At 44.5% G+C, this 144179-nt stretch overlaps 1 protein-coding gene and 1 pseudogene across 1 annotated transcript; one reads left to right on the plus strand and one right to left on the minus strand.

Annotated features, from left to right (window-relative positions):
- Window positions 1-797: 797 nt before the first annotated feature.
- On the minus strand, window positions 798-95575 carry LOC148524825 (protein-glutamine gamma-glutamyltransferase 5-like). The gene is made up of 13 exons (XM_088471806.1): window positions 95515-95575; window positions 76259-76435; window positions 65013-65255; window positions 64408-64526; window positions 62642-62770; window positions 62041-62218; window positions 52736-52874; window positions 33807-33910; window positions 31530-31775; window positions 23930-24250; window positions 19163-19323; window positions 4132-4265; window positions 798-2090 (listed from the first exon to the last, which is right to left on the minus strand). Exons 1-13 carry the CDS (start codon window positions 95522-95524, stop codon window positions 1931-1933), a joined length of 2121 nt encoding a protein of 706 aa, XP_088327932.1. The 5' UTR covers window positions 95525-95575; the 3' UTR covers window positions 798-1930.
- Window positions 95576-103886: 8311 nt separating this feature from the next.
- LOC148524826 (uncharacterized) lies at window positions 103887-108335 on the plus strand (annotated as a pseudogene).
- The last annotated feature ends 35844 nt before the right edge of the window (window positions 108336-144179 follow it).

The following is a 144179-nucleotide window of genomic DNA, read 5'->3' on the forward strand; positions in this document are numbered from 1 at the left end:
AGATCTCAGAACTTAGAACTAAGAGCAGAATGAGGAACTTAGGTCTGCGAGCTGGCTACAGGCACACAGATCTGAAAAACCTACACAATGATACTGTACACAGAACTGGAAAAGAAATCTGAGACTCAGCGATATCACCGGCTACCATATACCCAGAATAAAGAGACCAGTCATCTACCACCGATAGCAGATGGACTGGTTACTTGTGGAACTTTATACAGTGAGTTGAACAAGTACTGGGAGCATGGTGATGCCCCTCCCTGAATAATGTGTTCATCCTACAGTTATGTGCATGTCAACAGGGAAGGGCATTGCTCCTCTTCTCTGTCTGAGCCTAGCCACCCAGAAAGGCTGGGCGATATATATATCCGCCCCAGCTCCCTCTCAGCACTCCAGCACTGCCAGGCATGGTGACACTTTAGAAACCACAAGTGTCAACATAACCTCATTGGAACCTATACTGTGACAGGAACAAAGTAATTTTAAAATACCTAATTTAATTTTTTTCTTGGTAAAAAATACTCCACCACCCAAATCGTTATTCACCAATGTTTTGTTGTTATTCACCAACGTTAGCCCTTCCAACCCCTCCCGTAAGCGCACACATACACACACATGTGCGCACGCACACACACACACACACACACACACACACACACACACACACACACACTCTCTCTCTCTCAGATCCCCAAGTGGTTATTAAGATCCACCAACAGTTAAATATTTTGTATAAATATGATGAATAAAAACCCCAGATTGATAAAATAAGGTAAAATTTAATGTGAATTGGCATAACTGGAAATTTAGTAAATATTGATTGTCTACTTGTCTACTGTACCTAAGACCTCAAAAATGTATGTAAAAGATCAGATTTCCAAAGTATTTATATATCTTTAATAACTTTATTTACATGACCATTACACGTTACCAGAAAAGTTGATTTCAGTTACTTAATATAAAGCGTATTTATTATAAAAAAAAGAAAAGTTAGAAATTACTGTATGTAAACAAACTCAGAAATCATCGTGCTAATGGTGTACTAATTACTAAAGCCAAAAGAAGGACAAAAACACAAACATGAAGCAACATACATTAGTGTCCACATACTTCTATCCTCTGTGCACTACAAGTCTTGTTACACATAACGCGTGAATGCCATGTGACTCGGTAGCGCAGAGCGTCTTTGGTGCAACTTTTTCCCTTAAAATGCGTCTTAAGCTTGCCGAATATATTATTATAATCAGCAGAAGCTGCTTGTGTGTTCTGCTGATTAAAATAATATGTAGAGGCCTTTGCAGAGTGAAACGCAAGTCTGTTTTGCAAAACGATTTAGCATTTTTATAATGCTGCACACTCTCCTTAGCCAAGTGCACGTACCTACAGGTAATTCCACATTGTGTGCATCTCAGTCAGATCTCCACAAGCGGCTGAATGGGCGTAACTATGTGGCAAAGGGGCATACAAGATTAATTCTGTCCAACTTGCCTGCAACTCTGCATCAGTCCTATAATTTGGTAGGACAGTACAAATCTGAATTATCAGGGATGTGTGCATTTGCTCGGGATCCCAGGTTTCCCGTCTTGGAAAAACAAGCAAGAGAAGGTTCTTAGCTTGAAAAGTTCTGATTTAAATAAGAGAAAGTTCATATCTAGACAAATTACATTTCATCACAACACAAATATTCCTGTTGTTACCAACGTTTCAGGGAGTAAAACGTTCAGTTCTTGCTAATATTTTCTGAATGCATTATTATAAAATTACAAAACTCAGGACAAACAAATGTGTCTTTATTTCAACTAGATAGTAAAAGAAAACAAATGGTTGAGCTACAACCAGACAACAAGCCATATTCTATTCTTCTTCTGATAATCAAATAAGTAGATTTAAAATTGTGTAGGTTTGAACTGATAATTATACTTTGTGCAGTTCAGATACTTAGATTGGGTAAAACAAGTATATCAATGTATTCTCTGATGTATTTGATCTTATCGCTGACAAAAAGCACTTGCAGCATCTTGCTCCCACTTTTATATGGAATCAATTCAAACTTAGCAGTAAGTGTTTTCCCAGGTCTCAGAGTCCCCAGTCTGTAAAAGGAACATAATTACATTACTATTTTAAAAGCAGATTATATAAAAATATAAACCAAGCCACCATTTTCCAAATTGTAACCTCATATTATTCTCAGTGTGCTCTTATGTGGGAATAATAGCACATTTATGATGTTTGGAACCAACATCATAACTGTTTATATAAAATGTGTAACTACTGTATAATAAGACCTTAAATGGCTTCAAAGGAATGCTCCATTAAAAAGGTAATTAACATATAGAAAAATACAAAGTTAAACATACAGAACTATTGGTGTGGCATTAGCCAATCTGGCATAACCGACCAGGTTTCATGGCTAAGCCAGTAGAACATATATAACACCAGACATCCAGTAGTGGCAGAGAGATATGCAGTGCTGGGCTGGTGGAGTCTTTGGGGATCTGCTGCATATGGGTAATACCTCGCCAATCATAGGTTTAGCTCCACCCAAAAGTACCATTTTGATTTTAATTGGAATACTTAAACTTTCAGCAAAAGTCATAAATTCTGCAGTACAATGAATATTCTCTGTTATAATGTGTCTGTAACTTTTATTAACTTAGGGTCTGATTCAGCAGTCGACACAATGCTGATATTTACACAGTTTGAGCAATTATTTGGTATTGCGCATGCATGTAAGTTGCACTGCGCACGTGTCACAATTACATTGCAGTTATGTATACACAGAGGATCCATACGCAAAGTGAGTGTCCTGTGGTCAGCGTTTTGGGGAGTGGTTAAGTACACGCAGGTGTGTCTGACTGTTTCAATGCCGTTTCATGGTGTGCATAACGGCATTCAAATGTACTGGAACGCCTGCATTTTGCCAACTCCCAAATTATGCTTCCTGTCAATCACTCTGTGTAGTCACTACAATTGCAGTCCCAATCGCAGTGGACTCTTCGCGCACACGCACTGTGATGCATACGCATGCGCAGAAGGCAACAATCGGTCGACTGCGTGTGTATTTACAATAGTAATCCTTGCTGTATCAGGGCCTTATATTGGTCCACACGACTGACATTTAAATATTGGATTCATGAGCATTACCTCACAGAAGGCTGATTCTGCTCGCAGCCTATGGATGTGGAAGCAGTTTCAGCCTACCGTTTCTAGCAGATAAATGTTGGATATTGTTATTGCGATGAATCATTCCTAAAAAAAACTTATATTGGTCCACACACACACTTATCTTCATTTATATGACTTGGTTGCTAAATGATTTTATTCTTTGCTGCACTGACATATATTGTCCGATGGCTAAATATTGGATTCATGCTATAGCATCCTAAAAACCATTTCACTAAGTATTTCACAATTTTGAGCACTATTAGACGCTTCTATCTCGCTCTCGCTCTCATGCAAAACAGGACGGGTATTTATACAAAATATTTGAATACAGTTAGCTTTCTGTCTTTATTGATCTGTGTTTTAGTCTGCTGTTTGCCCCTCATGTTTGTTTGTTTTTTGTCGACAGGCACAGCCGCTGTCCACCCTGCATATATATATATATATATATATATATATATGTGAAGGTGTTGCCCACAGCATTCTACTTACCATTTATCTAGCACATTCTAGAAGATAATAGCTAGAATCTGATTGGTTGCTATGGACAACATCTCCACTTCTAAAAACCTGCACTTTAGTAAATATACCCCTGGGACTCCACAGTGTAGGTAAACTTCAAAGTTTTGGGGCACAAGCTTCTTTATCTTGATAAATGGGGTTGTGCCCTCAAACGTTGAAGATTACCTATGGTGTCAGTTTGACCTGTTTATTATGCTGTGGAGTACCAGAGTGCCAGACATTCTTTTAATGTCTATTATTTCTACAAGTCAGAGAACCGGGCAAGCTGTTAATTAAAGGAGCAAGAGTGCCGGACTATTTGGACAGAGAATCTACTTAATTATGTGAACCTAGCGGCATTCTGGTCTTCTGTCCTTTACTAGCACTTGGAAGGAAATATCAGAAATGTCAGAATCTCATCCTTATTGTATGCATTGTGAACCAGTAGATAATATTCAGTTGACTTACTCTTTTTCAAGTAATCCATTCACTAGTCCACTGCTTTCCAGTGCCAATGCACAATCACTTAATTCCTCTGTTAATGGGTTGGTGAATCTGACTGTGACAATAAGTGGAGCTTTAACCACTGCACTTCCATTCACCTGTAAAGGGAAGACATACATTTTAGTTTTAGGAGAGAAATGGATGGATGACAAACATACTGGTATATTCCCTCAATGGCAAAGAGGCAAAGAGTGTCAGGATCTACTAGTGTGACTCTCTTTCCCCATCTAGTGGTGAAAGTTCTAAAATATAAGAATTGTGTAAATTCAGCAGTGTACTGTTATCAGGGAGGGTGTATATATATATATATAATATATATATATATATATAGTTGCACCAGACCAGTGAACTTTGTGTGATTTGCCATCTACTCCAGGAGATGGTATCAGTTCCCCGACCTTGCTACATGTGGTAAAGAATGCAGGCAACAATGGTCTGCGCATAAGTGAAGACAGCAGCAGCTTTGAGAGTTCTGCAGAAAGCAGGTCTGTGTCTGTCTGGACTGAAATTAAATGTGGCACAGAGTAAAACTGCAAGTGTGATACTCTGCAGAGGCTTTGCACAGTGGGACATGCTGGGAGCTGTAGTGCCTCACACATAGAAGCGAGTCCAGGTGGTGTTGTGCCTGCAGAGTTGTGGAATCTGGTTCAGTTCCTTATTTGCTGAAAACCAGTACTGATACATGTCCTGAGTGAAAGAGGCTGCCAAGTTACTGGAAAAACCCAACAATATGGAGGATATTCTCAAGGCCTTGCTACAAGTGACAGCAGTACAGCAAGAAGCCTCTAGGGTACAGCAACTGGAGATTGAGGAGATACGGTGGCAACAGCACGAGGACCGTGCAGTCCTAACAGATGATATGAAGGCATCTAGAAGCACGGCCTGGAAATGCTTCCCCAATTGTTCAAAACAGCTCCATAAGGGCAAGCCATTTCCTTCAAAAGTTGACAGAGACTGATGATGTGGAGGCATACTTGACTGCCTTTGAGAGGACAGCCGAGTGGGAGAGTTTGCCTAAGGATCAGTGGGCTGGATTGCTTGCCCCCTTTCTCTCCAGCGAGGCTCAAAAAGCATACTTTGACTTTAGCACGGCGGATGCTTTGAACTATGAAAAGCTGAACACAGAGATTCTGACTCACCTGGGAGTTACCTTGTCGGTCAGAGCGCAACGCGTGCATCCCTGTGTGTACTACTTGGACAAACCTCCCCACTCACAAATGCACAACCTAATTCATCTGACCAAAAAATGGTTACAACCAGATACGTTAACTGGACCTCAGATGGTTGAAAGAGTTGTCATGGACCATTACTCTTGAGGTCTCTGCCCATGGCTTTACGCAAGTGGGTGAGCCACAGAAATCCTAATACAGCTGACCAGTTAGTGGAGATGGTGGAAAGGTATCTGGCGGCAGAGGAACTACTGGCTATACCTCAGCGGCCCCTAGATCCACGACAGCGCACTTCGGTGAAACCTGGTAAGACTGTTCCATGGGAAAAGGGTCCTGGGCGGTTAAGAGAACTTAAAACTGAAGAGACTGAGTGCTCGGTTTAAAGATGGGTCATTGGGGCCAGAAAGGTCTCACATGCCTAAAAGACTTGACAGTTATGTGATTAAATGTTTTAGGTGTGGTATGCCAGGACATGTTGTTGCTAATTGCTCAGTTGTTCAAAAACCTATGCAATGTGATGCTGTCTTTGAACGTAGCAGAATGTCTTTCTTTGCCAGGTTAGCCTGTACTGTTACACCTTCAACTGAGTCCGAAAAACAAATGTGTGTGGTGGTTATGGGAGGAACCGGATAAAGGCATTGTTGGACTCAGGAAGTGTAATCACCCTTGTGAAAGATGGGTTGGTAAATGCTTTAAAGGGCCAGCGAACAACTGTTGGTGTAACTTGCATACATGGTGACACCCGTTATTATAATACTGCTGAAGTGAATATTGAGACCCCTTGTGGTTCAGCTGCGGTTAATGTGGGAATGGTCCCTTCCTTTGTACATGATGTTATAATAGGGAGAGACTTTCCCCATTTTTGGAAATGATGGACGTCCCGTGTGGTTGCAGAGGCAAACAGTATAGAGCCAGTAGACCATCTTGGTGATATGCTGGCCTCAGGTGTGACCCCGGAACCCTCAGACACTTGCCCTGTTGCTAGCATGGCTGGGGAAGTGGTAGATGATGAAGAACAAAGTTAGGTACCTCCTCCAGAGGAGGCAGAGGTGATAGACATGGCAGAAAGCATACCTCCCCTTGAAGTGAGAAAGGATTTGTTTGCATCTGAACAGTTAAAGGATTCCACCTTGATAAGAGTCAGATAAAATGTTAAAGTTGTTAATGGGAACCCATTAGACCCAGATATCAGGCTTACGTTTCCACACATGGCCCTTAACAATGAGCTCTGGTTCAAGTGACAAAAAGGGGTGAGAATGTGGTAGAACAGTTTGTTGTTCCCCAGACATTTAGAAGAACTGTATTGGACCTTGATCATGGTCATATCACTGCAGGACACCTAGGGGCTGAAAAGACCGGTGAAAGGGTTTTGCAGCAGTTCTTTTGGCCTGGGGTGTATAAAGATGTGTCTGAATTCTGTTCTTCCTGCCCAGAGTGCCAGTATCATGCTCTTAGACCCAATTTCAAGAGTCCTCTAGTGTCCATGCCTGTTATAGAGGTCCCATTTGAACGGATAGCCATGGATTTGGTTGGGCCCTTGTTAAAGTCTACTCGGGGACATGAGTATATCCTCGTAATAGTGGATTATGCTACTCGATATCCTGAGGCAATTCCGTTGCATAATATGTCAACCAAGGGTATAGCTAGAGAGCTGGTGCATGTTATCAGCAGGGTGGGAATACCAAAAGAAATTTTAACTGACCATGGTACCCACTTTATGTCTAAAATTATGAAGGAATTGTGGAAATTGTTCTTGAGAACCTCCGTTTACCATCCTCAAATGGATGGATTGGTCGAGAGATTCAAAAAAACTTAAAAAAATATGCTAAAAAAGGTTGTTGACAAGGATGGGAAAAACTGGGATTATTTGTTGCCATATTTGATGATGTCTGTTAGAGAAGTACCACAGTCTTCCACAGGATTCTCTCCTTTTGATCTGTTGTGTGGAAGACATCCCAGAGGGTTGCTAGATGTTCCTTAGGAGACATGGGAAGGACAACCCACACCCTATAAAAGTGTAATTGAACATGTCTCTCAGGTGCAAGATAGGATTGCGTCCATTGTGCCCATTGTCAAAGAACATATGGAGCAGGCCCAACAAGCCCAACAGAGAGTGTATATCCAGAATGCCCGGGTACGTACATTTTCCCCTGGGGACAGAGTGCTTGTTTTGATACCCACAGTGGAAATAAAGTTTTTGGCTAAATGGCAAGGCCCATATGAAATCAGGGAGAAAGTGGGTGAGGTTAACTATAAAGTATAGCAACCAGGCAACAGAAAGCCTGAACAAATATACCATGTTAACCTTATCAAACCCTGGAAAGATAGGTTAGCTCTGTTAGCTGAACCAAGACCAGCAGTAGCGTCAGTCCCTTTGGTTCCAGAAGTAAAAGTGTCCGAAACCCTTTCAGTCGCTCAATAGAATGAGGCTAAGGAGTTGCTTATTAGGAACAGAGATTTGTTTTCCGCACTGCCCGGCCGCACAGCCATAATAAAGCATGATATCATTACAGATCCAGGAGTTGAGGTCAATCTAAAGTCATATAGAATTCCTGAAGCACAGCGTGAGGCTGTCTCTAAAGAGGTTAAGAATATGCTAGAACTTGGTGTCATCGAGGAGTCTAATAGTGAGTGTTCCAGTCCCATAGTTTTGAATCCGAATCCTGATGGCAGCCTACACTTCTCTAACGATTTTCGTAAGTTAAATGCAGTTTCCAAATTTGATGCGTATCCCATGCCACGTGTGGATGAGTTGATAGAGGGGCTGAGGACAGCCAGATATCTCACCACACTAAACCTGACAAAGGGTTATTGGCAAATACCATTAACTGATAGGGTGAAAGAAAAAATAGCCTTTTCTGTTCCAGATGGGCTATTCCAGTATAGGATGTTGCCTTTTGGGTTGCATGGGGCTCCAGCAACTTTCCAATGTACAATGGATAGAATTTTGAAACCCCACTGACAGTATGCAGCGACCTATCTGGACGATGTGGTAATCCACAGTCCAGACTGGGAATCTCACTTAGTCAGAGTACAGGCGGTACTGGACTCATTTAGGAAGGCCGGCCTAACAGCCAACCCTAAGAAATGTTGCCTTGCAATGGAAGAGGTTCAATACTTGGGGCACACCATAGGGAGAGGCTTGATTAAGCCCCAGTCAAACAAAATTGAAGCCAAACAAAACTGGCCCCGTCCCGTGTACAAAAAACAAGTTAGAGCTTTTTTTAGGGATTACTGGGTACTACAGATGGTTTATACCAAATTTTGCCACTAACAGACCTTACAAAAGGGAAACAGTCTAACTTGGTGAAATGGGGCCCTGAGGCTGAAGAAGCGTTTCAGGCATTCAAAGTGTCTTCGTGTTCACAACCGGTGTTGATAACACCAGACTTTTCTCAAGAGTTTGTGTTTCAGACGGATGTCTCAGAGGTAGGTGTAGGAGCAGTGTTGTCCCAAAGTAGGGATGGGGAGGAGCACCCCATTGTTTATCTGAGCAGAAAACTCAATGACCATGAAAAAAGATATGCTGTTGTTGAAAAAGAGACATTGGCCGTTAAGTGGGCGTTGGACACTTTGAGGTATTACCTCTTGGGCAGATGGTTTAAGCTCGAAACGGATCATGCCCCATTAAAATGGATGTCAGTAAAGCGAGGCCAAAATGCCAGGGTAACAAGTTTTTAGCTTTGCAGGAATTTACATTTACTGTGGAACATAGGCCTGGGTCCCAACTGGCTAATGCCGATGCATTGTCCCACATCTTTTGTTTGGGGGCTGCAAGTGTTCCGCCCCCTGGGTCGAAACAGGGGAAGGGGTTATGTGACAAGGTCATTGGCATCATAGTGGAAGGCAGGTATATTTGCCCTAGATTCCTGACCTATGTCTTTGAAACCTCAGGAAGTTGTTTGTGTTAGGAGTGTTTTGGGTTATTAGCTTCACAGGAGGCTAATTAGGGTTTTTAGCTGTGTGGCAGTTTTTAGTGCTGTGAGGCTGATCATTACAGAGAGACACTGCCTGGGGAAAGGACAAACTTTCGTGTCTCTGTGTGAGAATCAGGTTGATGAAAGCAGGTAAATTAAACCTGAAAAACCCTTCTAATACTTTGTTTTCTAGTGAGCTAGGATCACTGTTGTTTAGTTAGTTACAGACGGCAAGGTGTTTATTTCTGTTTATTTTGTTTGTTTGCCCAATAAAATTGTCGGAGACCAGGTGCACCAGACCAGTGGACTTTGTGTGATTTCTCAGCTGCTGCACAGTGCCATCTACCCCAGGAGATGGTACCAGTTCCCCGACCTTGCTACAATATATATATACATATATATATATATATATATATATATATTTTGTGATAGGATCACTGGTAAAATGGCCTGTGTTAGAGGGTCTTTTGTGTTTTAAACCCCCAGGAGAAAGTCTGCAGTGTAGCAGGCTTGAGTTTCGGCTTTTTGAAAAGCCGGTTTGGGACCTGGGGGTTGTGGGTGAGAGGAGAGGGAGGGCTCCACCCACGGCCACTCCAGGTTTTGGTTCTCGCAGCCTGGTAACAGGATTGTTAGTTTTCCACCTGAGAGTGGCCAATATAAGCCTAGTTTGTTTAGGGCTGATTGTCTCACCTGGGAGAGCAGACAGGGAGTTTGCTCAGAGACACTTGAAAACCTAACTGTAAGTGTTGTGCTGTGCTTTTGTTGCTGGTGAGGGCATTAGGCCCTGACAGGTTCTGGTAGTGAGGGAACTACCTGTGAAGTTAGTGCCCCGACAGGGCTAGGATTTACGTTTATGTTTTCTTTGTGTTATTTCTAACATTGTACAATAAAGACTGGCGCCGACCAGCTTGTACTTGCATCCAGACTGGTGTGCTGCTTCCCTGCTGCTGTGTGTGTGTGTAAGGAAGGAGTCCTCTACCCAGGAGAGGGACCCCCTAACCTAACTGTGTCACAATATATATATATATATATATATATATATATATATATATATAGTCCTGGTATCTCCTAAGGAGCTAAACAAACCCCACAGAGAAAGCACAGGCAGCACTCCTTCATGGTGTTCAATTGCTTATATTAAATAGATGATATATTACTAGGGGTGTGCACCGGCCACTTTTCGTGTTTTGTGTTTTGGTTTTGGATCTGGATCTTTCTTCGTGTTTTGGATCTGGATTGGTTTTGCCAAAACCACCCTTCCGTGTTTTGGGTTCTGGGTTTTGTGTTTTGGATCTGTATTTTTTTTTTAAAAAGCATAAAAACAGCTAAAATCACAGAATTTGTTGGTTTCTCTGCTCCTATGCTATTATTAACCTCAATAACCTTAATTTCCACTCATTTCCAGTCTATTCTGAACACCTCACACCTCACAATAGTGTTTTCATGTCCAAAAGGTTGCACCGAGGTAGCTGGATGACTATGCTAAGCGACACGAGTGGGCGGCACAAACACGTGACCCATCTAGGAGTGACACTGCAGTGGCAGACAGGATGGCAGTTTGAAAAACTAGGCCCCAAACTGTACATAATGCAAAGAAAAAAAAGAAGTGCAAGATGGAATTGTCCTTGGGCCCTCCCACCCACCCTTATGTTGTATAAACAGGACATGCACACTTTAACAAATCAATCATTTCAGCGCCAGGGTCTGCCACACAACTGTGGCTGAAATGATTGGTTCGTTTGGGCCCCCACAAAACAAGCTGGCAATTAATGTGTCCCTGCACAAACTGGCTCTACGGAGGCAAGATGTCATCCTCATCCTCCTCATCCACCGATTCCTCACCCTCTTCAGTGTGTACATCCTCATCCTCACAAAGTATTAACTCGTCCCCACTTGAATCCACCACCACAGGTCCCTCTGTACCTTCTGGAGGCTGGTCTCCCTGGAAGAGCTGATAATTCATTTTGATGAACATCATCTTCTCCACATTCTGTGGAAGCAACCTCCTACGCCTTTCGCTGACAAGGTTCCCGGCTGCACTAAACACTCTTTCGGAGTACACACTGGAGGGGGGGCAACTCAGGTAAAATAGAGCCAGCTTGTACAGGGGCCTCCAAATTGCCTCTTTTTCCTGCCAGTACAGGTATGGACTGTCTGACATGCCTACTTGGATGCTGTCACCGATGTAGTCCTCCACCATTCTGTCAATGGTGACAGTATCATATGCAGTGACAGTAGACATGTCAGAAATTGTTGCCAGGTCCTTCAGTCCGGACCAGATGTCCAAACTTGGTCCTGCCTGCCCTGCATCACCGCCAGCGGGTTGCTTAGGATACCTAAGTTTTTTCCTGGCAGCCCCAGTTGCGGGAGAAAATGAAGAAGGAGCCGTTGACGTGTCACGTTCCGCTTCAGCTGACAGTGTGTTCACCAGCAGGTCTTTGCACCTCTGCAGGCTTGTGTCGGCCGGAAAGAGAGACACCACATAGGCTTTAAACCTAGGATCAAGCACGGTGGCCAAAATGTAGTGGTCTGATTTCAACAGATTGACCACCCTGGAATCCTGGCAAAGCGAATGAAGGGCTTCATCCACAAGTCCCACATGCCGAGCGGAATCGCTCCGTCTTAGCTCCTCCTTCACTTTCTCCAGCTGCTTCTGCAAAAGCCTGATGAGGGGAATGACCTGACTCAAGCTGGCTGTGTCTGAACTGACTTCACGTGTGGCAAGTTCGAAGGGCTGGAGAACCTTGCACAACACGGAAATCATTCTCCACTGCGCTTGAGTCAGGTGCATATAGAGGGTTGAGTTCCACCGCGTCACAACCTCTTGCTTCAGGTGATGGCGGTGCAGGTTCAAGAGTGTTTGCTGGCGCTCCAGTCTTCGGCACGCAGTCGCTGAATGGCGAAAGTGGCCAGAAATTTTTCGGGCCACCCAAAGCGTCTCCTGCACGCCCCTGTCGCTTTTCAGAAAATTCTGCACCACCAAGTTTATTGTGTGAGCAAAACATGGGACGTGCTGGAATTTGCCCAGATGTAATGCCCGCACAATATTGGTGGCGTTGTCAGATATCACAAATCCCCAGGAGAGTCTAAGTGGGGTAAGCCACTGGGCGATGATTTCCCTCAGTTTCTCTAAGAGGTTGTCGGCGGTGTGCCTCTTACTGAAACCGGTGATACACAGCGTAGCCTGCCTTGTAACGAGCTGGCGTTTCTGAGATGCTGCTACTGGTGACGCTGCTGCTGTTGCTGCGTAAGGTGATACATCTACCCAGTGGGCTGTCACAGTCATATAGTCCTTAGTCTGCCCTGTTCCACTTGTCCACATGTCCGTGGTTAAGTGGACATTGTGTACAACGGCATTTTTCAGGACACTGAGTACACTTTTTCTGACGTTTCTGTACAGTCTCGGTATCGCCTGCCTAGTGAAGTGGAATCTAGACGGGATTTGGAACCGGGGACACACTACCTCCATCAATTGTCTAAATCCCACTGCACTAATGGCGGATACCGGACGCACGTCTAACACCAACATAGCAGTCAAGGCCTCAGTTATACGTTTTGCTTCAGGATGACTGCTGTCGTACTTCATCCTCCTCGCTAAGGACTGTTGGAGGGTCAATTGTTTAGTAAAAGTAGTGGTGTTCCTACTTCCTCTCTGGGATGATGAACGACTCCCAGCAGCAGCAGCAGCGGCAGCAGTAGGCGTAGCAATGCAGGATCCTCCAGAGGAATCCCGGATAGGAGAGTCAGTCATGCCAGTGACATGGCCTGCAGGACTACTTCCGATCCTGACAAAGGAGGAAATTGACGAGGAGGGAGTTGACGGTGTGGTTTGCAGGCGCTTGGATACAACAGGACAACGGGATTTAGGTGTCCCTGGACTGCTTACGGTCTTAGCCAAAGTTTCTGAACTTGACAGTAACTTTTTATGAACGCGCTGCAGGTGCCGTATAAGGGAGGATGTTCCTAGGTGGTTGACGTCCCTACCCCTACTTATTTCACCTTTACATATGGTACATATGGCAAGACAGTTGTTGTCCGGATTTGGATAGAAATATTGCCAGACCAAAGAGGTGGAATGTTTGGTCTTCTGCCCAGGCATGACCGTGATGGGCTTTTTCATCCCACGGACAACAACTGTCTCCCCCGGAGCCTGATTTAAACAAACCACATCACCATCAGAATCCTCCTCGCCAACTTCCTCCTCAGCGCCAGCTACACCAGTATCCTCATCCTGTTGTACTTCAACAGTGACATCTTCAATTTGCATATCAGCAAGTGGACTGTGGGTGCTCCTTTCAGCACTTGCAGGGGGCGTGCAAATGGTGGAAAGAGCCACCTCTTCCCGTCCAGTGCTGGGAAAGTCAGGCATCGCAACCACCACCACACTTGGACTCTCCTTGGGGATTTGTGATATCTTCTTAGAAAGCACAGTTCTTCGCTGTGCTTTTGCCAGCTTAACTCTTTTGATTTTTTTAGTGGGAGGAGGGCTTCCATCGTCATGTGAAGCTGAACCACTAGTCATGAACATACTAGGGATCGACCTTAGCCGTTCCTTGCCACTCCGTGTCGTAAATGGCATATTGGCAAGTTTACGTTTCTCTTCAGCTGATTTAAATGTCTTTTTCAAGGTCATTTTCCTGAACTTTGCCATTTGGGATTGTATGTGCCCTCTACTATGACATTGGGCATCGGCCTTGGCAGACGACGTTGATGGCATGTTATCGTCTATGTCATGACTAGTGGCAGCAGCTTCAGCACTAGGAGGAAGTGGTTCTTGCTCTTTCTCTATTTTATTTTTATCGGAGAAAGTTTGGTCCTCCATTTATGTTATATCGATTTGATATATACGTGCGGCTAAACACAGAAAATAATTTTTTTTTTGGTTTGGACTGGAGTGTACTTTGTGGGTTACAGCACCCTTTAACGGTCAAGCCAGCCGGCCCTTTACTTATGAGACAGGCGCACTCTTGGCACTACTTTGTTGATGCACGTGCGGCTACTGCGCACACAATTCACAAACACAGAAAATAATTTTTTTTTGGTTTGGACTGGAGTGTACTTTCGGGGGTTACAGCACCCTTAACGGTCAAGCCAGCCGGCCCTTTACTTATGACACAGGCGCACGCTTGGCACTACTTTGTTGATGCACGTGCGGCTACTGCGCACACAATTCACAAACACAGAAAATAATTTTTTTTGGGTTTGGACTGGAGTGTACTTTCGGGGGTTACAGCACCCTTTAACGGTCAAGCCAGCCGGCCCTTTACTTATGACACAGGCGCACGCTTGGCACTACTTTGTTGATGCACGTGCGGCTACTGCGCACACAATTCACAAACACAGAAATTTTTTTTTTTTTGGTTTGGACTGGAGTGTACTTTCGGGGGTTACAGCACCCTTTAACGGTCAAGCCAGCCGGCCCTTTACTTATGACACAGGCGCACGCTTGGCACTACTTTGTTGATGCACGTGCGGCTACTTCGCACACAATTCACAAACACAGAAAATAATTTTTTTTTTGGTTTGGACTGGAGTGTACTTTGGGGGTTACAGCACCCTTTAACGGTCAAGCCAGCCGGCCCTTTACTTATGACACAGGCGCACGCTTGGCACTACTTTGTTGATGCACGTGCGGCTACTGCGCACACAATTCACAAACACAGAAAATAATTTTTTTTTTGGTTTGGACTGGAGTGTACTTTGGGGGTTACAGCACCCTTTAACGGTCAAGCCAGCCGGCCCTTTACTTATGACACAGGCGCACACTTGGCACTACTTTGTTGATGCACGTGCGGCTACTGCGCACACAATTCACAAACACAGAAAATAATTTTTTTTTTGGTTTGGACTGGAGTGTACTTTGGGGGATACAGCACCCTTTAACGGTCAAGCCAGCCGGCCCTTTACTTATGACACAGGCGCACGCTTGGCACTACTTTGTTGATGCACGTGCGGCTACTGCGCACACAATTCACAAACACAGAAAATAATTTTTTTTTTGGTTTGGACTGGAGTGTACTTTGGGGGTTACAGCACCCTTTAACGGTCAAGCCAGCCGGCCCTTTACTTATGACACAGGCGCACGCTTGGCACTACTTTGTTGATGCACGTGCGGCTACTGCGCACACAATTCACAAACACAGAAAATAATTTTTTTTTGGTTTGGACTGGAGTGTACTTTCGGGGGTTACAGCACCCTTAACGGTCAAGCCAGCCGGCCCTTTACTTATGACACAGGCGCACGCTTGGCACTACTTTGTTGATGCACGTGCGGCTACTGCGCACACAATTCACAAACACAGAAAATAATTTTTTTTTTGGTTTGGACTGGAGTGTACTTTGGGGGTTACAGCACCCTTTAACTGTCAAGCCAGCCGGCCCTTTACTTATGACACAGGCGCACGCTTGGCACTACTTTGTTGATGCACGTGCGGCTACTGCGCACACAATTCACAAACACAGAAAATAATATTTTTTTTGGTTTGGACTGGAGTGTACTTTGGGGGTTACAGCACCCTTTAACGGTCAAGCCAGCCGGCCCTTTACTTATGACACAGGCGCACGCTTGGCACTACTTTGTTGATGCACGTGCGGCTACTGCGCACACAATTCACAAACACAGAAAATAATTTTTTTTTTGGTTTGGACTGGAGTGTACTTTGGGGGTTACAGTACCCTTTAACGGTCAAGCCAGCCGGCCCTTTACTTATGACACAGGCGCACGCTTGGCACTACTTTGTTGATGCACGTGCGGCTACTGCGCACACAATTCACAAACACAGAAAATAATTTTTTTTTTGGTTTGGACTTGAGTGTACTTTGGGGGTTACAGCACCCTTTAACGGTCAAGCCAGCCGGCCCTTTACTTATGACACAGGCGCACGCTTGGCACTACTTTGTTGATGCACGTGCGGCTACTGCGCACACAATTCACAAACACAGAAAATAATTTTTTTTTTGGTTTGGACTGGAGTGTACTTTGGGGGTTACAGCACCCTTTAACGGTCAAGCCAGCCGGCCCTTTACTTATGACACAGGCGCACGCTTGGCACTACTTTGTTGATGCACGTGCGGCTACTGCGCACACAATTCACAAACACAGAAAATAATTTTTTTTTGGGTTTGGACTGGAGTGTACTTTCGGGGGTTACAGCACCCTTAACGGTCAAGCCAGCCGGCCCTTTACTTATGACACAGGCGCACGCTTGGCACTACTTTGTTGATGCACGTGCGGCTACTGCGCACACAATTCACAAACACAGAAAATAATTTTTTTTTTGGTTTGGACTGGAGTGTACTTTCGGGGGTTACAGCACCCTTAACGGTCAAGCCAGCCGGCCCTTTACTTATGACACAGGCGCACGCTTGGCACTACTTTGTTGATGCACGTGCGGCTACTGCGCACACAATTCACAAACACAGAAAATAATTTTTTTTTGGTTTGGACTGGAGTGTACTTTCGGGGGTTACAGCACCCTTTAACGGTCAAGCCAGCCGGCCCTTTACTTATGACACAGGCGCACGCTTGGCACTACTTTGTTGATGCACGTGCGGCTACTGCGCACACAATTCACAAACACAGAAAATATATTATTTTTTTAGCACTTGGGGGGAGCACCCCTGATGGACAGAGCACCCCCTGGACAACACTACAGCACTCCTTTAGGACTGGGACACTGCACAGGACTTTGGAGTGGACACAGCCCCTATGGAGAACTGACTGCACAACACAGTCCAGCCAGCCCCTATGGACTTTGAAGTAGTGGACACAGCCCCTATTAACAACAGCAGCACAGCACAACACAGCCAGCCCCTATGGACTTTGAAGTAGTGGACAACAGCAGCACTACACTACACTACACTACACAGCCCTAACTCCCACCCTCCCTCTTCACTGTCCACAGCCGAGTGAGAAAATGGCGCCGACGCGGGTACCTTATAGAGGATCCAAAACCCGCGAGACTCGGAAGGCGGGATGATGACGTTTTGCCTCGATTTCAGATCCGAGTCAGGCGGGAAAAGTCGAGCCTGACTCGGATCGGACTCGGATCGGGGGGGCTCGGGGGGGTTCGGATTTCAGAAATCCGAACCCGCTCACCCCTATATATTACACAATCATGTCAATGTTTCAAGGTCAGGCAGGACCCTTTTCATCTAGACTTGGGCATAAAAAATATATCCAAATGGAGGCGGCACTCCAGTATCATAAATAATAACACTTGGATCATTAGCTTAATCTGAAATGTTTCAGCGTATGCTGCTTGACAAAAGTGCAATAAAGCACTGAAACGTTGCAGATAAAGCAAATTATAAAGGTGTAATTATTTATAAGACTGGAGTGCCGCCCCATTTGGATTTTTTTTAATGCACAAGTCCTGATGAAAAGGTCTTGCGTGACTTTGAATCATTAAATACATATAAAAAACATATTTATGTGCAAATAAATAACACTTCTTATCATAAGAAATAAGTGGCAGCTCAAAATCAATAAAAGTGTGTTTTGGACGCACAGACACAAAAAAAGTTAATATAAAAATCAAGGTAACAAACACCTAATTGTATACCAAACATATAAAATACACCTAATGTGTAGTGAAGATGAATAAAATGGATTAGATTCACAAACTTTTCTTGGACAAAATTTGTTTGGTCCACAGACCACCAAGTAGATCAGTATATATGTAATAAAAAAAATAGAACATAGTGCATACTGTATTTTGAAAATACTGCATTAGAACATAATAACTGTGAGCCAAATGAGGAACCAAAAAAGTCCCAAATATAGCAGTCTTAAAACAAGATATTTGTATTAAAAAACCATTTATTTTGGCAGTGAGAAAATAGTAAGTAGCACACGTACAAAAACAAAGATCAAAAAGAGCACTTATCAGACCATGGAGGCAAGGCAGGCAGTGCAATTCCCAACATATTTTCACAGTGTAGACTAAATCATGGGGAAGTCTACATGATAAAGTCTACAGTAGTGTGTGACTTGTGTAGTTACTACACACTACTGACAGTAGAGTAGTGTGACTTGTGCATTTACTGGTAGCACAGTCAAGTCATATCTTTATCCTAAATTTGTTGCTCCAGATGTTACCCTTGCTGTGTCTGACAGTGGTGAATTTCCCACTAGGCACATGAGACACGTGCCTAGGGGCACCACCTGCTGGGGCGGCATTGAAGTTAAGTACTTAGAAGAAGATTATTATGTGATAGTTTCCCTGTCTTGGTCTCAATAACAGAGCCCACTGAGGAAGTAGATTTGTGTATATTGACACTAAACAAAATGTTACTTTTGTATCCAAGCTAGCATAACCAGAAAAAAATTCTCAAAAAAGTATGCACTCTGTTGGTCACCTTTAGTGACCTGAGTGAAGCAGCCCACATATACCCTTCAATATATAATAGTGTCATTGAGCCTGTAAATAATTGTGTAATTTATATATCATGTTCCTGAGGTTGTGTTTTTGAAAAACATGTTGCACTCAGCGTGACTGCAGTAGAGACGTGTGGGTTCAGTTGATGAAATACAAACAAATACGAACTTAGGGGTTCCGAGTCAAAACGAGTCCCAGTTTGTAATCACTTTGGGGTTCTAAAAAAAAAGAGTCCTGATTCGGGTCTTCTCGCAATTCAAACTTGGATTTTAAAACTGTATGATGTATGATGTATGAGGTAGATAAAGAGTGATAGGACATGGAGTTGAGGCAGATAAGTGCCTGCCTAGCACTTTTCAGTGCTAGTCTTGCCCCTCTGGGATACAGACAAGCCCATGTCCGTGACTAAGCCATGCCCTGTCCCAATCCACTCAACTACAATGATGGAAGGAATGACATAGGTCAATGGGAATACACTGGACTTTGCTCCTCTTTAGTAAAGTGAGCTAAAGAGTACAGAAATCCCTACCTCAACCTGCATGGTGGGAGAATCCAATGTGATTTTTCTTTCAACCAAAAGCTTTTCTCTTGTGTCTGCCAATTCTCCTACTGCAGATATCTTCAAGAGGTTACTGTCACTGAGAAATAGCTTGTACACTGAATAAGGTATTAGGTGTAGAGCAGTGTATTCTGAAAAAGAAGGATACAAACTTTTTTATATACTTAGAGCGATATACACTTAGAAGGATAAATACACATAATTATAATTAGAAGGATAAATACACATAAGTAATGTAACAAAACCTCTCACGTGTGCTATGTTCTCTATTGTATTATAACTTCCCACCAGGCCAGAGCAGGTAGACCACTGCTTCCCCTTACGATAGTAGACTGCACCTCATATCAGTCATACTGTCCCAACAATTGTAAGATGGCAGGGTTGGCGGAAACATGGACAAACATTGAGGTGTGTAGTGTGATCAGATAACTGTGTCTAAAGGGCACATCAGCAGCTGAAATTAATCGCTAACTTGTTGAGGTGTACATCAGGGAAAAAGGTTTTGATAATGGCAGGACAGACGTTCATGATCAGCAGCGATCCAGCCAGCACAACACGTCCACCGCAGATGACAATTTGCTGCATTGAATGTCTGATTCAGGACGATCGATTTGATATTGCTGATGAACTGAGCATCTCAAGTGGGTACTGTGCACAACATTGTTCATGAGCAACTGGGATATAGGAAAAAGTGTTCACACTGGGTACAGAGGCAACTCACAGAAGGTCACAAAACCAATAGGATGGGATTGTCTCTCGTGCACTTGATGCGATACCATGAGAAGGGAGTGCAGTTCCTGCAGCACATTGTTACAGGCGGTGAAACATGGGTGCAGACAAAGCAAGCATCCATGATATGGAAACATGCATCATCCACCTACTGTACTTCAAAGAAATTCAAAACAACTCCATCAGCAAAGAAGGTCTTGGTGACCGTGTTTTGGGACCACAAGGCTGTGCTTCTTGTTAATTTCCTCACAAAGAGAGATACTGTGAATGCTGTCTACTATTTATACACATTGAGCCTGTTGCAGAGGGCAATTAGTCGAAAACGACCTGGGTTGTTGCAAACAGGCATCATATTGCTGCATGATAATGTCAAGCCACACTCAGCCAACTGCATGCGTGAGTTGTTACGCTGCTACCATTGGGAGGAGGTGCTGGACCATACTCCCTACAGCTATGACCTGGCACCGAGTGATTTCCACTGAAGAAGCTCCTGGGTGAAAGGAGAATTGCAACTGACAGTGAAGTTCAGCAAGCCATCATGTCCCGGATTCAGGTGCTTGACACTGATTTCCTCTATGCCTTGGTGTACCATTGGAGCAAATGCAAGTATTGGAGCAAGTATGGGGGCTACTGTATGTGGAAAAAAAATCTGTACCAAAGCCATAATATTGATTATAGGTATATGTACGAGTTGAATACATATATACGCAATGAGAGGTCTTGTTACCTTATTTATTGAACCACCCTCATACTTAGAAAGATAAATACAGATGTTTACACTTAGAGGGATAAATCTTTAAAAATATATGAAACTAATTCTATTCTACAATATTGAGCAAAATATCTCTATAAATAATTTTTATATTTCTGAATATAATTATGATCTCCTATCTATGAAGTGAATTTTAGATGTAAAGTAGGTGGCAAAGTCAAGGGAGAGTGAGTCGAGCAGGGAGGATAAGCAAGCAATGTCAATAGTCTCGATGTTGCGTTCAGTGATAGTAGCCTTAGGAGGCAGAGGTGGAGAAGGTGAGAGGGATAAGTTAAAGAAAGAAGGTGATGGTCAGAGAAGGGGAATGGGGAAATTGTGTTATCAGAGCTATCACAGCGGTGAGTGAAAACCATGTCAAATGCCCACTCACATGGAAGGGTGAGGAGGAGGTCCATTGGGAGAGATCAAATGATGATGTGAGGGGTAAGGAGATTAGAAGCAGAGGATTCTGTGGGGATATAAATTGAGATATTGAAGTCACCTAAGATAAGGGAGGGAAAATCTGAAGAGAGGAAGTGAGGGAGTGAGGGAGCCAGGAAGCAAAGTTGCGAAGGAATTTGAAGGGAGAGCCAGCGGAACGATAAATGACAGCTACTTGAACGTGAACAGGTTGGAAGAGGTGTATAGCATGAACTTCAAATTTAGAAAATGTGAGGGATGGTTCAGAAGGAATGAGTTTGTATGAGTAACCGGAGGATAGAAGGACCTCAACACCACTACCACCACAGCCACCCCTGGGCCGGGGTGTATGAGAAAATGTGAGGTCCCCAGAGGAGAGAGCAGCAGGAGAAGTGATGTCTCAGGTATATACAGGTTTTGGTAATGGCTAGGAGATTCAGGGAGTTGGAGATGAAAAGGTCATGGGTGAGGACCAGTTTGTTACAGACAGATCTGGTGTTCCTGAGGGCAAGAGAGGAGGACAAAGTTTGTAGGAGAGATATGAATGAGATTATCAGGATTGCTGTAGTGTGGAGGTGAGATTAATATGGGAGCTCAAGATGAGGAGAGCGTGGTAATTATGCAGGCTCCATAGCTAGGAAGGGGGTATGTAGTAAATGTCGAAATGCTGACCGCTGGCTTCCTGACAGTGAAATCCCGGCATGGGACTAATGATAGGCATCTAAATACCAACGTCTATCATTAGCCCCACGCTGAAATCCCAACGCCCGGCATACCGATCGTAGATAAGCCAGGCATCGTGAGCGGATAGCCATGGGGGGAGGGTTAGGTTTAGGGTCTCCCGGGGTGATTTAGGGTTAGGCACTACCCCCGTGAAGGTTAGGGTTAGGGTGGGGAAGGGGGTATAGGGTCAGGCACCCCCAGGGGGAAGGTTAGGGTTAGCCAACCCCCCGGGTGGGTTAGGTTTAGGGTGCGGTGAGGGCGGGTTAGGTTTAGGCACCCCTGGGGGGAGGTTAGCATTAGGCACTAGGGGGGAGGGGTTAGAGTTGGGCACCCCTAAGGGAGGGTTAGGGTTAAGGGGGGAGAGGGGAGGGTTAGGATAGTTACTCACCTCAGGCGGGATTTTCATCTGCCGACCTTCCGGTGTCGGGATTTCATCCGCAGGGCTAGGTCCGGCGTTCATACACACCGATTCCAGGAAGGGAAACTACAGGTTGTGGGCACGGAGAGAGTTTAGCGTGATGCGGAAGGATGCAAAGTGAGGTGGAAGGGAGAGGGGGGAGGGAACAGGGCTTAGTGGTAGGATAGCAGCACCATGGTTGAGGAGGTGAATGAGAGTGGAGTGGCGGGAGAGGTGAGGGGGGAAGGCATACAGAGAAGGGGAGAGAGGAGGAGGAGGAGGTGGAGGAGGCAAGGGTGAAAGGATAGAGGTGGGAACATGGGGGCAGAATAAAGAATTAGGTAGATACTGAGTGATGAGGGGTATTGCAGAAAACATGGTCATGGTGTGGATGAGGTAAATAGGAGGAGGAAAACTGGAGGAAGGAATAAACTAAAGGCAGTATGAGAGAGAGAGTGCAGTAGATTTGCAGAAATGCAGGTGAAAGTACAGTGTTGGTAAATGAGTATGCACAATAACAAACAATTGTTTATTCAGTGGAATACATGTAGAGATTTTATTGGTGTAGAAATTGAGTCCTAAGTAGAGTGTGTTAGACATTAGATGATGAAAGGCTGTGTGGATGAGGGAGCGAAAAAAAAAAAAATACACAATTGTAATTTAGACAGGACTTTTAGGGACAAAATGACATTGGTGCAGATCAGGCTTGCCTACCCTCCCGATTTTCGGGTGCCGCTCCCGGCCCCACGGAAAGGCAGGCAAGCCTCCCGGAAGTCTCACACCCTCCTTACCTCTCCCCTGAAAAAAACAGAAATCCCCACAGCGGGGGGCCCGGTGACGCGATTCGCGCAGAATCGCGTCATCGTGGACCCGCCCCCTGCTTCACAATGCCGAAAATCATGGCATTGTGAAGAGGGGCGGAGTCACGATAACGCGATCGTGCAGCTCCGCCCCCAGTGTGACCCAAAATGGTCGCCCCGCCCCCGGCTCCGCCCCCAATGGCCGGCCCCGCCCCCCACTATTAGCCGACAATCAGCTCCCTCCCGGAAGGCTGGAGCTGATTGTCGGCAAGTATGGTGCAGATATGCAGTCAGATGTTTGCGTAAAGCCTGCACAAAGAGTTGCAAGTGAAGTGGTACAGTAGGTTCTTGCAGTGTACAAACAGGGAGTTATGTGCAGATTGTCCAGTGTATACAGGGTGCTAGTTTTTGTAGTAGAGATTTTGTGAACTCACAATTGTTGCCTCAAAGCCGCCCTTCTGTAGTTGAGAGTGATGTTTGAATATTTTCCTTCAGTTTTTGGTTAATAGTATTATTATCAGAGCCGTAACTAGACTTTTTGGTGCTCTGTGCAGAAAAGGAATTGGCACCCCCCTCATTTTTTCAAAGGGGCATAATGCACCCAAAAAAGGGGAATGGCCTCATGGGGAAGGGCCAGGGAAGTGATAGGGGAGGCCAGGAGATGCTGGGGATGAAATAAGAGGAAGCTACAAGTGAGAATAATAATAAACAGAAATTTGACAGGCCCAAACAGCTCCCCCTGATCTGTGGTGCCCTGTGCGATGGCACCGGCCGCACTACCCTAGCTACGGCCCTAATTATTATTAGTGGGTCATGATTCTATTGGGGAAATTAGTACTTTCTGGGAGCAAATATGCACACCACTGCTCTTTTCATACAATTTTGTAATATCATTTTTACAGGTAAACACGACTTACCTTCTTTGGATTTTATTTTAATGAATTCTGACTTTTGCCACATCAGCTTCATGTTTGTGCCATTATTCTCCATGGTCTGAGCATTGATATTAATGTTCAGTTTTTTCTTTTGAAATGTCAGATTTGTAATCAAAACAATTAGCTGGACATCCTGACCAAAAACTGGAGGTTCCTTTAACTTGAGTTTCATACTTAATCCAATCTTTCTAAGAGGAGGATTTGGAGCAGGGGTGTCAGGAAATTTGGTGACAGGGTCTCGACCACCTGGATTGTTCTTCATTTCTAAGGCTTTTTTAAACACAAGTCTTTCTTTTTCTGATCCTAGCAGGACAAATTATAGATTAGTTATACGGAAATACAGTAACATATACCTTGTTTTTAGCTCCTGTTATTGAAGGCCTTTGCTGTTTATCATTGTTATTGCATAATCACCAGGACCACATAACAGGCCTTACGCAGACTGATTCAGGAGGAGTGCTCCTGCGCTCAGAGCCGACCCTAACCAATTTGGTGCCCTAGGCAAGATTTTGTGCCCCTAGCAGATAATCCCGCCACCAAGCTTAGTGTTTATACACGGATGCCAAAAATAACACGTTGGTCTATGACTATTTTTTATTGTTAATGAAACACAGTACATACAACTACAGTATAAATACAAATGAACCAATCTGCAATATAAATACTAACGAACTATACAATATAGCACCCCTAGCCTCATCCAGCACCCCTAAACCAGCACAACACCCCTCATCCAGCACAGCTTTCCCCTACCCTCCAACATGACCCCTTCCACCAAGTACAAAATGCTCTGCTCCTGGACTTCCCAACTAATGTATGATTGCAGTCACCTGTGTTAAACTAGGCATTTGAAGAGAAAGGTGTTTCACCACAGGTGGCTGCAATCATAAATTTGGTGGGAATTCCAGGAGCAGAGCATTGTGTACCTGATGGAACGAGTCATGTTGGAGGGTATGCATTCATGGTCAGTGGCATAACCAGCGTTTTTGGAGCCCAGGTTCCCCCCCTATGTGCGCAAAAAAATGGGCATGGCCACTTAAAAATGGGACTTGTTGACATGACACACCTCTTTCTCATCACTCTGAACATTCCTTTCCATTCCATATGCATCTTAATGCAGTGTTCCCTATGCAGTGCCCCCAGTAGTGGTCCCCCTTATGCAGGCCCCTAGTAGTGCCCCTTATACTGTACCCCCAGTATGCAATGTCCCCAATAGTGGTCCCTCTTATGCAGGCCCCCAATAGTGCCCCTTATACAGTACCCCCAGTATGCAATGTCCCCAGTAGTGGTCCCTCTTATGCAGGCCCCCAGTAGTGCCCCTTATACAGTACCCCCAGTAGTGGTCCCCTTATGCAGCCCCCCATTAGTTTCCCTAATACAGGGCACCCAGTAGTGGTCCCCCTTATGCATGCCCCCAGTAGTGATCCCCCTTATGCAGTGACCCATATAGTGATACCCCCCTATGAAGTGCCCCCAGTAGGGACCCTTATACAGTGCCCCCGGTAGTGGTCACCCTTATGCAGACCCCCAGAAGTGATCCCTCTATGCAGTGCCCCTTATACAGTGCCCCCAGCAGTGGTCCCCCTTATGCAGGCCCCCAGTAGTGGTCCCCCCATGCAGTGCCCCTAGTAGGGCTCCTTATGCAGTGCCCCCAGTAGTGGTCCCACTTATGCAGGCCCCCAGTAGTGATTCCCCCCTAGCCAGTGCCCCTTATACAGTGCCCCCAGTAGTGGTCCCCCCAGTGCAGTGTACCTTGTGCCCCCAGTAGTGAGCCTCTTATATAGTGCCCCCAGTAATAGACCCCTCTATGCTGTGCCCTTTGTATAGTGCCCCCAGTAGTAGTCCCCTCCTATGCAGTGCCCTTTATATAGTGTCTCCAGTAGTAGTCCCCTGATGCAGTGCCCCCAGTAGAGGTCCCTCCCAGTGGTGCCCCAGTAGATGCCCCCAGTAGTGGTCCCCCCAGTGGTGCCCCCAGTAATGGTTGCCCCAAATAGTAGTCCACTCCCCCTGATGCAGTGTCCCCAGTAGTAGTCCCCCCAGTATTGCCCCCAGTAGAGGTCCCCCCCAGTAGCAGTCCACCTCCCCCCCTGACAAATACACACAAGTAAATAAAAGTAAAAAAAATACACTTACCTGAATCCACGCTCCAGCTCCGGCCACTGCTCCCGCCGCCGTCCGTATGTCAGTCCTCCCGGGCTGGTGCGCTCTGCATTATGGGAGAGACGTCATGACGTCAGTGTGAGAGTGCCGACAGTGTCAGCAGTGTGGGGTTGCTCCCATTACCCACTGCAGGAGCCAGAAGGTAGAGCTCATGAGTGAGCTTCAGCCCGGCTCTTGCAGTGGGCGCAGCAGCAGCATCTGGTGGCGATGTGTGTGTAAATGCACTAGCCTGAGCCCACCTCCCACCCTCCGCCTGGTGCTATTGGGTAAGTGCTCAGGGGGAGGGAAGGAGCTCGGCTGTGCAGCACCAGACGGTGCTGGGCACAGGGAAGACTAGCGCCAGTTCTGAGTAAATGTGTGGTGATAACCGCACTCGCTGCGGTCAGCACTACACTGGCTAACTAGGGCAGGCCGGTATCGTGACCGGCGGCCCTGCCCTAGTTCCGCCACTGTTCCTTGCCTCATCCAACTCCCTTTTCCCAGCACAGTACCCCTAGCCTCATCCAGCAGCCCTTTCCCAGCACAGTACTCCTCATCCAGTACCCCTCTTGCAGCTGACTTACTTAAGACTCTTAAAAGTCAGGGCCAGACAGTCGCGAAAACCCCTGCTTGTTTATCTTGTCCCTTGCTGGACTTAGTGGACGGAGGTGGAACCGTGATGTGTGACTCACGAGCTCTGCATAAGCCCATGGGAAGAGCAGCTATGGCTGGGCATACCTAGCAACCCTCTCTTGGACATTTTACCAGCAGACAGAATCAGGAATGGATCTAGACTTTTATTTTAAGGGGGCACTTTAAGAATGAGTCCTGACTCATTACTCCTCCCACTTCCAGTCCTGCCCCCTCCCACTTTTCTTGAACATTTATTCTAGGAGTATCCTCTTTTAGCAGCACATTCACAAGGACTAAACAATATTTCTGTTTTCAAATTTAACTAATCCACATTCCACATCAATAAATGCTTATTTCTCATCAATCCTACATTACATGAGCTGGTTCCTTATGGGACTTATTCACCTATCTTACATGACCAGTATGCAGTCGGGATGCCGATGGTCTAAATGCCGACCGTCGGTATCCCGACTGTCTAATCCCAGCAAGGGTCTAATGACAAGCGTCAAAATCTCGATGCCTGTCATTTTACCTACACCGGGAGCCCGACGCTCGGCATCCCGATCGAAGGTAAGCCGGGTGCCAGGCACGGGGGGGAGGGTTAGGGGCTCCCATGGGGGACTTAGGGTTAGGCACCCCCCCCGGAAGGGTTAGGGCAAGGCTAGGGGAAGGGGGGTTAGGATTAGGCACCCCCAGGGGGAGGTTATGGTTAGGCTCCCCCCCCCCGGAGACTTAGGGTTTGGCTGCGGGAAAGGGGTGTTAGGTTTAGGCACTTAGAGGAGGGTCCCGCACCCCCCTTGTGACGCCACTGACAACAACATTTCTTTAACGTTTCAATTACATTTGATTGTCATGATGACAATCAAATGTGATTGAAACGTTGAAGAAATACTTCTACAGTATGTGTGCTTTGTCTACTTTTTAAACGCCGGGAGTGCCGCACCTTCGATATATATATATATATATATATATATAGAGAGAGAGAGAGAGAGATGAGATAGATAGATAGATAGATAGATAGATAGATAGATAGATATTAAAAATAGGAGAGAGATCCATTATACCTTTGTTGGAAAAGTTGCACAGCTAACACAATCCAGACCATGCTGGCTCACTCCACTGATCTCCATCTTGTATATTGTTAGGACATGCTTGACACTTGCAAGTTCAGCTACAGTACACTTGACTCACTGGATGCTGTGAACAATTAAACTACATCTCCCGGCATGCTTTGTTTTACACTGGCTGAGAGATCATGTGACTTTCAGCCAATCGCTGAAAATATATGTCCACTTACTTCCTGTTCCCTGGGATACATGCGGGAGGGGATGAATCGATCATAGTGACAGCTGATGGGGCCGGCTGGCCCAGCAGGGGACTGCAGCATTATTAAGTAGGCGTGGCTGGGACTGTGAACGTCTAGCGTTCAGACCTTCAGGTCGCTGAGGTGCGATGCCCGCACTGAACAGCGTTCACTGGGCGTCAGTGCAGGAGCCCGACCTCCTATCTCTGACCATGCCGAACCTCACAAGCGTCGTCAGGTTAACGGGCATGTTCAGTAGATAGTCGGGGTCGGCAAGGACCCAGCGTGCACACGCATCGCTGGTCCTTGCTGCTATCCATTAGCAGACTTTGTGAACAATGCGACCAAAACCTCCTGGTTTTGGTCGGATTGTTCACAAAGTCGTGTAATGGATAGGCCCCTTTAGACTCTCATATTACAGCAGCCCTGCAGTGGCTACTAGGAGCCTGCACCATTATATTAGAGGGACACAGCGCTACCTTACACCGGGGTGCATACCACCCAGCCTCCTGGCACACTACAACACCCAGCAATACTAATTCTCCAGGCAGCAGCAGAACTATTGTTTATACGAGATGGGTATGGGATGCCAACGATTTGGATCCTGGCGGTCAGAATCCCGATGCCGGCATCCCAACAGGGTTAGAATACCGACACTTGTCGGTCAGTATCCTAACCCTCCCCCTCTCCCAACTGTAACCCTCCCTCCCCAGTGCCTGACCCCAACCTCCCCCCTAGTTCCTAAAACCATACCTCCTCATCCCCTCACCCTAAATCTAACACTCAGCCCTTTTAATGCCTAACTGTATTGCCTAACCCCTAATGCTAACCCTCCCTCCACCCTTGCTACTTACCTTCTGGATTCCGGCAGTCAGCACATCGGTGCTGGGATTCTGACAAGTATCGGGATTCAGGCACCGGCATTCTGAGCGCCGGAATCCCTGCGGTTGGATATTGACTGCATCCCTGTTTATACACCTGTTATATCCCTGTGTCATATGGGATGTGATATGTATTACCGCCTAGCACCCCTAACCCTAACCCTCCTTAGGGGTGCCTAACCCTAACCTCCCCCCCATGCCTAACCCTAACCCCTACTTCCCCGTTGCCTAAACCTAAGTCCCCCAGGGGGGGTGCCTAACCCTAAGTCCCCACGGGAGCCCTAAACCTAACCCTCCCCCCCCCGTGCGGCTGTCCGCTGCGGCACCCGGCATCCGCTCGATCGGGGTGCCGGGCGTCGGTCTCCCGACGTCGGGCAAATTACAGGCGTCTACATTTAGACGCCTGTCATTCGGCCCTAGTCGGGATAAAGCGGTCTGGAAGCCGGCAGTCGGCATTTAGACCATCGGGTTCCAGACTATGGACCTCATTCAGAGTCGGTCGAAGTGGCCGCACGGTCGTATAGAAAAAGGGTCCGGATATGCAAATGTTGCACACGCATGTTGCGTCCCTAAGGTCGGATCGTTAGCTGGCCGACCAAGGGGTGGATGCGGTCGGACCGCTAAAAATACGCCACATCTCGTACGCATAGCACGTCATCTCCGGCTACATAAGGATTAATCGCGAGCATCGTATACCATCGGAACTGGTCGTAGAGCTAAAGGTTGACCTTACCCTCTCTTAAGCTCTACGATCATGTCAGTGTAAAACCTCCCCTGTCACGTGTGCCATGACACTACTTTGTCAATTATGCACTCCCATAAAACGCCGTTCTCATAATGAGGCACACCTGCGTTCGGATCTCCACTCCCCTGTTTTCAAGCACCTTCCCATGTTACCACCCACAAACGCCGCAATCTGTCACTCAAACTACCGACCTGGCGGTGTTCAAGGAGAGAGAAATTTCTGATCGTAGCGGCTAGTTTGCGTACGTGCATTGCGAACTGTACGCATGCGCAGTTTAGCGAACATCGGCTGCATACGACCGTGCGGCCGCTTCGACCGACTTTGAATGAATTCCTATATCCCGTCGTATGCTACTTATGTTCTACCTGGTTCAATAAACCTAAGACATGGTTAAGCTAACCGCCACCGACACCTAACAACTGTGCAACGCAAATAACACCTTATGCACTCTGGTCAAGTGTATTGCTTACTACTTAGGGGGTGAGAGCGCAGAACACCAATTCCATCCAGTGTTATCCTGCTGCACAATTCCGCTACTGATACTAAATGAATACACAATGCTGATAATTTATTTATGCAGGTGGCCGATTTTGGAAGTAATGTGCATGCGTCCGAGTCACACAGCGCATGCGTCCCAATTGTTATCGCCGGGAAATACAGAATGAAATTGGACACAACAGCCGTGGATTTCAATGGGCGTTTTGGGAGGAAACAGGGCGGTTGTTAGGCAGATGCTGGTGTGTGGCGGGCATGTTGCTGACAGCGACTGCGTTCTAAAAATGCAGTAGCACAGACACAGGATGCCATGTTCTGATGGAGAAAATACACCAACTGGTGCAAGCTTTGATGGTGCAACGATGGTGCATCTAAACATGCATCGAGACGGATTAGCGGCGCTGCAAGTGGGCGTATCAGTATGGACAGAATCAGCATTAGCATAAAGACTTAGAAGCTTCTGTGTGCACCTCTGCATCAGGCCCAAGGCACTTAGTGATTTTGCAGCCCAACAATCTTTATTAATAAATAGGTGATTTATGAAATATTGTTGGGTTTCAGTTGCTGATACCAAACTACATGCAAGTATGTTCGGAGATTCTCTAATCAATTAGAATAGAACATTTTCATACTTTCAAATTGCATAATACTAATCATAATAATAATAATAATGCTAATCATAATAATAATAATAATAATAATAATAATAATAACAGTATGAAACTTTCTAATCTTACATTTTTAAAATCAGGATTTCTTAATCTGAGTTAGTAACAAAAAGTCTGGCTGCCAAATTTTTGCTATTTGCCAATCTATCATATTAATATTAACTCATTTGTTTGTAATGTTATTATCAGAGATGTTCGGTTTTACTCAGATATGTTCGGATCTCAAAAACAGCATAATTTTGGTCATCTGGTGTTTTGGATAATCAATAAGATAAATCCGAACTTGCGCTAATTTGGCGAAAATAACCGAATAAAACCGAACCTGCACATTGGTAAAGCCGGGTACACACTAGACGATATGTCATCCAATTCGGCAGATCAGACGACATATCGGGCACATCGGCCAGTGTACACCAACTGTGTCGCTGATGATGCGTGCTCCCTCATGCAGGTCCGACGGGCGATATCGTCAGAGGGCCCAAGATGCTGAATGCAGCATGGCCCCTGCTGCCGCCACCCCCGCTGTGTGTATGCACTTGCCAATGCCGGCTTAGTGTGTACTCAGCTTTAACATATGAAAAGGATGTACACTGATCAATTCTGAACACTGGATCACAGAGATCATTTAGATCCTGGATAACAAACAAAGTAATGACCTCTATTTTAAATCATGATTATTTAAAATCATAGTGCTCAACTTCAAAGATATTACATTTACCTTCATCATATTTGTAATTCTGAGTAATATCCATTCGCTCAGCATTCCCAACGTTCTTAGTGCTGATTTGTCTTCCAATTGTTTTACTGTCATGGAAAAACTTTTCTCGTTTAGCTTCATTCGGGCCAATAGCCCATCTGATAATGTCAGCATTAACCTCAGCAAACACAAAAGGACCATCGTAATCAAGATGAATATCTCCTTCTTTAATGGCTTTTACAGAAGTTGGTCCACAGCAATATATACCTAAAACAACAAGTATAAATATTAAGGGGTTCCATCTTTATGGATACAGCGATAGCATAAGACTTCAACTTTATATAGATTACATGACCTATGAGGTCCCCTCTTCTGGGACGTCTGCGGAGTGAGAGAGGAGTGCGCTCATGTCTTACCTCCACCTGTACAGTGACGCGCCGACAGGATGACATCACTGCTCTGCTAGTGAGCATGTGCTAACTTTTTTTGCACCACCATATACTGTAGAGTGCTGTAGTATTGCACGGTTGTGCGTTACTCTGTAGAGGGGATGGAATTATGATCCCAAAGGGGACACATTATTATTTATGACCAAGTTCATATTATATATAGCTCGTCTACAGTGCTGGTGACCCGTATCCCTCTACCCTTCCCCATAATCAAGTGATGGTGACCCGTATCCCTCTACCCTTCCCCATAATCAAGTGACAATCTATTGTAATCAAACATGTTCTACTAATAGCTTATACCAATATGTTATTTGTGTGAAGCAGTTGTTCCCATTATCACATATACTTGAATGGCTATAGGAGAACCGTCTGACAACTGCACGTTTCAATATACTAGTGGAAATGACAGCTAGTACCTGATTGGCTGCTCACAACCTTCATTTTGGATGTTATTCATGAAAGCTTGGAGAGAGATAAAATTGTGAGAGATTAAGCACCAACCAAACTGCTCCTAATAGTCACTTTACAGGTTGTGTTTGTAATATGACAGTTAGGAGCTGATTGGTTGGTGCTTTATCCTTCACAATTTTATAACTATTCAAGATTTCATGACTAACCCCCTAATCGGCAATATGATGTCATTTCTATTACTGTGTCAGAAGTATATTCTAGCTAAATCAGTCTTTTTACTACATGCCCGGATTTCAGTGTTCACTATTTTGATGGTGGAATATTAACATTGTAGGTATTATTCTATTTACAGTATTGTTGGTTAATTAAAGTGAGTTCATTGTAAAAATGCTGTACAGTACTGCTGTTTCGTTGCTCCAACACAACTATGAAATCATTGGGGTGCCTCGGGACACTTGCAAGGGTGCCTCAGGTTGGTGGTCCAGCACCAAATCAAATTATTTATGGTCAATGTAATGTAAATATGTGGACAAACAGAAGCTCAAAACACCACATAACTGACCTTAATGATGACAGGTAAGCACAATTTACTTCACTTTACTATACTACTTTTTTTTCCGAATTTCTCAAAAACAAACGTTTGGCTTACGGGTGCCGTGATAACAATGCTGATACTCTAAGGCGCCGTGATTCAAAAATATTTGGGAACCACTGCAGTCTAACCTGACACTGATATAGAGTCTGTGTGTGCAGTACTTTCTTACCTGTAGGTACTTCCTCAAAACGCAGCTTTATCTCCAGAGGATTGCTCTCTGCCCTGTTTGTCAATGTTGCTTAGGTTCCTGCTCATTCTGATTCACAATCTCTGTCCTACAGATGTGTCCACATACACCTTTGCTCAAATTGGGGCAAACAGCTCCATTTGGCCACCACAGACTTTATGACTTAGCCACACCATGCGTCTCTTTATGAAAATATGCGTCCTATTTCCATCACTAATGCAACAAAGGTACAATGCAAGGTGCACAAACTACTGTGGCTGACATTTCATGTACAGTACCTCTGTGTGCGACTACAGCAAGTCACAAATCTGGGTAAAAAGGCAAAAGAAAGAGGTCAGGATGGAGCGGCTGTGCCATGCCTACTGCCATTTATTACTATGTTTAATCAGCGACTTTATACCAATTCTTTTGGGACAAAAGTACTAATCCTGTGTCCCTGGTACACTGTGAGCAATGTTGCATGTGGATATAATGTGAATAATTGTTAAGGAAAAGACATGTCCTAGAAATCCTTACTTCAAAAGATATTGGGGAAATGTAATGAACCTGTATTTGTACAAAGCACTGATTTTACTGCACTATTAATATGTATACATCCTCTATTAATTGAAGAAACTACTACAGGACCATATGTGGTCTTTTGTGGCTGCAATTACCATTGCTTTTCTCCTGGGGTGTTGCATCCAGCACTTGCCATCCATTGTACCCAGGTGGTAAATCCCTTCGTTCCATCCAGCTTTCATTCCACACATGAAAATTCCTATGCAAAAGAAAATAATATGCAGTTTGTAGCTAATAGCCTATGTACAGTGCATCCGGAAAGTATTCACAACGCTTCACTTTTTCCACATTTTGTTATGTTACAGCCTTATTCCAAAATGGAATAAATTAATTTTTGTCCTCAAAATTCTACACACAATACCCATAATGACAACGTGTAAAAAGATTTTTTGCGATTTTTTGCAAATTTAATAAAAAAAACAACTAAGAAATAACACGTATATAAGTATTCACAACCTTTGCTCAATGCTTTGTTGATGCACCTTTGACAGCAAGTACAGACTCAAGTCTTTTTGAATATGATGCCACAAGCTTGGCACACCTATCTTTGGGCAGTTTCGCCCATTCCTCTTTGCAGCACCTCTCAAGCTCCATCAGGTTGGATGGGAAGCGTCGGTGCACAGCCATTTTCAGATCTCTCCAGAGATATTCAATCAGGTTCAAGTCTGAGCTCTGGCTGGGCCACTCAAGGACTTTCACAGAGTTGTCCTGAAGCCACTCCTTTGATATCTTGGCTGTGTGCTTGGGATCTTTGTCCTGCTGAAAGATGAACCATCGCCCCAGTCTGAGATCAAGAGCGTTCTGGAGCAGGTTTTCATCCAGGATGTCTCTGTACATTGCTGCATTCATCTTTCCCTCTATCCTGACTAGTCTCCCAGTTCCTGTCACTGAAAAAATTCCCCTCAGCATGATGCTGCCACCACCATGCTTCACTGTAGGGATGGTATTGGCCTGGTGATGAGTGGTGCCTGGTTTGCTCCAAACATAATGCCTGGCATTCACACCAAAGAGTTCAATCTTTGTCTCATCAGACCAGAGAGTCCTTCAGGTGCATTTTGGCGAACTCCAGTTGGTCTGCCATGTGCTTTTTACTAAGGAGTGGCTTCTGTCTGGCCTGATTGGTGGATTGCTGCAGAGATGGTTGTCCTTCTGGAAGGTTCTCTTCTCTCCACAGAGGAATGCTGTAGCTCTGACAGAGTGACTATTGGGTTCTTGGTCACCTCCATGACTAGGGCCCTTCTCCCCCGATCGCTCAGTTTAGATGGCCAGCCAACTCTAGGAAGAGTCCTGGTGGTTCCGAACTTCTTCCATTTACGAATGGTGGAGGCCACTGTGCTCATTGGGACTTTCAAAGCAGCAGATATTTTTCTGTACCCTTCCCCAGATTTGTGCCTCGAGACAATCCTGTCTCGGAGGTCTACAGACAATTCCTTTGACTTCATGCTTGGTTTGTGCTCTGACATGCACTGTCAAGTGCGGGACCTTATATAGACAAGTGTATGCATTTCAAAATCATGTCCAATCAACTGAATTTACCACAGGTGGACTTCAATTAAGCTGTAGGAACATCTCAAGGATGAGTAGTGGAAACAGGATGCACCTGAACTCAATTTTGAGCTTCATGGCAAAGGTTGTGAATACTTATGTACATGTGATTTCCTAGCGGTTTTTTTTTAAATAAATTTGCAAAGATCTCAAAAAAAATTTTGACACGTTGTCATTATGGGGTATTGTGTGTAGAATTTTGAGGACAAAAATGAATTTATTCCATTTTGGAATAAGGCTGTAACATAACAAAATGTGGAAAAGTGAAGCGTTGTGAATATGTTCCGGATGCATTGTATATTTCTAGCTGTGAGAGCAACCAAATACTCAAAAAATCCCATAGAATGAATTTAAAATGACATACATGACTGGATGACTTGGAAGGCTATAAGTTATACATTTTGTAAACACATACATTTGGCTCCTCAGCTTGCTGATCATTTTTAAGCTTTGGAACCTAAGGTAATGTCAACTAAGGACATCATTGGGAGTAAGTTTGGATTATTTAGTGCATTGGTATACAAATTTGAAGTAGATATTTTCAAAAGTGGATATACAGCGGGTAAAATAAGTATTGAATACATCAACATTTTTCTCAGGAAATATATTTGTAATGGGGCTATTGTAATGATATTTTCACCGAATGTCAACAACAACCCATGCAATCCACACATGCAAAGAAATCAAACCATAGATGTCCATAAATTAAGTTATGTGTAATAATGTGAAATGACACAGGGAAAAAGTATTGAACACGCTTACGGAAATTTATTTAATACTTCGTACAAAAGCCTTTGTCGATGTGTTCAATGCTTATTTTACCCGCTGTATCTGCACCAGTACCGCTCTAATTCCAAAGTCAATATTTAACAGGTGGTATGGGCCAAGTATGTACACTTTTTAGTTTTAAATATATTTAAATTATCTGAAATCAAAACCTTTCGTGTTGACTTAGAGAAGTGGTTTCTAAACTGTGTGCCATGGCACCCTGGGATGCCTCATGGCACTTGCAGGGGTGGCTCGGTTTGGGGGCCCAGTACTAAATAAAATAATTTTTAGTCAATGTGATAGGTAAAACCAAAACATTTCAAAACTAATCGTAATTACTGCCAAGCAAAAAATATGTGGACAAAAAGAAGCACAGCCCTGGCAACCACCACATAACTGAACCTAAGAATGACATATAGTATATTGTAAGCACAATTTACTTAATTTAATTTTTTGCTAAATTTCTCAATAAGAAACTTTTGGCCCAGGGATGCTGTGGAAAAAATGTTGATACTCTAGGGCGCCATGTTCTGAAAAAAATTGGGAACCACTGACTTAGATTGTACATGTCACGACCAGAGTTGTTGTACCTGTTGAGTCGCGGTCTCTGTCTGTGCGGGTGCTTTGGCACGTTCCTACCGGTGGGGGTGCTGGTGTCTGGAGGTTGGTACGAGGTGCATGTGGATGTCTGAGGGGTACGAGCAATGCGATGACAAGTAAGACTGGCAGTGCTGCCACGCTGGGGATTGCTGGGCGCCGCCATCTTGGTTTTGGGCATGTGACCTGAATGGGCCAATCAGGTTGGAGCATCTAGTGTTTACTCTCAGCAGCCTATCATGAACTCTCCCATGGTACTTAAGAGTGTTCAGCATGCCCTCTAGTTGCCAGTGCAACGTACACAGCGCAAGCTGTGTGAGAGTTCTCTGCGCTCCTTAGCTCGGTGTGATATTTGCACACAACAGTGCTACATTTCCTGCTCTGTCTCCACCTCAGGCTGACCCCGGATACCCGCATCTACCCTGCTATACCCCGTTACTCACTCCACAGTTTATGAACCCACCAGCTCTCCGGACTCAGAACCCACTCCAGTACTTAAGTTCTCTGTTCCTCAGTCACACCTCCATTGAACTTTGGCCCTGATTCAGAGCCGGACGCTCTGACAGAGCGCTTGCTTTGAATCAGGGCCGTTTTTTTTTTTTTAGAACGGCCTCCTGGCCGCTCGCATAGCTGTGGGTGACTACCCACAGCTACAGCGAGCGGCCATCGCGACCATCGGGCTTGCGACGAGACCCTTGTGGTAGGGTCTCATGGCTGCAAGCCCCAGAGAGATTTCGGCTCTAACAGATCCAAAATCTCTCCACTGACATCACTCGTGATGTCAGTGGGGCCGCCTTCGTTTGGGCAGCCATGCCCCTGGCCCACCCACCAAAGGGAGCGAGCTGTCACTCAACATCGACAGCTCGCCCCCTTTGGTGCAAGACCCGGAGCGACGGAGTGCCCGTCGCTATCCGGGTCTCACGCATGTGCACGACGGAGCCAGCTCCATTGTGCGCATGCGCTCTGGGCCACCATCGACCCGGTTGCGAGCGCTCAGCGCTTGCGACCGGGTCTGAATCAGGCTCTTTGTTTTCTCTGCCTGACACCTGTTTCCAGCCTCCCTAATTGGACTTTGTTTTCTCTGCCTGACACCTGTTTCCAGCCTCACAAATTGGACTTTGTTTTCCTACCAGACATTTGTTTTCAGCCACACATCACTTGGACTTGTATTTCTGAAAGTTTATATATCCATCACCATTTCATGAATTATAATACTCCTATTTAACCTGCTGCATTTCAATACTGCAAACCCGTTCCAGTTTCTTCTCCTGCATCCACCCCAGGTTCAAAAAATAATCCAAACCTGACAGTACATATGATAGATCACAGGTTCTCAAACTCGGTCCTCAGGACCCCAAACAGTGCATGTTTTCCAGGTCTCCTCATAGACTCACAAGTGAAATAATTAGCTCCACCTGTGGACCTTTTAAAATGTGTCAGTGAGTAATGAATTCACCTGTGTAGCTGCTGGATAACCTGCAAAATATGACCTGTGTGGGGTCCTGAGGACCGAGTTTGAGAACCACTGTGATAGATATAAATATACGGACGAAATCATCATTCCTGGACTTTTGTCCAGGAATGATGATGTTCGTCCATGCACGATGACGTTTTGCCTCTTTCTGAGTTCCGTTTTTTTGGAGGGAAAAATCCGAACTCCAGGTGCAAACTCGAACCTATCCGAGCCTGCACATCCCTAGTATAAATTGGAGAATATATAAGCATTCTGTTTGGTATGAAATTTTGTTAGGTTTCTTAGGTGATAAGGGCTGAGTTGGGTGTAGTTTTGTAGATGTCAGTTAACTGGGGTAGCCTATAGTATTAGTCAGGGGGAGGAGTTACAACAAGCAATAGAAATTAAGTTCGGATTGGCGATACTTTTTCACCGATTACGTAATTTTCGCCTGTTTTGAGTTACCTCCGTATTCAATTTGGAAGACTTTTCGCCTAGGCGGAAAGTCAATGCAATGTAACAGGCGAAAAAGTTTTGCCTATGAATAGCAGGCGGAAAAAAGTGCAGAATTGTGGTTTTGGGGTACAACATTGCAGGAACCCTCGTGCAGCCTTAAGACAGTCCCCTAAAGGTAAACTGCTTCAAAAAAAAGTTTAAAAATATTCGGGACACCCCAAAAAAATTATGTTTAATTTTGGGGGTAAAAAAAAAAAAATAGGGGAACAAAGTGCCAAACTATCTAAATTAATTCAGGTCGGGTCCCCATGTATGCGGCAGGTGTTTTCTTCATTGCGGGGACAAGCGGCAGGTGCAATTTTGCAGATTTTTCAAAATTACTTTAGGGACTTTAAAAAATGCCTACCCCCATTTTCATGTACCCCAAATTTGATAGATTTTTTGGGGGGGGAAAATAACTTCCTAAGTGCTATTCTTTACCACTTCTTCATAGCCGCAATATTGCACCTTGCGCGGCTATTACAAACCCTGACTTCCTTCAGCAGGCAAAAATGGGGGTACCCATAGTGATCCCCCATGTCTGGACATCTTTAGGGGGGTTCCAGGCATATTTCCCTGAAAATTCCCGTCATTTTAAAAAAACAGGGATAATATTTCAATTACTGTACCTATAGCAGGTGAAAAAGAGTGCAGATTTTGGGTTTAGAGGTGCACGCTTAAAAAAATAGCCTGCACCCTTGGGAATGCCCCCTTAAAACGAAATGTGCAAAACAAAAAAGAAAAAAAAAATCGGGTCACCCCCAAAAAAAAAATTTTTGTGGGGGGGTGAAAAAAAAACAACCTAAAATCCACTTCTAAAATAGACAAATTAAATCCACAGGGGTTCCCTTATATGCGGCAAGTGTTTTCGTCATTGCACAGAGTAGCAGCAGGTGCAGTTTTGCAGAATTTTTTAAAAATTAGTTTAGGGACTTAAAAATATGCTAGTACCCATTTTCAAGTACCCCAAATTTGAAGGGACCTCTTTTAAAGACGACAAAAAAAGCTCTTTTAAAAGTGCTCTTTTACATCACTTCTTCAAAGTCGGGAGAATCCGACCCTATTATTTAGACAAATATTATTTATTGGGCTGTGGCATGGGTAGCACAGCTTTCTTCCTGCCACCATTACATTTTAGATTCCAATTTGATCAATACATATTGACTGCAACCTCTTTTATTCACTTGCCTGGCTTGGTCACATCAAATGGGCAGTCCTGATATGGTCGCATCTGATGTGACCAGTCAGGATCGCCCACTAGGTAGCTCCAGGAAGTTTTTGTATATTACAGTTTCAAGAAAGTTGCAAGCAAGGTGTATGTTGAAGGACGCAAACTTAGAGAAGCAGTTTTGGGTGGAAGCCATATCCAGAATAGTTTACTTAAAGAACCATTCACCAATGGGCTGGGCATGGGATCCCGGCGGTCGCCGGGATGCCGCCAGTCGGAATACTGACAGCGGCATCCTGACAGTCAGAACCCTGACACTACCAGGTATGTAAAGTAGCGCCAACCCTTACCCCTAACCTTCCCTCCCCAGTGCCTAAACCTTACCTCCTCCTCCCTTCATCCTATACCTAAACTACCCTCTTAGTGCCTAACCCTCCCCCCTAACCCTCTCCTAACCCCCGAAACTTATCTTCTGGATGCCAGAGGTCGGGAAACTGGAGCCAGGATCCCGGCGCTGTCGGGATTCCGGTGCCGATATTTTGACCGTTTGCATCCCGCACACCGGTATGCTGACTACATCCCTTCACCAACAGTTCCCCTGAAGGACATAATGCCAAATTAGGCCTGAAGAAATTGAAAGAGGACACTTGCTTATCCTTGGATATTTACCTGTGGTGTGATTGTCTAGTAGCCTTTTTACTTATTGCTGCGGGAGCCGCTAATCTGATTAAAGCACAGGTCTGCCTAACCCACTGGGTTGTCACAGGCTGACTTAACTACTTCCCTCTGAGCTTCATTGAAAATTGATGCGAAATGGAGGAGCTTGTAGTTAGGAGGGGGGATGTTAGAATTGGAGTGCGCTATGGCTGGTCATCTGTCGGTACCCCTGCTCCGCTACAGGCTCCACATCCACCAAATCCAGATCTGTGTAAAAGTGAGTATGGCAGTACATGCACTATTGTTCAACAAACCTAAAAAGCCTGGTTAAGACACCTGAGTGGTCATTGACTATACTATCTATCTGCTGGTGTGTACATACCCCTGATTATTACCAAACTGCACACTCAGGGCCTGATTCAGAGCCGGACGCTATTTGCGGACGGTTGTTCCTAAAAAGGGGCCGGCTATTTAAATTGAGCGCTCGCTCATTGCGGTTTGTTGACGCCTCTCTGTCTGAGCGAGCGAACGAAAAATGCGCTCGCTATTTTGTAAAGACGCCCCTTTGCCGTTCGCATCACACGTCATCTCCGGTATTTATTTGATTAATCGGGTACATCGAAAGGCATCTGAACTGCTCGCAGTGCTTGTGGTAGGTTTTTCCTACCGCAATCACTACGAGCAGTTCAGGCTAAAAGACAACCAAGTGACGTGGTCGATGACGCTCCTTTACTAATTATGCACTCCCATGAAACGCCCTTTTTACCATTAGGCACGCCTGCATTCGGATCTCCACTCCCCCGTTTTCAAGCACCTTCCCCTGTTACCACCCACAAACGGTACATTCTGTCAATCAAATTAGCAGGCCCTCACTGTTTTGCGAGCGCACGATTTCCGACCGCAATGACTGGTTTATGCATGCACATTACGACCAATACGCATGCGCAGTTGTGCGAACATCGCTCACAGCGAACGAGCGGCCGCTTACTGAATCAGGCCCTCACTCCCAACACTGTTTTCCATTTCTATTCTGAATACTAATTTGACATGTAAGAATAATAAGTGTCATGTTTTTTCTGATAAAACAGAAAAAAATTATCAGCCATCAAACTTAAAGAGAGAACTGCCAAAGGAGGGAGAGAGAATACAAAGGAGAGAGCTGTTAACGAAGACAACACTGCCATAGAAATAAGTACTGTATACAGAAGAGAGAGATGTGCCCGAGAGAGTGCAATCATAGAAGATAGAATGGCTATAGAGGAGACCTTGCGAAACCCAGAGAGAGGGGAACCACTTGCCAGTCCAGTTATAGGAATTTTACATCCAGTGTCCAGATCTTGACCAGGTATCCAGAAGGTGTCCAGATATGCTCCAAGAATCAGGGATGTGGGGGTCTATGTACAAAGTACAGGGAGGCAGGGCCTTGCCCTTAAGATGGCATAGACATATCGGTGCACTCAGTCCTTTGCGGAGGCACAGCATGGGTCATGACAGGACATGGCCCCGACTCATGAATTCACCTGTGTAGCTGCTGGATAACCTGCAAAATATGACCTGTGTGGGGTCCTGAGGACCGAGTTTGAGAACCACTGTGATAGATATAAATATACGGACGAAATCATCATTCCTGGACTTTTGTCCAGGAATGATGATGTTCGTCCATGCACGATGACGTTTTGCCTCTTTCTGAGTTCCATTTTTTTGGAGGGAAAAATCCGAACTCCAGGTGCAAACTCGAACCTATCCGAGCCTGCACATCCCTAGTATAAATTGGAGAATATATAAGCATTCTGTTTGGTATGAAATTTTGTTAGGTTTCTTAGGTGATAAGGGCTGAGTTGGGTGTAGTTTTGTAGATGTCAGTTAACTGGGGTAGCCTATAGTATTAGTCAGGGGGAGGAGTTACAGCAAGCAATAGAAATTAAGTTCGGATTGGCGATACTTTTTCACCGATTACGTAATTTTCGCCTGTTTTGAGTTACCTCCGTATTCAATTTGGAAGACTTTTCGCCTAGGCGGAAAGTCAATGCAATGTAACAGGCGAAAAAGTTTTGCCTATGAATAGCAGGCGGAAAAAAGTGCAGAATTGTGGTTTTGGGGTACAACATTGCAGGAACCCTCGTGCAGCCTTAAGACAGTCCCCTAAAGGTAAACTGCTTCAAAAAAAAGTTTAAAAATATTCGGGACACCCCAAAAAAATTATGTTTAATTTTGGGGGTAAAAAAAAAAAAATAGGGGAACAAAGTGCCAAACTATCTAAATTAATTCAGGTCGGGTCCCCATGTATGCGGCAGGTGTTTTCTTCATTGCGGGGACAAGCGGCAGGTGCAATTTTGCAGATTTTTCAAAATTACTTTAGGGACTTTAAAAAATGCCTACCCCCATTTTCATGTACCCCAAATTTGATAGATTTTTTTGGGGGGGAAAATAACTTCCTAAGTGCTATTCTTTACCACTTCTTCATAGCCGCAATATTGCACCTTGCGCGGCTATTACAAACCCTGACTTCCTTCAGCAGGCAAAAATGGGGGTACCCATAGTGATCCCCCATGTCTGGACATCTTTAGGGGGGTCCCAGGCATATTTCCCTGAAAATTCCCGTCATTTTAAAAAAACAGGGATAATATTTCAATTACTGTACCTATAGCAGGTGAAAAAGAGTGCAGATTTTGGGTTTAGAGGTGCACGCTTAAAAAAATAGCCTGCACCCTTGGGAATGCCCCCTTAAAACGAAATGTGCAAAACAAAAAAGAAAAAAAAAATCGGGTCACCCCAAAAAAAAAAATTTTTGTGGGGGGGTGAAAAAAAAACAACCTAAAATCCACTTCTAAAATAGACAAATTAAATCCACAGGGGTTCCCTTATATGCGGCAGGTGTTTTCGTCATTGCACAGAGTAGCAGCAGGTGCAGTTTTGCAGAATTTTTTAAAAATTAGTTTAGGGACTTAAAAATATGCTAGTACCCATTTTCAAGTACCCCAAATTTGAAGGGACCTCTTTTAAAGACGACAAAAAAAGCTCTTTTAAAAGTGCTCTTTTACATCACTTCTTCAAAGTCGGGAGAATCCGACCCTATTATTTAGACAAATATTATTTATTGGGCTGTGGCATGGGTAGCACAGCTTTCTTCCTGCCACCATTACATTTTAGATTCCAATTTGATCAATACATATTGACTGCAACCTCTTTTATTCACTTGCCTGGCTTGGTCACATCAAATGGGCAGTCCTGATATGGTCGCATCTGATGTGACCAGTCAGGATCGCCCACTAGGTAGCTCCAGGAAGTTTTTGTATATTACAGTTTCAAGAAAGTTGCAAGCAAGGTGTATGTTGAAGGACGCAAACTTAGAGAAGCAGTTTTGGGTGGAAGCCATATCCAGAATAGTTTACTTAAAGAACCATTCACCAATGGGCTGGGCATGGGATCCCGGCGGTCGCCGGGATGCCGCCAGTCGGAATACTGACAGCGGCATCCTGACAGTCAGAACCCTGACACTACCAGGTATGTACAGTAGCGCCAACCCTTACCCCTAACCTTCCCTCCCCAGTGCCTAAACCTTACCTCCTCCTCCCTTCATCCTATACCTAAACTACCCTCTTAGTGCCTAACCCTCCCCCCTAACCCTCTCCTAACCCCCGAAACTTATCTTCTGGATGCCAGAGGTCGGGAAACTGGAGCCAGGATCCCGGCGCTGTCGGGATTCCGGTGCCGATATTTTGACCGTTTGCATCCCGCACACCGGTATGCTGACTACATCCCTTCACCAACAGTTCCCCTGAAGGACATAATGCCAAATTAGGCCTGAAGAAATTGAAAGAGGACACTTGCTTATCCTTGGATATTTACCTGTGGTGTGATTGTCTAGTAGCCTTTTTACTTATTGCTGCGGGAGCCGCTAATCTGATTAAAGCACAGGTCTGCCTAACCCACTGGGTTGTCACAGGCTGACTTAACTACTTCCCTCTGAGCTTCATTGAAAATTGATGCGAAATGGAGGAGCTTGTAGTTAGGAGGGGGGATGTTAGAATTGGAGTGCGCTATGGCTGGTCATCTGTCGGTACCCCTGCTCCGCTACAGGCTCCACATCCACCAAATCCAGATCTGTGTAAAAGTGAGTATGGCAGTACATGCACTATTGTTCAACAAACCTAAAAAGCCTGGTTAAGACACCTGAGTGGTCATTGACTATACTATCTATCTGCTGGTGTGTACATACCCCTGATTATTACCAAACTGCACACTCAGGGCCTGATTCAGAGCCGGACGCTATTTGCGGACGGTTGTTCCTAAAAAGGGGCCGGCTATTTAAATTGAGCGCTCGCTCATTGCGGTTTGTTGACGCCTCTCTGTCTGAGCGAGCGAACGAAAAATGCGCTCGCTATTTTGTAAAGACGCCCCTTTGCCGTTCGCATCACACGTCATCTCCGGTATTTATTTGATTAATCGGGTACATCGAAAGGCATCTGAACTGCTCGCAGTGCTTGTGGTAGGTTTTTCCTACCGCAATCACTACGAGCAGTTCAGGCTAAAAGACAACCAAGTGACGTGGTCGATGACGCTCCTTTACTAATTATGCACTCCCATGAAACGCCCTTTTTACCATTAGGCACGCCTGCATTCGGATCTCCACTCCCCCGTTTTCAAGCACCTTCCCCTGTTACCACCCACAAACGGTACATTCTGTCAATCAAATTAGCAGCCCCTCACTGTTTTGCGAGCGCACGATTTCCGACCGCAATGACTGGTTTATGCATGCACATTACGACCAATACGCATGCGCAGTTGTGCGAACGAGCGGCCGCTTACTGAATCAGGCCCTCACTCCCAACACTGTTTTCCATTTCTATTCTGAATACTAATTTGACATGTAAGAATAATAAGTGTCATGTTTTTTCTGATAAAACAGAAAAAAATTATCAGCCATCAAACTTAAAGAGAGAACTGCCAAAGGAGGGAGAGAGAATACAAAGGAGAGAGCTGTTAACGAAGACAACACTGCCATAGAAATAAGTACTGTATACAGAAGAGAGAGATGTGCCCGAGAGAGTGCAATCATAGAAGATAGAATGGCTATAGAGGAGACCTTGCGAAACCCAGAGAGAGGGGAACCACTTGCCAGTCCAGTTATAGGAATTTTACATCCAGTGTCCAGATCTTGACCAGGTATCCAGAAGGTGTCCAGATATGCTCCAAGAATCAGGGATGTGGGGGTCTATGTACAAAGTACAGGGAGGCAGGGCCTTGCCCTTAAGATGGCATAGACATATCGGTGCACTCAGTCCTTTGCGGAGGCACAGCATGGGTCATGACAGGACATGGCCCCGACTCATGAATTCACCTGTGTAGCTGCTGGATAACCTGCAAAATATGACCTGTGTGGGGTCCTGAGGACCGAGTTTGAGAACCACTGTGATAGATATAAATATACGGACGAAATCATCATTCCTGGACTTTTGTCCAGGAATGATGATGTTCGTCCATGCACGATGACGTTTTGCCTCTTTCTGAGTTCCGTTTTTTTGGAGGGAAAAATCCGAACTCCAGGTGCAAACTCGAACCTATCCGAGCCTGCACATCCCTAGTATAAATTGGAGAATATATAAGCATTCTGTTTGGTATGAAATTTTGTTAGGTTTCTTAGGTGATAAGGGCTGAGTTGGGTGTAGTTTTGTAGATGTCAGTTAACTGGGGTAGCCTATAGTATTAGTCAGGGGGAGGAGTTACAGCAAGCAATAGAAATTAAGTTCGGATTGGCGATACTTTTTCACCGATTACGTAATTTTCGCCTGTTTTGAGTTACCTCCGTATTCAATTTGGAAGACTTTTCGCCTAGGCGGAAAGTCAATGCAATGTAACAGGCGAAAAAGTTTTGCCTATGAATAGCAGGCGGAAAAAAGTGCAGAATTGTGGTTTTGGGGTACAACATTGCAGGAACCCTCGTGCAGCCTTAAGACAGTCCCCTAAAGGTAAACTGCTTCAAAAAAAAGTTTAAAAATATTCGGGACACCCCAAAAAAATTATGTTTAATTTTGGGGGTAAAAAAAAAAAAATAGGGGAACAAAGTGCCAAACTATCTAAATTAATTCAGGTCGGGTCCCCATGTATGCGGCAGGTGTTTTCTTCATTGCGGGGACAAGCGGCAGGTGCAATTTTGCAGATTTTTCAAAATTACTTTAGGGACTTTAAAAAATGCCTACCCCCATTTTCATGTACCCCAAATTTGATAGATTTTTTTGGGGGGGAAAATAACTTCCTAAGTGCTATTCTTTACCACTTCTTCATAGCCGCAATATTGCACCTTGCGCGGCTATTACAAACCCTGACTTCCTTCAGCAGGCAAAAATGGGGGTACCCATAGTGATCCCCCATGTCTGGACATCTTTAGGGGGGTCCCAGGCATATTTCCCTGAAAATTCCTGTCATTTTAAAAAAACAGGGATAATATTTCAATTACTGTACCTATAGCAGGTGAAAAAGAGTGCAGATTTTGGGTTTAGAGGTGCACGCTTAAAAAAATAGCCTGCACCCTTGGGAATGCCCCCTTAAAACGAAATGTGCAAAACAAAAAAGAAAAAAAAAATCGGGTCACCCCAAAAAAAAAAATTTTTGTGGGGGGGTGAAAAAAAAACAACCTAAAATCCACTTCTAAAATAGACAAATTAAATCCACAGGGGTTCCCTTATATGCGGCAGGTGTTTTCGTCATTGCACAGAGTAGCAGCAGGTGCAGTTTTGCAGAATTTTTTAAAAATTAGTTTAGGGACTTAAAAATATGCTAGTACCCATTTTCAAGTACCCCAAATTTGAAGGGACCTCTTTTAAAGACGACAAAAAAAGCTCTTTTAAAAGTGCTCTTTTACATCACTTCTTCAAAGTCGGGAGAATCCGACCCTATTATTTAGACAAATATTATTTATTGGGCTGTGGCATGGGTAGCACAGCTTTCTTCCTGCCACCATTACATTTTAGATTCCAATTTGATCAATACATATTGACTGCAACCTCTTTTATTCACTTGCCTGGCTTGGTCACATCAAATGGGCAGTCCTGATATGGTCGCATCTGATGTGACCAGTCAGGATCGCCCACTAGGTAGCTCCAGGAAGTTTTTGTATATTACAGTTTCAAGAAAGTTGCAAGCAAGGTGTATGTTGAAGGACGCAAACTTAGAGAAGCAGTTTTGGGTGGAAGCCATATCCAGAATAGTTTACTTAAAGAACCATTCACCAATGGGCTGGGCATGGGATCCCGGCGGTCGCCGGGATGCCGCCAGTCGGAATACTGACAGCGGCATCCTGACAGTCAGAACCCTGACACTACCAGGTATGTACAGTAGCGCCAACCCTTACCCCTAACCTTCCCTCCCCAGTGCCTAAACCTTACCTCCTCCTCCCTTCATCCTATACCTAAACTACCCTCTTAGTGCCTAACCCTCCCCCCTAACCCTCTCCTAACCCCCGAAACTTATCTTCTGGATGCCAGAGGTCGGGAAACTGGAGCCAGGATCCCGGCGCTGTCGGGATTCCGGTGCCGATATTTTGACCGTTTGCATCCCGCACACCGGTATGCTGACTACATCCCTTCACCAACAGTTCCCCTGAAGGACATAATGCCAAATTAGGCCTGAAGAAATTGAAAGAGGACACTTGCTTATCCTTGGATATTTACCTGTGGTGTGATTGTCTAGTAGCCTTTGTACTTATTGCTGCGGGAGCCGCTAATCTGATTAAAGCACAGGTCTGCCTAACCCACTGGGTTGTCACAGGCTGACTTAACTACTTCCCTCTGAGCTTCATTGAAAATTGATGCGAAATGGAGGAGCTTGTAGTTAGGAGGGGGGATGTTAGAATTGGAGTGCGCTATGGCTGGTCATCTGTCGGTACCCCTGCTCCGCTACAGGCTCCACATCCACCAAATCCAGATCTGTGTAAAAGTGAGTATGGCAGTACATGCACTATTGTTCAACAAACCTAAAAAGCCTGGTTAAGACACCTGAGTGGTCATTGACTATACTATCTATCTGCTGGTGTGTACATACCCCTGATTATTACCAAACTGCACACTCAGGGCCTGATTCAGAGCCGGACGCTATTTGCGGACGGTTGTTCCTAAAAAGGGGCCGGCTATTTAAATTGAGCGCTCGCTCATTGCGGTTTGTTGACGCCTCTCTGTCTGAGCGAGCGAACGAAAAATGCGCTCGCTATTTTGTAAAGACGCCCCTTTGCCGTTCGCATCACACGTCATCTCCGGTATTTATTTGATTAATCGGGTACATCGAAAGGCATCTGAACTGCTCGCAGTGCTTGTGGTAGGTTTTTCCTACCGCAATCACTACGAGCAGTTCAGGCTAAAAGACAACCAAGTGACGTGGTCGATGACGCTCCTTTACTAATTATGCACTCCCATGAAACGCCCTTTTTACCATTAGGCACGCCTGCATTCGGATCTCCACTCCCCCGTTTTCAAGCACCTTCCCCTGTTACCACCCACAAACGGTACATTCTGTCAATCAAATTAGCAGCCCCTCACTGTTTTGCGAGCGCACGATTTCCGACCGCAATGACTGGTTTATGCATGCACATTACGACCAATACGCATGCGCAGTTGTGCGAACGAGCGGCCGCTTACTGAATCAGGCCCTCACTCCCAACACTGTTTTCCATTTCTATTCTGAATACTAATTTGACATGTAAGAATAATAAGTGTCATGTTTTTTCTGATAAAACAGAAAAAAATTATCAGCCATCAAACTTAAAGAGAGAACTGCCAAAGGAGGGAGAGAGAATACAAAGGAGAGAGCTGTTAACGAAGACAACACTGCCATAGAAATAAGTACTGTATACAGAAGAGAGAGATGTGCCCGAGAGAGTGCAATCATAGAAGATAGAATGGCTATAGAGGAGACCTTGCGAAACCCAGAGAGAGGGGAACCACTTGCCAGTCCAGTTATAGGAATTTTACATCCAGTGTCCAGATCTTGACCAGGTATCCAGAAGGTGTCCAGATATGCTCCAAGAATCAGGGATGTGGGGGTCTATGTACAAAGTACAGGGAGGCAGGGCCTTGCCCTTAAGATGGCATAGACATATCGGTGCACTCAGTCCTTTGCGGAGGCACAGCATGGGTCATGACAGGACATGGCCATGTCCCATATGATTTTCCACACTCCCTCCTGGTTTTAGGGCCCAAAAGATCTTTTGGACTATTTGTTTTTGTGCAGTAGTTGGTTTAGGGTGTGACTGTACTCTACATTTAAATGTGAACTGTTCATATAAGAGAACTTCCTAAGCAGACTCAGGTGTTTTCCAGCTAAAGGTGTAAAACCTTTATTACTGTATTATCATTGATCATTACTGCAAATTAGCTGTTGCAAATCCAGACACCAAATTTATGGAATAACCCTTTGGAACCAGGTTATTCATAGTCTTAGCCTATAGCAGTCCCCTTCCCCTACAGCTATATATGTTCACCCATATATTTGGTTGCCCTCAGGCACGGCCGAAACTAGGATATCTGTCACCTGGTGCAAGGCAGTGCTCTTGCGCCCCCTCCCTTCCTGTACCTGGATTTTGTCCTTGCTCCTCCATAAGGCAGTGCACTAGTCAGACGTCCCAGTTATAGTGACTTACATTATTCCACACACCATAATGCCCATTACACATTATGCCACACACTGTAATGCCTATTACCAAAGTGCCACTTACATATTTGCCCGACACCTTGTTATGCCCCACAGTAAGGCTTCTAATTACTTTAAAGTTACCTGCTCATTGTCAGGGGTTTTATGCTCATTACCAGGAGTTCCATGCTCATTGTCAGGGGTTTCATGCTCGTTGCCATGGGGTTTCATGCTCGTTGTCAAAGGGTTTCATGCTCATTGCCAGGGGGTTTCATGCTCGTTGCCATGGGGTTTATGCTCGTTGCCAGGGGGTTACACGGGAGAAGATGCAGCTTTCTGCATCTTCTCCCGTGAAGTGCCAGCATTCCTGGCACTTCCGGGTACACTATGTGCATTGCACTAGCCAACAGGCACTAGAGGTCCAGTAGGACCTCTAGCATCTGTCTTCTCCTCGGCGGCAGCCATTTTTGGATGGCTGTTTTCAGCAGAGCCCATGCGGACGGAGCCATCTGCATGGAATCTGCAGCCGCCAAGTCACCACACACTACAAGACTGCGCGGGGTGTGCAGGTGCTGAGTCAGTCCTTTTTCACCCCCTGCATTCCGGCACTCGATGCACGTGCACCTCTAGCCCCCCCTAGTTGCGGCCCTGCCCTAGGTAACGTGTCAGTGAAAGTGGCTGCCTTTTTCAAATGCACAGCCGCAGCTACAGAGGTCATAGTCAGATGGAGAAACTGCACCTGCCATAGGGCTGGTGCAAGTGTCAATGGTGCGCATGATGGTGCGCTGATTGTGGCATATAAAGAATCACCAGCAGTATTACAGAGTGCAGAGATGCAGAAAGTAGGTGTCTCAGTCTTAGCACATTCACACAGGCTACTACACCAGGGGAAGAACTGACACTAGTATTTACATATTATCGCAGCCGCAACTCCGGCAACAGACACAGGAGCAGACTCAGCAGCGCCCATCTCTGAATCAGGCCCTTTAGGAGTTTCATTCAAACACATAAACAAATGTAATCATTTTCAAGTGCAGATTTAATTATGACAACCTACTCGTGCTGGTTTGGAAAGGTAGATTAATGCAAAAAAATATATATATATTTGTTGGAGGTGATTAGACAAAAAATACACTTTCTTGCAATTTCATTAAAAAAAAAGCACATTTTGGCTATTTTGGGTAAATTGTATGAGTAGAAAAAATTTAATCAAGGTTATTTTCTGGAAAATCAAAGTAACCTGAAAGTAACAAGATATAGTATGTGTGGGTAGGCATAAATAATTACTGATATTGATGTTAGAATGTGAGCAAAAATAGTCTCAGCAGTGAAGGGGTTAATACCTTGTGTTTGTCTCCAATTGTAAAGCGTGGCAGACTATGTTGGTGCTATATAAAAAAGTGTTAATTATATTATTATTGTTATTATTATTATTATTATTATTATTATTATTATTATTATTTCCAGAGAATGTTTACAAATAAATTTTATAATTTTCAGTTATGTAAACATTATTGGTATGCTTATACTGAATTATGTATATAGCTGTCAGGCCTACTTGAAGAAACGCAATGTAGACAGAGCCAACTACACAGCCATCGCACTCCTCGCCACCCTATCCGGAGCCCACCACCCGCGTGCAAACACGCGCCCCGACTCAGCCGCACGGGAGCCTGTCTGGTCCAGTGAGCCGCCAGCACCACCAGTGAGCGGCATCCCCGCCCTGTGACCACAGCACTCCCGGCCATCCAAGCCCCACTTCTACCTCCGCTGCATCACCCACCTTGTACCGCTGGCGCGGTGCCTCCACATCTGCTGCATCTGCAGCACACTGTCCGAAGTGTCTGCACCCAGACCCAGTGCGGTCACACCACCCCTCCTGCGGCACTCACTGCGAGTCATGACCTCAGCACACAGTGCTTCACCATCCTGCACCAGCAGCAAGCCGCACGGCTGTAATACAACCCCAAGTTCCGGGTGTAGCTGCATCACTGGATCCAGCACCACAAAGTGCCACAACAAGAGACACTGCACCCACGGTCACCTCCACACCAGGAGACACCGCAAGCAACTCATTTAAGAGCACCAACCCACTACGTGCAGCAAGCTCAAGACAACCGTCATCCAACCAACCTGAACGAGACTTGCTCACAGCCACCTTCTACACCCCTATCGCAACGCCACACCAGAGGCACCCTACCGGTAGGTAAGTTGCAAATGTGCGGGATGCCGCCTTCCTGCCCACACCCCAGAGACTTCCATCACCCAACTGCCGGGTTCTTAAGACTGTCGACCAAAGGTCCAGCAGGAAAGACGTGCTGGTCCTGAACTGCATGGTAAGGAGCCCCCTGAAAGGGTCTACCCACCTTTCCCCCAGTGCACATCCACCCTCCTCCAGCTACCCCCCCCCCTGGGTCATATTCCCAAGCAGCATTGTGCCTACTTAATAAAATATTTGACCCTGCACCTCATCGTCAGTCTCTCATTTACGTACATATATTACACCGAACATACACAACCTTCTCCCTACCCCACACAACCAGAGAGCGCACCTTACCCAGCCTTTATCATAGCTGTCAGGCACCTCGGGTCAGTAAAGAGTTACATTTAATAAATCTGGCTGAATATTAAGAAGGTGCTGGACCCAAACAAGCCAGATATATTAACAAAAACATTACCTGCTTTACAACCTATGGAAATGTTGAACCAATAAAACTTACCAAACACTGTCACGTGGGTCCTTTAAAGGCATCCTATCTTTGATGTTAATGTATTGGTCAATATAAAGATTTCCATCTGTGTCATGGGCAGAGTCAAAGTTTGTTACCACTCGTGTCGGGATCCCCAAACATCTTAGTACTAAAATGAAAATGGCATAATTATACTTTTAAAAAGAAAAATTAGTACAAATGTAAAATTATTGGTTATTGGTTGACCTGAGGGGTATCTGATGAGACTTTTTGAAAATCTTGCCCTGTTAAGTGGAAATGTCTCTCTTACAGCCACTGACAGTTGTTATTAGAACCCCTGACAAGCTTCAGATGTACTGTAAACTAGGTCTAGGACTGCTCATAGCATTGAGATGGAAGCAGTTCTATTGAATCCTATTCATTGAAATGAATGTTTCAACTTAGTGTCAAAAAAATATCTTAATTTGATTTGTTGGGTATCTTTCACATATCTATCTGTATTTGAGACAACCTATACACTTCTAAGGTGTACCCTATCCAAGACAATGTTCTGCGCCTGACAATAATCTTTCTGCATTGATGATCACACAAATCTATAGCTTTCCATCTATATTTTAAGAACAAAATGTGCTGAAAGTAAGCAAATTAAGAATTTCTTATAAACTACTGTATACTATAAATAATAGGCAAAGAAAATCTGTCTTCAATTTACAGTGGCTATAAAAAGTATTAACTCCACTTTCACATTTTATGTTTTGCATTCAGGAATCAAAATTTACTTATCTGGGAAATCTTACTACTCTGTAATGTAAAAAAAATAAAAAATAAAATAACTGTAAAGCATTTTTTTTTAAATTAACTAAACATATGTGGCGCACCTGACAGACAACAGGTATATGTATACTGAAATCAATGTAAACACTAATTTATAACAGATTAATGAGTTGCCATCTAAAGCCAACTGATTGCATTATATTTTTTTAGGTGTACCTAAGCAAAAGGATAATTATTTACAGTCAGGTCCATAAATATTGGGACATTGACAGAATTTTCATATTTTGTCCTCTATTCACCACCACAATGGCTTTGAAATTAAACAAACAAGATGTGCTTTAACTGCAGACTTTCAGATTTAATTTGAGGGTAATTACATCCAAATCAGGTGAACGGTGTAGGAATTACAACGGTTTCTATATGTGCCTCCCACTTTTTAAGGGGCCAAAAGAAATGGGACAAACTAAACAAACCTAAATCTAACTTTCACTTTTTAATACTTTGTTGCAAATCCTTTGCAGGCAATTACAGCCTGAAGTCTGAAATGCATAGACATCACCAGACGCTGGGTTTCATCCCTGGTGATGCTCTGCCAGGCCTCTACTGCAAATTTCTTCAGTTCCTGCTTGTTCTTGGGGCATTTTCCCTTCAGTTTTGTCTTCAAGTGAAATGCATGCTCAATCGGATTCAGGTCAGGGGATTGACTTGGCCATTGCATAACATTCCACTTTTTAGCCTTAAAAAACTCTTTGGTTGCTTTTGCAGTATGCTTCGGGTCATTGTCCATCTGCACTGTGAAGCGCTGTCCAATGAGTTCTGAAGCATTTGACTGAATATGAGCATATAATATTGCCCAAAACACTTCAGAATTCATTCTGCTGCTTTTGTCAGCAGTCACATCATCAATAAATACAAGGGAACCAGTTCCATTGGCAGCCATACATGCCCACGCCATGACACTACCACCACCATGCTTCACTGATGAGGTGGTATGTTTTGGATCATGAGCAGTTCCTTTCCTTCTCTTCTCTTCCCTTCACTCTGGTACAAGTTGATCTTTGTCTCATCTGTCAATAGGATGTTGTTCCAGAACTGTAATGGCTTTTTTAGATGTTGTTTGGCAAACTCTAATCTGGTCTTCCTGTTTTTGTGGCTCACCAATGCTTTACATCTTGTGGTGAACCCTCTATATTCACTCTTGTGAAGTCTTCTCATAATTTGTTGACTTTGACACATATACATCTACCTCCTGGAGAGTGTTCTTGATTTGGCCAACTGTTGTGAAGGAGTTTTTCTTCACCAGGGACAGTTGTTTTCCGTGGTCTTCCGGGTCTTTTGGTGTTGCTGAGCTCTCCGGTGCGTTCTTTCTTTTTAAGAATGTTCCAAACAGTTGATTTGGCCACACCTAATGTTTTTGCTATCTTTCTGATGGGTTTGTTTTGATTTTTCAGCCTAATGATGGCTTGATTCACTGATAGTGACAGCTCTTTGGATCTCATATTGAGAGTCGACAGCAACTGATTCCAAATGCAAGTGTCACACCTAGAATCAACTCCAGACCTTTTACCTGCTTAATTGATAATGAAATAATGAGGGAATAGCCCACACCTGTCCATGAAATAGCTTTTGAGTTGATAGTCCCATTATTTTTGGTCCCTTAAAAAGTGGGAGGCACATATAGAAACTGTTGTAATTCCTACACCGTTCACCTGATTTGGATGTAATTACCCTCAACTTAAATATGAAAGTCTGCAGTTAAAGCACATCTTGTTTGTTTCATTTCAAAGCCATTGTGGTGGTAAATAGAGGCCAAAATATGAAAATTCTGTCAATGTCCCCAATATTTATGGACCTGACTGTACATTTTCCTGAAGTAAAGGACAGGAGGTCCCTGAAATGCATAGTATTTTTGAAGCTTATGAAAAGCAAATATTCTATCCAAGTTTCTTAATAAATTCCTTAGTTTTACCATAAATAATTCAACTTGTGATTTATTGTTTTTACTGCATATGTCCAAATAAATGCTTGCACTGTTTTATGACATATTTCATCTACATCTATTTTTTTCCTATTGCTGGAATTCTTAACTGGAACTAGGTACTTTAGATCATATAAGTTATATATCCTATCACCCCATGTTTTTGTTATCAGGTATTTTTAGACTATATATTGCCTTAGGCCTTTTTAATCTCCCACAATCCATTAGACTAAACCAGAAGTTCTCAACTCCAGTCCTCAAGTATCAACAACAGGTTATGTTTTGTGGATTTCTCTAAATATACACAGGTGAGTAATTAAAGACAAAAATCTTAACTACATGACCTGTTGGAGATACTTGAGGGTTGAGGTCGAGAACCACTAAGCTAAATAGTCTATATTTTTGGGAGGAATCTCTACTATAACTAATGAAATACGAGTTCCTGAACCATCATCACAATTAAAAACAGATATTGGGGACTTAAATGATTGTCCGATGTGCAAATTAAATTTCAAATAGATGCGTGTATATGAGATACTTACAAATTTCTATGTATCTGCTAAAACAGATTACACTATTATCTCATTTCTGTTTTACACCTTGGCAACTGGAGAAAATACAGTAACCAACCTAAGGCTAGTTTCAAACACAACGGTTTTGTCCAGACATAAAAAAACCCATCAGGTTTTTCTTGTGGATCAGTCCCTTTCACAAGCAACAGTTTTGTGCCGTGTGTAATGTTACTGCCTTGTGTTTGAATCTCTTTTCAATCTGTCAGACTGAAGACCTTGGACGGCAGCCATCCTAGTCAGTGGTTAACACCAGAAGCGCCAAGAGGGAGGGGAGTGGGTACTAATTACCCTGGCCTGGGCTTGCTAGAGGGGTCCGGCACCCCCACCTTCCTCCTACCTCGCAGCAGCCCAGCACATGCTGCTGTGTGCTGGGCTGCAGTGGGTGACTCCTCCTGGCTGCTGAGCAGCAGCTTCAGCAGTCTCCTATGCCTGAGGGGGGGAGCGATCACACTGACCGCGTCCCCCTGGCTTTGCACCAGCTGGGAGGCTCAGAAGCGCCCCCACCCCAGCACAATTTTTTTTCCATTTTTTATCTTACGATGGGTTTGGTCATGCCTCCAGCGAATAGCCCTCGCCCCCTCCATCGGGCCTGGCACGGCTCTTGATGCCCATGGTTATCACAGCTGTAACACGGCGACCGTGCTGTGTTCATGCATTGTGAAAGTCCTAATATATTCGTAACTTCCACTGAAATTAAACAATGGAAAAAAAAAGTCTGTTTTTTGCCGGACAGACAAATCCGTTGTGTGTGAAATAGCCCTAAGATTCTATCACAATGCTGTAGTTACAACCACCTGCATACAAGGGTGAAAGAGTGTCCAGTGCTTTTATAATACAAATTATAGGTGAGTGACAAAAAATGACAAGAAGAACTAGCATTTGAATACTGTGGGTAAAATGTAATAGGGTCCGAGTTTTATTTGTGGACTTTCTCACACATTCAAAGGTCGTCAAATGTAATAGCCTGTGAACTTGTGAGTTTGAGGCTATTATATTATGCAAGTCTGTGCGAGTATTCTCCTATGAAAACTCGGACCTTTTAATGCGACTTGCAAGTTTTCAAACAGTAATAGTGTGTGAATTAAACACATGCACTTTATTACACTGAGCAGGTTGTATGCTCACAATGGCAAAACATCTGGATGCCTGTTTTGCCATTGTGAGTTACGGGGGTGTGAGAAACATGCAAGTTTAGGACATGCGAGTCCTAAAAATGTGTGAGTAAAGCTCTAGACTTGTACATTTTCCAAACTCGGACACTATTACATTTATCCCTGTATGTCTGATACAGACAACGCTTTTTCTCTCACTATAAATATAAAATAGAATTAGCACTAAAAAATATTTCTTTCAAAACTCTGAAAGTTCCAAAAAGTCTAGAATTAGCACCAGATCAAAACAAATTCTGTAATCAATTACTGCGTTTTAGTTTTCTTTTATTTGTAATCACTTATGCAACAGATTTACAGTTACTTTTTTAATTTACATTTTGGTTTTGATCATCAGAATTCCCTAATACAGTATATACATTTTAAGCTACTAAATTAAGAAAATAAAATGTGAAAATACCAAAGCAGAATAGTTTTTATAATCACTGTACACAGTAATAACATATTTCAAATACCTTTCACCTTGTATCCAAATAAAACAGGAAATTCAGACATTTATAAGACTAAAAATAAAAAGTTAGGATGGTAATAATGATGTTAGAATGACATCATCCACATTACTTTAATTATGACGCTAGTACTACCGACTAATATCAATATCTCAAAGTCCTGAAGGTACTCTTGGAAGATGGCAAAATATGAATCTTTTTACTCTTTAGAAATATACTTGTATCGCCAACCATATTTGCTTAATAGCACTTGTCTTTTTGGTTAGTCAAGTGCCTCCGGAAATAAAATGGTGATAATATGAGAAGCACAAGGCATCCTCATCACCCTGGTACACTCTAATGGCAACTAATTGAAAGGGATATTATAGAAATCTGAGACCATGTGATAATTCCCTGGAGCATAATTGTGTGCTTGTTTAAAGTTTTAATTTTTTATATATACAGTCAGGTCCATAAATATTGGGACATTGACAGAATTTTCATATTTTGGCCTCTATTCACCACCACAATGGCTTTGAAATAAAACAAACAAGATGTGCTTTAACTGCAGACTTTCAGATTTAATTTGAGGGTAATTACATCCAAATCAGGTGAACGGTGTAGGAATTACAACAGTTTCTATATGTGCCTCCCACTTTTTAAGGGACCAAAAATAATGGGACTATCAACTCAAAAGCTATTTCATGGACAGGTGTGGGCGATTCCCTCATTATTTCATTATCAATTAAGCAGGTAAAAGGTCTGGAGTTGATTCTAGGTGTGACACTTGCATTTGGAATCAGTTGCTGTCGACTCTCAATATGAGATCCAAAGAGCTGTCACTATCAGTGAAGCAAGCCATCATTAGGCTGAAAAATCAAAACAAACCCATCAGAGAGATAGCAAAAACATTAGGTGTGGCCAAATCAGCTGTTTGGAACATTCTTAAAAAGAAAGAACGCGCCGGAGAGCTCAGCAACACCAAAAGACCCGGAAGACCACGGAAAACAACTGTCCCTGGTGAAGAAAAACTCCTTCACAACAGTTGGCCAAATCAAGAACACTCTCCAGGAGGTATGTGTATATGTGTCAAAGTCAACAATCAAGAGAAGACTTCACAAGAGTGAATATAGAGGGTTCACCACAAGATGTAAACCATTGGTGAGCCAGAAAAACAGGAAGACCAGATTAGAGTTTGCCAAACAACATCTAAAAAAGCCATTACAGTTCTGGAACAACATCCTATGGACAGATGAGACAAAGATCAACTTGTACCAGAGTGATGGGAAGAGAAGAGTATGGAGAAGGAAAGGAACTGCTCATGATCCAAAACATACCACCTCATCAGTGAAGCATGGTGGTGGTAGTGTCATGGCGTGGGCATGTATGGCTGCCAATGGAACTGGTTCCCTTGTATTTATTGATGATGTGACTGCTGACAAAAGCAGCAGAATGAATTCTGAAGTGTTTTGGGCAATATTATATGCTCATATTCAGTCAAATGCTTCAGAACTCATTGGACGGCACTTCACAGTGCAGATGGACAATGACCCGAAGCATACTGCAAAAGCAACCAAAGAGTTTTTTAAGGCTAAAAAGTGGAATGTTCTGCAATGGCCAAGTCAATCCCCTTACCTGAATCCGATTGAGCATGCATTTCACTTGATGAAGAGAAAACTGAAGGGAAAATGCCCCAAGAACAAGCAGGAACTGAAGAAATTTGCAGTAGAGGCCTGGCAGAGCTTCACCAGGGATGAAACCCAGCGTCTGGTGATGTCTATGCATTCCAGACTTCAGGCTGTAAGTGCCTGCAAAGGATTTGCAACAAAGTATTAAAAAGCGAAAGTTAGATTTAGGATTGTTTAGTTTGTCCCATTACTTTTGGCCCCTTAAAAAGTGGGAGGCACATATAGAAACCGTTGTAATCCCTACACCGTTCACCTGATTTGGATGTAATTACCCTCAAATTAAATCTGAAAGTCTGCAGTTAAAGCAAATCTTGTTTGTTTCATTTCAAAGCCATTGTGGTGGTGAACAGAGGCCAAAATATGAAAATTCTGTCAATGTCCCAATATTTATGGACCTGACTGTGTATATATATATATATATATATATATATATATATATATATATATATGTGTTGTCAGATGTGTGGGTAATGAAATATCTGTCTGCTAAATAATAAAACCAGAACTAATTAGACTGTAAATTCAGGACTGTGAATATAATTCATCATGTTTTTGCTACTGTTTTCCGCTTTGTGGCTAAACTGTATTCTATGTCCGTCACTGCATGTTACCCATCCAGCTAATCTGTTCTCTTATAATATAAATGCCATGATCTTCTGGTAGTAAACCTCTATAGATTCCCCCTCCAGATAGAAAACATTTCTAAAATTCCCATTAAAGCCTGTATCAGATGACTGTAGACAGTATAAATCGGGTGTAGTAGGTATTACTATTGGACGCATGGCTGGTGCTTCAAATCCCAACAGCGGCAGCCCGGCAAGGGTGAAAATCCCGATCATCCCTAAGGTAAGTATTGCTAACCTAATTCTACCCCCTAACCCTCCCTTAGGGGTGCCTAACCCTAGCCTCCCTCCCAAGTGCCTAACCCTAATCCCCCCACTAAGTGCCTAAACCTAACCCCCCTTCCCGCCGCCTAAACCTAAGTCCCCCGGGGGGTGCCTAACCCTAACCTCCCCCCGGGGGTGCCTAACCCTAAGTCGCCCCGGGAGCCCTTAATGTACCCCCCCCCCCTCCCCGCGCAGCTTACCTTCGTTCGGTATGCCGGGCATCGGTCTTCCAGCATCTGAGTTTTCGACGCCTGTTTTCGACACCTGTTATTAGTACCACGCCGGGATTAGAAAGTCTGGAAGCCGGCGATCGGCATTTAGACCGTCGGCTTCCAAACTACATCCCTATAAATCTGCTATAAAGCTAGACTGGAAATTATTGTTAGCATCCATCCTGCAATCAGCTGAAGTTCATTAACTGTGAAACTGCTCTAATACCTGATCTAAGGCAGATTACCAATTGATGATGGGTCTTGGGTTGTTCTCTAAGCATGGACTCTTCACATGCCCATCATCTATGTCTCCTACCATTCGACTACTCTTTTCCATGGGAACATGAAATGACAATGTTTTAGTTCGATTTTCTAGTTTATCATCTCTCTGCAAGATAAAATTAACTTTCTAGCAATCTAGTCCTAGGTTCAGCAAAATAGACTATTAGGTGTTAATTATGTTTGATTGTATTTGTAATATAAATAGTAGGGTAATGAATGATATGTATCCCAGCTAAAATCTAGATGCAGTGGCGTCACTTACTTTCCTGATACCTGGTGCGGCTGGTAGGCCAGTGTGTACTCTCCTTGCGCGCTGGGGCTTGGCCTCGCTCCACAAAGCCATGCCCCCTTATGTGTGCCGACTTACCCAGCACTCCGGCAGTTTGCTGGGGGCAGCCCACAGCCTCTCCCCTGCCTCTCTCTCTCATTGTGGCTGCTCAGCTCTACTATTTGGTGTAACCCCCTCGTATGGTGTCACCCGGTATGGCACGCACCCCCCCTAGTGATGCCAGTGACTAGATGCACAGCATGTCCATCAATGCATTTGAGCTAGTGCCAATAACCATTGTATTGCATAACCTGCACAAATTAGAATCACACAGGTCCAACCACATTATCTTGTGTAGCATTTAGTCACTTTACTTTCATCAAGAATATAAATGCAGTGTTCTGTAGATCTGTTCCAATATGATTTAATAAGCATGGACATCTGGGTACAGCATGTAGTCATTATGTAGACATTCAGAATGCCAACATGGGCAAAATGTCAAGAGTGAACATGTGACATTCACAATGTCAACATGGTCATTATGTTGACATTGTGAGTGTTGACAGTCATAATGTTGACAGTACATGTTAGAGATAGATTTTGGTTTAGGGTTAGTATTAGATGTAGGTTTAGGCTGCGGTTAGGGTGATGACTTAAATAGTACAAAACCGCTATGTTGACATGCTGAGTGTTGACATGCAAAATACTGATATTGTACATGTTGACAAGTCACATGTTGACATAACATCCATGTCAGCATTCTGAATGTAGATATTCAGGTCACGTCGACATTAAGGATGTAGACATAACATGCCACACTCAGACATTGGCGGGCAGAAGTGTGGTGCTGGTCCTTCAGTATATGGCTATGTAAAAGTAGATGCACAGTAGGAAGAAAGAGCTGAACTTTGCATCCATTTTCCTAAATGACCTCTTATGAATGTGAAATCAACAATCTTCCCGGAGAGAAAGCAAACAAGTTTCATTCTGAAGTGACTACAGCCACAAACAATATCTGATTTTAAGGGATCTTGCATATGATCAAATGAATGAATTTATTTTTACAATGTATAATACCTGTACATAAGACTGATGCAAAGACCCAGCACTGTCCATATTTTACGGGCAGGAACCCACTTGAAAACCACTGACGCAAAATAGAGTTACTTCCATTCCACTTTGTAGGACTTGTTCCATCACCATATGGTTCTAACCATCTGCCTATCATTACACCATTGTCATCATTGCCGTTGATCTATAGGAAGTAAAGAAAAATGTGAAAGGTTGTCAACTTCATAAAACTCGCCATTCCACCATTAAAGTTTCAATATTAAGATCTAATGTGATGAATAATTTCTTCTGAAATATTTTCTTTATGACTGCTGTCTAGAGTTGTGGGTTATGAGCAGTTCTAACGAATATAATGGACAAATACATTTTATTTTTAGCAGAATAATGGATTTGCACTTTAAAAGTGCTAAATGAAATGTAAAATGTAACAAATTTAACAATATGGCAACAACATTTGTTCCATAGCATATTTTGGTAAGAAAACGTAGGGGAATAGTACACTGAACTATTGAAACCCACAATATAAATATTGTTTACATGAAAAAGAAAATGTCTCCACATGTACATGTACAGTACTGTATTAGTCCTCACAGTAAGAGTAACTCACCATGGCACTTAGCACTCTGCTGACATACACTGGATCATGTCTCCTAGAATAGTCCTCTAGTGCATTTTTATTGCTCTCCAGACTTTTGTCCAGTATTTTTAGGCAAATGTTTACTATATCTTCATCAAACTTTTGAGAGGAAATAAACAAAAAAATATATATATTAGCTCTAATGATAAGGCTTGGCAATGATGCCAAAATACATACAAATCAATGTCTATTTGACCACACATGTACTGCACATTCTGTAATACAGAGGTTGCCAGACTCAGTCCTCAAGGCACCCTAATAGTCTAGGTTTTATGGATATCCCTAGTTGAGCACCAATTAACTAAGGTACTAATTAAGTCACCTGTGCTCAAGCATGGCTATCATTAAAACCTTGACTGTTAGGGTGCCTTGAGGACCGAGTTTGAGAACTTCTGCTGTAATACATTGTCTAGTTGAGAAAGAGTCTTCCCACTCACACAACCCTCTGCCGCCATTTAAAGTTGGTTTCCTTTATAACTACGATGGTCTTTATTATAGAACAGGCAAAGCTCTGAACAATATGGCTGCATGTAATACCCTGAAACACCATCTAGGGGCACATTAGGCAGTATTGCTAGGCATCTAGGGGCACATTAAGCAGTACTGCCTAGGCATCTAGGAGCTCATTAGACAGTAATTCCTAGGCATCTAGGTGGCACATTAGGCATTAATGCCTAGGCTTTTAGGGACACATTAGGCAGTAATTCCTAGCCATCTAGGGGCACATTAGGCAGTAATTCCTAGGCATTTAGGGGCACATTAGGAAGTAATTCCTAGGCATCTAGGGGCACATTAGGCAGTAATTCCTAGGCATCTAGGGGCACATTAGGCAGTAATTCCTAGGCATATAGGGGCACATTAGGCAGTAATGCCTAGGCATCTAGGGGCACATTAGGCAGTAATTCCTAGGCATCTAGGGGCACATTAGGCAGTAATTCCTAGCCATCTAGGGGCACATTAGGCAGTAATTCCTAGGCATTTAGGGGCACATTAGGAAGTAATTCCTAGGCATCTAGGGGCACATTAGGCAGTAATTCCTAGGCATCTAGGGGCACATTAGGCAGTAATTCCTAGGCATATAGGGGCACATTAGGCAGTAATGCCTAGGCATCTAGGGGCACATTAGGCAGTAATTCCTAGGCATCTAGGGGCACATTAGGCAGTAATTCCTAGGCATCTAGGGGCACATTAGGTAGTAATTCCTAGGCATCTAGGGGCACATTAGGCCGTAATTCCTAGGCATCTAGGGGCACATTAGGCAGTAATTCCTAGGCATCTAGGGGCACATTAGGCAGTAAAGTAGTAAATAAGGTAAATCCTTCTTATTTTCCAAGAGTAGAAAACCCTATTAACATCAACCTGTCACACTACTGGTCCAGTAAGGCATTTTTTGTGCTGATAAAACAGGTCTGTGTGTTACAAAATAGGTTATCACGATATGAATTGGATGTTTTAGGAAGGGGTTGTTGTGTGTTATACTGTTGTGTTGGCAGTGTTGGGTGTATAATAAAATTAATTGTTGGTGGGATTGGTGTGTTTTTTAAAAAAAGTCTCACGTTATGAGATAGAAAAGGAATTTGTTAAAAAAAAAAGTTTTAGTAGAATGGAAAGATTAAAGGGAAACATTAACTGATGTTATTTTCTTACTAGGTCAGAACATATTTTGTGTATAATGTAATGAAGAAAGCTGTGGCATTTTCTCTTGCTTTAAGTCACATTACAATGGTGTAACCTACTTGTCCATAGATCCACGGACGTTTGGAGATGCGGTTTGAATTGTCCACAAAAACAAAACCATTTTCATTCATGACATACTCTTTTCTCTCCTCTTCATTCTGCATAAAAGTAGCATCCTCTAAAATGGAACAAATTTGTTTTACTAAAATATTTACTGCACAAATAACATTATCATGTACACAGTACAATAGCATATTGTATAATTGACAGACGCTTTTTGTTTTCCCTTAGACAAAAGTTGTGTATGTGAATCAGCTTTTCCCCAATTATTCAGGTTTTAGTGAATTTATTTTTATTTATTTAAAGTTGTATTTTTAAGTATGTTATATTACACTGAATGAATAGAAACATTTACAAAATAATGATATTCGTTCAAAAAATGCCACCAATCCTAGTTTAGTATTGTAATTGTTTTAGTTCACAATTGTTTTATTCTCCAAGTGAAAGTGGCACAAGTATATACCTACACACTCAATTGACAATACGAACATAAGTTGTACACTAACACAATGCAACAAATTTTATTCCAGTGGTATTTTTGGTATTTTTTACACAAGTGTAAACAGACATATGTCCAACTCTATACAGCATATTTTGCACATACCTGGACACCAAGCATTAAAAAGTATTATGAATTCCCCAAGGTTATATGTTTGGGTTAATTTGCAAGCAGATATTTGAATGTCCAGGGTGTGAAGTCCAATGACTGCATCTGCTGGAGGTCCAATATTTATTTCCATAGAAGAGGTGTCTTTGCTTAAAACAGATGCAGTCCAGTCATTCTTAATACACCCATCTGACAAGCCAAAGAGTTTCTTCTTTTTATATTTCCTTAGATTTGGAGTGCCTAAGTAGGAAAAATGGCAAATAATGTATTTTAATTTGTAATAAGCCAATTAATAAAATTACAAAATAAAAGATAATTGTTTTAAAAATTAATAAAACAAATCACAAATGTGCATATAATTTAAGGACTTTGGTGCCTATTCCTCAACACTAAAATAACGTTTTTAAGTACATTTTCCTTAAATGTTATTTTAGTATTCATGATGACACTTAGCAGAGGAAATAACACTGATATCTCCTTGCTAAGTCCCCCTGCGTTAATTTCCACACTCCCCATACATTAGTATGGGGATATGAAAATTATGGTATTCATCAAATTCCAAAAATGATGTATTTCCCGAATTTGATCCACCACTGTGAGGTGGCAAATAGCAGGTGAGACTTACTGCGGTCAGCTGGACAGGTCCCCCGCAGCTCCCTCCAGCACTCTGGTCCCTCCTCTGGCTTCGGTGGTTGCTCGCACACTGTGTTCTCCCAGCAGAACACAATAAAGTTTAGAAAAAAAACAACTTTTTTTTTTTCTAAACAGTACTGTGGTGTGCTGGCAGACCACGTGTCAGACCAGCAAGACAGAGCCGGAGGCTGCTGCGTGGCAGGTAAGTGCGGGACGGGCGGAAATGAGTGGAGGGGGTTGGGGGGGGCACACAAACTTACCGCCGCTGTAGGTAGTGCTGTGCATGCGCTGGGTTTACGAATGTAACAGCGCATGCGCAGCACTGTTTCCAGCTGCGATAACTTGGAGTAGAGAGGGAAAAGTGTCTATTTCTGAAAAGCTGCCATCGTAAAAATGACAGATTTTCGGAATGGATACTGATGGAGAGGAGGAATGATGAATTCCTCCGGTAATTAGGTAGAACTCCATGCGAGTTCTAAACCTAATTACCTCCATCAATTTTTAAGGTATGATGAATAGGCCCCTTTATCTTTGTTTTGATGCAATTGAAATGCATATGTTTTCAGAAACAGACTGGATTATCTACTATTTTAAATATTGATTTGTATGGCATTTAGGAGGAGATTTATCAGACCTTCTAAAGAGGACAACTAGAGGTTTTGCCTATAGCAACCAACCAGAGACTAGCTATCATTTAGCTACTTTAGTACATTCTATAAAACAATATCTAGAAGTTGATTGGTTGCTAGGGCTACACTTCCACTTGTCCTCTTTAGAAGGATTGATAAAGGCTATGGGCCCACACTGCCATAGCACTTTGTACTGAGCAAACCAGCCTTTACAGAGAAACTGTGCAATACATTGGTGGACTTTGCTGTGTCAAACTAGCTGGTTGCTGACAAACAGGATAATTGTGAATATGGTCTTAGGTCAAAGCAAGCAACTATTGCAAAAACCAGTATACAACCAAAGGTCAAAAGCAGCTGGCACTGATATAAAATGGCTTATGAAGACAGAGGGCTTGGGTCACAGACTAACAAATGAGGTTGAACGGACAATCCAGAATAATTTAATAGAACAGTGGAGAGGTTCAGACAACAAAAGTACAAAACTTTTTGCTTAGGTACTGGTTAGGTGGAGGCCTGATAACTTTATGGGCATCTGCCAAAAAGTGTCCATACCCTTCCCCTTGTGCACCTAATTGGCTGCTATATAAGGAAATAACTTATTACACAAATTTGTCACCAATATAAATGCATAATACAAATATATTTATATTGGGAGACAATTGTGTCATTGAGCCCAAACAGAAGTGTGAGTTGTAAACTCCAGGTAATGAGTAATTTAGGTATCTATGTAGGGCTGCTGTTAGGAAATGTTGTGCCCTGTACAAAAGAAACAGGAATGCCCCCCCCCCCCCTTCCTCTTTGGGTCACCTCTCCCAATGAGCTGTTGGATGCAGAGGTGTAGCATGGAGCCCTGGAAACTGGAGCAAGCACATGATATGCCAACCCCATCTATGTCCACCCATAACACAGTACTTAAGTACACCACATGCCCTTTACATACCAATGTTGTATATATGTGTATACAATATGTGAGTGACTATATATATCTATGTGTACATGTGTGTGACTATATAGGTATGTATATTTGTGGCAGGGAAGCACTATGCACAACATCAATGTGATGCAAAAGAGGGTGTTGATGTGTGGCATTGCCTTTTTGTGTGCACGTTGAAGGCATGCGCACAATAATAACCAGATCCCCGTGTCCCAAATATTGCCCCGAGTGCCCCAAAGCCTTAATCCAGCTCTGGCTGTGCAATCTTCAAAAGTAACTCCTCTACACTGCTGAACATAACACTGGCCAAACACAGTTACTATAACCTGCATCTAATAGATTTGGTACTTTTACATTGTGGCCTCTCAAGTTACTCTTTACTATCAAGAATAAATAATAGACATACTCAGGTACTACTGCTGTAACATATGCTGTTTGGAGAACTGCCTAATAACCTGGATTGCAAGTCTGGTGTATGAAGCTGTAACCTGCCTGTGCTGGTAATAAAGAGTGTTGGACTTTTATCCGGTATATGTGATTTCTTGTCGCATTATATATATGAAGGTTGTTCAAAAAGTAATGCCTAAATGCTCACAACTCAAATTTTATTATAGATACAGATTTGAAAATTTGCAGTAAAATACTTTGAAGTCTTAGTAACAGAATGACTCTACTCAAAAAATTCACCATCTGCCCTCAAACATTTTCTCCAGCTCTCAACCCAAGCTGTGAATCCACTTTGGAAAAATTCCAGTGGTTGGTGTTTGACCCAGGAACATATGGCGTTTTTAACAACCTTCATGTCTTCAAAATGTTGACCACGGAGACACTATTTGAGAGGGCCAAATAGATGAAAGTCAGAAGGGGCCAAATCAGTACTGTATGGTGGATGTGGCATTATTGCCCACCCCATTTTGGAAATGGCCGCAGATGTTGCCATCGAAGTGTCAGGTCTGACATTGTTGTGGTGTAAGATGACATTTGACAGTCAAATTGTTGACCTTTTTTTGCGGATGGCTTCTTTCAGCTTCTTAAGTGTAATAATGTATCGATCACTGTTGATTGATTGGTTTTGTTCCAAGTAATCGATGAGAATAACACCTCGGCAATCCTAGAAGAATGTGGCCATGACTTTTTACGGATCGCTGTGATTTAAACTTTTTTGGCCTAGGTGAACTTGGGTGTTTCCATTGCTTTGATTGGGCCTTTGTTTCTGGGTCATAAAGGAATACCCAGGTCTCATCTCCTGTAATGACATTTTCCAAAAACATCTCAGGGTTGGCTTCAAAGTTGGTCAAAAGGTCATTGCACACTTTCACCCTCTGGGCCTTATGATACATGGTTAATTGCTTTGGAACCCATTTAGCTTACACTTTACAATATCCCAAATAATTGATTAATGTTTCTATAGTGCCATGGCTACATTCCAGTTCATCGCTGATAACTCTGATGGTCTCACAATGGTCTTTCTGAATCATGGTATCGACTTTGTGTTGGTTCTCTACTGTCACTGCATTTGATGGTCTGCCACCACGAGGTTTGTCGCATACGAACGATTCTCCCAATTGAAAACGCTTCATCCACTTTCTGACATTGCTATAGCCAATTGTATGCTCACCATACACTTTTTTCAGTCTTCTGTGGATTTCTGCAACACTGCAGCCTTCTTTTTCCAGAAATTCAATGACGGCTCTTTGTTTCATCTTGGATTCCATGGTATTTCTTGGACTACCTAAACAAAACTACATATATAGTTAGCAGACATATTAAAGTACAAACTAAGTTTCAAATAAATGTTGTGTATTATTTCAGAGTTATGAGCATTTAGGCATTACTTTTTGAACAACCCTCGTACGTACACATATATATATATATATATATTCCATAGACAAAAAAACCTTACGGTTTCACATGTCGCATTAAGGCTGCTTAGACATGATCTGAAATTTCACAAAACCTATGGAATTTCTGCCACTCAAACTTCAAAAAGCAATGAAATTACGATCATTAAGGTTAACGCCTTAATGGACGTGTTCCTTGCGTAATACAGAAATGGTATGCCATGACACCATGTGGTTAACTGCAGATACAGCACTCTCACAGAATGAGATTGCTGTCACTCACAAAATGGTGGAGATGCTAATTTACAGAATTGGGTGCTCATTGGAATACACATTTGTCGTTCGGATCAGCACATGATGCTTGCAGGTGATAACACAGGAATATGTGTATTGTACACGTGCCTTCAGCAATTCACGAATTTATGCATGCTTATGTATTACACTATTATTTTTATTGCAATTAAGAGTGTATAGGAATCTTTAAAATTATATTTGGTATTAGTATAGTTGTGTGAGATGCAGCTTTGCCACATTTGTCAAATGGTCAGACTCTCAGGGCTAGAGAGGATTAAGGCCTTCCCTTCCATCTCTAAAGTAAATAAATGTGTCTCTGTTGCATTAGTCATTTTGTTTAATATTTTATCCAAAGGTATATTAAATTATGTATTAATAAGTATATAGAGATTAGTGTATTTCTATGCAGGTGTGATTAACTGCGGAGACATGTATAAGTTAGTATTGTTGTAAGCTATTTTGTTCTAGCAGTAAGAATTGTAGCTTCAAAATGTCAGTATTTAGCGTGTAGAGATTAGGAGGCAGCAAGTCTCAGATTTACTAAACAAAAAGAGTTAAATTAGACAGCCTTGGTCTGCAAGAAGCAGCAGCTGAAGGCTACATGGGAACAAAAATTGAAGATAACTATTTATATTGTCAGTATTATGATTAGGACATATAACCAATTAAGGTCTAGCACGTATGAATATTAATTAAATTAATATTCACCATTTTGAATGTATTGGGGGTATGGACAAATGATAGTATAAAGTATTGAGCAGAGACAGGGAGGGAGGTCAGCCGGGGAGCACTCAGAGGAAGCATAAGGGAGCACACAACGAGGATGCCGGGTGCCGTGCCATACGTATGTATGAAATTGGCTGACTGATAATGCACTGGGTGTCACAAATTTATTTTACAAGTATTCCCTACTGCTGATAATATAACCTAAGTGTTTTTGTTGTAACTCTGCATTGGCAAAATATATGTAAGATTAAGCTGTCTTAAAGTAAAAGCATTGTCATTTATTTTAGAATCTGTATTGGTGTGAATTATTTAATTTCTTCTTATAACACATAAGGTTTATAAATAAATCTAGAACACATCGCATTATCATAGGCATGGATCAGGAAAATCCATGCTTCAAGTATCTAGACACAGATGAAAGATATAAATGACAGATATATAAATTCTGTGCTACACACGAGGATGCCGCTGTCAGGGAGCTTACCCCAGCCAGAAGTGTACGCGAGTCAGACCACATGCCACTTCCGGCACGCGATCACGTGGATGCCGCTGTCAGGAACCTCAGCTCTGGTTAGAAGCAGGTTAGTGAATGACAACATGGCAGGCCATTCAGGATGTTTATCAAAAGAGGTGGGGCCAAAAGTTGAGCTATTTAAGTTAGGAATATCCCCTTTTTGAATCACACTTTGTGAAAGGCATATTGCTGAAACGCGTCAGTGTGACTGCAGAAGACCTGGGCCATTATTGGGGACTTGGACGTAGATGGTGACGGATCACTTATTAGGTTTCCTAATCCGGAATATAGGAATACCATTATTATTATACCATGTGTTCATCCTGCCTTGATCTGAAAGCCCTTTAAGGTATGCAGGCATTTTGCTGTATGTGTCTATGTGTAATAAAATAATTCAGAATGACACTATGGGATATTCCTGTTTATAATTGTTTTTGAGGAAAGTATCAATCCACACACTACTCTGAATGAGATGGTTTATGCATCTGACCAGAGGGAGATAGAAAGGAGATGGACAACTATAACTTAGATGTGAGTAAAAATTTAACCATTTATCCTGTTTTACTTACATCTACTGATTGGTTTATTCCTTCCTTCTTTTGAGGAACAAAGGAAGGAGGTTTTCACTAAGAAGAGGACTTCTATGGATACATTTTAGAAGGTTGCCTATGGACCTTTCATATGAAGAATTAAATTGACTTTTATAATATTGGTATCATAAAAAGAATTTACGCTTAGTTCTATTCTATTTTGACAATCTAGACACAGCTGCACGCATCTATGCCTAATAAATAAAATCATGTGCAAAATGAAAAAAAAAAGGCAAATAAACACAAGACACACACACCGTTGAAAGTAAAAGTTTATTAAAACATGCACACACCACACACATGTACACTCACTATCACTCATATTTACCTATGTATCCCTGAGTCCCATCTCATGCTCTTCTCCAGTAGTGATACATAGGGTAGTGTAACTGTGAAAAAAAAAATCCATACTCACCTCCTTCTATGCGTGGATCACGTCCTCTTCATTCCATGTAGGCATCCCCGGGCTTTGCAAAAAAAAAAAAAAATGAAGTTACGCAGAGCCATGGACATTAGTACTGTCCTCTATGGACAATACTACTTGAATGATGGCTTAGCGGCAGGATTACACTATAGAAATCCTGGTGCTGAGTGCTCATTGGCTGAGAGACATGAGTCTCCCGCCTCTCAGCCAATGGTCTTGATTCGGCAAGGAATGCAAAGGAGAGAACGCACGCACTCTGCCGATGTTGTCGCGCTGCACATGTATGCGCACCTCAGTGCGCGTATCAGCAACAGCGAAGAGAACTGCGATTGCAAAGCGTACACAGAACCATTGCACAGTGATTGACCGGAAGTGCCGTTTGTGGGACAGGTCGTGTGAATGCAGGCGTGCCTGTGCATTGCAATGCCGTTGCAGGGGCGTGCATAAATTATCCACTACAATTCCACAATGTCACACACAGGAAGGAGGGACGCAGGCTGTCACACACAGGAGGGAGGAAGGCGGGCTGTCACACACAGGAGGATGGGAGGCGGGCTGTCAAACACGGGAGGGAGGGAGGCGGGCAGTCACACACAGGAGGAAGGGAGGTGGGCTATCACACACAGGAGGAAGGGAGGCGGGCTGTCACACACAGGAAGATGGGAGGCCGGCTGTCACACACAGGAGGATGGGAGGCGGGCTGTCAAACTCGGGAGGAAGGGAGGTGGGCTATCACACACAGGAGGAAGGGAGGGATGTGGGCTGTCACACACAGAGGGGAGGGAGGCGGACTGTCACACACAGGGGGAGGGAGGTGGGCTGTCACACACAGGGGAGAGGGAGACGGGCTACCACACACAGGGGGGAGTGAAATGGGCTGTCACACACACAGGGGGGAGGGAGACGGGCTGCCACACACACAGGGGGGAGTGAGACGGGCTGTCACACACACAGTGGGGAGTGAGACGGGCTGCCACACACACAGGGAGGAGGGAGATGGGCTGCCACACACAGGGAGGGAGTGAGACGGGCTGCCACACACACAGGGGGGAGTGAGACGGGCTGTCAAACACACAGGGGGAGGGAGACAGGCTGCCACACACACAGGGGGGAGTGAGACGGGCTGTCACACACACAGGGGGGGTGAGATGGGCTGTCAAACACACAGGGAGGAGGGAGATGGGCTGCCACACACAGGGAGGGAGACAGGCTGTCACTAAGAGGGGGGAGGGAGATGGACTGTCACACACAGGAGGATGACGCTGGCTGCTGGTAGGGCGGCTGATCTTGTAAGGCCTAGGAAAGGGGGTCTGCTGGAGATAGGAGCCTGCGAGGGGTATAGGGAGAGCCTACTGTTGGTGTTAGGCAGAATGGGCAGGGGGAAGTCAACTGGAAATAAGCACCCTGGGGCAGCTACTGGTGGAGTGGCGCGGCTAGCAACTGGGGACAAGACCCAGCCACCAGTTGCTGATAAGGAGCGGGGCCGGCTGGGCAAAGGAAGTGGAAGCTTGCTGAGCAAGGACGGGTTGGGATGTCTTGCCGCCGGACATCCCGGTCTGTGGCCGGAACTGAGAGACCAGAGGTCTGAGGAGACCGTTGGGAGACAGCATCAGGTGCTTGAGGGTGGGATGACTGAGGTAGAAGAGCAAGGGGAAGTGAGGAGCCATAATTACCAGCTCCGAGGCAGATGCCCCAGAGCAGGATGTCTCATCTGCAATGGGCTGCCATCCTCGATCTGCTCCCACCTGGCTGTACTGTCCGATACCCGCTGCTGCTGGCCAACCTTGGCTGCCTCTCTGATGTCCTCCAGCTGTTCCCCCGGTCCCGATCGCTTTGGAATTGCTGTACTCTTACAAGCCGGCAGTCAAGCTCTGGTGTCGACGGGCTGTCACACACAGGGTGGAGTGAGGTGGGCTGTCACACACAGGGGGGAGGTAGGTGGGCTGTCACACACAGGAGGGAGGGAAATGGGCTGTCACACACACAGGAGAGAGGGAGATGGGCTGTCACACAAACGGGGAGGGAGATGGGCTGTCACACACACAGGGGGGAGGGAGACGAGCTGTCACACACAGGGGGGAGTGAGGTAGGCTGTCACACACCAGGGGGAGGGAGGCAGGCTGTCATTCCCTACCATCCAAGTGGGCACAGAGGGGGAATATATTCTTGTGGTGAGCAAAGTGAGCCTACGTGCCTGCAGCATGGCGTGCGAAGCCCGCAATGGGTCAACTGTGCAGTGCTACTGCTGCCTGTCACTACAAAGTAATTTGCGGTCAGGATGCGATCACAATGATCCTGACTGCAAATTGCTTTGTAGTGACAGGCAGAAGTAGCACTGCACAGGCGGTATCATGGGCACACTGCGGGCTCTCCACTGAGCGTGGTACATTAGTGCGGGCTGTACCCCCTGATGGTGGCCCTGGGCCACATTGGGGCCCCCTCGGCCAGATTCCAGCAGCAGCGGGGCAGGTGGGGGACAGGGTGCTGCGAGCACCGAAACAAATTCCGGCCTGTGCGGGTGGGGATTGGGAGCAGGGGCCGGCCTGTAGAGGTGACTGGGTTCCTGGCCTGCCTCTATCTCTCCCAGAAGATAGTGCCTCTCTGGGAACGGAGGCAGCAGCCAGGAGCGCATTTCACAGTCACCATAGTGCCTACACACACCAGGAAGGGAACGGGGAGCCGCCACCCATAGCCCGCACCATTCTCCTCCCACTGCAGCATACCCAGCCATCTGGAGACCCCTGCAGACTGAATACCTTCTACTCACACAGCATATGCGGTATGCTTGTATCGTGTTGGGATATCAATTGGTGGAAAAGTGGGTTATTAAAAAAAGTAAGGTGGCCATCTTAGTACATCCGTGTGAAGACACATACACCCCCCTGCTGGAGGCTCCTGGTGCAGCTGCGCAACAAGTTGAAAAGTCCTATCTGTACAATGGTGCATTCTTGAGGTAATAGTCTAAGTCTAAATTCGCCCCCTACCCTGACTTTTGCCTTCCCAAAAATCCCCAATAGACTACAGCAGACAAGTGTTCCTAATTGAGAATGTCAGAAAAATGTGACAGTTGGAGATTTAGATTACTCCCATATCCTAATTTTTTATGTTTATGTTCTGAAATTTGGCATGCAGCACCCAGCGAAAGTTCTACCCAGCCTTGCCAAATTTCAGCATGGTACCTCCAGCAGCTTTTGAGATGTAGCCCCTTGAAAACCTTGCCCCCCCCTTTGGAATCCTCTATGGAGAATATATATATATATATATATATATATGTGTGTTTTTTGTTTTCTTTAAAGTGTACAACAATTTATAGTATTGAATTTATTTCCCTGGTACTCACAACCCAAGAGTTCCAAGAAGGGGAGAAGACAACTTCTTTGCCCACCCTCCCGGATAACCGAACCCTATACAGAATTAATTAATAATAATTAATCGGTCGCCACATTGTACAACACTGGCAGGTTCCTGGTTCTTCAAATAGCCAAATATTACATTTGGAGGCAAAAATAGCAGAAACAATTTCTGCAATTTGTGGTGACTCATAAGACACCACAAATTTGGAATCTATTACAATCTGGACACGGTAAATGTGTTTAAAAAAAGGCAAACTGTACCTAATGCAACTTGATATGAATAAAGCCATTAGACATTTACAATAAATCATTAAGATACAGTACAGTATACTTTTACAAAAAGAGTAAGAATAGTTTACAGTATATATTTTTATATATAGCAAGTACTTTCATTTGTTGGTGCTCCTAAATGTTTCTCCGCTATACCTTTTCACTGCCTCAAACCATGGTCCTTCCCCATTATCCAATGGTTATTGGGAAGAATCTTGGGCCCCATTGCAGATACCCTTTAAGGTTCCGCATGAGACTCAAAAAGTCCCAGAAAAAAGTTGTACACAGATGTAAGTTATATGTTGCATATCAAATTAATCAGTGCAGTCTTGTGCAGTCTCGTGGCGCATCTTAGTCGCATCGTATTGTGACAAAGGGGCCTATTCATTAAACCTAAATATTCTCTAGAGATAATTAGGTTTAGAACTCCCATGGAGTTCTACCTAATTATAGGTGGAATTCATCATTCCATCTCTCCATAAGTATCTATTCCGAAAAGCTGTCATTTTTACGATGACAGCTTTTCGGGAAATAGATACTTTTCCCTGCCTACACTACCTTATGCATCTGGAAACAGTGCTGCGCATGCGCTGTTACATCTGTAAAACAGCGCATGCGCAGCACTGCCTACAGATGCGTTAAGTTTGTGAACCCCCCCCCGACCCCCTTCTCCTCCTACAGACATTGTAAGATGACTTACAGGCAGTAGTGGGTGCAAGCCAATGTTGGAATCTGACTGAATAAGTGAATTGGAACAATTCGCTGGTAGATATAGATAAGTGCAAATTTTCCAGGGGTTTGCAAGCTTTGAGGCCGAATTTGGGTGAGTCACAGCAAACTGTGTTTTGGGATATTCAGTAATAGTTATTTTATTAGTCCATAGATCATATATAAGGAAGGTCCCATGCAGATTTGTAAAATTATAAAAATGTATTGGAATATGGAATAGCGCTTTAAACCTTGCCACTATCCCAGAGCTAGCACTATATTATTGTAACTGTGTACAGTATATGTTTCAGGGGTAAAACCACTTACCTGGCTCGACAATAAATTTAATGTTATCACTGTTCAACTCAAAATTTCTGTTATTTATGTCCAGACGAATTTTAAATTGCTGTCCACGTCTCACTATTAGACGTTTTGTAGTGATCTCATCAGTGCGGTGCTCTGTGTTGTTGCTTTTAATCTGTAGGTCAACATTTTTGATGCACACTAAAAGGAGAAATTTACATACATCAGCAGGACTATTCATTTAGACTGCATCAACTTTTTTTTGATAATTTATGAAGGATATATGATATTCTTTAGCAAAATCCAACCAACTATAGAGTTATCTATAAGACAAAATAAAGAGTTATAGGTCCTACATGAAAACTCTGATAATAATAGGGGTCTTACATGAAAAGTCAAGTAATTATACTTGTCAAAATGAGTATTTTCTTGCTTTTTCATAAACTTATCATTTTGTGTTTTAGTGTGGGTACTGTTAACATGCAGAGTAGGGACTGCCAGTATCAGAGAAGCCGTGAAGTTGCCTGGCAGCTTACCATGTACTTATAAATGCATGCAACAAATATCTCTATTACCATATAGTTTTCATGTATTGTTGCAGGTACAATTTTGTGTGCTGGGGGACATCTAGGGGATACTCCCCTTTCTGTTTTTTTTGTTTAGTATGACCCTTCCCTTTCATGCATCTGAAGAATAATGCCAAATTGATTTGAGCATCTTTCATTTTATGTTTGTCATTTAGTGTTTTAGTCAAGCAGTGCTATACAGTGGTGGAAGTCCCATAGGCAGTGGAGTCACTGATCTCCGGGTGCCAGCTGTCAGGGGGGCACCAGGAGCGCACGTATAAATCCATCTATAACCGCTGCCAGCGGTTATAGATGGATCTATTTGTGGGGTCCGTTCGTAGAGCCGCTGTCTCCTCTCCAGGTAGCGGTGGTTGGTGGCAGTGCAATACATTTTTTTTTGATTATTCCGAGTCGCAATAAACAAAAAAAATTTATTGAACCAAGCGCCGGCGATGCCTCCAGATATGCATTGCGGGAGTCAGAGGATCTGCTGTGTGTAGAGAAGCAAGAAGACGCAGCCATAAGACCCAGGAGGAGGTAAGTAGAGCTGGAGGGATGCGGGGGCTAGCTGCAAAAACAGTGGGGGCTGAATGGAGACACAATGGAGCTGGCTGGAGACACAGACAGAGGGGGACTGGCAGGTGACACAATGGGGCTGGCTGGAGAGACAATATGAGCTGGCTGGAGACACAATTGGTACTGGCTGGAGACACATTGGGGGCTGGTTGGAGAAACAGGGAGAGGGGAGCTGGCAGGAGAGACAGTGGTGGCTGGAGAGACAGAGAGAAGGGGCTGGCAGGTGAGAAAGAGGGGGATGTCAGTGGGGGCTGCCTGGAGAGACAGAGGGGGCTGGCAATGGCGGCTGATTGGATATACAGAGGGGGTGGCTGGATAGACACTTGGGTTGCTGGCTGGAGAGGCAGGGGGAATAGCTGGATAGATACTAGGGGTGCTGACTGGAGAGACAGTGGGGGTTGGCTGGAGTGAGACGGTGCAGAGTGGCGCTGGCAGGTGAGACGGTGCAGACTGTCTGGAGAGACAGAGAGAGGGGCCCTGGCAGGTGAGATAGTGGGTGCTGGCTGAATAAACCAAGAAAGGGGGACTGGCAGGTGTGACAACAGGGGCTGGCTGAAGAGACCGAGGGGAGCTAACTGGAAAGATACTGGGGGATGGCTGGAGCTAGAGACACACGGGGGGGCACCACCATCAATTTTGCCTCTGGGCGCCTGGCATGAACTTACGCCACTGGTGCTATTGGCTGTATTTATGTAATGCTGACTGTAAACATTGTTTAATAATCGGTAGCCAAAACCTTCTGTATTGATTTTATAAAGCCTTTGTTTTAATTTTCTAAAGAAATTTATTCTACAATATATTTGCTGAACAATCAGATCATATACATGAGTGGAAAATGTAAAAGCCTCAGATTCTTTAAACTGTCACGATTCATGCAAATTTTCTAGTCATATGTAATCGTGTGCAAATTAGAGATCTGTGCTGACACCCGTGTTTGGGTTTTTGTTTTGATCTGGATTTATCTTCCTGTTTTAGTATTGGATCTGGATTTTTTTTTTTTTAAATCATGTAATTTTTGCAATCCAAAACCTGTAATTCGGATTTAAAATCCGAATTTCGAACCGCTTGAAGATCGGAACTGCGATTCGGATTTATCTGGATCACCTCAGGAGATTAGAACTGTGATTCGGATCTGTCCGGATTTACGAAATTAGTGAGGCTTTGGATTTTTGGAGAACCAAACCGCACATCTCTATTTCAAATATTTGCAAAGTTATTAGAAGCCCGCCAGAGTCAATTGCAATATAATAACTGTAATAGAGTTAATAGAAAGTGAGAAAAAAGAAAGTACTCTTTTCTTGGGAGCACTCTTAATTTGTAATGATTATAAAATTAAAATGTAACCTTTATTCAAATTTGTTAAGAAATTGGTGGACATACAACAATGCTAAACACATACGGCCTGATTCAGACCTGATTCGATGTTCGCTAATGTGGTTATGTGTGTAGTTTGCAGTGCGCGTGCGCAAACTAGTACGAGCGATCGGATTTTGCTCGCTTGCCCTGCAAAGACAGCCCAGTGGAATGAGTGACAGGAGAGGCCATTTGTGAGTGGTAACAGGGGCAGGGCAGTAGTAACAGGTGAGTGGAGTTGCGGATGCAGGCGTGCCAGGGTGTTTTCACGCCGTTTCTGGGGCGTGCATAATTAACAAGCAGTGTCATAGTACATGTCACCTGGTTGAAAAATACTCTGAAGTGCTCGCAGTGCTTGCGGTAGGGTACAGTCAACCGCAAGCGCTGCGGTCAGATCTGATGTAACCCGATGTACCGATGGTTGAATATTCTTCCTGGAGATGACGTATGCTGGTGGGCGGCTAAAGAAAGGCTGGTGGGCATCTGTAAACACAAAGTGATCGCTCGCCAAGACATAGTGGGCGTGCTTATGCCTTGCCGAGCGAGCGGCTGCCTTGATGTCATAGCTGAATTTCCATACACTGGGAGCAAGTGACCGCATCTAGCGAGTGGGTCTGAATCAGGCTCTTAGTAAATAATTCCAATAGTAAGAGACAGTAATAGGAATATGCAAAGGTCCCAGTTAGTAACTAACCCCGTTTCTGCTATCATATCATCTTGAGGTCAGCGGACGATTGATGAGAGAACGGGGCAAGGCTGCAGGTATTAAGGAAGAAGGGAGCACCTCTGCTATCAGCGTCTCACTGCCTCAGACCTCCATGTTGTGCAAGACATTGCAGGGCAGTGTCCATCAGAGCGCTGATGAGAGAGTGCTTGAGGAGATAAGGAGGAAAGGAAGGTGCTGAGAGTATCTTAGCTTGGGCTGCTATGTTGACTGGTGCACGTACACTTTTTAGAGGCTATGGGGTCTATTTACTAAGCCTTGGATAAAGACAAAGTGAACAGAGATAAGGTACCAGCCAACCAGCTGCGGCTGAGGTACAACCTTGTTGGCAGAGGGACGACCTAGATGGCTGAGGTGCAACCTTGGTGGCTGAGGTGCGACCTTGCTGGCAGAAGTGCGACCTTGCTGGCAGAGGTGCAGGGCCGGATTAAGCTCTGTGGGGGCCCCTGGGCAACAAACATGTGGGGGCCCCTATCAATAAAGGTTATATATATATATATATATATATATATAAATATATATATATATACATATATAAATATACATACACATATAGTACCCCTTCTGCAATGCCCCCTGAAGTTGTGCCCCTTCTCCAATGCCCCCAATAGTTGTGCCCCTTCTCTAATGCCCCCAGTAGTTGTGCCCCCTGCAATGCCCCCAGTAGTTGTGCCTCTTCTTCAGTGCTCCCTGTAGTTGTGCCCCTTCTCTAATGCCCCCAGTAGTTGTGCCCCCTGCAATGCCCCCTGTAGTCGTGCACCCTAAAGTAGTGCCCCCAGTATTAACTCCCCCTCCGCGCCCACACACCTGTGAAAAACTTACCTGTCAGGGCTCCCGGGTCCCGTCGTCGCTGCTGCCGCTGCCTGCTGGATCTAACTAGATCCAGTAAAGGCGCGCAGGCTCCTCTCATTGCGCGGGTGCCGTCATGATCTCACCCGCGCAATGAATCACTGGGAACGCTGGCCTCTGAAGCGATCAGAGGCCAGCGTTCCCAGTTAGTTGGTCATGATCTACATGCAGGAGCTCCACGAGCTTCTAGTAGATCGCGACCAACCTTAGCCGGACCTGACCTGAGGCATGTGGCCAGGGGTCGGGGACAGTGTGTGGACGACCGCCCCTGTCGCCCTGCCTTTAATCCGGCTCTGCAGAGGTGTGACCTTGGTGACTAAGGTACCAGAATGCAGACAGATGAGATGCATCTGGTTAAGGTTGTGTGGAAAAGTTGCTGCAGATGCCGCAGTGCTGCAAACAGAGTGCACATTCGAGGTGGATAGAGTGGCTGAGCTATGAGTAGTTCCACTATCTGGAATAGCTGCTCACGGTAGAAGACTCAGGTGTGGTGTGGTCACAGCAGGAGTTGCTGCTCTGGATGGTACTGGCAGCGAGGCTGAGAGCAGGTAGCCGGTCCATAGATGTCACAGCTTTACAGAACTGATGTCCGCGAGGTCTGACAGAATACCTGCAAGACTTGATGTGAACCAGGGTTTACACGCATGGAGTAAACTATAACCAGCAAGATGGCGCCAATCCGGCAGGCTTATAAATGATTCTCCACCAATAGCATGCAAGTACAGAGATTGATGGGCAGCAGCTGAGGCGCTGCACATCTGTCCGGCAGTCCCAGCAGTAGTTGCGGTTGTCCGGCATCTTGGTCTCAGCAACTGCAGGTGCATCCCAGTTCAGTGTCCACGTTGCCTGGTGACCAGGGAGACTGTTAGGCCCTGCAGCCAGAGGATGCGGTGTCCTGGGTGAAGGTAACAAGCCGTGAAACTATGGCATCCTAGTGACATACAATTCAGAGAGCGTCCTAATGTAAAATACACTCTGCGTTCTAGGACCACCATACAATATAGAGAGCAGCCTAGTTTCAAATACAAGCTGCATCCTACTGACCTCCAAACAATAAAGAGAGCATCAAAGTGACCACCATACAATAGGAATTGGTATGAATTACTGCGGGATGTGAGCCCGGCGGATGAAATCTTGACGCTGGAAGGCCGGCAGATGAAGATCCCATCTAAGTACCCTAACCCTCCCCTCTCTCCCCCCTAACCCTCCCTTAGGGTTGCCTAACCCTAACCTCCCCCCCTAGTGCCTAACCCTAAACTCTCCCCAGGGGTGCCTAAACCTAACCCCCCCTCCCCGCACCCTAACCCTCACGGGGGATTGCCTAACCCTATCCTCCCCCCGGTGGTGCCTGACCCTAACCCCCCTTACCCCTTGCCTAACCTTAACCCTCCCAGGGGCAGTGTCTAGCCCTAAGTAGCCCCGAGAGTCCCAAAACCTAACCCCCCCCTGCGCGCGCGGCCAAGAGCTCCCGACGCCCGGTTTACCTACGTTCGGTTGTCGGGCATTGGGATTTTGGCGTGGGACTAATGATATGCATCGGTATTTAGACGCCTATCATTAGTCCCATGCTGGGCTTTCACTGTCGGGAATCCGGCGGTTGGCATTTCGACCGCCGGCTTCCTGACTACATCCCCAATATCCTAATGAATGTTATACAATACATGCTGGTGACTGTCATATTCTAGAGAGTATTTTTGTGAGCACCATATAATTACATTCTCTAACAATTAATGAAACTTTACTCAAAACTAATTTACTATTTAAGTATAATCATAATAATCTAATTCAACATAAATAATAATTTTATGATCATTAACTCCCTTATACCCATTATTAATGGGTGTGGTATAAGAGATAGACATTAATTAGTTAGACAATGTCTAGATAGACACCAGATGTTAGACAGTCAATAGTTAGACAGGGAAAAAAGTTAGACACAAACAAAAGTCAGGCACATTAAAGTTAGACATGTAAAAAGTTCAACAGGTATAAAAGATCAACAGTCAAAAGCTCGACATGAAAATGGTCGGCACAAAAATGGTCGACAATTATTTTTTTTTTCCGTTTTTTAGCCCTAATCTTCACCCTAACCCTTTACCTCCCCTTGGTGTCTAACCCTAACCCTCCCTACTGGTGCCTAAACCTAACCATTTGGGTAAGTGCCTAACCCTAACCCTCCAGTAAATGCCTAACCCTAAACCTAACCCTAATCCTAAAAATTAAATAAAAAATGTGTTGACCATTTTTTGTGTCGAACCTTTTCATGTTGAACTTTTGACCCTGTCGATCTTTTGTACCTGTCAAACTTTTTACATGTCTAACTTTAGTGTGTCTGACTTTTGTCTGTGTCGAACTTTTAGCCTTGTCTATCTATTAACTGTCTAACATCTGGTGTCTATCTAGACATTGTCTAACTAATTACTGTTTGTCTATAGTCTGGAACCCTTATTAATTATCCCCTACATCATCAGTTAATCCATTATTGTGCATTGACACCAAATTTCCACTCATGATTACCTCCCATAGGGGCCTATTCATCATCACTTATTTTTCACAAAAGGATGTGAAAATTTACATTTTCACATCCTTTTGTAAAAAATAAGTGTCAGTGCTATTTAAATTTAAGTATTTTTTTCGGAACTTGATGGTGTTACTGAGTGCCACTTTCAGATGGCGTTCAGCCCCTGATAACCTTCACTGGCTGCTGTTTACACGTCAGCCTGTGAAGATTTACAAGGCAGCCACAGCAGAGAGATCTGTTCAGATCTGTGAGTGCACTGCAGAGCCCCTGAAGCTTATAGCTCCTGGGCACCGCAGGGCTGTGTGCAACTCACCTGGCTGCTGGCTGCATACGATCCTCCTCCCATCTTCCGGGAAGAAAAAAGACACGCTAAGACAGGTGAGTGGAAGCGGAAAAGGGAGTGCAGTGGGCCGTGAGGACACCTGCAAGGGAGGTGAGGGCGGTGGTGATTGGACACCCGCGGGGAAGGGGGGGGGGGGTGTTGGTGGTGATCAGAAACCTGCAGATGGAGGGGGGGCACATCGGAAATCCACGAGGGGGCTCAGACACCCGTTTGGGCGCCGCATCAGACACCCGCAGGGGGAGTGGGGCCACATTCAACACCCACGGGGTAGGGCTCGGACACCCGCGCGGGGGGGGGGGGAGGCTGCATCAGACACCCGCAGGGGGTGTTAACCAGTGGGGAATAGAGAGTGACGAAGGGGGGGGATGGGGAGAGACAAGCAGCAGTGTTGAGATCCTTGTGGATACCTCAGCCGAAAAGCTGACTCTGCAAAAAGAGCAGTTTTTCTGGAAGTGATACTTTTGTGAGGGAGGCACAAAACATCTTTTAAACTCGCAGCGAGTTTAAAACATAATTATCACTAATGATAATTATATCATAATGAATAGGCCACATAGTCTCATAAAAGTAACCGCTTCATCTTAATTAATTCCACATTGGATAAAACAAGTCCTGTTGTGTTGTGTGAGGAGACAAGACCACCAGAGAGAACGTAGGGGATGTGCGCTGAAGGAACAGTCTGCATACAAGGGAAGGGGTGGAATACTTCATATGGGCGGCCACGTATTGAGTTTTTTTGTGTATCAGTATATGACATTCTGGAGAGATGTTGTCTGACTGGTGGAGGGGAATGTTATAGAGATTGGTGAGTATGAGTGAAACGATTAGAGCACAATAAAGAAATAACACCAGTAAGTGAAAATGAGGAGAAATAAAGGTCATATCAGTAACTACAGTATTTACATTGACAGAACTAGTGCATAACTTCAGGCAAACTAAAAACACGCAGTTACAGCAGACTTTAATGCTTCCATAGATAAAACTTACAACTCTGCCTTGTGAGGAATCTGTACATTAATGGTTGTCCTATGTGCAGACCTTCTGTTGCATTATACTATAATGTGTACCAAGCATTGGCGGATTGGGAATTAATTTAGCCCTGGAAAATATTCTGAAAGTGGCAACATGTAAGTAGTATTGTCAAATCTAGGCAGGGCCCAACACAAAGATATGCCAGGTTAGCAAACCATTAACCATTGCCACACAACACTGGAAGCATACACACGACAGTCATACAGCACAGACAGCATCCACATGGCTGCCATATAATACATTAAATGAGGGGTTGTTCCAGTGCTTCTCCAACCATTAGTCTCAAGATGTGTGGCATACATGCCAACACTCCCGCATCCTGCGGGAGTCTCCCATTTTACCCACCAGTCTCCCGCTGCCCCGCAAAGCCCTCCCAACCCCCCGGAATCCCTGAGCACCATTTCAAATCCGGACCGCGCATGTTTCCAAAAGTAGGCAAGTATGATGTGTGGGTTATTTTACCAAACAAAGTGGAAAATAAATATAGTGTATACTGTGTAAGTCCAAAAACATACACTCTGGGCCTGATTTAGAGCCGCTCGTAAGCGGCCGCTTGTTCGCTCTGAGCGATGTTCGCACAACTGCGCATGCATATGGGTCGTAATGCGCATGCACAAAACAGTCATTGCGGTCGGAAATCGTGCGCTCGCAAAACAGCGAAGGGCTGCTACTTTGATTGACAGAATGTACCGTTTGTGGGTGGTAACAGGGGAAGGTGCTTGAAAACGGGGAGTGGAGATCCGAACGCAGGCGTGCCTAACGGTCAAAAGGGCGTTTAAGACTCTCATTGGCTGCTGTTTAACATACACATCGCCGCCAGCGCTGGCGGTGATATGTGTGCAGCAGCAGCCAATGAGAGTCTGTCTGACTCGGATTCACTACTGATTCACACTCACATCGCTGCCGCTCGGCGGTGATGTGTGTGCAGTAGCAGCAGCAGCCAATGAGAGTCGTCTGACTGTCAATTGGCTGCTGGTTAACACACACATCGCTGCCAGCGCTGGCGGCGATGTGTGTTCAGCACAGCCTGAGCCCGCCTGCCAGTTGTGCAGCACAGGACCGGTGCTGGAAGCCTAGCGCCGGTTCTGTGTAAATGTGTAGCGCTGACCGCACTCACTGCGGTCGGCGCTACACTGGCTAACATGGCGGGCCGGAACTGTGGCCGGCGGCGCCCCCCACAACGTGCCCCGCTCACCCTGCCCTAGTTACGCCACTGACCCTAATACCAGCGGGATGCCGGCGGTCAGAATACAGACACTGGCATCCCGACAGTCAGAAACCCAATGCCTGAAGGTAAGTAGCCTAACCTTTACCCCTAACCCTGCCCCTAATTCCCACCTTACCTGCAGCTTAACCACAACCCTTCCCCCCTGCAGCCTAACTCTAAACCTTAAGCCTAACCCTCTTCTTAACCCTAATACTTACCAGCAGGATGCCGGCGGTCGGGATTCTAGAGTTGGGGTTACGACTGCTGTTGGGTTTCTGGAATCTGTATTCTGAGTGTCAGCATTCCGACAGCCGGCATGGTGACTACATCCCTGCAAGTCTCCGCGTATTTTTAAAGTGGCAAGCATTTTAAAGACTTGGTTTAGCCTTTAAAATGTGTGCCACTTTAATAATGCGGGGAGACTCTCATAAATCCCCCCAGTGGCTGAAGATCGCAAGCTATTACATTTAACCCCGAATATCCACATCTTATGTACAGCAATCAGGCGGCAAGGTATCCATCTCAAAATGAAGATGGATGGATACCCTGTTGTCTGATTGCTGGGCATAAGATGTGGATATGTGGACCTTTAAATAAATAGTACATTTTGTATTTATTTTCTCTTCTTAGAAAAAATAATGGCCCTCATTCAGAGCCGTACGCTCTGAGCAGAGCGCACGCTCTGAATGAGGGCCGGGCTCCATGAAAATGGAGCGTCCTCCTGGACGCTCGTATAGCTGTGGGTCACCACCCACAGGCTATACGAGCGTGCATTGTGATGGCCGCGATGGTCGTGACCATCGCGACCATCGAAATTGCGAGCCGGAGCCTGCGGTTGAGGTTTTCAACCGCAAGCTCCGGAGTGATTTTGGCTCTATCAGAGCCAAAATCACTCCCACTGACATCACTAGTGATGTCAGTGGGCCGGCTTTTGACGGGAGGCGTTCCCGTGGGAACGCCCCCGTCAGGGAGGCACGCCCCCGGCAAGCCCACCAAAGGGGGCGTGCTGTCAATCAACATTGACAGCACGCCCCCTTTGATCGGACACAACGAGCGAAGGACTTTCCTTCGCTCGTCGCGTCTGGCGCATGCGCACGACGGAGCTCCCTCCGTTGTGCGCATGCTCAGTCCATAACATCGACCCACTTGCGAGCGGACAGCCGCTCGCGAGTGGGTCTGAATCAGGCCCAATGTCTTATAAGAGATGGTCCTCCCAATTTAAGAACACCCTAGCCCTCTAGATTATTTAAGACCTCTCAGAAATGAGATAACAGGACTTTATTCCAATTCTAAACTGATGGACATTGGGATTATAAATGAATGTCCAGGCTGAATAACATATATAAAGGTTGAGTTTGATCTTGAAAGTGCAATCTTACCCAATGCTAAATTACATTTTGGAATCGGTGAGCATATATCACACTGAGGGCCTGCTTCAGACCCGGACGCTATTTACGGACGGTCGTTCCAAAAAAGGGTCTGGCTATTTTAATTGAGCGCTCGCTCTTTGCGGTTTGTTGACGCCCAGGGGCGCCGAGAGGGGGGGGGAGCGGGTACAGATTGCCGGGGCCCGGGCTTCCTGAGGGGCCCGGCAGGGGGCCCGGGTCCGGCGCCGCTCCCCCTCCCTCACAGCGTGTGCTGAGCTGCAGTGGAAACTGCTCGTGGCTTTGTGCAGGTTTGCTGGCTGTGTCGGCAGTGCAGGGGTTGCTGGCAGTGTTCTAAGTACATGGAATGGCAGTGCTGTGGTGCTGGCAGTGTCCTCAGTGAAGGGTACCGGCGATGTCGGCAGTGCAGGCATGCCAGGGGTGTCCTCAGTGCAGGTTTGCTGACTGTGTTGGCAGTGCAGGGGTGTTCTCAATGCAGGGTGCTGGCAATGTCGGCAGAGCAGGGATGCCAGTGGTGGCCACAGTGCAGGTTTGCTGACTGTGTTGGCAGTGCAGGGGTGTTCTCAATGCAGGGTTCTGGTGGTGACGGCAGAGCAGGGGAGCCAGCAGTGTCCTCAGTGCATGAGTGCTGACAGTGTCGGCAGTGCAGGGGTGCTGGTGGTGTCCTCAGTGTGGGAGTGCCAGCAGTGTCGGCAGTGTGGGGGTCACTAACGGTGTCCTCAGTACGTGGGGCAGCAGTGCAGGGGTGTCAGCTGTGTCAGCAGCGAAGGTGCAGGCGGTGTCATGCAGCGGGTGATGATGGGCACCATCTTCTTTTGCTTCATGTGTGCATATTGAATGGGCTTATATGCATTTGAGGCTATATCACTGTGCTAGCCACTGAAACACTGTACTAGCACGAAAAAAACTGTCACTAGGAAACTGTCATCAGTTCCTGAAAAGACAGATTCTGTACTTCCCATCCACCAGTATTGTGGTGTAGTGGTAAAGTCACTGCACATCACACTTGGCAATTAGGGTTTGAATCCCAGTGTAAGCATTTTTTTTGCTCCAAAATAAATTTGTATAATTCAATAATATAATAATATCAATAATATTATTGTAATAATAATAAAACTGTTTAGAATAATATCATATTTCATCTAGAGGCTGTGAACACCGTGTACACTATGTGGGGATCTGAGTCAGTGAGGACGGCGTGTGTGTGTAGTGATTTCTTAGTGTACAAATTTCCTCCTGGAAATATGGCTCGATATTTTATATACAGTACTGGTTCTAGATATACATTCTAATTCAAAAACTGCCCATCAGTAATTTCAGTGTGTTCATGTCCTTTTTCAGAATAACCCTGCCCATTGTTTGCCTCAACACAGAGGGGGAGGGAGGAGGAATTCATTTGTAAAGGCTGCACTTTTTACACAGGCAACAAATCAAGTTTTCATTAGCCCTCCCCCTGTGTGTTGTTACTACTCATTAATGTTGCCCTTTGTGTCTAGAGACACTTTTGTACTTTCAGTCCCTCCCTTCCTCCCAAAACTGTACTCATTTTCCATGTTTATATTGTACATTCATAGACCAGTAATGTAGCTGGAAGCACAATGTTTTGTTTTCCACTTTGTTATTACAGTAAAGTATACATAGTATGTCAATTGTTATAGAGAGAGAGAGAGAGATGTGCGCCCACCGTCGTGTTTTGGTTTTGGATCTGGATCTCCCCTGGTTTTGGATCTGAATCTGGTTTGGGATTTTTTTCCTTGGTGTTTTGTGTTTTGGTTTTGGATCCGGATATTTTCTTAAAATATCATAAAAACAGTTAAAATCACAATATGGGCTTGTTTTTGTTCCTACAGTATTATTAACCTCAATAACATTTATTTACAGTAATTTCCAATCAATTTTGACAACTTCACAATATTATATTTTTCATCTTGTTAAGGCCAAAAGGTTGCATCCAGCTAGCTGGCTGACTAAGCTAAGTGACACAGTGGGCGACACTAACATGTGGCAGTTCATCTTCCAATTTCCAACATGGATACAGTGTGTTATAGCGTGTGGGTTGGATACACCAATAGTGCACATATTGTGACAGCATTGTTGGCATAGCAGGGTTGCTGACGGTGTCCTCAGTACATAGAATGGCAGTGCATTGGTGTTGGCAGTGTCCTCAGTGAACAGTACTGATGATGTCGGCAGTGCCAGTGGTGTCTTTAGTGCAGGTTTGCTGGCTGCATTGGCATTGTAGGTGTTGCTGACGGTGTCCTCAGCATGTGGTTTGGCCATGCTGCGGTGCTGACAGTGTCCTCAGTGTAGGGTACCAGCGATGTTGGCAGTGCGGGGGTGCCAGCAGTGTCCTCAGTGCAGGTTTGCTGACTGTGTTGGCAGTACAGGGGTGTTCTTAATGCAGGGTGCCGGCAATGTCGGCAGAGCGGGGGTGCCAGTAGTGTCCTCAGTGTAAATTTGCTGGGGATGTCCTCAGTACATGGAATGGCAGTGCTGTGGTGCTGGCAGTGTCCTCAGTGAAGGGTACCTGCGATGTCGGCAGTGCAAGGGTGCCAGCAGTGTCCTCAGTGCAGGTTTGCTGACTGTGTTGGCAGCGTAGGGGTGTTCTCAATGCAGGGTGATGGCAATTTTGGCAGAGCGGGGGTGCCAGCGGTGTCCTCAGTGCATGAGTGCTGACAGTGTCGGCAGTGCAGGAGTGCTGGTGGTGTCCACAGTGTGGGAGTGCCAGCAGTGTCGGCAGTGTGGGGGTCACTGACTGTGTCTTCAGTACGTGGGCCAGCAGTGCAGGAGTGTTGGCAGCGGTGGTGTCAGCAGCGGAGGATGCTGCCAGTGGGGTGCTGGCAGTGTCGGCAGTGGGTGTGCAGGCGGTGTAGGGCAGCGGGGGATGGTGGGCGCCATCTTCTTTTGCTTCCTGTGTGCATATTGAATGGGCTTAATGCTGATTGGCTGAGAGCTGTGACGGAAGGCTCTCAGCCAATCAGCGTTAAACCCGCTCAATACAAAACCTTGTGACCCCACAACCTCGTGACCCAAGAGTGGGATCACAAGGTTTTGCCTCAGGTTAGGGATCTGGGCAGGCAGAGAGATCCGAGAACCCTCTATGGGTCGGTGCCCTTGTTCGACCGCACTGGTCGAACTTCCCAAGAGTTGGCTCTGATTAGGGGGTCCTTAGCTCCCCAGGGATCCCCGGCCTGGGCTGATTAGCGGTCAGGTTTAATGCTTTGACTGGGGGGCCCAGTGAAAGGGCTCCCCTGGCTGTGGCATTAGCCCCCTCACTAGAAAAAGTCTGGTGCTGGTTCTGAATTTTACAGGGGGACCCTACTAATTTTTTCCCCCTGTATTTCCAAAATCAGATCAGTGCCCAGTGCTAGTTGCGCACTGTCCCTATGTCATTTGTCCCCCATATTTTTGCAATCAGAGCTGGTTCTGACTAGCCCAGTGCTTGTTGTGCTTAAGTACATGGGACCCCTATGTCATTTGTCCCCTGTATTTAATCAAAACCAGCACTGGGTCACTAAAAGCTCAGGGCTCTTTTGTGGAGGGGGGACATGCCATTTTTTATTTATTTGTTTTCACAGGTTTTTTTTTTTTACCACAGCAACACAGACGGGTCTCTCTGATCCCGTCTAAGTTTTGTGTCAATAACCCATATGCATGTAGCATGGATCTCCTGGTCCATGCATGCATCTATGTCATTGAAATACATAGCCGCACAGAGGGGTCTCACTGATTCCATCCGTGCTTCTGTGTCAATGTACAAAAGTGTCTCATGAAAATGTGGTTTGTTGTCTGTCTGTGGAAAATGTGCAGCCTTTACAAAATGAATTCCTCCCCCCTCCCCTCTGTGTTGAGAAAAGCAAAGGCTTTACCTGGAGAAGGACATAAACATATAGTATATTACTGATGGTCAGTTTTTGAATTATACTATATATATATTGAATCATAAAAATTTATTTTTGGAGAAAAAAAATGGTTTACACTGAGATTCAAACCCTAATTTCCTGGTGTGATGTGCAGTCACCTTACCACTACGCTATAACACCTACAGGCAAATACTGAAGTCTTTTCCCTCTTACAAAGCGAAAATTAACTGAAACTGACAGCTTCTGTTCTAGATCCAGCTAGAAATATAGCAATAGTTTTTTTTTTTTAGTATATGAAATATGGTGCTATATTTCCAAGTGCTATTTTCTATTCTGTATGACTTTTTACAGTATATGTAGCCAAAGTATGCAGGAAATTTTGTAAGCCTGTCTGGCACTGCAATGGGAAGCAGCTTACTGTATTGGATCTTCCTCTTCAGCTTTCTACTTAGGCAGCCACAGTATACTTTTCTAAAAATGCCACCTGCTGTCTGAAAAGTGGTACTACACTATATTTCAGCTTCCTTACACATGTCCCGACATGTATATCTTGGCAGGGATGGTTATCTGATGCAATGAATGGCAGGCCATGGCTCAATTTTCACAAAGGTGTATGTGGACACGTCTGTATAACATTTAGCACCTGGTCTTAAAAAAGGTCCTACATTTGGACTGAAACTTTCGCTAACTGATCTTTAACATGGAGTGACTAAAAAAAATTGTTTGCTGAGTATGATTGAAGTCTGGTGAGCAGGGTGTTTTAAGAGAGGAGGGGGCCCGTGTGCACTCCTCATGTGTGGCCCCCTCCTCTCTCCCTGGTGGCTGGCAGCCAACTGACGCGGCTGGCCAGCCACTGGAGCATTAGTAGTCTCCGGGCACTAGAGTGTGCCCGGAGTCTACTGCGCATGCACAGAACACCGGAAAATGGCCACGGTGGCCATTTTTCCGGTGTTCTGAGCAGCAGTGACACCCGACGCGGGACCTCGGACAGGTATGTTTAAACTAATATGGGTGCAGTGTGTGCGGTGCAGGGCCCCCCTGGACCCGGGGGCCCGTGTGCTCCGCACACACTGCACCCATTATAGATACGCCACTGCTGGTGAGTGCCTTCTCTCCACATACAGCAGGTTGGGTGCCAGAGGTGAATACTTAACTACTGCTGCTGAAAACTGTCATGTCTGAGTGGAAACTATAAAACTCTTAGTTGGTGATTGCTCAAAAGTTCTAAAGAAGGCAAGAAGAGGTGTTGTCTATAGCAACCAATCAGCTTCTAGCTATCATTTTATAGAATTTTCTAGACAGACATGACAGACTTCAGCCGCTGCAGGTAAATCAACAAACAATTATTTCATATTTATTTACCTTACACCCTTAGAAGGTATGATAAATCTTCTCCTAAGAGCTCTGCAGTATCGGACAGCAAGCTGTCTGTCAGACACACCTCTTCGGCAAAGCCAGTCCAAGGTGAGCCTGGAAAGCCTCAGCTTCCCTAACGGCCTACCAGGAAAAGTCATGGTCAGGCCTATAGTCTATACACCCAGTCTTGTGCATACTAAGAAATAAAAAGGTATACCATCTAAAACATAGGAACTAAAACAATTCATTGAAACATTGATTGTTAATGAAAAAAGACTAATTGGGTATATGTATGCAAACCGGTGTATAGGTAACTATGCAAAATGCAGTTGTAACTAATGAGACATTAGTGTTCAGTCTTAAACTGTGCTATACACTTACTATGTGACTGCTTGCTGTGGTTACAGCACTAAGTTTGTAAACATATGACAGCACCATTTTTAAATAACAATCTTTCATGTGTAACAAAACACATATAATATTAGGACCTATCGCTCAATTATTGGCATAACTATTTTACTTCTTAATGTTTGAAGCAAATATTTGCCGTTTGGAGGTAATACTTCTATTCTTCCACATTCCTAATAACATTCTTACATAACATTCTTCTACATCTCTACACTGATGACATAAATATTTGAGGGCATGTAGCAGTTACGTGAGCATTCCACAGCACACATGACAGTGCTTCACTGTTGGCAGCAGCTGGGTGCGATATTAAGCTCAGTTCTGCTATTGTTCAGGAACTGACTCAATGAGAAACCTAATTTGGATGCCTGGGGAAATACACTAGAAGTTACTTCAGTCACTATTAGTTTCATTGCGTAAAAATTATTTATGAAGTTATACGAGGGTAAAACTGAGATACAGGCAATTTGGAAATGTGTGCATATATAAACCTTACATTGTAATTGTAAATGGGTCAAGTAACATTACATGTACACTTGGACAATAAAAGAGGTCCAGCTAAATGCCTGGATGATTATTTATCATTGTTTTTGTAACTGGATGATCTACCAAACTGCCAAGGCAAGGTTCAATATATAACTAAAGGACAAAGAAATAACCGCGCTTAAACCTGTTTCCAATAAAATTGTATTTGTATTCTATTTGTCATATAAAACAAATGTATATATGATCTATAATAAATAGTACATTCAATCTAGGTGTGCAATGAAAAATATAATAATTTAATAATCCGTAGCTAGTCCCAGCTCAAAAAATCACAGCAATGGACATGTACATGAAGTAACACACATTAAATCAAACATATAAAAAATTAAACATCGTTTCTAATAATGAATAGCAATCCTAAAAAAGATCAGTAGAAACTGAATAACTAAAAGTCCCGTGGCTGTGAGCGCTGGTAGAGCCAAATGCTTCTTATTAGCAGCAATATTTGTGTAAAACTCAGCCACGTCCGGCTGAAAAAATATACCAAAAAATAAAATAAAGTAAAACAATTCCAAAAATTCAACACACCCCTCTGAAAAAATCTTTAATGGAAGAAACGCGTTAGTATTTGTACACTGCTGACAGCAGACCGCTTGTCACTAGCAAGCCAATAATACTCCTGTGGATCTCCTGTTCTCCCTCCTGTCGCCGCTGGGCAGCTGGACTCCAGCGCAGGTACTCACACTGCATCTAGGGCCTGATTCAGACCCTTTCGCTAGCAGGCGGCCACTCGTTGCAGACGATGTTCGCTAATGTGCACATGCATGTAGTTCTCAGTGCACGTGCGCAAACTACTACGAGCAATTGGAATGCTTGCTTGAAACAGACAGCCCAGTGGAATGAGTGACAGGAGAGGCCATTTGTGGGTGGTAACAGGGGCAGGGCAGTAGTAACGGGGGAGTGCCAGGCGTACCAGAGTGTTTCAACGCCGTTTCAGAGGCGTGCATAATTAACAGGCAGCGTCATAGTACACGTCACCTGGTTGAATTTTACACTGAACTGCTCGCAGTGCTTGCGGTAGGGTACAGTCAAACGCAAGCACTGCGGTCAGATCAGATGGAACCCGATGTACCGATGGTTGTATATACTTCCTGGAGATGACATACGCTAGTGGGCAGCTATAGACAGGCTGGTGGGCATCTGGAATCACAAAGTGATCGCTTGCCAAGACATAGTAGGCGTGCTTATGCTTTGCCGTGTGAGCGCCTGCCTTGATGTCACTTAGATGAATTTACATACGCAGGGAGCGAGCAGCAACATCTAGCGAGCGGGTCTGAATCAGGCCCCTAGAGCGGAGAAACAGCTGAGCTGTCAGCCAACATCCCGCTCATGTTAGGGCCAGGCTGGCAGATACAACATGTGAACTAGGAGCTCCAGACACGGACTTTTCAGCATGGCCCACCAGCATACTGATTGGCTATTTAATAGGAGCTGCATGTACCGTACAAATCAAGGTATAGTGAAATTTCACCACATGCTTGTAACCTACACCATAGGATGGTGACTATTCTGTACTTCCACAGTTCTAAATGGTGCAGTGTTCTATTAAGTCCTATAGGATTAATTCCCGTACAGCGTGCATATTAAGCAGCAGGTTCTGAGGATTTCCACAGAGACATCTTATACTATTACTGGTGTTACTGACATTTGTGCTTGGGTATCTCTTATTGAAGTATATAATACCAACTCTAATAAAGAAGGATTTTTGGAATTGTTTTATTTTATTTTATTTTTTTGCATATTTCTTCAGCCAGACGCGGCTGAGTTTTACACATATAGTATAACTGCTAATAAGAAGCATTTGGCTCTACCAGCGCTCACAGCCACGGGACTTTTAATTATTCAGTTTCTAATGATCTTTTTTAGGATTGCTTTTCATCATTAGAAACAATGTTTCATTTTTTATGTTTGATTTAATGTGTGTTACTTCATGTACATGTCCATTGCTGTGATTTTTTGAGCTTTTATGACTAGCTATGGATTAATAAATTATTATATTTTTCATTGCACACCTAGATTGAATGCACTTTTTATTATAAATCATATATACATTTGTTTTATATGACAAATAGAATACAAATACAATTATATTGTATACAGGTTTAAGTGCGGCTATTTCTTTGTTCTTTAGTTATATATTGGCTTGCAACCATTTAACTGCTGCTAAAAGGTATCCTATCTGTATATTTTTTACATTTTTTACAGTATACCATTGCTTATATTTTATTTATATTTATGTTTGTTCTGTTTCAAGCGCCTGTGGCTATACATATTTCTATTTGTGTCAAGGCAAGGTTCAGCCTTGTGAATAAACTTGAAATTGATTTATGCCCCTGGAAGCCAACTTCTAAAATGTTTCTTTTGGAATCACCAATTACAGTAATAACTCCCATATCCATATAATGGAGGGAACACAAAAGAGGAGAAACATACAGTCTTAGGTGTGTGTATATATATATATATATATATATATATATAATGTACACACACTGTTTATATGCATTCACATACTGTAATTACAACTAGAAGTACAAATTCACTGCTACTGTACCTTGAGCCATAGATTGATTCTCTCCTCCTTTCTGAGTAACTCAGTAATGATGGTGTAGAAGCAGACACTAATGTGGAGGCTAATACTGTGTCTTGGCACTTTTATAGAGAATGTATCAATTTATGGGAGTGGCTGGAGTAACGGTAACTGATTTGCTTATCTTGAAAAAACAGGAAATTCCCTTGAATTAAGAATAAACAATTGTCCAGTAACCTTTTTTTGTCCTTTTGGTTTCGATTAGTCAGTCTCAGCAAACCTATTTAAAATATCTAAAATGTATTTATAAGGTTTCTTTAATTTGGGAAGAGTATTCAAATAAACCAAATTGAGAACATTTAAAACTAATGCTGCTGTGCTTTCTTTGTCCCATATGGTATATGTGATTGACACACTTAGAACTCTTACCAAAAACATACTAGGTTTCACCAGTGTTTTATAGTGCAAGGGATGCCATACACTAAAAAATGCTTTTACCAGTGTTTTCTAATACAAGGGATGCCGCACATACTGCACATGCCATTTTTACACAGAACTTTAAAGTTAGACTAGAGTAGAATATGCCACCACACATCTATATTTATGGTGGCACAATTTACATTAGTATCGCTACAGCGCAAAATAGTTTATTCAGGAGCAAATTTTCTACCCAGCTCTTACAGTAACTCCAAAACATTCCCATTGCATACCTCCCAACATTTGGCAGAATTTAGTCAGGACCTTATGCACAGACCAAAGGCATGCGTATGAAAATGGGGGCATGGCCACATTACACAGATATCTGTCTACTTCTTTAGACAAAGTAAACGAGGTCTGCGATATGCATTGCAGCACATCTTGTAGGCCTTCACCTACCATTCACCATATACTGAATGTTTATTCACCTGTAAATATATCCATTTTCATTATTATTTTTTGTTTTTATTTTGCTATATTTTCTTTGCATATTGTATATAATACCAGTGGTTGAATTGAATGTAAATTGCCCATTTATTTTATTATTAAATATAAAATTTTTGATATGCAACTTGTCAGTGTATGATTTAAAAATCACATGGATTACATATACTAATGACACTTAGGGGTAAGTTTACTAAGATGGGAGTTCTATTTAAGAAGTTATGTTGCCCATAGCAACCAATCAGATTCTACTTCTCATTTATCTAGCACCTGGAATCTGATTGGTTGCTATGGGCAACATCACTTCTTAACCACTTGCCTGGCACGGTCGTATCAGATATGTCCACACCAGGCTGGGCTTTCCCTGACATGGTCGTATCTGATACGCCCAGTCAGAAGTGCCCACTAGGCGGCTGCGGGAAGCTAATCTAGTCCCTCTGCTCCTTCAGATTCCCCGCCAGTGTGTCCCGATCACTGTCGGCCACAGTGATCGGGCACCCAGTGGGACCCCCCTCCCGGCAGCCTGTCTTGAATAGCAGAAAACAGCAGCTGCGGCTCCCGATAGCCACAGCTGCTGCCGGCGTGAACCCCCTCAGGGCGAAGCTTCCCTACCTGACAGCCGCTCCCACCCCTTACATCACGGGGTGGCTGCTGCGCTATGTCCCCGGCCGCTCCCACCCTTTCCTTCCCAGCGCGGCATACAAGTACTGTAGAGAAACAGCAGCTACGGGGTGGCTGCTGCGCTATGTCCCCGGCCGCCCCCACCCTTTCCTTGCCGGCGCGGCATATAAGTACTGTAGAGAAACAGCAGCTACGCTGGGATGGGAGCGGCCAGGGACAGAGCAAGGCTGCTGCTTCTCTATAGTACTTGTATGCCACGCTGGGATGTAAAGGGTGGGAGCGCCATGAACATAGCGCAGCAGCCGCTCCGGCATGTAAGGGGTGGGAGCGCCGGGAACACAGCGCAGAAGCCGCTCCGGCATGTAAGGGTTGGGAGTGCCGGGAACACAGCGCAGCAGCCGCTCCGGCATGTAAGGGGTGGGAGCGGCCGGGGACTTAGAGCAACAGCTGCTCCAGCATGTAAGGGGTGGCCGGTGGGAGCTCCGGGGACTTAGAGCAGCAGCCGCTCCGGGTTGGAAGCGGTGAGAGAGCGGCCATGAACACTTGTTCCCCTGCGCGGCTGCCAGTGTTCTGTCCCCGGCCCCTCCTTCAGGCTACAAGTCCGCCCCTGCCCGTCCCCCATGTCCTGATCACAGTGCTCGGACATTGTATTTTCTATAAAAAAAAGAAAATCACACTATATATATATATATATATATATATATATATATACACATACATACATATATATACACATACATAAATATATATGTATATGTGTGTATATAAATTTATATATATTTATATACACACACATATATATATGTGTGTATGTATATATATATATGTGTGTGTGTGTATATATACATATATATATATATATATATATATATTATATATATATATTACACATACAGGTAGAGAATTTCCCATATCCTAAATGCTGGGAACCAGGAGCATGTCGGATATGGAATGTTTTCAGCATTTAGAATACCTCGGAGTACGGAGGCGTAGGTGGGTGTCCGGTGTCCAGCTTGCGTTGTGGGGGTTCAGCTGCGTCCATGACAGAGTGTGGGGGTTCAGCGGCATCCATGGAAGGGTGTGGGGGTCCAGCGGTGTTCGCGACGGGGTACAAGGGGGTTCGGCAGGGGTGTTGGAGGGTCCAGTGGCGTCAACAGCTGTCAATGGCCATCATTACAGTATACCATAAAAATTGCTATTTTTATGGTATATGGTGTTTAAAATAAAAAATTTGTGTTGGAATAGTTTTAAAAAGTTGTTCTTGACCTAATTCAATCATAAAAAAAAACAAAAAAAGTAAATGTACCCCTTAATATCATTCAGGAATTTCTAGTATAAAGCTAAATAGCTAAATATCCAATTTTTACTGTGCCACACTGACTGTCTTATATGAATGTCCAAGGTGCATGATCTACTAACAAAGGATGAGCACCACCCACAAAGAATTAACTTGTTTGATGGGTCCATGAAAAATTACAGTAAATACAATGTTTTCATCCTTCTGTAATACTTTCTGAGTACTTTAAAGAAGAATACTCTTAAACTACACTAGAAGCACCAGGATACTTTATTGCCCATCGCAACCACTGTCGCATAATGGTGTCATATTTCAAAGTTCTAGAATTGTTGAGTGTATATGCACCTGTTTTCATTCTCACCACTTGCTACACGCAGTCTACACTATATACATTATATATTTTTTTCTCTGTACAATGTTCCATACAAGGCACACGTTTCAAGGCTGGAGAAGCACTTTATTGGTTAGTTCCAGTTTTTCCAGCTACACACATCAGACACCTGGCAGTTCTTCATAATTGGTGTCAGCTTTATTTGAGTATGATGCCTACTGTACAAAAGAACTAAATTTACAGTTGACTGATAAAATACAACTGCAAAATAGCCGCAAATATATTTTTAAATGCAAATCTTACTATATGTAAATACAACATACAAGAGCACAGACTTGACAGTCATCATCATTAACTAGTAAACTTGCACCCGGCCTATGGGACACACAGATATTTGCCTTCAATGAATATGTATTATTAAATAGAGATGAGCGGTTCAGAACACCTGTAATCTGAAGCCACCGGAACTCCAATATCCGAGTCAATCAGAGTGGTGCCTCAGGTGTTACCACCTGACTCGGACTCCACTTTAAGTTAAAACGTCATCCTTGCATAGGATTCTAGCGGGTTTGGATTCTATATAAGGCATCATGGCCATGACTTGGTGCCATTTCACACTCAGACACGCTGCTGTATGCTGCGCTAAACTCTGCTATATAGGCTGTGCTGTGTCCACTCCAGACTCACAAGTAGCTGTGCTGCTCTGTATAATCAATGTGTATAGTAGGGGAACGCTGCATATGCTGCACTGTACTCTGCTGTATTGGTTGTGCTGTGCCCATTCTCACAAGTGGCTGTGCTGCTCTGTATAGTCAGATAGTGTATAAGGGGGGGGGAGGGCACGCTGCTGTATGCTGCACTGTATTCTGCTGTATTGGCTGTGCTGTGTCCAGACTTACAAGTGGTTGTGTTGCTCTGTGTAGTCAGTGTGTATAGGAGGGGCACGCTGCTGTATGCTGCACTGTACTCTGCGGTATTTGCTGTGCTGTGTCCAGACTCACAAGTTGCTGTGCTGCTCTTTATAGTCAGTGTGTATAGAGGAGAGCATGCTGCTTTATGCTATGAAGTACTCTGCTGTAGTTGCTGTTCTGTGTCCAGGCTCACAAGCTGTGCTATGTATAGTCAATGTGTATAGGGGCACGCTGCTGAATGGTGCACTGTACTGTGCTGTAAATTCAATTAGCTGACTCATTAACAAGTGGCTGTGCTCTGTATAGTCAGCGTGTATAGGGGCATACTGCTGTATGCTGCGCTGTACTCTACTGTAAATTGGCTGTGCTGTGTCCATCTCAAGTGGCTGTTCACAAGCAGTTCTATATTGTGTATTGTCACTGTCAGTTGTGAAAAAAGTTAAAAAAAAATGTAAAATTTAAAAATGTAGTTATTTATTATTTTTAGTTTAAGTTTGCACAACCTGTGTGCGCTGTACCCTGTGTGTTACTATTATTCGCGCACATAAAAAAAAAACACTTTTGAATTGCCGCAGTGAGACTTGAGCTACGAAGTGAAAAATAAAGATATTCTTCCTTCTATTGTTTTGTTTGTTTTGTTTGTACTGTTTAGTGCGCTTTACCATAGTGTGCTTTGTTCACGTGCATATATAAACCCTGTGACTCTACACAGTTTTGAGCCGAGCTACAAAGTAAAACAAATACAGATCTATTGTTGTTTGTACTGTTTGGTGCACTTTACCCTAGTGCGCTTTGTTCATGTGTATATATAAGCCGTCCCTGTGACTCCACACAGTTTTGAACTGAGCTGCAAAGTAAAAAAAACAGTACAGATCTATTGTTTTAAGAAATAACATTACTACTCCCTTAGCGAAAATAAATCAGCCCTAGGTGTAACACATGTGGGTACCTTAAATTAAAAGATCAAGTGAAAAAGTGTATGTAACCTCCAGGTGGCGCTAAAATCTCACACAATCTGGCAATCTGGATAATACCAACACTGTGTTTCACAAGCAAAATGGCTGGTTTGCTTTTACTAGTAGTGGCCTGTAGGCCGAAGGTGAGATGCAGCCTGTGGGCTGTTGAAGCAGCCTTGAGGGCTGGTTTGCTTTTACTAGTTGAGGCCTGTGGGCCGAAAGTGAAATGCAGCCTTTGGGCTATTGAAGCAGCCTTGAAGGCTGGTGAGTCTCTTTATGAAAAGGTGATCAAGATGCTGAGGTGCCACCAATGTCGCCGGGTTGACACTGGCGTCGGTGCGCCGGATTGCGCACTTGGCACACTGAGATGTTACCAATGTCGGCGGGTAGACACTGGCGTCGGTGTACCAGATTGTGCACTTGGGATGCTGAGATGCTACCAATGTTGCCAAGTTGACACTGGCGTCGGTGTCCTGGATTGCGCATTTGGGACGCTGAGATGCTAGCAATGTTGCCGGGTTGACACTGGTGTCAGTGCGATGTATTGCGCACTTGAGATGCTGAGTTGTGACCAGTGTCGCCGTGTTGACACTAGCCGCCGGACGCTGGCATGCGACTGGGACAGAAGTGTACTCTGAACTGCTGGAATGACACATGTGGCTGAAGGCAGAGATACACATTGTGCTGCTTAGATGACTCAAGCAACACACAGCAGATAGAATGCAGACCGTGCCACCTGGATGGAACAAATGGCAGTGAATTATACTCAAATAGGACACAGGTACTCGACTGAACAAACAGGAGACTGGAACAACCGGAAGCACGAGTAACTCTATTACCAGCATGGAGTGAAGGGCTGGCTAGAATTTAACAGAAACAGGGCCCAACCAGAGCAAGCCTCCCTTAATGACAGACTAGTGTGCACCCGGCGCTGTACACAGACAGGAGAATCAATTAGTGTGCACTTGATACTGCACACAGACAGACAGTAATTAGTGCAGTGCCTCAGTAGCAACTAAGGCTGGAAACTGCTTAGAATATGATCTGCTTAACTGCAGATCCTAGCAGTCCCCTGGCACCTCACGATAGCAATGATAGTCCTGCAGTCCTTTACGCGTTTTGAGCTCATATGCTCTTCGTCAGAAAGATGCAGACTATCAGAAAATGTGTGCTTGAATACCCTTAGACAGGAAGTGAGTCCTGTATCCCTCAACCAGAAGTCACGTGGCCCACCACTTCCGGTTCACGATCCTTATTACGATCTTTATGTGTAGATCCTTCCTCAATTTGTATCCTCCTGTGCAGCCATGGGTGGGGGACACCTCCCTGCTCTCAGCTAGTACTGCTGCACTAGGTCTCCGTAGCGAAACCAGAAGTGGTCACGATGTCAACATCCGGTTCAGGCTGTAATTCGAAGTAGGTGTCAAGTTGCCAAGGAGATAGCATTTTGCTTCTTCTCCCGTCACAGGAAACAAATGTTCTTCATATAGGTTCCATATATTTATATAGGAAAATAAAAAATGACATATAATGATTAATAGCTGGAGTAAAAATAATCATTTTTTGACCTGCTGACCGAAAACTTTTTGCTTGTGAGTCACTGTGTTGGTATTATCCGGATTGCCATCAGTGAACATACAACACCCACAAACTTCTTGAATCCGGTACGCAAGCCTATGGTGACCCCATGTTATTGGCTTTTTTATTTGATGCTATTTATGTGTTTTTACATTTTGGCCAATTATAGGCATATACAGTATGAAATAAATCTGTTTTAATTGATGACAATATTACATTATGTTATGTGTTCTTTATTTTCATGTTGAAAACTCCACTTGAAAACCCTACCTATGAGAGTAGTAATATGTTCTGTTTCTTTTATTATTGTGTGAGATCTCAGCACCACCTTGAGGTTACACACACTTTTTCACTTGATATTTTAATTTAGGGGTTTTAAGGTACACACATGTGTCCATCTAGGGCTGCTTTATAAGGGAGTAGTATTGTTATTTCTTAATACAGTTAATTTTACCTTATATATACATACCCCTTAGCAGCAACATGTTTGCTCACTTTTCAGAAAGGAAGAAAACCGTCCAATTTTAAATTTGATGAGGCCGACTTGACGGATGATAACATCCAAACCGCCATGGTCACCATGAGCACATGCTTAGTGAAGGAGAACAAATTATGGTGGGAGATAGCTGCCTTAGAGAAATACCAGGTGGAGCAAATTATACCAAAAGGCCTAAGAATTTCCAAGACCCCCTCTTTCCATGATTTGTCAGAAAATTTTCAAAAGGAATGGAACAAGATTTTACATCAATGCTCCTTTTCTCTGATGAATCTGATTTACAAGAAAGGAGAGAGTAATGAAGGCACTGAATGAAAGGATAGAGATTTCACAAACCTTGATACATCCTTTAGAGAATTTGAAATAATGTGTGGAATTGGAAAAGAAAATTTAAGAGAAAATAGAGAACACAAGGAAACTCATACATAAGAAATGGAAAAAATTTCAAAGGGATTTTAATTCTTTAAAAAAAGGGAAAAATTATAAGAGGAAAAAAAAGAGAAACCAAACTAAATATCAATTCAACCAAGAAAATGATCATTTACGAAAGCAGATATCAAAATACATACACAGGATTATAGATTCATGAAGAAGAATAGATTTTCCAATCGCAAGGAGTTCAGTATATGGACAAACTAAGAAACCAACAAGAAGACCGAACACCTCTGAATAAATTAAAACCATTCTATCGACCCCAACCAGGAAGATTTACACAGAATTATGAGAGAAGATACCCACAAGATAACTCGGATGGAGTATGGGAAATTCCGAAAAAATACAATAGGAGAATGAATAATTATGCACGTCCTTTGTATAAGAATTTTAACAACAGATATGAATTATTAGCGGACCAAGAACCTTCTTCATCCACATCTACTTTTTTAAGGGAAAGTGGGAGAAGGTGGAGAATACAATAAAATCCCCCAGAAAAACCAGAAGGGGGAAATGTGGGGGGGGGGTCAAGGGAAAAGAGATTGAATAACAACCGTGTAGGATATTCAATTTGAGCTCCAAATCCCTTTCTGAAGTAGAAGAGAAAGTACTACAGAAAGGACTAAAAGTTTGTTCTTCGGGAGGCTTGCCACCTAGCCACAGCATGTGGGTTAGGCAGCAAGCCTCCCGAAAAACGCTGAGGCAGAGGAAAGTGAAAGAATTTTCACTCCCTCTGCTTGTGAATAACGCGGCGCGCGCGGGTCACGTGCATGCTCGTGTCACGTGCATGCCCACGGTCACGTGGACGCACGCCTGAGCCGCAAATTTCGATTGTTTTTCTGTCAGCGCTGACATGGAGGACACACTATCTGTCTCTGTGACAGACTCACTACAAACGTCCTCCATGGCTGGCAGTTATAAGGGGAAAAGAGCCCTCAAAAGGGCAAGAGCTTCCCCCTCTACTTCATCCTCTATATTCGTATTAAAAAGAAAAAAACTTTTTCTGTCAAGTTTTGACACTTTTGATTCTTCTGACTCTGAGGAAGAAAAATCTCCTCAGCACTGTGACAAGTCACCTCCCTGTTCAGGGAACTCACCAATCCATAAGAAAACAGGTAGAAATAAAAATAAAAGTAAGTTTAGCCCCAGGGAGACCTGTTCAGGTGTCATTCCCCCATTCACTGGAATTGTCCGTAGCAGACAACAGCATAGTGCTCGGAGCAAGCACATCACCTCTGCCCATAGCTGGCAAGATACCTCTGCCCGTAGCCGGCAGCACAAAGGTACCCGCTCTCAGCATGTGGGGTCACCTGACAGACAGTCGCACTCTTCCCATAGGGACCGTGGCCACTCTTCCTCGCTAGACTGGGAATCAGAGAAATTACCAGAACCTCCGCCTCATACAAACGTGGCGAATATAGCGAGATTCAGATGGCCAGGGTTGCTTTAGCGGGAAAAACACCGCCCACTAAATTATATTCCACACACTGGGCCTTAAAAAGTAACTCCGAGGTCCAAAAATTTGCCCAGTTGGCGTTTAGAGCGGCACTTGTCAAAGAAGATGAGTTGGTGTTACGATCCTACATGGGTTTACCAGACGTACCGGCACTGTTCGCTCCCAATATTGACCCTGCCCTAGCCTCCATAGTGGGAGAAAAGAGGCAAAATGATTCCACAGACCGTACCATGATAAAAATTCAATATAAGATAGCCGATGCAGCTGGCCCACTGCTGTTTGTATTAGATAAAGCAGAGAGAGAAGGGGAATCCAGCGACTCTCTGGAATCGCTAGTGGAGTCCAAGCTTGCTCTCCTTAAGGCCATTAGCAGAGCAACACTCATAATAGGCCAGACGTTTAACTACATCACCAACACCTGCAGGTCCAGATGGCTTACCGGCACAGGACTCGCAGACCTAGCGTTTAAATCATTAGAATTCCCTAACCTTACTGATGCAGACCACTTCGGCCCTCAGTTTATAGAGGAGGTTAAAATAAGACATAAGACAAGGAAGTCCTTCTCAGACCTTAAAAAAGTAAATGAGCCCTTCAAGAGGCCCTTTCTTCAAGGGGGTCGGACTTCGTGAGCCACTTCCACGGCACAAGAAGAGCCCAGAGAGGAGGCTTTGTGCACCAATCCAACGATGCCCCAAGAGGATCGTACTCTAACATTTGGAACAATGCCAATAGAGGCCGTAACTACGGTAAGTTCACCCACTTTCCCTTCTCGACACATAACTCTCAAACAATCATATCTAGAGTGGCAGAAGATTACCACAGACAAGTGGTTGCTGAAACAATCCGTTCAGGGTTAAACCTTCCTCTAATTCGTTTTCCACACCAAGCGGGTCATATTCCTTGTCCAAGGAATTGCAGCCCTCAGTTAGATGAGGTACTGACTACAGCCCTCCAACAGGGAAAAATAGAATTGGCAGACCAGACAGCAACAGGCTGGATAAGCCACTTATTTCCCATAATAAAGCAAGACGGCTCTATAAGACCGGTATTAAATGTCAAAGCTTTAAATCAATATTTGAAACCAAAACACTTTCGCATGGAAGGTATTCCAGACATTCCTTACCTCCTCACAAATGACTGCTTCTGCGTAAAGATAGACCTGAAAGAAACTTTCCATTCCATATCAGTTGATCCGAATCACAGGCGTCTCCTCAGTTTTTTTTGGAAAGACACCTTATTCCAATGGACAGTTATGGTGTTTGGCCTCTCTTCTGCTCCTTACACCTTTACAAGGCTCATGAAAGCTGCAGTGTCCCACTTGTGTCAGCAAACCATTCAATGTATCATTTACCTAGACGACATACTACTGGTACATTCAGACCACGACACCCTACTAAGACACAAAGACTTGACCCTTTCCCTACGAACAGACCTGGGATTCATAATAAACACTCAAAAGTCAGTGTTAACCCCGACCCGGAACATAACATTCCTCGGTTTCAATCTAGATACCCATTCTTTCTCCCTGGCAGTTCCTCTAGAAAAATGGCTAGATACGAAAGAGCACATACAAAGAACTTCCCAGAAGCGCAGATTATCCCTCCGCTCCTTAGCAAGGATTATTGGAAAAATTATTGCTATGTCCCCTGGGTTTAGACATGTGCCCTTGTCATGCAGAGAGCTACAAACGCTCCTAAGATCTCTACTTCACGCCCACTATTCCTGGACGGACACCATTTTCCTCTCCAGAAGAGTAAAAACAGAACTGTCGAAGTGGAAGAGTCTCCCTGTACCTCCTCCTCGCCCACTCTTAGACCCAACACCCCATATGACGATCACGACAGACGCATCACTAAAAGGTTGGGGAGGTTTCTCTCAAGAGAAAGCAGTCAGGGGCACCTGGTCTCCCCAAGAATCCAGTCTCTTCACTAGAATTACGCGCAGCAAAACTTGCTCTAAAAGCCCTAGTTCCCGAGCACACAAGAAGGGTCTGCATCCAGCTATGCCAGGACAATACGACCACAGTGTCATACATAAACAGAATGGGGGGTACCAAATCACTATCCCTATGCAAAGAAGCATTAGAGATCTGGGATTGGGCAGTCCAAAGGGACATAATTTTACTGGCAACCTACATCCCAGGAGAGCTCAGCAAACTCGCAGACTCACTATCCCGAGAAAGAATGTCCCTGGGATCCGCAGCATTGACAAACCAGGTCTTCCTAAAAATAATCCAAACATTCGGAAACCTAGAAATAGAGCTCTTTGCCAGCCCCACAAATGCCCAAGTTCCATGTTTCATATCCAGAATATGGACAAAAGGGGTATGGAGAATGGATACGATGTGCTTCCCTTGGACAGACCTGTCTCACCCCTATGCCTTCCCACCCCCTGCCCTCCTCTTGAAAGTCCTACAGAAAATCAGAGAGGAGCGAGTACCCAGTATTGTGGTAGTATATCCAGTATGGCCATCCAGGGTATGGTTCCCCCTGATCAGCCAATTACGCATAGGACCCAAGATTCCCCTGGGGTTATCCAAGGACTGTTTCCAGGGAACCCCAGACATTCTGGAACCACTTCCCCAGTGCATGTGGATGGCAATATTACTAGGTTGCTAACAGATCCAGCCCTAGCATCCCCCACAAGAGCTCTAGCCCTAATCAATGCATCCTTAAGACCCTGAACTAGAGCCAGGTATGCAGCAATAATTAAAGAATTTGATCTCTGGCAGCCCCAAAGGTCTTTTTCTAACCAATCCTCTCTACTACATTTAGCCTTAGACTTCTAAATACCAAGTAGGCCTAGCATCGGCCACCATAAAGTCATATGGTTCTGCCTTAGCCATCATGATCCCAAACCTAACAGATAATAAACTTTACCTACGTCTGTTAAGGGGTATCTGCCTCTCCAGGCCCATACAACCTAAGTACTCCCATACCTGGGATATCGAACCATTCCTCTCTGCCCTAGCCTCTTGGGAGACAAAGAACAACATTACCCTGCTATACCACAAGTTGGCATCCTTGCTAGCTTAGCGATAGCAGCCAGAGGGGCCGAATTAACCCTTATACATACCTCAGACCCATGGTTATCACGGACTCCTACAGGGTACCATATCATTCTTAAAGGTCATACAAAAACGTCATTGTTCAATAGCCCAATAGTAGAATTCGATTTGATACATGATGCTTCAGAACCTAACCTGTGTGTGGTTTCATGCTTATCATCTTACTTGGCCCTCACAGCACCAATAAGGGACAATATCACACAGCTATTCATCACTAGCAGGAAACCATTTCACCCAGCAAGATCCTCTACTATTAGAGGATGGATTGTGACATCCATGAGGGAAGCTGGGATAGACACTGACCACTTCAAAAGTCATTCCTTAAGGGGAGCTGCCGCAACAAGAGCAGCAGCTAAAGAAATGCCCCTACAGTCAATCATGTTAGCAGCAAGGTGGGCCTCGGCCCGTACCTTTGCAAAGCACTATTGGAGACCAACTGATCTACAAAAGATCGAGTTTCTCAGAGCAACCACCAGGTATGTGGTAGTCTACCCACATGCTGTTGCTAGGTGGCAAGCCTCCCGAAGAACAAAACACTAGTTTGCAGGAATCTATGACCTGCAAACTGGATTTGTTCTAGGGAATAGGATTGATCCTAGCAACAGCTCCCACCCAACCCTCCCAATTTTTTATTTTTTTTTCTTACTCTCCTTTGCTAGGTCTGTTGTTTCCTCTGGAGACTCTCACTTGACGTCAATTAACCTTACCTTTCTTGTCCTTAAGGCGCAGCAAGGGACCCAAAGAAACCTCAAGCAACAACCAATAAAGAACAGAAGTAACCCGGTACTCCTGACAAGATTTCCTGCCTAAGTTGGAACAGCTGTTCCCCGTCCTGTGCAAAATCCACTGTTCAAACCATTTTTCCTCCTAGGAAATCATCAGTTACAGTTCAATAAAAATCGTTCTTGTTGTGAAGCATTTACGATTTCATCCTTTTTATTTTCCCTTTCAAACTAAGGTCAAAATGTCAAACAAAGGCATAAGGTACCAGGTATACAGGTTTACCTTCTCCCACACCATTACAATCTGGGGACTCAATTGTCACCAGCGAGCTTTCGAAAAAATCTAAATTCGCAGTTACACATGGGTTTAGGTTTTGTCCCGACAGTACAGCACGACACGCTGACCAGTCAAATTGATCTGCATAGACTTAACCGTCAACTCCGACTCAAAGAGTTCTTTGAGGACAAACCCAATTTAAGGACAGACACCCCCATGTTTCAGCTGAGCCAGTCGAAATCGACATTCGATCCAGTTTCCAACAATCTGGCCATAAAAGGATTCACTAATCTGATCGACTCTTGCATCTCTAAATGCAAAGGGCGCTGTAACAAAACACATTCTAATTTATCTAAAAATGAAATTGCGGCCCTTAAACAACTCGGTAGTGATACGAGTATAACTATCCGCCATGCTGACAAATGGGGCAGAATAGTTATACAGGAAATTGCCTCATATCGCAACGAATCACTTAAACAATTAGCGGACACTAAAGTTTACCGCAAGTTGGATGGGGATCCTACTAGGCAATTTCAAGTGGAATTAACTACCATATTATCATCAGCTGTAGAGGAGCAACTTATCAACAAAATCACTCGAGATTTACTATTGCCAACTTCACCAAGGGTACTGTTCTTTTACACTCTACCCAAACTTCATAAAGACCCACTTAATCCACCGGGCAGACCGATCATATCGGCAAGGGAGTCCCTGTATTATGAAATATCAAGATATCTTGACTTTCATTTACAGCTAGTGATATAGGCAGAAAAGACGTACCTTAAGGATACTACTTCTTTCCTGAAAAAACTTGGTACTTTAGGGACCTTACCTGATGAATGTTGGTTATGTACAGTTGACGTCATCAGCTTGTACACTAGTATCCCTAATGACAGGGGCCTTACGGCTATGGAACATCTTTTGATCAATAACCCTCATTATTGTGGACCTGACTTAGCTTTTTGTATAGAGTTGCTACGTCTCACATTGATAAGAAACTACTTTGTTTTCAATGGTAGCTTCTATCTTCAAACCCATGGATGCGCCATGGGTTCTTGTGCAGCACCGGCGTATGCTAATGGGTTCATGTATCGTGTGGAGCAAGATCTCTTTTTCAGCAAACCTGAATATGCTGGGAGAATCAAGTTCTTCACACGATACATAAACAACATATTTATTGTCTGGCTAGGCAGTAGAGACAAATTTATACACATGATGGCTAGTGTTAATCTGTTGGATAATGACATTAAATTCACCTACGAGATTGATTCAAAAGAGGTCCATTTTTTGGATGTCTTAGTAAAATTATCACTTGGCAGAATCCAAACGTCAGTATATAGGAAGCCTACGGATCGCAATACGCTACTATTAGCTTCCAGTTTTCACCCTAATAATCTTAAGAGGGGGCTGCCATACTCCCAGTTTCTAAGGATTCATAGGATATGTAGCGACCCTGAGGACAAACTTAAACAGCTGCAGGATATGTTTGATAAATTTGTCAACAGAGGTTATTCTCGTGACCCCTTATTGGAAGCCAAAAGACGAGCGTTAGCTGCTCCAAAAGATAACATCACTCAGAGAAAAAACAACACAGATCAGAAACTAGTGTGGGTCAATAGCTACAGTACGGCCAGCAGAACCATAGTTGGAACTGCCAAAAGATTTTGGCCAATGATAAATACTGACCCAGGGATAACAAGTCTTAAAAACACTACCTTGTTACCCTGTTACAAAAGGGGCAAAAACATTCGCAACTGGCTCGTACATAATGATATTACTGCGTTTGCATATACTCCTTCTACACATTTTTTTGCCAAAAAGCCAGGGAACTATAAGTGTCTGGGGTGCACAACATGTGGATTTCTTGAGACAGGTGATAGTTTTGTTCACCCACATTCGGGACAAAGATATAGCATCAAAGGTGTATTAACATGTACTAGTCAATTTGTAATTTACTTTATATGCTGTCCATGTGGATTACTCTATATAGGGAAAACCACCCGACATTTCCACGAAAGAATGGCTTTACACAGGTCTGCCATTCGTCTGGCCCTGTCTGGCAAAGAGAATGAGCAGCCGTTGGCTCGCCATTTTCATAGTTGCAGACATACTCTCTCCACCTTGCGATACAAAATGATAGAACAGGTCCCTGATCATCATAGGGGGGTAATAGAGCCAGAAAGTTGCTACAGAGGGAGGCATTCTGGATCTATCGACTGAATACGCTACAACCCCACAGTCTCAATGAGACACTTACATTGTCCTGCTTTGATTAATCTTTTCTGAAGTGTTATTCCTCATGAGCATTCCCAGTTATTTTCTAGTGCTTTTTTCTAATTTTCTAAAAACCTTTTTGATTGTATGTGCTGCTATCGAGATTTATATATATTTTTTCTATACATCTATGCATCTGTTGATATATTATGTCAATGCTTAATTCTTATTTAGTAACTTCCCCCTTGGTAGATACGCTGCAATTGTATTGGTGAAGGGTTTCACTTTCTTTTGTTTGTTTTGGTTGCTATAGCGAGCAGAGTTTTGGACATCACGTGGGCTGCGTGGTGCCGCGCGAAGACGTCAGACGCCCTTGCAGATGGACGGAGATGGTCGCACTCGGGGTGGACTTCGTATGTTATATAAGTAAGTGTTTTGTACATTGTTGTTATCTTCCTGATGAAAATCGCTTGAGATTGAAACGTTGAAGTAAAGGACTCAACTATATTTATTTGTGTGGAGTGCCGCTGCCATTGTCTTCTACCCTATATATATCTATATATATATATATACTTCCCATGGAAGCCTGGTACTCTGGATGATTGGACCAACGGAGGGGTGCCTTCCTAAACACATGTAGTCATCTCACGTCCCACTCCAAGAACGAGGCGGCACTCCCAAGTAGTCATAATGCAAGAAACGTGTATTTAAATAAGTTCAGTGACACATGTTATCATCGACGTTTCAAGGTCCGTGGACCTTTTCATCAGGATGGGTCACAACATGTGAAGAAACAACAATCTTTTGTTGTTTCTTCACATGTTGTGACCCATCCTGATGAAAAGGTCCACGGACCTTGAAACGTCGATGATAACATGTGTCACTGAACTTATTTAAATATACGTTTCTTGCATTATGACTACTTGGGAGTGCCGCCTCGTTCTTGGAGTGGGACGTGAGATGACTATATATATATATATATATATATATATATATATGTATATATATTTTAAAGATACATATTTTATACATTTTTATTATCATATTATCTTATCCAGACTATTTTTACTCCAGCTATTATTCATTTTATGTAATTTTCTGTTTTCCTATATAAGTATGTGGTACCTATATGAAGAACATTTGTTTCCTGTGACTGGGAATGAAGAAAAATGCTACAGTATCTCCTTGGCAACTTGACACCTACTTCCGTTTACAGCCTGAACCGGATGTTGATATCATGACCACTTCCGGTTTCACTATGGAAACGTAGCGCAGCAGGACAAGTTGAGAGCAGGGAGGTGTCCCCTACCCAGGGCTGCATAGGAGGATCCAAATTGTGGAAGGAGCTACACATATAGATGATAATAAGGATAGCGAACCAGAAGTGGCGGGCCACGGGACTTTCGGTCATGTCGACTTCCAGTTGAGGGATATAGGACTCACTTACCTGTCTTAGGGTATTTAAGCCCACATTTTCTGATAGTCTGCATCCTTCTGACGAAGAGCAGAAGCTCTCATATGAGCTCAAAACGTGTAAAGGACTGCAGGATTATCATTGCCATCGTGAGGGACGAGGGGACCTGCTGACCGAAAACTTTTTGCTTGTGAGAAACCATGTTGGTATTATCTGGATTGCCAGCGGTGCACATACAACACCCACAAACTTCTTGATTCCGGTACGCAAGCCTATGGTGACCCCATGTTATTGGCTTCTTTTTTATTTGATTCTTTTTTATTTTATGCTATTTATGTGTTTTTACATGTTGGCCAATTATAGGCATAATGTTGTGACTCCTGGAGGAAATCAACTGTATAAATGTAGAGCCAACTGAGGGCTGGAATGTATAGTACTAGTCATTGCCAAGGGTTAAGGATTTGATGCAGCTTATGGGCTGTTGCAGCAGCCTTGAGGACAGATAGTGGCCTATATAGTCATGGCTAAGTGACTGATGATGTGGAGCAGCCTTTGGGCTGTTGGAGCAGCCTTGGGGGCTGATTGTGGCCTTTATAGTTGTGGTCAAGGTACTGATGATGTGAAGCAGCCTTTGGGCTGTTGCAGCAGCCTCGAGGGCTGATTGTGGCCTTTATAGTCATGGCTAAGGGACTGATGATGTGGAGCAGCCTTTGGGCTATTGGAGCAGCCTTGTGGGCTGGTTGTGGCCTTTATAGTCGTGGCCAAGGAACTGATGATGTGAAGCAGCCTTTGGACTGTTGCAGCAGCCTTGAGGGCTTATAGTGACCTGGGGCGCCAGGACCGTTGCAGCCTTTGGGTTGATGAGACTCAGGTGAGGTAAGCAACACGAACGTGGGCTGCTACGAGTGCTGCCGAGATGACACTGGCGATGGTGTGCTGAATTACACACCAGGAACACAGAGTTGCTACCAATGCCACCGGGATGACACTGGCGACGGTGTGTTAGATTGTGCACCTGGAATGCAGAGTAGCTACCAGTGCTGCCGGGATGACGCTGGTGGCAGTGTGCTAAATTGCACACCTGGAGCGCTAAAATGTGACTGGTGCCACAAGCCGCCGAATCGCGACAGATGCTTCTGAGGTAGAAAGCGCACTGTGCTGCCCAGATGGCACAAGCAGCACACGTGGACGAGATGCAGGTGGAGCCACCTGGTTGGAATAAATGGCACCAAAAAAACACAGCTTGACTGGCTCAGGAACTCGACTGACAAGCAGGAGACTGGAAACCGGACGAAATTAACAGAAACAGGGCCAAACCAGAGCAAACCTCCCTTAACGTTGCACCTGTGCTGTGCACAGACAGGAGAATCAATTAGCATGCACCTGACACTGCACACAGCCAGGCAGTAATTAATGCAGTGCCTCAGGCTGGAAGCTGCAAACAATATGATTTGCTTGGAAACAAATTGAGGTTTTGGGATTCTTTTTACAGCGCTACAACATAGAGGGAGAGCTGCTTTATCTTTGATTTCCGTCTACCCAAGACTTTGTGAGACAATAAATTAAAAAAAATATGTGAAATCGTATAAAAGTGCTACCCTCAGGGATGGGAAATGGCTCAGCTTCCAGGTGTTTTTTCCACTCCCAGTGATCGGAACACAGGGTTCCGAAACACGTTGGCAGGAAAGAGGACCACTGCTGTTGAACCAGTCCTTGAGGAGAATGGACATACAGAACTGAAGAATCCGGATTACCTCTCTGTATTTGACACCTTGCTCATGACCTTCAATCTTCTGGTAAAACAGCCATCTGACACTATAGTCACCATGCTTAGCTTTTTTTATGTGATATTGATGTTTTTTATTTATATGTTTATGTCATTAAAATAGTATATGCTTTAATTACCTATTGTTTTTGTGTTAAAGCTACCAGACATTTAACATAGATTCAACTTCACTCACATATTTATAAAAGAAACACTTGACTCACTCCAATTACTGGGAGTGGAAAAAACACCTGGAAGCTGAGCCATTTCCCATCCCTGAGGGTAGCGCTTTTATACGATTTCACATATTTTTTTTCAATATGATCTGCTTAACCGCAGATCCTAACACATTAAATAAATCTTTTTTAATTGATGACAATATCATGCTATGTTATGCGTTCTTTTGTTTTCATGTTGAAAACTCCACTTGAAAACCCTACCTACGAGAGAAGTAATATGTTCTTTTTCTTTTATTATTGTGTGAGATTTTAGCGCCACAGATCTATTGTTGTTTGTACTGTTTGGTGTGCTTTACCCTAGTGCGCTTGCATATATAAGCGATCTGCAAATTAAAAAATGGATAACGTACAGTTTAGAGAAGAGCAACCAAATACTGTTGTTGCAGCTGCTGCCACAAGTAGTGATGATGATGCTAGTCTTTCAACGTCATCTACTAAAACCTATGCTGAAGGGCATTGAGGGTCTAAGCCAGGGCATCTAAAATCCAAAAAACAAAACACAGTGCTAAAGAAAAAAATACATCTAATAAAGGGAAAGTGTGGTGCAGAAAAACATAAAATTGCCAATATGCCATTCACCACACGCAGTGGCAAGGAAAGACTTAGGCCATGGCCATTATATATGAGTAGTGGTTCTGCAACTGTGGCATGTACCCAATGAGATGCGGGATGTACCGCTTCGCGGATGCAATGCTTAGTGCATCCTGCCCAAAGCGTTTCCCAGTGTGTGCCTACTGACTGTGCCTATGAAAGAAGATTTTATATGGTAAATAGCAGTGTATAAGAAAGGTGAGATTTGATCTGTTAAATACCAACCTTTGCTAACATTTGTTAGGGTGTGACATGCTGGTGAATGTTGCCCTCGACTAAATTATTGTCAGTCCAGATGGTCTTTATTCTTTGATCGATTTAATCTAGTGATTACTTAACGGCCAGGTAATAAGAACATCAAAGCTGACGCCCTGTCTCGAGCATTTAGTTCTGCTGAAATGGAAGAAGTAAGGGAAGACAAGACCATTCTAAACCCTGCTTGTTTCATAGCAGTCACGAATAGGGTCAGGATTCCTCTGGGGAAAACATTCATAACTCCGGTCTAAGTTGCTTCAGTGGGCACATTCATCACACTTCAGTGGGCATGCAGGAGTCAAAAAAACCTTGGAGCTGATCCTCAGGAGGTACTCCTGGCCGTCAATCCATCAGGATGTAAAGGACTTTGTGGCAGCTTGCCGTATTTGTGCTCAGCACAAGGTTCCACCGCACTCTCCATCAGGTTCCCTGTTGCCATTACCAGTGCCTTGTAGTCCTTGGACTCACATTTCTATGGACTTTGTGACTGATCTGCCTTCATGCCAGGGGTTCAACACAATTCTGGTGGTGGTGGGTAGATTCTCCAAAGCTGCTGACTTTATTCCTTTAAGAGGTCTACCTTCAGCACAAAATTGGTGGAAGTGTTTATAAGAGAAATCTTTAAGTTACACAGGATTCCTAAGGATATTGTTTCCGACCGAGGGGTGCAGTTTACCTCTAAGTTCTGGAGAGCATTATGCAGGTGCTTTGGCATCAACTTGAGCTTTTCTTTGGCCTATCATCCACAGCGTAGTGGGCAAACAGAGCGAGTAAACCAGGAATTGGAAAAATTCATTTGTGTATGTTTCTGCCAGTCAAGATGACTGGGTCTCTGTGCTACCTTGGGCTGAATTTGCCCACAATAATCTATACAATGAGGTATCGGGACACTCTCCATTCTTCATTCAGTACAGTTTGCATCCAGTGTTACCGGAGTTACCAGGCCTTCAATCAGTATCACTTCCAGTGGTACATAGTACAGTGAATCGATTCTTTAGGATCTGGAAGATGGTAAAAAGGAATTCACGCAAAACCTCTTCAAGGTACAAGCTGTTTGCAGACAGGAAAAGGAGAAGAGGCCCGGTGCTGGGTCCTGGTGATAAAGTCTGGTTGTTAACCAAACATCTGGTCTCTGGCATCAGACAGGTGCCAGAGTATAGGCTGCATACCATACTCCAGCGTTCCAGTACTCACCTGTTATCCTGATCCTGACCTTGGCTTGCTTGTGACTCTGATTTCACCTGACTCCTTTGTACTACTCCTATCTGGTTCTAACCTCGACTATCCCCTGTAACCTGTCTATGTCTGCTCCCTGGTACCGTTTTGTTTGTTTGGTATTGACCCGGCCTGTCAACTATGTTATTCTTCTGCACTACATCCAGTACTCACCAGCACCTGTATAGGGGAACCTAACCTGAGGGCCGCAACCTGTGTGTCAGACACAGCCATGCCCAAACCTTCTTGCGAGGATCCCTGGTGAATACCGCCTGCACATTTCACTCCGCACTGCAGGCATAGGTCCAGCCAATTCCCTAAATATGGGCTGCATCCACAATCCGTTCAAGAGTTCGTGACACAGCTATTGGCAAATTCCCATGGCTGAGGAGGACAAGGAGAAGACCACTTTCACCACCCCGATGGGGTTGTATGAGTTCAACTGTATGCCCTTTGGGTTATGCAACACACCAGCTACATTCCAGAGGATAATGAAACATTGCCTCGGGCATCGAAATTTTGAAATTGAACTCCTTTACCTTGATGACGTCATATTCTTCTCACAGAAATATGCTGATCATCTCCAGCATTTAAGAGGGGTCTTCCAACAGCTGGTGAAGTACAAATTTAAATTGAAACCTGCCAAGTGCCACCTATTGAAGCCAAAGATCCAGTACTTGGGTCACGTCATGAGTGCCGAGGGTATAGTCCCAGACCCAGAAAAGGTCACAGTGGTTGTGGAATGGCCAATCCCGAAAACAGTTAAAGATATCCGAAGGTTCATGGGATTCGTGGGATACTATTGGAGGTTTGTTAAGGACTTCACTAGAATAGCTGCTCCTCTGATGGAACAATTACGCGGGATTCCCAAAGATGAGTAAAAGAAACCACAACCCATCGAATGGACAACTGAACAGCAGTGGGATTTTGACAGCTTTAAGAAAGTCCCCGACTATAGTACTCCCTTCCACCTGTACACTGATGCCAGTAAACGAGACCTGGGGGCCGTCCTCGCCCAGAAACAGAATGGTCAAGAACGTGTGATTGCATATGCCAGCAGAAGTCTCCAAAATACAGAAAGGAACAATGGTAATTATAGCTCGAGTTCCTGGTGCTGGTGTGGACAGTGACCGAGAAATTCAAGGATTATTTGGTCATGACCCCATTCGTGGCTGTTACCGATTGCAACCCACTAGCTCACCAGTTAACTGGCCAACTAGGGGTGCTGGAATAGAGATGGGCCTCCAGACTCACCAATTATTACTACAGGGTGGAGTACAGAAGTGGGCGTAGTAACACCAACACAGACGCGTTATCCCGGTACCTTATTTTGAATGAAGATCCGATAGAAAACAACAAGTGGGAACAGATTGAGATACCCAGTTTTGGTCTTCACCCCAAGGCACCCAAACAACATACTATGATTTCAGCCACCGCTGAAGATAATGCCGCTGAGAGATGGAACGCGACAAGTGAATGGGTACAGTGGCAGGAAGACAGTCTTTGTTTCCACCAATTCAAGAAGTGAATGGCCAGTCCCCATGGCCCATCTCGTGCAGAGTGGCCGGTGGCCGACCCGGAAGTAACCCAGTGGTGGCGTCAACATGACCGACTCGAATCACAAGATGGACTGCTGATTTGACATAGTATCAATCCAAAAACTCACCTGACGGTAAAGCAACTTGCGGTGCCTCAAATCAGAGTGGCTACAATATTACAGACTTACCATGATCAGTCCAGTCACTTCGGATGTCAGAAGATGGAATCCGACGTCTGGAGGAGGTTCTACTGGAACAGTCTGCGTCATGATGTGAAACACTGGTGTAAGAACTGCTTGACTTGTGTCACACACCAACTAGCACTGTCAGACCAGAAAGCGCCGCTGCACCCCATCATCAGTCGCCAGCCTCTAGAACTTGTCTCAATTGACCACATTAAGCTGGAGCTGAGTCGGGCAGGGTACACTTTTGCCATCATCATCATCAACCACTTTACAAAATTCGCAGTGGCTCTCCCAGTTCGTGACCTGACAGCCAAGACAACTGCTGAAGTCTTCTGGCGGGCTTTCGTGAGACCATATGGCTACCCAAAACACATACTCACCGATCAAGGCCCGGCCTTCGAGTCTTAACTCTTTTGAGAGCTATGTGCACTGTACAGATGCAAAAAATACGATCGACCATGTACCACCCCCAAGGGAACGACGCTTGTGAAAGAATGAACCAGACCCTGATAAATCTACTACAAACTGTTCCACTCAAACAAAGGCCAGAGTTGCCCACCTTTTTGGCTGAATTAATCTTTGTGTACAATAACACTCCCCATGGCTCGACGGGATATACTCCCTCTTACCTGCTCTTTGGGTGTCCGGGAAACCTCCCAGCCGATCTTCAGTATGGCCTCCCCAGTGAGAAGACCCTGCCAGAAACTATGTGGGTGCAGGAGCATCAAAACAGATTGCAAGAAGCCCAAGCCATAGTCTCTAGGCGCATGGCCCTTGCTAGAGAACGACAGAAACAGAACTATGATACCTGCAATTATGCAAATTCGATACCCATGGGAAGCTGTGTAATAAAGAAAAATAATCGTCGCCATAGCAAATTGGGTTCTCAATGGGAAGGAACTCAACCCGTACAGAGTGGTAACCGCACCTGAAGCTGATATTGCTTTCTATTGCATTGAAAGGGAAGGTTGCCATGGCCGAATGCTAGTCCATCGAGATCAACTCAAGCTCCACCATGTTCAGTATGACGAAGCCGATGCAGGTGGAATAACTACTGTAGAACGCTCATCCCAAACCAACCAAGTTGCTACTAAATTGCCGCGTGATCCTTGGCACGTATGGCCCTCTCCTGTCCAGTCATGTATACCCTAGACAGGGTGAGTCACCGCAGATTTGAGAAGATGTATCTATTCCCGATGCTCAAGACACAAATTGTGACCCTGAAGAGACTGTTACTGGCCCTGCATTGAGACGCTCAACTAGGAGCACAAAAGGGACACTGTCTGTAAGGTACAGGGAAATGTATTGATTCTCTTACACTTGATGATTACATGCTCGCTTTGCTTGTTGTTGACATGTAATAGTGTAATGTTTATGATGCATGGACATTTTTATGCCTCAGTTTAGTGATGATATGCAAAGACTTTGTTCAAGACTTTACATGCGTGAGGACGTGCATAATTCAAAGTGGGGATGAATGTGGTACCCCCATAGAAGCCTGTGGAACTACAGGTGCCAGCATGCTTCTGCAGCTAGCAAGGCTGAGGCATGCTGCACACAGCCCACCTCTACAGAAATGACAGGGACCACATGGGTTAATACAGCTAGAGACAATACAATGTTGTATGCTGCAAGACTCCTTACCTTCCCCTGATTGGATGCTCTGAGAGCGGGAATCCCAGGCATGGAATGTTGCCCTGGACAGAGAAAGGTGTTAAATATGCCCCTAATCTGAAGGGAGCTGAGTAGTGCAGAGAGGAGCCAGTGTGGAGAGACAGTGTTGTTGATGAGCAGAGAAGGACTGATTAAGTAAAGAGGGAGTGCTAACGACACTTGTAACCACACAAGGGCAGAGGAGACTTCCACAGCAACAGGGGAAACCCCTGCTATCAGCACCCCGGCAAGAGCTAATGCAGAGAGGGAAGTCCTGCACTTAAAGAGTGTCCCTGCAATCTGATCCAGTAATGTGTGTGAGAGACCCGGTGAACCAGCACACCTACCAGGACTGAGTGAGTACCTACCCAAACACTTCACAGAATAGATTTGTGGGATGCCACCCTCTATAGAGACATTCCATTACTTACTTCAAACCACCTGGATTTATGACTTTTTTTGAGACTTTGTAAGAGAATAAATTTTAGTTTTGTTCTTTATTTAACTACCTAACATTTTTTCATGTTTTCAATGTATTTGATTCTTGTTTAGTTTATATAGTCCTGTATTTGGGACCCACTTTCATAAGCATTGCAGAAGTCAAAGTTTATATCTATTTATTTTATATTTGTTGGTTGGATTCATATTTTCATATCTTTTTTGCATATACATATACATAAGTTCCTGGAGCGCAATTTCTAATACTATTTTACCTACTTTACCCACACCGCCTAGTATTGTGTCCTGGCCCCTGACCAACGGGGTCATTCAGACCCACTCGCAAGCGGCAGTACGCTCGCAAGTGGGTCGATGTTCCCCACTGCGCATGCGCACGACGGAGGGAGCTCCGTCGTGCGCATGCGCGAGACCCGGACTGCGACAGCCAAGCTGTCGCTCCGGGTCTCGCACCAAAGGGGGCGTGCTGTCGATGGTGACTGACAGCACGCCCCCTTTGGTGGGTGTGCCTGCCAGATGGAGGCGTTCCCATGGGAATGCCTACCGTCTGAAGCCGGCCCCACTGACATCACTAGTGATGTCAGTGGGAGTGATTTTGGCTCTGATAGAGCCAAAATCACTCCAGGGCTTGTGGCAGGGAGACCCTACCGCAGGGTCTCCGTCGCAAGTCCGATGGTCGCGATAGTCAAGACCATCGCGACCATCTTTTTGGACGCTCGTATATGCTGTGGGTGGTCACTCACAGCTATACGAGCATCCAGGAGGACGCTCCATTTTAATGGAGGAGAGCCCTGATTCAGAGCGAGCGCTCTGGTCAGAGCATCCGGCTCTGAATCAGGCCCCAAGCCAGTAGTAAAGGGAGACACTAGTTTAGCTATGGGACAACTAATTTACCTTTAATTAAAAGGAAGCAGATGCCAGTCTGTGGTGCAGAACATTGCAAGCTTTTGATAAGACAGCACCTGAGTTATCCTAAGGAGAACAGTGTCCATGTCACTCAGGATCATTCCCACTACTGTGCCATTTGGAGGAATTAATCTTGCATTTAAGGGCTTTATGTATATGCATATACATCCCTTCTTATAAAGGGATCTCAAACCCTGAGCTCAGGTACACCGGAACTATTTCCCAGAAATATTGTGACAGTGAACTACCTTGGTGTTATATTACAGGATACTTACTAAATGATAAATAATATTGGAAAGTCACTCATGTTATTACGTGATCCATGGTCAGGGCTGCCATCAGAAATTGTTGGGCCCGGTACTGACAAAATAGGTAGGACCGCCCTCCACCCCCCCCCCCCCAGAGGTATGCTGCAGATAATGTGCCGTGGATAACGTCAGTGAAGCTACTTTGGGGTGGGGCATCAATTGGTGCGCAAACCAGTTTAAAAATCACCAAAGCTTGAGATGTGGGGGCACTTTTTAGGGAAGGGTGGTTTAGGGAAGGGCAGGGGAGGTTGCCTGGACTGGGCGAGGGGCAGGGCAGGCAGGCTGGACTAGGGGGAGTATAGAACTGTGGCAGGACAGGGAAGACAGGCTGGCAGGGCAGGACAGGGAAGACAGGCTGGCTGGACTGGGGTAGGAAAGGCAGGCTGGATAGACTGGGGGGGTGAAGGGAAGGCTGGCTGGCTGGACTGGGGAAGGGAAGACATTCTGGCTGGACTGGGGGGTGCAGGGAAGGCTGGCTGGCTGGATTGGGGCAGAGCAGGGAAGACAGGCTGGCTAGACAAGGGGGGGTGCAGGAAAGGCTAGCTGGACTGGGGCAGGGCAGGGAATACAGGCTGGCTGAACGCCACTTATCGGCCAAGCTGGTCTGGGGGGGAGAGGAGAAGCAGTCGGCAGGGGAGCAGAGAACATGAAGTCAGCTAGGGCAGCTATGGCTGCGGACAAAAAGCAGGAAGGTAATGCCTTTTTTCCTGATTTTATCAGTTTCCGCAGGTAGGACACAAAATGCTTCTCTCTTCTATATTAATATCATTCCTACAGAGCCCTTGAGGCCTGCAAGGATGGGTAAGGAGAACTGAAAAGGTGGAGAAATCAGTGATTTTGTCACACTTTTAATGTAACTAAATACAGAGAAAATAAAAGTATGGCTTTCTCCAGCTAAAATGCTGGAAAAAAGCCATATATTTGTTTATAAATTAGACCAATATAACGTGATTCATACATCACAACTGCATAGGTGATTCCTATGCAATGCAACAATATCCACATAAATGTGCATAGAAAATCTAATACAATGATGAAATACACGTTCCTATTCTAATATACCTAATGTGACTGTATTTGCATTTTAATGAACACATTCTGCTTGGGAGAGAAAAAACTGTGTGCTCCCAGTAACCAGCTGGTGGTAATAAGTGGAAACCTGAATATCAAGGTCTGAAACCTAGGGCCTTCATATGAGGGGCCATTAGCACCATGACCATCATATAGTCAGGTCAGTAGTATACTGTAATCAGGAGCAGGGAGTCCCACCTCACCTTTACGTAATAATTGCAGCTCAGTCTGCCAGCAGTGAACGGAGACTTTGGAGCACCCGAGTTATTTTTGAGGGAGACTGATCCCAGCGGTGTCTCTGGGGCGGCCAGTTCCCACCACCAATGCAGCGCGGGCTGCAGGCACTGGCAGTTAGAAAGCGCATCAGCATGGCAGAGGCTTTTGAAATATGTAGCTGGCCGCGAGCCAATCACAGCTCACGGAACGGCAGCCAATCAGGAGCAGCCACTCCTGATTGGCTACCGTTCCGTGAGCTGTGATTGGCTTGCGGCCGACTCCATATTTGATATGCAGCTGCCGTGCTGCGCTGATGCTCAGCCTTTTTCTTCCTACCGCCCGTGCATTTCTCGCCGATGCCACTCTCTCCAGGCCAAGGGATTGGAGGCCCAGCAGCTCCACCCCCCCTGATGGCAGCCCTGTCCATGGTGCATGTAAAAGTGATTCATAGATTGAATACTGGAGCTCATTCAGACCCGGTGGCAAGCGGCCGCTCGCACGTAGCCGATGTCAAGCAACCGCGCATGCGCATGCTTCGTACTGTGCGTGCGCGAACTACTCAGAGCAATCAGAATCCGATTGCACGCCAAGCAATGACAGCCCAGTGTAATGAGTGACAGGAGTGGCCGTTTGTGGGTGGTGACAGGGGCAGGGCACTAATAACGGGGGAGTGGAGGTGCGAACGCAGGAGTGCCTGAGTGTTGCAACGCCGTTTCTAAGGCATGCATAATTAACAGACAGCATCATAGTACACGTCACCAGCCTTTTTTTAACACAGAAATCCTCGCAGTGCTTGCGGTAAGGTAAGGCAACCACAAGCGCTGCGAGCCCTTCCGATAGTTCTCGATGTACCAATGTTTTAATACACTTCCTGGAGATGACGTGCGCTAGTGGGCGTCTCTACATACGCTAATGGGCGTCTGCATACACAAAGTGATCGCTCGCACAGACAAAGTGGGCGTGCTTATGCTTTTCCGAGCGAGCGCCTGCCATGCCGTCACTTTGCCAAATTTGCATATGCTGGGGTCGAGCGATCGCATCTAGCGAGCGGCTCTGAATCAGGTCCACAGTCCAGTATCTTGATACAAAAGTGATTATTGACAATTTTTGATGAGCTGCATATCCAGTGTTTATATTGTTTGTAATGGTGGTGCACCTGTCCTGTGGGCAGTGGGCCTGATTCAGACACGGTCGCAAGCGCTGAGCGCTTGCAACCGGGTCGATGTTTGCCCACTGGGCATGCACATGATGGAGCCGGCACCGTCGTGCGCATGAGCGAGACCCAGCTCTCGACGGGTGCTCCATCGCTCCGGGTCTCGCACCAAAGGGGGCGAGCTGTCGATGGTGATTGACAGCTCGCCCCGTTTGGTAGGCAGGCAGGGGGGATGGCTGGCCAAACGGAGGCGTTCCCAAAGGAATGCCTGCCATTTGGGGGCGGCCCCACTGACATCACCAGTGATGTCAGTGGGAGAGCTTCCGGCTCTATTAGAGCCAGAAGCTCTCTGGGGCTTGCGGCCACGAGACCCAACCACAAGGGTCTTGTCGCAAGCCCATCATGACCATCGTGACCATCAACCTGGCCCCTCGCAATAGCTTAGGGTGGTCACCCACAGCTATGCGAGCGGCCAGGAGGCCGAACAAAAAAAAAAAAACCCTGATTCAGATCGAGCGCTCGTTCAGAGCAGCCGTCTCTGAATCAGGCCCTGTGTTCCTTTACTCAAATTCATTTCTTGCAAATAAAACGACTTCATGGAGGCCTTGCACGCCACACCAGAAACTGCTGTACTTCCATAGCTCCGCCATCATTAGCGAACCTGAAGTGGAAACAACTTGGCTGAAGAATCAAGAGGCTAGTGAATTGTATACACACCGTGAATTATCCCTACTAGGCTATTACATATGTTTAAAAGTTTTATTAAATTAGTACTTACATAAGTCTAAATGATAAATATACATCTCATATACATCTGGCTGACCTAAAAAGTTGTAGATGATGATTTTCGGGCATATAATAGAAATGCTGGCTATGATAGAAAGGTGTCGGAACACACAGTGCATCACAGCTTGCTGCATATCGGCCTGCGTAGCCACAGACCAATCAGAGTGCCCTTGCTGGCCTTTGTCCACCGTAGAAAGCACCCACAATGGGCATCAGAACTGGATCATGGAGCAATGGAAGAAGGTGGCCTGATTTGTTGAATCCTGTTTTCTTTCACATTATGTTGATGGCCAGGTGTGTGTGTGTCATTTACCTGGGGAAGAGATAGCAACAGGATGCACTATGAGATGAAAGCAAGCCGGTGGAGGCATTGTTATGCTCTTGGCAATGTTCTGTTGGGAAACCTTGGGTCCTGCCATTCATGTGGATGTTACTTTGACATGCATCACCTACCTAAACATTGTTGCAGACCAAGTACACCCCTTCATGGCAATGGTATTTATTCTCTGATGGCAGGGGCCTCTTTCAGCAAGATAGTACAGTATGTCTTGTCACACTGCAATACTTTACAAATCGAAAGAAGTGTCAAACTAGGGTGCTCAAAACCTGCAGCCTACCTGTGGTGCAGACACTGAGCATCACCCTACTCAAAATACAATCTAAAACAAAAATACTCTGCACATAGGCTGGTGCTGGATATCAACCAATATTGGAGAAAAATACAAAATCCAAAAGAAAATTACTTAGTCCTCTTTTGTCTTCTTTTTCCAAATCAAATTGATGCTGGATCCACTTCCTTGTGGGTGTTCTCAATCTTCAATATTCCTCCATAAAATGTAAACTGGAAATACATAAATATGAAGACCCAATGTCATATCATTTCAGATATACTTCTTAAATAACAATGAGAAAATGCACAGGAAGACAGTCCTAATGATACACAGATCACATACCCCAACTCACATGTAGGTAAGTGGGGCAAGTCTTATCAAGGTATCTTTTTCTCCTCGTTATGTCCCCCTCTATGTAGGTCCCAACAGTGGATATAGTATGGAAAGGCACTAACGTACCCTACTTACTGGCAGGGAGCGTTCAGGAAGCTCATCAAGGTTTCTTTGGATGGTCTTTCGCTGTTCTCAGGCATGGAGCATTCAGGAAGCTCATCAAGGTTTCTTTGGATGGTCTTTCGCTGTTCTCATGAGACTCAATGAGGATATCAGGTAGCAGGGACCAGGCTCTGAACAACAGGAAACACAAGGAATCCTAGGTGGTAGTATAATCCAGAGTGCAGACACTGAGGCAGACTTGACTTGATGAACAGGCCAGTTCCTCAGACATCCAGGGGTCTATTCAGCAAGAGTAATGATGCTGCCCAGAATATTATCAGGCAACATTGTCACAAGTTTTTATCAACTACGATAATTTATTGCAGCTATTCATCAATATTTTCTGCAGGGACAGCGGTTGCGGTAACACGCTGTCCCTGCGATGTCACAGAAGGCATTGTTTTCGGGATTCTGAAAACAATCCCTTCTGTTTGTTCTTCTGCGCATGCTCAGTCATGCTCTCCGGAATAGTCTCTGTCCCTGATTGTGGTGACTGCTGTCTGGGTAAGTACTGTACATCTCCAGCCTGTCCAAATTGATTGACATGTGTATACAGGCTTTATACTAGCCTGTATACATGTATATTTATGTGATTTTATACACATAACTGTGTCACCAGGTTGCTCTCCCTCCTGTTTCAGCCATCTCCACCTTACCGACTTCCTGCACTCAGGTCCCCTACTACACACTCATGCCTCATGTTATCTGTCTGTTTCGCCTCTCCCCTAGATTGTAAGCTCCTAGCAGCAGGGTCTTCCTCCCTACTGTCTCACAGCCCTCTTCTCAAGCACTTCAATGTTCAATGACTGCCGTCACCTTGTCAGCTGTATTGTGTATGGAGAATTGTGTTGCTATTTGTTACTTGTGCTCTGTTTATATTTTGGTTACTGTATTGTAATGTAATGTTCTGTGCACCCTGTACTGTATGTACGGCATTGCGGACCACTTGTGGCGCCCTATAAATAAAATGTAATTATAATAGTAATAATAATGTATACAGGCTAGTATAATCACGTTCGGCAGGTTTAACAGGCTCTAGGTGGACTTACTGGGAAGCAGGCACGGAGACTGGGCAGACTTACAAGATGCTGCAGGGACTTATGGGAAAATTTCCCTCTGCCCCTGCAGTTTTCGGGATATTTAAGTATTTTCTACATATAACGCCATTCTGAGATGGCGTTACATATAGTAAATATTTATCGAGTGATTTAACACTTTTTGCTTTGCTGAATAGCAAAAAGTGTTAAAGCACTGTAGAGATCAATGGCTGATCCCTACAATGCGGTACTCTGCAAGCAAGGAATTGCGTTATCTTCTCCATTATCCTATTGTTGAATAGGAGAGTTACATAAAAAATACAGAAATCATAGTTTCCGTTTTTTTTATGTAAAAAAATCATTGCTGAATATACCAGTCTGTGTATAATTCACTCAGCGCATTAGCCCACACTTCATTCTTGTATCGCATCACCTTCTTAAATGTGACAGCATTTCATGAAGGCAGGGAAAACATGTTGTTGTTGTTTAATTAACAGATTCGCTGTCTCAGAACTGCGTAATCTGTTCGTTTGTATAGTAAGGCAGGAAAGTGTAACACTTACCTGTCCATTCCGGAACTCCTCTATGATGGCTCCGCCCCCTTGACTCCCATCAGTGGCAGTAGCTGCGGGCTTGCTTGTGCATTGCGCATGCTCAGAACATACAGTGGGAACATAGGAGGATCTGTGATACTAGTACATTATAAAAAATTATAAACAGTCGGAGGATTGCAGCATGACCCAACAAAGGAAAACATCGCAAAACATACTGCTGTACATGAATTCCTACAAAACAGGCAGACAAAACAAAACAGAAAAGAACAATAAGGAGTGTTAGAAAAACAAACACTGCCATCAATGTACATTAATAGACCCCATTATGTTCAAGGATCTCAAAGTATATGCATATGTCGAAGCTGAATAATTGGCTGAGACAAGTTCAGTTTAAAATTTAATCGCGACGACGCCATTTTGCGACTGGCCTCAAGACACCATCTTGTGAATGGCAGCAAGACTCCATTTTAGAAAAGAAAGCTTACACAAGCGCCATTTTGTCAAAAATACATAGTACACAATCCACAGTGCAAAATTGCTAAAAGTAGCAATTTTGCTACTCACAACGCAAAGTTGCTAAAAAGTAGCACAAACAGCTTTTTCACAATCTTCCCCAAACACCTACCGACGGTGTTTAGCAGACATAAAATAACTTTCCAACACATTAAAATCACCACAAACATATTTGAGCAGTAGCAAAGTAGTGGTGTTTTCCCCTGCATTCACATTAACACATACGCGAATGTAGCAAAAAGTAGCACAGTAGTGGTGTTTTCCCTGCACTTCATGTTAAACATAGGACAACGCAAAATAGCTATTTAGACGCACAGCCAGCTTTTTAGTGATCTTTCCCAAACCCATACTGGCATGCTCACACACATACACAGAAGCCTTTCCAACTTAGTGCTGGTCGCTAAGTGCCCCACAGACCCTCAAACGCACAACACAATTTAATGTCATTTCTCCCCGCATACACATTTAAAAGCAATGGTCCCGCAGCACGAAAGGAATGATCATTATTTGGTTTAATCGCAATGTCAGCATATGAAGAAATTAATGTTTTCTGTAACTATGGTTTAGTAAATGGCAAATGGACCGTGATTGGTGCTGTACTGATTTACTCTTTTCCCACAGCATTCCGGTGGCATCGGTGAGGAGATCAGAACATGCGGCTATGAAATATGAATGATAGAGAGAATAACTCCTTGAAATGTTGTATGCCATAGTTTAGACTAGATTTATTATGCAGCGGGAAAGTGGACACAATCAGGCTGTTAGAGGCTGGTTTGAGTCTTTGCACTGACCTAGGAATTGTACCGTAACGGAAGAAGCAAGAAGAGGAACCAATGAGAACCTGCCAACGTATTCTATTGTATTGCTTATCCCAGTACTGGTATATATGTGAGTGCTCTGAAACGAGATGCCAGTCTGCGGTGGTCCTGTTATGCTGTTTCGACGAAGGTTTCATTACTGATGCCGGTATCTGGTCCCAGAGCGCACGCGTATGTATTGACTGTACCTTATGACCTAAATGTTTGTACAATTTAGTTTGCGCTCATTGTTAGATCATAGCGTGGTAACTTCTGTACTTTTACCTGAATAATAATCTTTAGCGCGTTGGACCGCTATTCCACTGTCTTAGAGTCTTATTAATGGTATATTTAAAACACAGCGCTAAGTAGCGACACCTTATGGTTTTAGGAGGTATAGGCAGGTTTTGTCTTAGAGGTTCTAGGCAGGTGAATCTTAGAGGTTTATAGGCAGGAATGTACTAAAGGTTCAGTTGTACGATTCAACAGTTGGGGGCACGTAGGTTTATCACGTTATCTGATACACGGTAACACTCGGTCAGTTCCCTCTCAGCAAAAGGGTGGAGGCGCCTTTTGAGAGACGCATTAGTCTTTCATTACCACAGTGTTGCTGAGAGCTTACTGCCGGTTATTGTGTAGAGGAAGCGCTGATCAGAATCCAGGGACAAGGAGAGAAAAGTTATTTTCTCTCGTTGATAAAAGTTTAGAGGGAGTAGCATAATAGCGTTAAGGTAATAACACATGGGTCTGGTCGCATCACTGTGTATGCGACTAGTCGCACAATTGTGTACACGTACTTCCGGTTGTGCTGCCACGTGTTTGAACAAAGCCATTGAGGTTTACATTTTTTTTTCTATTACCAATATCTGGGTTAAACGTGTATTTTTCTGCGCAGGAAAAAAGTGTGTAACAGTGAATATTTGTTGAACAAATTTAAGGGTATTGTATGATCCTTAAGGGCTAGGTGCAAGGGTTAGCCTAGTCGCTCGGTAAGCAGCTTTACCATTCTATACACAGTAGCAGGTGTACATGTTGTCTTTTGTTGTATAGAGGTGCGTGAGAGTGGCCGACATATAAACTCTCATAGGCTTAGAAGTTGCCTTACTAAATCTTATCCGGGTGTGGAAGTTGCCTTTTTCAAATCTTATCCAGGTGTGGAAGTTGCCTTACTAAATCTTATCCAGGTGTGTGGGCGCCGCCGACTTAAATCGTCCGCAGGTAAGTGAAAGTATCTTGATTGTCTTTCACCGGTTTAAATTTTTATTGGAAAGCGTAGGAGTTGTCCCAGAATGGGAGCCATGCAAACAGTAGAAATGTTAGGCAATGATGTACTGCTAATGGAGGCGCCGATCGGATCGGCCCGTCGTATCATGCATACCAAATACGGTACTTATGCAATAAGGTATTGTGATTTATGGTTTAATATGACGAGGAAGAGTGTCAGACCGTTTCCCAGAATTGGTAGTTTTGATAAAAATGTGTTAGATAATGTCCGGGATCACATCAGTTTGATGCGATCTCGAGAGAAAAAGATTAAATATTTTGAATGTTTAAAACTGTGGCAGCATGAGGGGGAAATGTGGCTGAAGGAGGTACCCGCGACGCAAGCAGGCGTCGCGGGCACAGTCTCGGGCAATGCGCCGGTGACGCTAAATAGCGCCACAGACGCATCGCTTGATAGCGCGCACGCACTGCAAGGTAGCGTCGCAGAAGGTAGTACAGATGGTTCACGCGCACCACCACCACCCTATGCGGATGGGGGTGTAGGTGCAGTCAATGAAAAAAAAAAACATAAAAATGTAACAAACAAATTGTACCCTTTCTTAAGCAACCTTAAAGAAAATGTTTATGATGTGGATGATGAGCCTATTGTAATGTCTGCCATTTCCCATGCTGTGCAAATGATAGATGCTGCATCACCACAATCACGGGTGGTGCCGCCATCTCCATCGGTAACAGCAAGGGAAGTGTTAACACACTCTGCACCCATAGAGGAAGTTGTTAATACCATACGTAGCAGCAGCAGATTAAACCCCCAGCCAGGTAACCAGGTCAAAGGTAGCAGCGCTACCGGTCTGCATCCCATTCGGACAATAACTGTTCCAAATGGAAATGCAGATGCAAACGGTATAGTGCCCACGAGGGAAGTAGTAATGCATTGTCCTTGGACAAGAGCAGAACTAAATTCCATCATAAATGATTTCCCCGATCCCAAAAAGGAATTAGCCAAATGTGAAAGATTTTTGAGAAATTTGGGTAGTTCACATGAGCCCACTAATAAAGATTGGCGTGTGGTGTTAAGGGCCTGTCTGCCGCGCAATACCAACGTGACAAAATTTATCACGGATTGTGTATTGGATGGTGACGTCCCCTTAACAGATCAAGTAAACCAAGGTAACATTTCCCGCATAGTAACTCAATTGGGTATATATTTTCCAGTAGTAGTTAACTGGAACAACATTTTCACAATTAAACAGAAAGAGAGTGAGACTGCAGAACATTACTGCGATCGGGCTCTGCAGGCTATCACCCAGTACACTGGGATAGAGGATATTAAAGATAGCACTCACCACCTGGGAATGATAGTCACAGTACTTGTGGACAGTCTGAAAGAGAGTTTGAAAACTCGGGTACAGACCTCACAGCCTGGCTGGCGGGGACTTACAATAGATACCCTCATAGAAACCGCCATTGAACATGATAAGAACATCTCCAAAAAGAGAGAAGCCCAGAGCGAGAAACTGATGGCTGTCAGTATACAAGCTCTGGAGGGAATGACGGTAACATCACAGCCAACAGACACGCTTGCACTTGCACACACACCCACTCTCACTAACCCCACTCAACAACAAACGCAACTCTATGCCACTAACCCAATGCAACCACAGGTCCCAGGCTATCCACCAACTTCTTATCCCCCACAATACCCTTACCCTCCCTATCCTTACCCATATCCACCACCTTTACCCTCTGCGCAAACCTCACAACACCACATGTCTTCACCCGAAACACGAACATGCTTTAACTGTAAACAAACAGGACACTTAAGTAGAAACTGCACAGTAAAAGGAGTAGGAATCCCACATCAGGGAAAATGTAGATATCCCCATAAAGGATATGCACAAAGGCCAGCAAATGTTCAACAGGCACCAGCTCCAATTGTAGCCGTAAATGCTTTATTGGAGAACGGTAGCCAACGCTAGGGGTCAGGTCATACCTGTAGTCTAAAGATAGTCAGGTTAATGGGAAGTACTAGGGAAGAACCGGTCATGATGGTTGATGTAGCTGGTACTGAATATCCTTTTCTTGTAGACACAGGGGTGACCAGGTCAGTGATGAAATCTCCCGTTAATTTACAGGTGACCAATGAGACAGTACCAACAATGGGTGTAACAGGTAAAGTGGAACGTTATCCTTTAACAAAGTCCACAGAGGTTACTATTGGGCCGTTGCATACCAGACATTCATTCCTTCTGGCTGCTGCGGCTCCTACTAACCTACTGGGCAGAGACTTGTTATGTAAGATGGGATGTGTTATATATTGCACCCTTGATGGGGTATATTTAGATATCCCAGAGAGAATGGTATACGAGGTGCGGGATATGTTAGACACTCCTCAAAGGATAATGTATCACTCTACAGTTGTAAATGAAACCCCATCACAAGTAGACGAAATGTTGTCCCTAATTCCAGATTCCCTTTGGACTAAGGATGGACAGGACACTGGATTAATGGCAAATGTAAGCCCTGTAATGGTAAACTTAAAAAACGGTAGGCAAGCTCCAAAAATTCCCCAGTACCCACTAAAACAGGAGGTAGAATTAGGGGTGTTTCCAATAATTGAGCGATTGTTACAACAAGGAATTTTAGTCCGTACAGCTAATGTAGCCAACAGTCCCATCTTTCCAGTGAAGAAGAGTGGTGGGAGGGGCTATAGGCTGGTACAAGACCTTAGAGGTGTTAATAAGGTAGTAGAGAGCCAATTCCCCGTAGTGCCAAATCCAGCTATCATTTTGATGCAGATCCCACCAAATGCAACCCATTTCACTGTCATTGACCTCTGTTCTGCTTTCTTCTCTGTGCCTCTCCATCCTGACTGTCAGTATCTATTTGCATTTACATACAGATGTTTACAATACACATGGACACGATTACCCCAAGGTTTCATAGACAGCCCCAGTATCTTCTCCCAGGCATTGCACGACTGTTTACAATCTTTTCAACCTGCCAATGGATCTGTTCTAATTCAATATGTGGACGATTTATTGCTATGTTCTGACTCGTTTATGTCATGTTTGAATTATACTAAACTTTTATTACTTCATCTCTCACAAACAGGACACAAGGTGGCTAAGGACAAACTACAGCCGTGCCAATCCAGAGTAAAATATTTGGGACACTGCCTAACCCAGGGGTTACGACACCTTACAACAGATAGAATACAAGCCATACAAAACATGACACTGCCGCAGAATCAACAGCAAATTCGTACCTTCTTAGGAATGTGTGGATATTGCCGAATGTGGATCCCAGGTTTTTCTATTTTGGCCTTACCTTTACAGGAATTAGTCTCTTCCTCAAAGCCCGATCGTGTCATACACACAGAGGAATCAGAACAGGCTTTCCTTAATCTTAAGGATAGTCTGACAAGAGCTCCTGCATTGGGAATACCTGATTATGAAAAACCTTTTGATTTGTATTGTACGGAAGCCGATGGTTGTGCTGCAAGTGTCCTTACACAAAAACATGGTGATGCCAGTAGGCCCGTAGCATACTACAGTGCCCAATTGGACACGGTAGCAAGATCACTCCCCACTTGTTTGAGAAGTGTAGCAGCTACCGCTCTATTGGTGAGTAAAAGTGAGGACGTAGTATTGGGCCATGATATGATTGTCTACACTCCCCATGCTGTATCTGCTCTGTTGAACTCAGCTCAAACCAGACACGTCTCCTCAGCTAGGTTCACCAAATGGGAACTAGCACTAATCGCTCCTGCAAATGTTACTGTTAAACGTTCCAGTACGCTGAATCCAGCAACATACCTACCATATGTACAACATGATGTACAAAGGGTGGAAGGAGAAGAGTTGCTGGCGGGAGGTGAGTTCGGCAGACATAATGATACGCACGATTGTATGACATATCTGAATCAGACCTTTACTGCTAGACCAGACATACATGACACACCTTTAGAGAATGTGGATGTAACTTTTTATACAGATGGGAGTTATCATAGACAAACAGACACAGGTGAGTTATGTACAGGTTATGCTGTTGTAAATGACACAGACATCATGGAAGCTAAACCTCTCGGTCCTCCTCACTCGGCCCAGGTGGCAGAGTTAGTAGCACTGACTAGAGCATGTGAACTGGCAGCAGGCAAATCTGCTAACATTTACACTGATTCGAGGTACGCGTTCGTTGTAGTGCATGATTTTGGGGCTCTATGGCGTCTGAGAAATTTTCTGACAGCAGCAGGCACACCAGTTGCACACTCCCGACACATAAAATATCTCTTAGAAGCAATCCAACTGCCCAAGGCAGTGGCAGTAATTAAATGTAAAGCCCACACATGTGAGGATGACCCGGTGTCACTGGGCAACAACAGAGCCGATGAAGCTGCAAAATGGGCGGCAGGATTAAAAATGTTTTCTCCAACTGAAACAATTATGTCATTCCAAACAGTTGACATGCTAAAATTAATTGAGATGCAAAATTTGTGTTCAATTCAGGAAAAATCCATTTGGAAGTCCAAGGGGTGTGGGCAAGAGTCCTCTGGGCTCTGGAGGGACGGACATGGTAAACCAGTAGCCCCCAAGGCATATTACCCCAGCATGGCTGAGGCAGCACACGGTCTGACTCACCTGGGTAAACAGGGTATGTGCAAGTTGGTGAGGGCATACTGGTGCGCACCAGGTTTTTCTTCACAAGCAGAGAAGATAGCAATGTCCTGTCTGACCTGCTTGAGAAAGAACATAGGGAAAGCGATCCCTACCGAACCGTCTCACATTCCACCGACTGATGGACCTTTCCAGGTGATACAAATTGATTTCATCCAATTACCACCCTGCAGGAACCTTAAGTATGTATTAGTGTGCACAGACGTATTTTCTAACTGGGTTGAGGCCTACCCAGCGGCCACTAATACTGCTGCATTTACTGCCAAGAAAATAGTTCAGGAATTTGTATGCAGGTATGGTATCCCTAGAATCATCGAGAGTGATAGGGGTACCCATTTCACAGGTGATGTTTTCCAAAATATGTGTAAGCTGATGGGTATTAATAGCCGACTTCACACCCCCTACCGACCGCAAGCCAGTGCCAAGGTAGAGAGGATGAACGGGACTATTAAAAATAAGCTAAGTAAAATCATGGCAGAGACTGGACTATGATGGCCAGAAGCATTAACTTTGGTCATACATAGCATAAGGACTACTCCTAGACCTCCTCTTAATCTTTCCCCATTTGAAATATTGTTCGGTAGACAACCTCATTTGATTATAAGTCCACACGAAGATCTAAAGGGTAACAACGAGGTAAGTGTAAAGTATCTTATATCAATGAGTAGGTAGTTAAAGCAACAGCAGCAGAAACTGAAATTGTTGTCTAATGATATGTCTGAAACTAACTGTCATGATGTTGAACCAGGAGAATATGTTATGATCAGAAATTTCTTGCGTTCAGGTTGTTTGACTGACCGGTGGGAAGGTCCATACCAGGTGCTGCTGACGAGTACTACATCTTTGAAGGTGGCCGAGAGAGATACCTGGGTCCATTCGGCTCACTGCAAAAAGGTCAATCAACCAGTGGAGAAACAAGTCGGAAACAAGGCTGATAGTGTGGACCTGTCACTCGCGAGCTTGTTCCGGGAGGATTGAAAAGGTCGTAGTGAGATACTTGAACCGAGAGAAATTTTGCAGGACTTGTTGTTAAAATGGACAGGCCTGCTGTGTTCATTTTCATATTCTCTTTTAGAGTGTTCACCATTCTGGTCAGTCCAGGGATATCCAGTGTCTGTGATGGGGGACCGATTGAGGAAACGGGAGCTGATGGCAGTGCCGATGGAGTGGAGACAGGAGGAGTGCAATGCCAATCAGGGGAGTGTCTTTCCAATCTTAGTACTGTTATTGTTAAAAGAGCTATCATTCCGGATACTCGGGGAAGGTGTGGAGGGTTATCGTCTGAGGATTCCTGTATTTGTGAGCTTTGTGGGTCCCTAGTTGATGAGAACTGTATCCAACGGTGCCAACCAAAATATAATCCGTACTGGGGAGGGTATCCTTTAGAGGATTATCACAGCATGGTAGGCAAAGTGTTAAATCAAACCGATTGCTGGGTGTGTTCACATGTGCCACAGGGACAGCATAATGTAGGGTTGGTGCCATTTCCGCTGAATATCATGGAAATTTTAGAATTGCAAAAAGGGAAAACATTGGATGGAAAATTCCTCTCATCCAAACCACCTCATTTCAAACTCTATCAATTCCAAGTAGATAGATCACTTTTGTGTTTGAACATAACCAACCCCAATAAACCCGGAGGTTGGGAAGTGACGGGGAATAATCAGACAATGACCTTCTCACAAAGAGCTGATAATGAGTCCATAAACTATGATCTGCTACGCTCAATTAAATCAAGTGGGAAATATTTTAGGTACAGGTATACATTGAGTTCCACCAAAGAAATGATTGGTAAAGTACCAGATGGTTATTGTGCTAAAATAATACAACCAGAAACTTGCATATACCAGATGGAAGAGTCTGAGATAGGATTGTTTGCAAGAGAAATGTGTTTAATGATAATGATGCATACCATTCCTTATGTTCTCCCTGATAATGTATATTTTATATGTGGAAGAAAAGCGTATAAATGGCTCTCCCTGAGTTCCGATGGTTTGTGTTACCTGGGAAGAGTAGTCCCAGAAGTTATGACCCTCACACATGTTGAAATGCTGAGTATACATAAAAACACACCATCACCATATCTTCCCACTCAATATGAACACAGAGGCAAGAGAAATATGATACCTGGTGATATGCATAAAGCCGCTCAGTTAATCAGTGAGACAACTGGCTTCCAAGTTTTAGTCACCCTGGATCCCACCAGAATTGCGAGGGGTACATTAAATTTTAGATATATCCAAGAACTTGCTAAATTAATAGATAATATCACCGAGATGTACGATGACACATTCAGGTACACAGGGAGAGAATTGCAAGCATACAAGAAAGAACTGGTGCAACACAGGCTAGTGTTGAATTATTTAACAGCTGTTACTGGAGGGTATTGCATAACATTGGCCACTCAATTTGGAGTAAAATGTTGCACCTATGTCACCAAAGATACCAGCGACCCTAAGGAGGTGATAGACCGGAAGATGGATGAAATTCTGCAGCTAAAGTGGGAATTTCGCAAGAACCATAACGCTTCAGTGGCTGAAGTAGGGGAAAAGATAGAAGGATGGGTGTCATGGCTGAACCCAGTGAAATGGTTCTCGGGTCTAGGGGAATGGGTCCAGGAAGTGATCGCCAGCATAAGCAAATTCTTGATCCTTATACTGATTGTCATCATAGTAATTGGCATATGCGTCCGGTGTGTTCCTATTGTGTTGAAGTGTGGAAAATGTAAAAACAGAGTGAAACGAAGGAATGAAACTGTGATGGTGGTTAGAAATGATAATATGTATACCGAGATAGATACAGAACTGCATTACAACCCTGAGCTAGGAAGTACCATCATTTAAATGAGTAATATTTAGACATGCATAAAGGATATTATTGAAATGTTATTTATAGAACACCCAGAAAATGTAAAGTCTCAAATTCCCCTTCAAGACTGCTGTTATAAGACTGGTGCATTCCCACACCTGTCACATGATCTCCCAAGATCCGCAGTGTGCGTATAATAGTAGTTTTATGTCCCCACCTAGAGACACATTATTGATGGATTAAGAACCACCTTGTGCCATCCCATAATAACACTAAATAATATATAAATGTAAGCCTAAATTAAATCCTAATGGCAGATTGTGATAGCATGTTGTTTGCTATCAAAGGGTGGACTGTCGAAGCTGAATAATTGGCTAAGACAAGTTCAGTTTAAAATTTAATCACGACGACGCCATTTTGCGACTGGCCTCAAGACACCATCTTGTGAATGGCAGCAAGACTCCATTTTAGAAAAGAAAGCTTACACAAGCGCCATTTTGTCAAAAATACATAGTACACAATCCACAGTGCAAAATTGCTAAAAGTAGCAATTTTGCTACTCACAACACAAAGTTGCTAAAAAGTAGCACGAACAGCTTTTTCACAATCTTCCCCAAACACCTACCGACGGTGTTTAGCAGACATAAAATAACTTTCCAACACATTAAAATCACCACAAACATATTTGAGCAGTAGCAAAGTAGTGGTGGTTTCCCCTGCATTCACATTAACACATACGCGATGTAGCAAAAAGTAGCAAATTAGTGGTGTTTTCCCTGCACTTCATGTTAAACATAGGACAACGCAAAATAGCTATTTAGACGCACAGACAGCTTTTTAGTGATCTTTCCCAAACCCATACTGGCATGCTCACACACATACACAGAAGCCTTTCCAACTTAGTGCTGGTCGCTAAGTGCCCCACAGACCCTCAAACGCACAACACAATTTAATGTAATTTCTCCCCGCATACACATTTAAAAGCAATGGTCCCGCAGCACGAAAGGAATGATTATTATTTGGTTTAATCGCAATGTCAGCATATGAAGAAATTAATGTTTTCTGTAACTATGGTTTAGTAAATGGCAAATGGACCGTGATTGGTGCCGCACTGATCTACTCTTTTCCCACAGCGTTCTGGTGGCATCGGTGAGGAGATCAGAACATGCGGCTATGAAATATTAATGATAGAGAGAATAACTCCTTGAAATGTTGTATGCCATAGTTTAGACTAGATTTATTATGCAGCGGGAAAGTGGACACAATCAGGCTGTTAGAGGCTGGTTTGAGTCTTTGCACTGACCTATGAATTGTACCGTAACGGAAGAAGCAAGAAGAGGAACCAATGAGAACCTGCCAACGTATTCTATTGTATTGCTTATCCCAGTACGGGTATATATGTGAGTGCTCTGAAACGAGATGCCAGTCTGCGGTGGTCCTGTTATGCTGTTTCGACGAAGGTTTCATTACTGATGCCGGTATCTGGTCCCAGAGCGCACGCATATGTATTGACTGTACCTTATGACCTAAATGTTTGTACAATTTAGTTTGCGCTCATTGTTAGATCATAGCGTGGTAACATCTGTACTTTTACCTGAATAATAATCTTTAGCGCGTTGGACCGCTATTCCACTGTCTTAGAGTCTTATTAATGGTATATTTAAAACACAGCGCTAAGTAGCGACACCTTATGGTTTTAGGAGGTATAGGCAGGTTTTGTCTTAGAGGTTCTAGGCAGGTGAATCTTAGAGGTTTATAGGCAGGAATGTACTAAAGGTTCAGTTGCACGATTCAACACATATTATATACAGTATCCTTCTCTAGTAATACAGTACGTGGGTAATAATAATGGATCTCAGCATAGAAATACACTGGATATCAACTCTGTCATACAGTCAAAATCAGTCAAATAAATATTATTCAATGGGGTAGATGTATTATAGCACTTACCGTGCCGCTATAACGCTTCCCGCTTCGCCTCTTTACTGAGGCGAAGCAGGAAGCACTACCGATGAGATGTATAAACATCTCATCGGCCGGAGAGGGGGAGCGTTAACTCCCCCCTCCGGCGCTACCCATTAGAAACAGCAGCGTATCAGCCTAGTGCTGATGCGCTGTGTCTCTGTCCCGGCCGGCTCCACTGAGCATGCAAGGGATCTCGCTAGTATCGCGAGATCCCCGCGTGGAGCCCTGGAGCCGGCAGCCGCCGCAGCAGGGACAGTGCTGTCCCTGCTGTGGGTATAGGCTAGCGCCAGGCTGTAGCTGTCATTTACCGCCCCTGTCATTTACCGCCCAGACCCCCGATAATACATCGGGGAGAAGCAGTATCAGCGCACATAACGTGCGCTGATACCGCTTCTGGGCTTCGTACATCTCCCCCAATATGTATGAGGAGTGTCCCTCCTATCTGCTTAGCACTGATATGCAGGTGCTATAATGGAATATAGCCGGCATCCCGGTGTGCAGGATGCCGACTGTCTGAATTAGAGATGAGCGGTTCGGATTCTGTGGAATCCGAACCGCTCCGAACATTGGGGATCCGAGTCCACCCGAACCCTGTTCGGGTGTTCACCGCCTGACTCGGATCCCCATTCGGGGCCGAACGGCGGCCGCCTGATGTCGGATTCTCACTAGAGAATCCGACATCAGGTCTCCTCGCGTGTAGGGCAGAGCGCAGTGATAGCGCTCTGCCCTACACAGACACAGACACACAGCCGCCAGCGGCAGCTGTGTGTTTGTTACAGCAGCCAATGAGAGTCACACAGACTCTCATTGGCTGCTGCACGGAGGGAGCCGGCTGGAGCTCACACATGAGCTCCGTCTTCCGGCTCCCTCCTCAGCGTGTGACAGAGCGGACGGCGCGGGAGCGGGGAATCAGGTAAGTTTTATTTTTTTTATTTTTTTACTTGTCAAAGGTCCGGGGGCGCTACTGGGGGGGGGTCTGCTACTGGGGGGGGCTATACTACTTGGGGGGCCATACTACAGAGGGGCCTGCTACTGGGGGGGGGCTATACTACTGGGGGGGGTCTGCACTACTGGGGGGGTCTGCTACTGGGGGGGGCAATACTACTGGGGGGGCCATACTACACAGGGGCCTGCTACTGGGGGGGGCTATACTACTGGGGGGGGTCTGCTACTGGGGGGGCCATACTACTGGGGGGGATCTGCACTATTGGGGGGCCATACTACAGAGGGGCCTGCTACTGGGGGGGCTATACTACTGGGGGGGTCTGCACTACTGGGGGGGTCTGCTACTGGGCGGGGCTATACTACTGGGGGGGCCATACTACAGAGGGGCCTGCTACTGGGGGGGGCTATACTACTGGGGGGGTCTGCTACTGGGGGGGCCATACTACTGAGGGGCCTGCTACTGGGGGGGGCCATACTACTGGGGGGGCTTACTACTACTGGGGGGGGCTGCTACTGGGGCAGCCTACTACAGGGGGGGCCATACTACAGGGGGGCCCATACTACAGGGGGGGCTACTACTGGGGCAGCCTACTACTGGGGGGGCCTGCTACTGGAGCAGCCTACTACTGGGGGAGCCATACTACTGGGGGGGGCATACTACTGGGTGGCATGCTAATGGGGGGCATACTACTGGGGGGGCCTGCTAATGGGGGGCATACTACTGGGGGGGGCCTGCTAATGGGGGGCATACTACTGGGGGGCATTCTACTGGGGGCACTGCATAGTGGACCCTACTACTAAGGGGACTGCATAGGGGGCACCACTGCTGGGGGACATTGTGTAAGGGACACCGCTACTGTGGGCATTGTGTAAAAGGGTCACTACTGTGGGCATTGTGTAAAAGGGGCACTACTGTGTGTCGTAACATAAATAAGAGACACTACTTTATGGTGTAATGTGAATCAGGCCCTATGTGCGGTGTAATGCTAATAAGATTGTGCACTGTGACTCCTAGGGCCGTAGCCCACTTTGTAAACAAGTACTATGACTCTGCTGGCCGTACCCCACTGGGTGGGTGCCCTACTTTTCATTTCTGCCACTGCTGTGTGGCAATGTGTCATAGATGTGCTTTATACTGTGGTGTCTGTGTCGTTGTGCCGCTGCTTTGTCGCTTAGTAACCAGTCAGCTCACTGCAACCTTTGGCCAATAATGTTGAAAACAATATTATAAGCTGTGATATGGTCTAAATTGACTGGAAATTAATGTTATTGAGGTTAATAATACTCTAGGAAGAAAAAAAAGACCAATTTATGTGATTTTAGCTTTTTTTGTCAATTTTTGTAAAAAAATCCAAATCCAAATCCAAAGCCAGTCACCGCAGTTTGGCAAATCCAAATCCAAATCCAAAGCCGGACGACGAATTAGAACCAAATCCAAATCCAAATCCGGCAAAAATGGTCCGGCGCACATCCCTAGTCTGAATACCGGCGCCGAAATCCCAACAGGTTGGGATCCCAGCACCAGTATCCCACCCACTGGCATACCGAATGGTAAGTATCGGGGGGGTTAGGGGGAGGTTAGGGTTAGGCACCGGATAGGGAGTGTTAGGATTAGGGTATGGGGAGGGGGAGGTTAGGTTTAGGCACTAGGGGGAGGTTAGGTTTAGGCACCGGGGAGGGGGTGTTAGGTTTAGGGTATGGGGAGGGGGAGGTTAGGCTTAGGCACTAGGGGGGTGAGGGTTAGGCACTGAGGAGGGAGGGTTAATGTAGGGGTTAGGGTAGGGGTTAGGAAATCACTTGCCATACGTTCCTATGGGTTTCGGGATTCTGGCTGTCGGGATGCCGATGTCGGTATTCTGACTAGAGGCATCCCGACAGCCGAGATTTCATACCCAACCCGCTATAATTACATATACATGTGATTTTCAGCTATAAGCTCTGAATATACTGACTGTCCTCTGAGGCTGCAATCGTGTTACAGCACCGGTTTAAGGGGGTGATTCAGCAGAGGATGCAGGAGCTATAACAGCTACTAACATGTTAGCAGCTGTGATAGCTGTAATATGGTAATGCTGTAGGAGGTGTCACGTCGCCTGCATGCATTACTAATCCGATCAGATAATATGCGATCATATCGGCTGGCTGAGTGACCTATGGGGTCACGCAAGACGGCCACTGTAGATACAAGAAAGAGGCCAGGAAATCTCCATCAGCTGACAGAGATCCTGGAATCTTCCCTCCCCCTCAACGGAGACAACACACCTCTGTTTTGGGAAACAGAGGCCGTCACCAGCCCCTCCCCTCTCACAAACAGCAGCAGACTGTGAATCACTGACAGTGTGATCCAATCTACGTGCGATCACATAGGAGCCATACTGCACATGTGCAGTGCGGGTCAAGTACCTGTGTAGATTCCTCACCATCAGGAATCTGCGTTCAGCAGTGCACTTACATGCACTGCTGAATCAGGGCCTAAGTATGTTCTCATTAAGGGGTCTAATTCATAAAGATTGTTCTGTTGGAAGAGGTAATTATCATACAGCTTAGCACTGTATTGTGTTAAAAAATGTAAAATGTTTTGCACCGATTCATGTATGCTCACCCCTTCTGCAATACGAAATGAAAACCCTGTCTTCTGTGAAGTAGAGATTCCAGCAAGATGTGCTGCGTATAAATTATAGTGACCTCTCATTCACCCTGACACTGCAGCCCCAGAGAGATCCAGCTGACATACCATTCCTCACATTGGAGAGGAGATCTCCAGGCTCCAGAGATGGGCCTGACTTCTTTCAACATACTCAGCTGATGATTTAAGCTGCTAGAGCCATACACACAGTAGAGTCTACATTGGAGACCAGCATCAGGGCTGTGTATTGTAAGCAGCAGAGCTGCTGGAGCCCTCTCATATTCTGAGTAGCTAAGGGTCCCAGGTATTGAGGCAGTTGTGCAGCTGTGACACAGCCATGCCAGGTACCATGCTGAATCAGGGTATTTATCTTCCCCACCCCCACGCCGGCCACAATACAGTGCAAAGCTGTATGATAATTACCTCTTCTAACAGACCAAACTTTATGAATAGACCCCTTAGAATCTTGTTGATCATTATCTCATAAACACACTTGCAAGATCACAGGTTTGCTGCTAGTTCTCTGTTTATCACCGTAGAACAATATACAGTAACTGCTGCACAGCGTTATTCATTTATCAACCTTATCTGAAGCCATTGCATACAGTAGCAACCTAAATTATTTTGATGGATATCTAATGCACTATGTGAATAATATACTGGGTATATGAGGAAACTTGAACAATGATAAGGAAGATTTCTATTACATATCCACAGAACATAGAAGTCATCTCCAGTGAACTTATTTACATTACTCTTGTAATTATTAGGGACTTGGTAAGATCCTATATTAGGCTTCACAGCAGTCTCCTCAGGAGGGATATTTAAATACTATGATTACAGTTGCAAACACAGGATTTCTAGAGGGGGGTTTCCAAATGCTTGATTTTAGAGTGAGTGTAGCCAGTCCATGAAGAGGGCATAACCAGCTTTAAGATGTTACATACAAAGTATATTGTGTTGCATAATCCCAGCATATACAGGACCAGCGATCACTGTAAACCATTAGATGTGGCAGTAGGGCCATCCTGTCTGAGCTGAATGTTTTTCTTCAGATGTGGGCATCATTCCAGAGCATTGGAGCAAGTCCGGGGGAGCGCCAGAAGAACCTAGCACTGCCCTGGACATATATATGTACATTTTGGTCTCCTTATGTACTGGATAGTGTATTATTATACAGTATTAATAATTAGCCCTATTGATGGTCTGTAGCAGTGCATCTCTTAACCAGGGCCGGATTAACGGGGGGGCGACAGAGGCGATCGTCCCTGGGCCCCCACACGTTAAGGGCCCCCACACCCATCGGGGTTAAAGTGGACCGGAGGAGACAGAACCAGTTCCGCCTCCTCTGGCCAACCTAACCTAGCTCCATTTACCAGGCGCCCGCTGTAACCAGCGGGCGCCCGGC

Source organism: Taudactylus pleione, unplaced genomic scaffold, assembly GCF_031769625.1.
Source record: "Taudactylus pleione unplaced genomic scaffold, aTauple2 ptg000116l, whole genome shotgun sequence".
NCBI lineage: Eukaryota > Metazoa > Chordata > Amphibia > Anura > Myobatrachidae > Taudactylus > Taudactylus pleione.

Excerpts from the sequence above, each read along its gene's own strand:
- LOC148524825 (XM_088471806.1), bottom strand. Across the intron at positions 24,251-31,529 it reads GAATTACAAATATGATGAAG|GATCAGAAAAAGAAAGACTT; the intron begins GTAAATGTAATA and ends TTGTCCTGCTAG. Across the intron at positions 2,091-4,131 it reads AATGGATTACTTGAAAAAGA|ACTGGGGACTCTGAGACCTG; the intron begins GTAAGTCAACTG and ends TTCCTTTTACAG.